Source organism: Tachysurus fulvidraco, chromosome 20 (genome assembly GCF_022655615.1).
Source record: "Tachysurus fulvidraco isolate hzauxx_2018 chromosome 20, HZAU_PFXX_2.0, whole genome shotgun sequence".
Lineage (NCBI taxonomy): Eukaryota > Metazoa > Chordata > Actinopteri > Siluriformes > Bagridae > Tachysurus > Tachysurus fulvidraco.
In genome coordinates this window covers 15,275,560-15,418,434 of record NC_062537.1, presented here as the reverse complement: position 1 = coordinate 15,418,434, position 142,875 = coordinate 15,275,560, and the positions used below count along the sequence as shown (strand labels likewise).

General features: G+C 38.7%; 5 protein-coding genes across 12 annotated transcripts in view; 3 read left to right on the top strand and 2 right to left on the bottom strand.

Moving 5' to 3' along the window:
• The window catches only part of cntfr (ciliary neurotrophic factor receptor), a 182,168-nt gene extending 116,452 nt beyond the window's left edge, over nucleotides 1-65,716 (top strand). For both annotated transcript variants that reach the window (XM_027140971.2, XM_027140972.2), the window contains 6 exons: nucleotides 25,924-26,041; nucleotides 29,011-29,177; nucleotides 32,131-32,294; nucleotides 56,846-57,035; nucleotides 59,225-59,348; nucleotides 64,409-65,716. In XM_027140971.2, the coding sequence (XP_026996772.1) occupies nucleotides 25,924-26,041; nucleotides 29,011-29,177; nucleotides 32,131-32,294; nucleotides 56,846-57,035; nucleotides 59,225-59,348; nucleotide 64,409 (764 nt within the window). In that variant the 3' untranslated portion in view covers nucleotides 64,410-65,716. The remainder of the gene's footprint in view (nucleotides 1-25,923; nucleotides 26,042-29,010; nucleotides 29,178-32,130; nucleotides 32,295-56,845; nucleotides 57,036-59,224; nucleotides 59,349-64,408) is intronic.
• Nucleotides 65,717-78,230: 12,514 nt separating this feature from the next.
• il11ra (interleukin 11 receptor, alpha) lies at nucleotides 78,231-113,978 on the top strand. Of its 3 annotated transcripts, none has more exons than XM_027140976.2 (12): nucleotides 78,231-78,509; nucleotides 98,690-98,786; nucleotides 99,814-99,880; nucleotides 100,191-100,366; nucleotides 101,059-101,173; nucleotides 102,143-102,309; nucleotides 102,498-102,667; nucleotides 104,318-104,462; nucleotides 105,625-105,717; nucleotides 106,925-107,024; nucleotides 108,400-108,479; nucleotides 109,017-113,978. In XM_027140976.2, exons 2-11 carry the CDS (start codon nucleotides 98,690-98,692, stop codon nucleotides 108,476-108,478), a joined length of 1,209 nt encoding a protein of 402 aa, XP_026996777.2. In that variant the 5' UTR covers nucleotides 78,231-78,509; the 3' UTR covers nucleotide 108,479; nucleotides 109,017-113,978. The 3 variants fall into 3 exon arrangements, with proteins under 3 accessions (XP_026996777.2, XP_026996780.2, XP_026996779.2); XM_027140979.2 differs by having other exon boundaries at nucleotides 78,250-78,509; nucleotides 100,200-100,366; XM_027140978.2 differs by lacking the exon at nucleotides 78,231-78,509 and adding an exon at nucleotides 90,156-90,179.
• Nucleotides 113,979-114,840: 862 nt separating this feature from the next.
• On the bottom strand, nucleotides 114,841-121,023 carry tmem267 (transmembrane protein 267). 5 transcript variants are annotated; one of them, XR_007138770.1, is made up of 4 exons: nucleotides 120,866-121,021; nucleotides 118,656-119,058; nucleotides 116,047-117,581; nucleotides 114,841-115,287 (listed from the first exon to the last, which is right to left on the bottom strand). XR_007138770.1 is itself a non-coding variant. In XM_047804538.1 (3 exons), the coding sequence occupies exons 2-3, from the start codon at nucleotides 119,013-119,015 to the stop codon at nucleotides 117,246-117,248; spliced, it is 696 nt and encodes a 231-aa protein (XP_047660494.1). In that variant the 5' UTR covers nucleotides 119,016-119,058; nucleotides 120,888-121,023; the 3' UTR covers nucleotides 114,841-117,245. The 5 variants fall into 5 exon arrangements, 3 of the variants coding, with proteins under 3 accessions (XP_047660494.1, XP_047660493.1, XP_026996781.2); XR_007138768.1 differs by having other exon boundaries at nucleotides 114,841-115,284; XM_047804538.1 differs by having other exon boundaries at nucleotides 114,841-117,581; nucleotides 120,888-121,023.
• A 4,596-nt stretch (nucleotides 121,024-125,619) lies between these two features.
• Nucleotides 125,620-127,641, top strand: si:busm1-57f23.1 (uncharacterized protein LOC368621 homolog). The gene is given in 5 exon segments (XM_027141159.2): nucleotides 125,620-125,685; nucleotides 125,688-125,850; nucleotides 126,381-126,532; nucleotides 126,626-126,727; nucleotides 126,870-127,641. Coding segments are annotated over 5 exon segments (546 nt in total). The 5' UTR covers nucleotides 125,620-125,634; the 3' UTR covers nucleotides 126,948-127,641.
• On the bottom strand, nucleotides 127,097-139,258 carry rassf6 (Ras association domain family member 6). The gene is made up of 11 exons (XM_027141157.2): nucleotides 139,073-139,258; nucleotides 138,073-138,149; nucleotides 137,899-137,977; nucleotides 135,118-135,281; nucleotides 134,923-135,020; nucleotides 133,293-133,483; nucleotides 132,646-132,747; nucleotides 132,446-132,497; nucleotides 129,504-129,622; nucleotides 129,322-129,419; nucleotides 127,097-128,506 (listed from the first exon to the last, which is right to left on the bottom strand). The coding sequence occupies exons 2-11, from the start codon at nucleotides 138,129-138,131 to the stop codon at nucleotides 128,431-128,433; spliced, it is 1,038 nt and encodes a 345-aa protein (XP_026996958.2). The 5' UTR covers nucleotides 138,132-138,149; nucleotides 139,073-139,258; the 3' UTR covers nucleotides 127,097-128,430.
• Nucleotides 139,259-142,875: the final 3,617 nt, after the last annotated feature.

Sequence of the window (142,875 nt, the reverse complement as noted above, 5' to 3'; positions counted from 1 at the left end):
TTCTATGAAGGTTCTTATCTTATTAAACCTCGTTGTTTGGTTGCGTGTAAACCCACGACTCCTACTGGGTTCTAGACTTAACGCTTGTTTTAATGTCCTGATGTTTTTTTGTTCTAAGAGCGTAACATCTTATATTGTTTATTATGGCTTGTAAACATGCCTAAGGCACTGCTGAGTTTAGCAAGAGTTCATATTTGCCTCTAAGATGGAAACTTCATACAGTTTGTTCTCCACTTCAGTAAAAAAAAAATCGCTTTATCCAAAACCCATAAAGGAATCTTTGGGGAACCCTGTAAAGGTTCTCTGTAGATCCAAACCCTTTCAAGAAAGGTTCCAAGTGTTTTAGTAGTTTTTATGATAGCTGATAAAATATAAAATGACCATATAGAACAACACAAAAGAAGGTTTAGATTAATGATTGTTCAATTTTCATCAGCACTGTAATGAACCTGCATCTTATCCAGGATGTATTCCCGTTCCATGCCACAGCGTTCCCAAAGTAAACCCCAGATCCACACAAACATGACTAGGATAAAACTCTTACTTAATCTGAATAAATGAATAAATGATTAAGTGATCGTCACTGCTGTTGATTTTTTTTTTTCCCTGCATGTAAACTCCGACAATCAGACAGATTTGAGCTCTGGCACGAACACCCATGTCTGCTTTTACATGTCATTCTGGCAAGCACAACCCAGCTATTTATTGCTGTTTGTTACATAATAAATATGCATACTGCCAGGCTTCTCGGAAACTCAGCCCTGACCTTTTATTTCTAAACAACGTTGATAAGCTCCCTCATGATTTGTCAGCGTTGGTACACTGGAACCGAAGCTTCAGACATCTTGAAAAAAATCATTGCCTTACTTTACAAGTTCAAGTGTGTCACTCTAAATCGAGGTATTTTAAGAGCAAATTTCGAAATAGCAGTGGTTAAAATGATTTGCTGAGAATACTATAGGTTTTAGTTGCTAGGTGTGAATGCATTCGCCTTCGCCTTGTGTTCACCATAATGTGACTCTATATGTGACATATAGAGATCGAGATGCAACAAAAGAAAATGGGAAAGAAGTAGAATGTTGCTTGGAGAAATTATTCTTCTGCATGTTTGTGTGTGTGCGTGTGCGCGTGTGTGTGTGTGTGTGTGTGTGTGTGTGTGAGTGTGTGTGTGTGTGTGTTGAGGAGGCTTTAGTAGATACAGCATTAAGAATTACCACCCAGTTTGTGTGTATGTGGCTAAACAGCAGGACTTTCCCAGGCTTAAGAGCGCAGTAAACCTTCATGGGGTCTCCATGGGGTCTCCATTGCACAAGATTAGTTTACATGCTTTATACATATTTAATGCACTCGTCATGTAAAGTGATGGCAGAACCCCGATAACACCATTATGTGTTTATACTACACACAAAAATGAACATCCATGTCTCATTTCTAACCTAATCGTCTAATTTGTTTATCCAAACAAACCCATACTATATTATGCAGTTCCTGTTAGCCTTTATGACAGGGATGTGCTTTTAGAGATGAATCTTGTGGTCAGAAGTTTTTATCTGATGCTGCCAATGACTAGGACACTGACAATTTCAGATCTCGCTAGAGTCCACGAGGATGAGCCACCCAGTCTGTAGTATACTTCTGAAATGGATTAAATGTCCTGCACAAGACGAATAGATTAAATGTTGTCAAACGTTGACATTAAGTAGTGTTTGGAGCATACAATCGGTAAAGAATGTTTTCCATTCCGACACGCAACTCATCCAGCGGTCATTCTTGATGTTTGATTTGAATGTAATGCAGAAAGCAAGCCGCCTGGAGCGTACAGTAAAAAACCCACTTTCTCTCTGGTTCCTTTTACCTAAGGTTGTTTTCACATATTTTGTCTATTTGGTCTGTTTGCGTCAAACCCCGTTGTGTCGTCCCGCTTGACGTGGTTCATTTATGAAGGTAGAAACACAGCAGTCATACTTGGGATGTGGAATAAAACAACCGGTAAAATGTGATTTAACTGCAGAAAACGATCCGATCCTGAATCGACCCAACGGCAAGATGTTAAGCATTTTCCATATATGTGAACTGTAAAACTGAGCCTCGAGGTGCAAACCGAGCCAAACTGAACTGCAGCTCTGTATGAATGTCGTGTTTTATGTCCTAGATGTTTGAACCGATGAACAAATTCTCTCTTGTCTCAGAGAACACAACTGGTTGGAGAACACAAAACATTTTGCTTATAGATTTAATTGTCAGATCATTTGTTTAGGGTCTATTCTGATTTCTTCATGCTCAAAGCGTTTGTCATTTGTGTATACACCTGGACGTGGTTAGGCACATTTAGAGCCCTATACACACCCTTCAGCCAGTTTATTTATTTATTTATTTATTTATTTATTTATTTATTTATTTATTTATTTAGCTTCTTGGTTCATTTAATTATGTGCAGTGCAAGACCTAAGCAGACCAAATGTATTCATTTCCCTCTGAGATGCTCTTTGCACACACACTAATGGGTGTTAAAGCCTGAAGCGCTACTGAGTTTGCCAAGGGTTCAGGTTTATTGTAACTATATTAGAAAATGTATACAGTTCGTTCTATACTTTAGGGGAAACAAGATTAAAGCTACAACCTTAAATTCTTCTTTGGCTTGTCTTTATGGGGAAGTACCTTAAAAGAAGCTGAAAACCATGTTTTTTTCTGTTAGATAGTATTTACTTAAATTTTCAGTTTCTATACAATTCTATCATATTTTATTGTATTTCTATGACAGATCTGCTACAGAATGTCTGTGTCAGGCCCCGGACGGAGGTGGCTTGGAGACAGACCCGTACGCAGGATAGCTTCAAATGAAAGGGGTATAATACATGAGGAAGACAAACATAAACCACACTACACAGGGAGCTAACAATATTATAATGAAGCCGCGCTGCCTAAGGCAACGCGGCTCACATATATACAGATAGGGACAATCACACACAATGGGGAACAGGTGTGGTGACCGGGAGGAGCAGACAAAGACGAGGCAATCACGTGACACAAACAAACACAAACGCACATGGCCATAAGTCTGCGCGGATCCATGACGGATCTGCGCTGATCCCTGACAGTCTGTAAATATACATCAGTTTTCTACTTCATCTCGAATGCAATATCATACTTTAGAGACATTGCATTATGGGATTGATTGTTTTTTTTTTTATTATTTGTTTTTTTTTTTGATGGCCATTTTAAGTTTTAGGAGTTTCTAGGTCTAGCAAACTTCTCTCCGTTTAATGTGATGTCAGTGGGACGTTAATGAAAAAAAATATCATTAATATTATTATTATTTGTGTTGATTTGTGTTGTTTTTTTAAGCTTTTTTTCAAGTGTGAGGATAACACTTGAGGATAAATGACCGATTTAACGAGCAGTAATGAAATCTGTAAGTACTGTATGAAAATCGGTCATTACAGTCTTCTCCTGTATAAAAAGAAATAGAGTCTATTGCTGTTGACAATACGATTTAATACTATAAAGTGATGCAATGTTCTGGTAGGATGCTGTATTTTGTAATTACAGCACTACGTGGTTGGGTTAGGGTTAGACAAATCAGCTGAAAGTATTTGACTGTAAATTTTTTTACAGTGTAGAAAGCTTAGAGCATTAAAAGATGAATAACTTTTCCAGAAAGGATCAAATGTTTCGATAGGCATACTGGTCATGACTAGACTGTTCTTAAACCATGCTTTTCTGCACATAAGCACCACACCTGTATTATAATCGCTAAGGCAGATGTGACCCAGCTCAATTGAGCCCCATTTTCTCCTCGTCGTTCATGTTCACCAGCCTATTCTGATCCAGGAGTCAGCGTGCCGCACCGACCGACATACACATACTGTAGAAGATTATTTTTAAAGCCATCTGCAGGCCTTGTACCATGAATGAAAAATTGAGTCAAAATAGGAGAGTCATGCATATTTCATGAATAAAGGAAGCCTGCTGTATGTATTTTTATCTCTTTACACACTCACATTGACAGTAATAGCTCAGAAAGGCCACAGATGCATGTTCTGAATGGCGATCTTGTCATTCATAAAGGATAGATGACCACAACAAGGAATATTTAAAAAAAATGAATCAAAAGGCTTTATTTCCCACCCTTAAGGCTTATACTGCATTTCATTGCAGATTAATCCCGAGCCTTTGAAACTAGAAAAGAATAATAAGTGCCATGCAGTGGGACTTGGGTTTACTTAACATATGCAAGGTTTAGCGGATGGTTTTTGTGCTGAGAGCTCAACTCTTGAATTTGAGACTAGTCATCCGAGGACATCGTCTCTATGAATTATGTAAGAATGGATTGTTTGTTCTGTTCTGACCGAGTTGATGTTCTCTTGAGAGGTTGATCTGGAGGGCTGTAGATAATACAGGATTCATATTATTGTAAGAGACATCGGCACAGGGACACGCTTCCCGGGACTTTCCTAGATAATGTGAAACTCTGGCTGAGCATTCGGACAACGTGATTGGATATCAGCAATCCTATCACTGTTTGTAGTAATCCTTTACAGTGGATGGAGGAGAAAGCTGGATCGAAAAGTAGTGAGGTGTAATTTTAGAGGCTAATATTAAAACCAAAATAATATTTACATTTTACTTAGATATTTTTAAATCTGACAGGTGCTTAGTTTAAATATGACTCTATTGATAAGATGAGGCTTGTGATGGAGTGATTTTATTGGTTAGCACTTTTTTGCAAAAAAATATATTTAGGTCTCCAAGCACCAATAATGTTTGGATTTTATTCTTTATTTATTCTTATTATTCTACATGATTCCACAATAAACCATAGGTCCAAGAAACTATACATTTCTCAGGATGGTGCCAATGTCCTCAACAATGTATGACAACCCATATTGGCGTAGTGACATTGTACGTCTGGGAACAGGACTGTAAACTGTAGAGAAAAAAAATTCCCAGATTTCTTGGTTAGTATGACATTTAGCAATGAAGCGTTTCGCTCTGCCTACTTCTATCTTGAGTTAATTTGTTGATATTTGAATGTAAAACCTTCTTTTAAAAGGTAGCTTGTTTTTTTTTTTTGCAAATTGGTATCCAATTATCGACAGCCGTGTGGAAATTATTTTACTGAAACAGCTGTAACTTTGATGCCTTGTGTGTGAATCCATACAAATGAGGTTTACAAATGGTCTGTTGAGGGTAAGCTAAAATTAAAGTAATTAATCCTCAGCAACAGAAAATCTGGTTATGCTGAAATTTGGTGTACTGGGTCTTTATAGTAATCTTTCAATGCATTTATAATCACGGACTAGTTAAATAAACAAAATGGCTAATATCTGTTAATCGTTTATCATTTATTAGTCATTTTATGGGCCTTCGAATTGAGTCCTTCGAAAAAATCTATAGTCTTTTTGTGCGTTCTATGTATCTTGGCAAGAACTGACTACTGATGCCCCTTTTCCACCGAGGCAGTTCGAGTGCTGGTTCGGAGCCAGAGCTTAATTTAGAACCAGTTATTTCTTTTTCGACCGCCAAAGCACCGGCTCCGAACCAGGAAAAGTGGTTCTTAAGTAGCACCAAAACGTTGCTGGTCTAGACTTAAGAACCGCTTGTGTCAGGGGCTGGGTGCGGGGCTACTGTTAGCGCATTTGATAATGTACCTTAAGTATACTAATGTTTAATACACTTTTACTTTACCGCAATATGATACATTATCAGCACACATGATAGTAGGTAGCTACATGCTAAGGCAAAAAAATTTTAACGATAAAGTGTTAACGATAAAATAACGTTATGTACTTTATCGAGTACAACCTCCGTTTATACAGATTACACGGAGCTGCACGTACACGTTTTATTCGCCGCGTTTGGATGCCAATGTAGGTTCGCAAAGCCATGAGCATTAACAGTAAAGCAACATCCACCATTGTTGATGTTGTGTTTGTGTTTGCCGCTGCTGCGCTAACGTTGCTGGGACACATGACATGTATACAGTGACATCACACTCGGCGCTGTGATGGCTCTCCAGCCGGTGGAAAGGCAAACCGGTTCTTAGAAGGTTCGCCAGTGGAACCAACTTCTATTAGCACTAGCATTAGCGCTAGCTCTGAACCAGCACCCGGTTCTTTCCAGTGGAAAAGAGGCATGAAAGTACTACTTACAATAGGTGCTTGGACCCGTCAGCTTTCCATCTATAGCTATATCATTACACTTATTTTTTAGATATTATAATCCTCTGTCTTTTTCATTATGATCCCATAGAAATAGATTTCAGACTCTAAAGGTCCCCCAAAACATACACACTCCCTGTTACACAGTGATGTTGATCCGTCAGGGCTCTGAGCATATACTTATTCTACTGACTCTCTCATCTTTAAACAGTCTCTGTGTCCCTGGGACTCATTTTAAACAGAGTCTAGTTGAAGTAGTTATCCTTTCTTCACTTGCCACTCAGTGATATCTCGGTGTGGAAAAGATTTTTGCTTTCTTGTTCATTGTGCTGATCCTTTAAACATCTCAGTGGATCAATAAAATACTCTTGCTCACAGTGCTTTCTAAGAAATATCCCTTTAGCTATATCTAAGCTAGGCTGCATTGTATAGAGAATCCATGCCACACTATGCATCATTCATACAATCATTTTACACCTGTATGACATTTTCATATTGTATTTTACATTGTTTTCTTCTCAATACTTTCAGGATATTTTCTTAAAAATATCTATAACTTTAATATGTGTAAAGAAAAAAATATTATTATCATTATTTAATCAATAGTAGCATTCTTTGATATGCCTATTTGACTCACTACTGTACATCCCTAGAGATCTCTAGCTACCGTATGCCTTGTTTTAACATGAGCAGATTAGCACTGCGCTATGCTGCTAGCTTCAAAAATGACGTTTCATGCTTCATTTTTTTACCTCTTTGGTCAAGGTTGTGGGGATTGTTTTGAAAATTAATTAAAAAAAAAAAAACATTTGACAACAAGTTAAAGATCCTAAGACCAAAATGACAGAATTTGGTCTGGGCTGCTTTCCATTAGGCCCTGCTAATGGCGGCATGTCGAGACAAGCTCATGCCATCAGATAAGTGTGGAAAAGGCGCTGGGCAGTCTGGCCTTGGGCATAGATTGGACTAGCTACTGTGTAATCTCCTAATCCCATTAATTATTACATACAGTCATTATGGAAAGAGACGTAATCCTCCTGAGAGACTCAATCCTTTTAGGAAGATGACCAGAGGGGAGATAAAGAGAGCACAGTGAACACACTAATGCTTTCACTTTATTTTATTTAGTTTATTTATTTATTTACTCATATAAGCTTCTTAAAAAAAAAAAAATCTTGATCAGACACTAGAGCATCCGTTACCGTGTAGAACATTTTTCATATATTCTTGAAATGGTTTTGCATTATTTAGTAGCTATACATGGAAAGCGAGTATTTTCAAATAATATGACACTGAGTTAAAAAATACATTTCTGCATGAGTAAGCTAACTTAATATTAAAATTACAACCTTAGTGTCCTTTTGCAGCTAGTAAACAATTATAATTGGAGTCAGCAAACGGAATCTGGTTTTGTTATTGCAGAATCTTGGTTCTGTGCACCTTTAGTCTCTCTCTCTCTCTCTCTCTCTCTCTCTCTCTCTCTCTCTCTCTCTCTCTCTCTTTTCCTTTTAAATTGTGTTTTCCAATTTGTAAATGGACCAGATGTCTGGGAGGGAATCTGTCAGATTCTCTGGAGATGGAAGCACAGTGTCTGCTAACGCCGGGTGATTTGTCCTCATTGCAGACGTCACTGGCATTAGTAGAGACAAAGGGTTGTGTGTCTAGCCCATAAGTCCTAAAAGCCTAATGCGAAATTGCATATTTTCCCCAAATCGCTGTTCATGCTGTAATCCGTGGTCACCATTGAGTGCAGTGCAAGGGTGCAGTTTACATGGTGGTGAATGGCTCAGAATGTAGGATAATGACCGGTTTCGTGGAGACATTCACTGAGGTCACTGTTTATGTCGGTTGGCTTGGTTTGGCTTGGGTAGTCCTTGAAATATGAACTTTTCTAGAACTTGTTCAACACAAGAGATTTTTTTGTCATAAAACTTAAGTAATTCTAGTAATACTCCTGGTGGCAGACTTGGCTCAAGCGGTTAAGTCTTTAGGTTGTTCTTTGAGCAAGGCCACTTATGGCTGATCCTGCGCTCTGACCCCAACTTCCAAAATTGGAATATGCAAAGAACGAATTTCACTGTATTGTAATGTATATGTGACAAATAAAGGCTTCTATTATATTCTTTATAGCTTTTTTATGAATTATAATTTCTTGCATTACTTATGGTGCATTCATTATAGTTCTGGATTGATTCTGTGGTTTGGTCCAGACTTTGATAGTCTACAAAAAGCATGACTGGCAACCCAAAGTCAGTGCCTTCTCTAGCCACAAAGGCTATGTTTCTCTGCTCGCCTCCCCACACTGCATCAATTTGTATAAAGCAGTATGACGAAAGTTCTTTTCCACACTACGGTCCTGGGAGACAGTGGGTAAACATGATAACCCTTTGGACAATCATGCCTTCCTGCGCTGGACATGACCCCACCATTGATTTCATCCTTGCAGATCTGGTGCCTTTGCAGAGAGAACATGGCCCTAAACGCAGCTGCAAAGTGCCATAATCAATTTCTCACTCCCCTCCTTACCCTTCTTCCTAAATTCAATATTCAGTTACAGCTGCTGGATGTCATAGTGCTGGAGGCAATCCGTCTCATTTTACCCTCACCTAGCATTCCAGCTGATATTCTACCCCTTTTGGAGTCACTTTTTTTATTTGGTTGCTTCCAACATTTTCTACTTGTTTGAATGAAAAGTTCACAGAATAAATGCTATGCTAGCAGTCAATAAGCAAAAATGATAGCTATATGTATAGCACGCAACAGTTATTAACAAGAACAGACTAAACAGGACGCAACACGTTAACCCTTTTGACCTGTACACTGCATAACGGATATTTTCAATCGATTTAAACAAATTAATTATTCTTTCGCTGCAAGTCGGATATAAAACGAGTCAGGAGTCTTTTGGCTTAAAGTGTGATGCTTTTACCTCTGTTGGGATAACCTTATATAAACTTTTAGTGGTATAGGATAACACCTTCAAATTTTAGGTGCTTATGAACGATCACTTGGGGCTTCTCATAGTGCAGTAATGGGTTTGATATCACAATTTACTTTAAAGATACCATCATTTGTTGGAGAAAAATAACTGTACAGGATTATATTGCACATAGTAGGCAAGTAAAAAGAGATACTCACGAAAAACCACAAATACCTAAAGCCCTGAGTGTCAATTTGCAAAGGAACCCAATGCAATGTCACTGTGGAGTGACATGACAAAGAAATTCGGTGCTGAACATGGACACAAAAAACAAGCACATATTCTATTTTTTTGGCCTCTGGTAAAATCTCACTATGTCCTTTCTGAGCTGAAGTGAGCAAGGAAGGATAAACAGCAGAGAAAACATTAAAATGTGTAGGACAAGAAGTGATCCAAGACTGAAGATGGGAACCAGTGGCTTACCCCATGCATGAAGTAAAATAAAAACAAAACACAATGCTGATTGTGTATGAGTATAACTACTTCATATGTTCGCACAGATTGGTTCCAATCTTACAGCAAAGTGCTGATCTCAACTTGAGCACTGAGAGATCATTCAGGCTGTCATTGCAGAGCAGAAATCAAGCCCCCATGCATCTCCTTCAGGGATTCTTGGCTTACCTGTCAGAAATATTATGCTGCCTCACATTTCTATGGGAACACTGTTGGTGAAATGGCACATGCTATGGAGGATCCACTTAGCTTGACCTTTCATTTTCCTCTCAGAGAAAATTATTGTAGGGTATCAGCTTTCATCTGGCATATGCATCTGAGATAGGAGGACCAGACTGAGATTATTGGACAGCCCTCAGATTTGAAGCCTTCTGTAGAAACCTGCTGAAATAATAGAAGCTCAATAGGTGTCAGATGACCTAACACACTCGGACGAACTAGAAGTCTGGAAGAAATTGAAGCATTTCATCTCCATGGAGAAAAATCCATCAGTCTACTTGAGAGATGAAGCTGTGCCATATTATATGGCAGAAATCAGCTCGCCTAGCACCCTGTTTACACTGCAGGTATATGAGCTGACCAACCGTAGCCCATCCTCTGAAACACCATGTTCCTGCATCACCTTTTCTACCTCATGAATTTCAGTATGCTTTCAGCTCGAGTGCCAAAATCCAGACATATTTTAGACTAATCCTCTTGATGGGACTTTTAATCCGCAGTTTAAACCTTACAATTTTTAAGCATCAGCTGCATTTGGCAGAGTGCCACAGAATTAGTGACGAACACTGAATTGTCTCTCAAGTTGTACTCAGATGACTTTTCAGTTATTGAATGCATATATTAGAGGACATTACAGCATGTTTACCTTGGAGATGAAATATTCTTAACCACTCTTAACTTCCTATAATATATCCACTGATACGTCGCGTCAGGAGGAAAACAGGCCCTTGTCTGCTGCCTCTTCAAAGCACGCATGGCATTAAACTGCATTTGGGCCTGCCACACTAGATTACCTTGGCATTTTAAGTCATGTCTTGGGACTCCAATGGCCTTTTGATTTTCGGCTCAATTACTCGTGCTGGGATAATAACAAAGCAGCGATGCCAATGTACACGACTCTCGGTTCCCTGCAGCTTGTGAGCGCTATACAGTACCTGCAGTCAGGACTCATGCACAATGTGTGCAAAAAGATTTAACCTCAGGACTAGAATAATCTAGTGAGTCACACGATTATAGTAGCATTTCTCATTTTGTTAGTGGCTACAACTTTTACAAGAGCAAATTCATGGCTGATTGGAAACAATAGGGACTGGTCTGCAGCAGGAGAAGCAACGCTGTCAGCAAGGAGGGAAAAACCCCTGAAATCTGTGACCTGCATGGGCTGTTGCCCTCCTCCTTCCTCTGAACCCTAATAGCTGGGAAGGCTATGCGACAAAGGGAACAAACAGGCATGTAATGCTGCCGTTCCTTGCGAATGACACGGGGGAACAGGAATGCAGAGGTGGGAGGGGGGTGGGGGTGCTGGGAGTCGGAGTCCACTGTCAGATTAGAGCCATTAGCATGACTGTGGAATGACAGGGAGCTCTGCCGGCACAATGGCTTTCATTTATCCCCTGCCACTCTGTGTAATATTAGAGCCACAGCACTCGAGACTAGGCAAGAAACCTCCTAGAGCTACAATCAAGCACGCATTCACATTTAGTGTGATCCACCAACACTGGATTCTATTCCTAAGAGCAGAAATATCACTAACTCTATTTTAGGTGTCTGAAGATTTTAATAACACAAAACTAAGTAATCCTATATTAAGTGAAATACATGAGATGTCAGAACTGGTAAGATCTAAGCGCTGAAACTTGATGCTTGCGATATTTTGTTGCTGCTTGTTAGAAAGTCTAAATTTCCACTAGCTGTAAATATTAAGGATTCAATTGACACCAGATTTCTTTGTCGGACCTTCCAATCATGTAATTATTTCTGGGAAATGGAAAGATACACTGTATGCTGACATTCAGTGATCAAAGTCTGGCATTTGACTCTCTGCTGAAGCTGTTTGAAGCTACTGACTCTTGTCCTGGTGTTTTTGACACCTCTGTTCGTCTACTTTACAAAAACAAAGACACTTCTGTTTTCTAGTTACAGCATGCATTTGACTGGATCCTTGCATTATGGCTTGGGTGATGTGAAAAATTCATGGCATGATAACCGTGTAATACAATCGCAGAGTATTTTGTATGAGCGCTCAGTCCGAAGAAAATAGCATTTTTTTTTATTATTAACAGTCGTCTAAGGTATCTAACCACACGGCTGTTTTTTTTTTTTCACAAATTCTCTCTATATATGTACAAATAGAGTATTTATGATTAACTGAAAGAGTGAAAGCATTTTGTTGTAATTATCCCAATAACTACTTAGTGATGGTTTATAGCTGATGATTGCCCCTTGTAGCTGAAGAAGCACACAATGAAAGAATTAATGAGAGGTCCTGAGGTTCTCGCCATAAGCTTTTACACAGCAAATTAAGTTTCAGTTGGTCTCCAAAAGTCAATTTGGATTTGTTTATTTTATAGAAGTTTTTAAATAAATTTTATTCTGGCCCTCTATTTCTAACTAATTAACTGAGAATGCCTGAAGGATCAAGCAGAGTGCATAAGATTACCGGCTTAGTCATGAGCCTTCTGTTCATTCAATCTTAATAGGCTTATTAGTGATGATGTTTCACTGATATAAGAGCTCAATTTCAGGAAGTCACCAGATGACTGTCCATCTGTTGAATGAAGACCGGTATCTAAATGAAGATATCAGCTGCACTCTAATGAACTGTACAGTTTTTACTTCTTTTTTTCTCTCCCTGAAATAGGTTTAATTTTATCTCTGTAATTGTTTGAACCCAAAGCTTGGTCACAGTAGCAGAAGCCCCCAGAAAATCTTTATATCCTTAATCTTCCACGAATATCTATTTGTCTTTATACAGTAAGTGGACAGTAAACAATTGGTCATTGGAAGCAAAATAACTGGAATCATTTGAAAGAGAAGGCGAACTGGCTTTGTGTATTTTCATGTAGGTTAGTTGCACTTTGCTCTAGGTTCCTCTACCTCTTCCTGAGACTTGTAAATCCCTGGAGGTAGAGGACATTTATCATATCATATATCATATATCATATCAGATTTCAAGGCTAGTACTCAGACATCTGTGACTCATAATTTCCCTTTAGTTTGTCTTACCATACAACACAAAATTCCAAAACAAAAAAAAATAAACATAAAATAAAAACAGTGAAAGTGAAAGTAGTCTTTTAAAATGGACTCCCTTTTATGTCCTTTCAGTGGATTGGTCCTCTCTGTGTTTACTCGTACACAAGTATTTTAATGCTACTGTAATCCACTGGCTTTAAAGAAGAAAAATATGTACCTTGTCGCAAATACAATTTCTTCGAAGTTCAATAAAAATCCACATTAAACCTGTGCTTCTGGGCTTTACAGGCTTTTACACAGCTCTAAAGCCTTTTTGCTATTTGTGATATCTGCGATATAACCCATACGTGCATGAGATTAGGCATAAGACAAGTCCTTACCCAACCTATCACTCTTAATGGGTCAGGTTGACCTTTTGTGATTGGCTAGTTTAATCTGCACCTTCTTGACATTTACCCAGAACTGAAGGTCAAGTTCTTGTTTCCTTTGTACAACCTTGTACGAACCATGGTTTGAAAATGGAGTCTTTTGATTATTTTTCCAGTACTGTCTTGTCCTGAAACGTTCTTGCCAGGCAGATTTTTGGACAAAATTGTCTTCACATAACCATTGAACCTATGGATTTTTCTCTTTATCTCTTTATTGACTTTTACAAAAAAAGGATGCAACATATCAGAGATACAAAAACGTGTCCGTACAACATGACCTACAGAAACCTTATTGTTATCGTTACCCTTGTTATTCTCTTCATCATGATTACCACCATTATCTTCAATGCTAACAATAGGAGAATAGATAGATAAATAAATAACAAGTAGAAATATAATTCATAAAACACATAAAAAAAGGAAAAACAGAGGAAAGAGAATGGAGCCTTACTAATGTCTATTCACTTGTCAGTTCATCAGCGTATCATTCACCATTTATCAGTTTTATCTATCACCACCATTTGTCATGTTGTTGTTGTTCTGTAGAAACTTATAGAAGATGCTCCGAATTTCACTAAAATGATCAAGCTTGTTTTTTGCACAAAAACTTATCTTGTCTAGTGTTACATGCAAAGTCATGCCTTTTTGCCCACATATGATTGTTTGTCATAAGTGAGATTACATTTGGAATGATGGACTGTGGTCTGCCTGGCAGATCAGGCTGAGGAGATGGGATATAAAGTGAATCCTTAGACAGAGGCAAATTCGCTAGGAATATCTGAACGCTTGAACAGATCTTTAATGAGGGTGCTGGATATTTTATGCAGTCTGTTCAACCTATTTACTGTAATTATCTATGATTAGATAGAGGACTCATAATATCTATCCCAAACATGCACCCTGGTTCGAATTCTGGTGTGGATTACATTAAGGCGGATCATTTCAACAAATGAGGTTTGTCTGTGCTTGGTGCTTTTTGGGCACCAGAGAACAGATGTTTATACACAAATCCAATTCTGTCTGGGTGCTGGTTTCCCCTCTGGCCTCCCTCTCAACATAGCTTTAGCCTGCATCATGATATGTACTGATGTCTGACCAATCAGTGGGTATTTTCAGGACCTCCTTTCAAGACCAGACCATGAAGTCAAATCCCTGCAATCATATAGACCATCTTGCAGGCTGATTAGCACAGGCTCTTTACATACCTTGATGTTCCACCCTACCAGATATGGATTCCGGTTTGCCTGTGCATGCTGCAAATAGGAAAACTTTCTTCGAAGTGAAATCATTTTGTACATTATCTGGATAGTATCTGACATCATAGGTTACTATTGACTCTATCTACCTACTGCAAATATGCTGTCCACAGCAAGCCCAAAAGTACGACCGACTAACTAATTTTCTAATGCTTATCCGAAGTTCTCGGGTCACGAGGAGCCTGTGCCTATCTCAGGCATCATCGGGCATCAAGGCAGGATACACCCTGGACGGAGTGTCAACCCATCGCAGGGCACACACACACTCTCATTCACTCACACTCTCACACACTACGGACAATTTTCCAGAGATGCCAATCAACATACCATGCATGACTTTGGACCGGGGAGGAAACCGGAGTACCCGGAGGAAACCCCCAAGGCACGGGGAGAACATGCAAACTCCACACCCACAAGGTGTAGGCAGGAATCGAACCCCCAAACTTGGAGGTGTGAGGCAAATGTGCTAACCACTAAGCCACCGTGACCCCCGCATATGGAACATGCCTATGAAAACGATCTAAAGACTGGTGGTCTTCAAGACAGAAGGTTGCTTAAGGAAATTTGTGTCTCAGAGATCAACGCATTGTGCTTTGGTAGGAAGATATAGATTAAATCCTAGCACAGCCAAGTTGCCACAGATGGATCCTTGAGCAAGGCCATTAACCCTCACCTGCTCAGTTTTATTTATGTCAGCCAAATGACTAACTGTAAACGAGTCATGAAATGACCTTGATTGTGAGATTATACTGTTGTAGTTAATGCTGTATTTTAGGGTATCCAGAGCAACTGATTTATGGGCAAAAATACAGTATTGAATCCAGCTTGCCATTTCTGAATAAAGTTGGTGCTATCTTATAGACTTGAATAATTCACCTTCTACTGTATCAATCAAGGTTTTACCTTTCATCAAATAGTTTTTTGCTTCTTAGCTTTGCCAAGACTGCTTCTATGAAACTGTGGAACCGTGCAACATTGTATAGTACACAATTACAATATAATTTGTATAATACAATATAAATTATATGTTCACAGCAAGTAAAGCAGTTTTGTATACTTTCCATTTTTTATACAATACTTTGGATTCCCTGAATATGGTAGTTTCATGCTATGACTCTAAATTGGTTGACCTTAAAATTCAATTTACAAAAGTCTACACTACATTCTTTCTTGGATACCAACTCTTCTTGAGATAGTTCAAGATGCTGAAGACCAGATTATGCCTTTTCAAGCATGGTATCACTTTTCTTGTTGATGGTTTGTTGCTCTTCAATTAAAGCTTTGTTAGGGTGCTGTCCCATGGTTGGCTCTTCTGTAACAGTAGTATGATAGATGACGGTGCAGGTATGCTTTTGTGTAACACAGTTTGTGTGTATTAGCTTTGTCCACCAGAGTGCTTATATGGAATGGTACATGGGGTACTGTAAATAGTGTCGATTGTTCTCTGTTTCATGGTATAAATACACCTTGTACATTTGCCTCCAGTAGCACCTTTCTTCATGCCTTTCAATCTCACTTCCACAGGGATGGAAGGTAGTTATTGCATTCCTAAGGAGGTTCTTCTTACTTTTATTTTTATTTTTTTACCCCATTTTGTTTTCATTTGCCAATTCGCCGCTGCTAGCTAGCCATCCCTTATCAACAACTACTGGGAAGCAAGCAATTGCAGGTATTTCAACTGCTTCTGTCAAGTCAAGAGTCAAGAAGCTTTTTATTGTCATTTCAACCATATATAGCTGTTGCAGTACACAGTGAAATGAGACAACGTTTCTCCAGGATCAAGGTGCTACATAAAACAAAGACAGGGCTAAGGACATGTAAGTAGTCTTAGCCACATAAAGTGCAACTGTGCAACCTGGTGCAAACAGTGCAGGACAAGACAAGCAAGACAGTGCAGGACAAAAGACAGTGCAGGACAAAAAACAGTGCAGACATTAAGTTACAAGACAATACAAAAAGTACAAAAAATGCAATACACAAAAGACAATAAACAGTAACAGAAACAGCGCCGACCGACCAGTGTAAATACTGAATGTTCAAACAGTATTTTGTGCAGTAAAAGAATGAACAGCAGCAGGTTCTTAGCAGCAGGTCCTTTGGATTGTATATGGAGTTGTGCAAAAAACAGCAGATGACTGAGATATTGTCCAATATGTGCAAAAACAGCAGAAAAGTGTGCAAAACAGTGTGTGTGTTTTGTGAGGGTCTGTGCAGTCCATACAGATGATGTGTGTGTATGTTGTGCTCAGTATAGTACAGTTCGGTTATTGAGAAGTCTGATGGCTTGTGGGAAGAAACTGTTACGCAGTCTGGTCGTGAGGGCCCGAATGCTTCGGTACCTTTTTCCAGACGGCAGGAGGGTGAAGAGTGTGTGTGAGGGGTGTGTGGGGTCATCCACAATGCTGTTGCCTTTGCGGACGCAGCGTGTGGTGTAAGTGTCCATGATAGAGGGAAGAGAGACCCCAATGATCTTCTCCGCTGTCCTCACTATCCGCTGCAGGGTTTTGCGATCCGAGATCGTACAGTTCCCAAACCAGACAGTGATGCAGCTGCTCAGGATGCTCTCAATGGTCCCTCTGTAGAACATGGTCAGGGTTGGGGGAGGGAGATGTGCCTTTCTCAGCCTTCGGAGGAAGTAGAGACGCTGCTGGGCTTTCTTGGTGATGGCGCTGGTGTTGAGTGACCAGGTGAGGTTCTCCGCTAGATGAACACCCAGAAATTTGGTGCTCTTGACGATCTCTACAGATGATCCGTCGATGTCCAGCGGAGAGTGGTCGCTCTGTGCTCTCCTGAAGTCCACAACCATCTCTTTAGTTTTGTCCACATTCAGAGAAAGGTTGTTGGCTCTACACCAGGCAGTTAGTTGTTGCACCTCCTCCCTGTATGCTGACTCGTCGTTCTTGTTGATGAGACCCACCACGGTCGTGTCATCGGCGAACTTAATAATATGATTCGATCTGTGCATTGCTGCACAGTCGTGAGTCAGCAGAGTGAACAGCAGTGGACTGAGCACGCAGCCTTGAGGAGCTCCAGTGTTCAGAGTGGTGGTGCTGGAGATGCTGTTCCCGATCCGGACTGACTGAGGTCTCCCAGTCAGGAAGTCCAGGATCCAGTTGCAGAGGGAGGTGTTTAGTCCCAGCAGACTCAGCTTCCCAATCAGGTGCTGAGGGATGATTGTATTGAATGCTGAACTAAAGTCTATGAACAGCATTCGTACATAAGTGTCCTTATTGTCCAGATGGGTGAGGGCTAAGTGGAGGGCTGTGGTAATGGCATCGTCTGTGGAGCGGTTTGGACGATACGCGAACTGTAGGGGGTCAAGTGAGGGTGGTAGCTGGGTCTTGATGTGCCTCATGACGAGCTTCTCGAAGCACTTCATAACTATGGGTGTGAGTGCAACGGGACGATAGTCATTGAGGCAAGACACTGTAGACTTCTTTGGGACAGGAACGATGGTGGTAGTTTTGAGGCACGTAGGAACAACGGCGCTGCTCAGGGAAATGTTGAAGATGTCCGTAAAGACATCCGCTAGCTGTTCCGCACATTCTCTGAGCACCCTGCCAGGAATGTTGTCTGGTCCAGCAGCCTTCCGTGGGTTAACTCTGCATAGAGATCTCCTCACGTCGGCCGTGGATAGACAGAGTACCTGGTCGTCGGGACGAGGGATGGTCTTCCTTGGCGTAACGTTGTTCTGTACCTCGAACCGAGCGTAGAACTCGTTCAACGCGTCTGGGAGGGAGGCGTCGCTATCACAAGCAGGTGAAGCTGTCTTGTAGTTTGTGATCGCCTGTATGCCCTGCCACATGCGCCGGGTGTCTCCGCTGTCCTGGAAGTGGCTGTGGATTGTCTGGGCATGTGCACGCTTTGCCTCTCTGATGGCTCGGGACAGTTTGGCCCTTGCTGTTCTTAGGGCCACCCTGTCCCCTGTTCTGAAGGCTAGGTCCCTAGACCTCAGCAGAGCACGCACATTAGCATTCATCCACGGCTTCTGGTTGGGGCGTGTAGTGATGGTCTTGGAAACGGTCACGTCATCAATGCACTTGCCGATGTAACTGGTCACTGCTGACGTGTACTCCTCCAAGTTGACGGAGTCGCCGTTGGTTGCAGCCTCCCTGAATATATTCCAGTCAGTGCACTCAAAGCAGTCCTGAAGAGCAGAAGTGGCTCCTGCTGGCCAGGTTTTCACCTGCTTCAGAACCGGTTTTGAGCGTCTGACGAGTGGTCTGTATGCAGGAATTAGCATAACAGTGATGTGGTCTGAGTAGCCGAGGTGGGGGCGGGGCTCCGCACGGTACGCGCCGGGAATGTTTGTGTAAACAAGATCCAGCGTGTTTTCACCTCTCGTAGCAAAGTCCACATGCTGATGGAATTTAGGGAGCACTGACTTAAGATTTGCATGGTTGAAATCTCCGGCGATGATAAAAAGTCCGTCGGGGTGAACATTCTGTAGGTCGCTAATAGCTCCGTATAGCTCACTTAGCGCCTCTTTAGCATTAGCGCTAGGAGGAATGTAAACTCCGACAATGTAAACAGTAGTAAATTCCCGTGGTAAATAAAATGGTCTGCATCTAACAGTCACAAACTCTACTGACGATGAGCAGTAAGTAGAAACAAGCACAGAGTTCTTGCACCATTCCGTGTTGATATAAACACACACACCACCACCGCGAGTCTTACCGCAAAGAGCTGCATTTCTGTCAGCTCTAAATGAAGTTAGCCCGTCCAGCTGAATGGCGGCGTCCGGAACTCTGTCGCTGAGCCACGTCTCCGTGAAAACAAACACACAGCAGTTTCTAACCTCTCTCCGTGTAGAGCGTTCGAGTCGGATGTAGTCCAGTTTATTGTCCAGGGAGCAAACGTTGGATAGTAGAATGGATGGGAGAGCCGGCCGGCTAGGGTTTGTTTTTAGCCTAGCACGGACGCCCGCTCGCTTACCACGCTTCCGCTTCCTCGCGAACCGCTTTCGGCGTCCCCTCCCCTGGTCTCTGGTATCAGGCGACACCGGGGACTGGAGGCCTGGTCTCCGCAGCAAGCCGAGGTCACGAAGCCTAACCAGTACATCATCGTGCAGGTTGGTTGTTACACGATTTCTGTACTTTATTAGGTCCTGGTGTTTGTATACATGTTTGTATACATGAACACCGCTGTCTCTGGCATCCATGTAGAAGCAATGGTCGGGCTCAAAACCGTAAATAAAAACTTAAAAACGTAATTAGCACCGTATTGAATCCGGAGAGGCCGCTGCGTGCTACTGCCGCGCCGCCATCTTGGATCATACACGATGTTATAACACTGTTATTCTGCTCATGCTACATAACAGGGCAGCTGAACACACTAACTGCCTCTTTCCTTATACTGTACATAAAAATACAGATGCTATGTTAGTGTCACTTTGATTGATAAAGAGGAGAGTAATTTCTTTTGCACCCCTCAGAGGTCCTCCTAAGGTTTTTCAGAATTTTTCATCAGAAAGTCTTATCTTTGTTCATCTTCCTTGTTCCTTCAAAAGCAGAACATCAACATGTAAAACACTTTATATAATAAACCACATTAAACAGCATTAGCCTGAAGATGATCGGGCAGATTTTAGTGGTATTTACTTGACTACTGCTCCAGTTAAGTAAAAAAAAAATCCATTACTTAAGAGCAGCATGACTGACAAGTGTTATATTAACAACTCCTTACCTTTCATTTCATTTCCTTTCCTGTTTGAATTCATCCTTGTAAATCTAAAGACTTCGAAACAGATTACAGCCTGTCCTGACAACAACGCTGACACAACTGCAAGCTCTAAACTTGTAAAAACAAAAGATGGCTTAATCGCTATTTCTACATTAACAGACAAAACGACGCCTCGCTTTAGTTGTTGTCCCATTATCTGTAATTAAAGAGTGGGATTTCATTAGAAAGGAAGTTATATTTGTATAACCAGACCATCCCATCTAAAGACAATCTGAGTGAAATACAATTAGAATTAATTGGATGTCAAAGTATTTTTTTTTTTAATTTTTATTTCACACAGATCTATTGTAATGAGAGACGTACATATTCAGTGTTTTCGTGAGCATTTCTTCTTAAATGGATTGTTAAACCTACGCAGAATATTACCTGGTGATTTACTGCATCCGAGTGCCAGCGGAATTCGCTTTAAAGACATTCTAGCATCATTTCCAGCAAGGCTGCTGACTCCTTCCTTTCTTCCTTCTGCTTTTGTCGTTTTTTTTTTTTTTGTTGTTGTTGTTGTTTTTTTTTTATTCTGCTTGTCCTGTTTCTAAAGACAAATAGCAGAGATGTAGAAATGTTTCGGCAGCAAAATGCAGCTACTGTAGCGTAACAACACAATGCTCTGTTTATTCCAGAGTAAGCAGGAGCGTAGAGAGTTTTGTGGCTGGATAATCAGAGACCGCGGGTCCTCTTTTTCACTACATACTCAATGGAGATTGATGATTTACTGGCACATTTCATTTAGCCAAGTGTGTAAGCTGTGGTCTCCTATATGCCAGGCACACTCAAGTTAGATAAGCACCTCAGTACAGGATTTACAGGGCTTTCTTTATATTGGACTTTCAATTAGCATCTAAGACATGAGAGGAATTCACATTCATACATCGAAGCAGCTGAGTTGTTCCCCGAATAGATGCCAGTCAGGCACTTTCTCCATGGACACCTGGGTAATTTATGATGATGGTTTTTCCCATTTGAATTCCTGACTCCTCTTTGCTTGCTGTGAATCTTTACATAGAGATGCCCAAGAGGGAGCCATTCAGGGTCTAATTGCATTGACTACAAATTGTTGAAGTAAATGCTGAAGAAATTCAAGATGCGGGTGTAAATACTTTATAGGTATTTTCTGAATTGTCACTTCAGTAAACACTTTATGTGTATTTTACTGAACTAATAATTGTTCATCATGCTTTTTATAAGATTTTGGTCTAGCCAATATTTTAGCCTGGTAAGACATTGCAGATATTAAACAAGGAAATATCTTTTGGTGTTTTGTGCATTTGTGCAACTTTTTGCAAATATTACAAAATATAATGTAGAATCCTATACCAGTCATCTAGTGATAAAATCCTTTATTTAGTCTTACTTCCTTCCTCCCTTCCTTCCTTGCTCCCCTCCCTCCTTCCTTCCTTCCTTCCTTCCTTCCTTCCTTCCTTCCTTCCTTCCTTCCTTCCTTCCTTCCTTCCTTGTTTGCTTCCTTCCTTCATTCCTTTCTTCATTCCTTGCTTGCCTTCTTGTTTTTTCCTTACTTCCTTGTTTCTCTCCTTCCTTATTTCCTTCCTTCCTTCCTTCCTTCCTTCCTTCCTTCCTTCCTTCCTTCCTTCCTTCCTTCCTTCATTCATTCCTTCCTTCTTTACTTGCTTGCCATGTATGCTTATCCTAGCAGCCCTTGACTTGAGACAGGGATCCTTTACCTGACATGATATTTGAATATGATTAGACTGATGAACATGCCGATCATGCCTTGACATTCACACCTGGTGTTTTCTGATTGTTTGTATTCTGTGTGCATTGTGATCGTGTGTTATTTCTCCCACCCACAATGCAAATAAGATAGCTACATAAAGTGTGGCCTCAGACAGCTGGTAACAAGGCCGTGGGATTGCTGTTGAATGTTACAATAACCTTTTCTATGCAAAAGAAATTCGTCTCTTGGGGACATAAACAAGAAGCTGTATTTGCAAGATTTGTTAGCAATTACAGTGAATTACTCACTATGGATGATGGATGATAAGGATTTCTAACCCAAATAATCCATTATAAGCAATAATAAAGTATCCATTTTTGTATTTTTCCTCTATGATTTTTGGAATAATGTCATGACATTGAAGTGGTGTGCTTTTTTTGCTTTTAATTAATAATATCATGACAAGTACCATAATCCTAAATGCTAGCCTGATAGAAACACGCTGATAACCGAGTCTACACCAGCCTGAGATGTGATGACAGGTTTTCTGACAAATCTAATCATATTCTGCTGGCAGAAAGTACATTTACACCTATCAACTGCTGTCCAATTTTGATCAGAATACCGTAAGCTCATATAGTGCAAGGTTTAAATAGGGCTAAAAGTGCCATATCAGTGTATCAGGTCCATGCAATTAGCAAGGGGGCTTTGTTGTTCAGTTAGATTGATTTTAATGCCTCTCCACTTCTATGTTATCCTCATATTCCCTCCATGTCCATCAGGCCCCTACCACTAATATCTGCTTTCAATTGCTGGATGCATAGCTAGCATTCCATACCTGTTAAAAGCAAGCAGTCAGGAGGGGACTCACTATTTTGTAATGATAGGGGGAGTTGCCTCGGATCCACTCTCATGCCTTTTACAGTATGTGGCCTGTGTTCTTAATATTTGTCAGCTGACCCCTGCAACCGTGTCTTTCATCGCGCAGACTCTTTAACAACCTCAGATTAGGGAAGCGACTAGCGGGAGGCCATGCACTTAAATCTGGATGAAGAAGTTTTGACAGATGAATTTGGGTGTCCAAGTGGAATCTAACTCAAATAACGTGTAGAGGAGTTTACCTGATGTTCCAGAAGGCTTGGACTAGGAATAAATCTTAAATTATGTTGTCAGCACTTGGAGATGGCTAATGTTTGAAGGTAAAGTGGGGTTATGGGAGTATCCAGCCAAGGCCAAAGACAAACGGTTTCATATGCTAAAAGTAAATTGAGTCAACAGTCACCAAAGGCTCTGGACGCTGAACAGAACTTTCTCGTCAGCGTGATTACTATTTCTGACAGCTAAATCGGTGCACTCTGTTGACTCGTGCAATTATCAGCTTTTATTACAAATAGTACTTAACTTCTTTTGTACCTTCCCTTAAGGATTCCAACTACTGGCCTGTTTCTGAGGGAATCATTTAACTCCCCTGCAGAAGACGTGACACCGTTTTGATGACTTATAAAAGCACTAGATCGAGCCGATATGGTTTTCCTATGGTCACTGGGGATGGGAAAGCTCTCGAGAAGCCCTGCCCTGCTTTCTTCATGCACATTCCTGTACTGAAAAGATTACAAAGGAGAGGCCTGAGAAATGCTGGACAAAAGTCCACGTAGACACACACAGTTAACCTTCTCATTCAAATCCACAATCCATTCACATTTATTTCCTAATAATAGCAGCAGAATGATTTTTTTTTTGTATTTCACTATGGTGACTATGGAATGTTCCTTTTTGAGCGCTGTATGTCATTTAGCATTAGAACACCAAACGCCTTTGGTGGTATAATCAGGGGTTGATTAAGACGTGCCAGTCATCTGCGATTGTCTTACGTTTAAAGCAGATAAGATTAAAGATTTGAGTGCTTCTGATATATGTATTTGAACCTCTGAATTTTTTTTTTAAGTTTGTGAGCTTAAGCGATTATTTTGTTAATCAGGCTAAAGCTGTTGCTGTGGCAAAAAGAACCTCAGATGAAATCATGACAAAACCCATAAGGGAAGAATGCAGATGTATTTCTTTGTTGTCACTTCAAAAACACTGTGCCCCTCCAAAAAGAGGGGGAAAAACGAAACATAAAGGGAACAATAGAAGCGTTGCTAGGCTGCAAACGCTCCTGAAAAAGCAATCTTGTTTTGTTTTGCGGCTTTCGCCTCTCTGCAGAATGTGTCTTTGAGATGCTCCTCTGTGTAGATGTCCGTCTGCTTTCATTTGAGGTGAAGTGTGTGTGTGTTGGTGGGGTTCCGGTGTGTGTGAGCTGTCAGAGTGCCTGCCTGGCCCCAGGATGGGGAAAGGCCCCCTGTGGCATGGAGGCTGGAGCGGAATGCGCCTCCTGAGGAGAGCTTCCAAAGCCGCAGGGCGACAAGCTCACGGCAGGAATGTTGGGGTCACCATACTCTCTGACATCCACCTCTTTCTTCCTAGACTCACCCTGTTACCTTCCTTATACACTATCTTTTCCCCATTATACAGTTTCTTTCTCATCTCAAACCCAGTGGAGGATGTTCTGATGATTAGACCTTGAGAGACTTACTGTATGCTGTGCCTCGAGGCTGACTTATACTCTTTGACCATGTGACAGCAGAATGTACTGTATCTTAAACCATTATGCAATCTCAAAGGTTGTCTAGACTGGCCTGATGTCATCTTGTAGTGATAGGCTTTCTTTACTCATCCAAAGCCCATAGACCCTTTCGTGATCGATCCTCCAAAGGGACTAATAAATTGAGTGCCACGGTCACTTGTAAGGCAAACACAAATGACAGAATTAAACAGAATTGCTTTCTTAAGAAAAGATTGGATAGATTAATTTTTTTTTTTTGACACATTGGAGATGAAATATTTATCATTACGTTAGGCAGCTAAAAACACAGCAATCGCTCCAATCCCAAAAGATTAAGAAAATGTAAAGCATGAAATTAGTAACAATAATATACTGTATATATACATTTCATGCTTCACATTGCTTCATGTTAGGTTTAATAATCTTATATTTGGATTAGAATAATTTTTGCTGTTCGATTATAATGTAAGATATTTTTGCTTCTAAGGTTCTGGCAGTGAGGAAGCATTTTTTTTTCTTTGGAAATACAATCATATGAATTCTGCACTGACTCAGGAAATAACCCAGGTGTTAAAACACGCTCAGCTTATTAGTCAGTCATCCACTTTGTAACATTACACTATAAACACAAGTAAACACAAGTCCTTTAGTATAATGGATACAGAGCTCTCATCGTTACAAGTCGTCATCATCGTTATTAATGTCTTATCTGACATTGACAAATGACACCAAATAAAGTGCTGTAAGTGCTAAGTGATAAAGGGTCATAAATAACTCTCTTACATGAGTCTTACTAATGTAAGACACTACACGGTTATCGAAATTGCAATAACATTTTTTTGACATGCCGCACAGTCAGTCTTTATTTCCTGTTCTTTGTGTTATCAGGACAGTGGTTAATGTAATCAGAGCTGGAAAAAACAGAGCCCTAAAAGTGGCTTTGTTTCTTATGGATAAAGGAAGTGCTCACTTGGCTTCGTGGCTTAAGACCATGTCTAGGGTGGAAAGGAAGAGGCGGCTAATATTATGCATCACCCAGGCAACTGGTCCGAGTCATCCGTTTCAATTTTGGTGGTGAAGTGGTGGCACGGTTCAGTGGTGGTGCAAGAAAGGGCCCTAATCTGGAAGGAGGACTGGGGCGGTTATTGCATTCCCCCTTTCACACCCACCCTCCACTCCTCCTCTCTTATCCTTTTTCTCCTCTGTCCTTTTTTATCCTTCTCTAAAGAAAAGACAAATAGGTTTACATGCAAGTAGTTACTGCAGGCTAAGTGACCTCTGGGACTGATGTTTTGGACGACTGATGGTTATCTGTGGAGTTTCAGTAGGCTTGACAAAGTGCTTATTTTCTTCTGTTTTTCTCTTGACTCTTTTTTTCCTCTATCCCCCACCTCTCTCTCTCTCTCTCTCTCTCTCTCTCTCTCTCTCTCTCTCTAGTTCCTCCGAGGGAACCGCAGGTGACGTGCCGATCAAACACGTACCCCAAGGGCTTCTACTGCAGTTGGCACCTCTTGCATCCCACATACATCCCTACTGAATTTGAAGTCGACGTCCAGTAAGATATTTTGTCACTTTTTTCCTATACGTCCTGCTCCCTCACTATATCTGTTTCTATTTCTGCTTACCGTATCAATCTTAATCTGTCGCTCGACCCTCCCTTTTTCCATTCCCTATGTTGCTGTCTGTCTGTCTCTTTCTCTCTCTGTCATGTCTGGCCTCGTGGAAGAAAGCGGCCTGCCTGAATCAGTGATCTATGCAGTCGGCTTCTCCCTGGTGAGGGCTGATTAGGCCTGTCGGAGAGACAGAACTCAGATTCTCAGCCCATAGCTCTTGTGGGATCCTACCAAACATGGACTAGAGCTTTCTCTCTGTCTCATTCTGTCACTTTCCTCTTTTCACTCTCCCTCAATATGAAGTTCATTTACATTTATTCATTTTGGCTGATATGATGTACATGTCATACAGTGGAGCACAGAAGGGTTAAAGGCTATGCTCAAAGATCCAACAGTGGCAGCTTGGTGAATCTGAGATTTGATCCCACATCCCGATGAGTAACCCAAAGCCGCAGAGACACTTCTGCTCTTTCTCTCTTTCTACATCTCTCTCTCTCTCTCTCTCTCTCTCTCTCTCTCTCTCTCTCTCTCTCTCTCTCTCTCTCTCTCTCTCTCTCTCTTTCTATTTATACCTCATACTTCATTTCTAACATGCTTGAAAAAAGTGTTAGGAAAAATAACTTGTCCTTAATTTCTAAAATCTTCATGATTCAATCTAAACCCTAGGGAGACCTCTACAGAAGCGGCCTACATGTCACAGCCTCTCGTCATGCCAAAGAGCTGCCTTTCCGGGATCGTTTTGTACTGATCACAAATGTCACTAGGCAATTTCACAGCAGGCGGCTCCTCATTAATTTTCTACAGCCAATATGTCACATTTGAATAATCGTTTCTGTGCTACTAAACTTGCTAGTGTGACTTTAAAATCATTGATTAAAAATGGTTCTTAATTATCAAACAATGGCCTTTATTAACCTATCTTATTAACCAATAAGAAAGTAATTAATAACATTACTATGTTATGATGTCTGGATTAGTCATTTTTTGTAACGTATAAACTTTCGTAACTGACGCAACGACTTTCGAATAAACAGAATAAAAAGCCAGATAGTATTCACTTTTGTGGATTGAGCTTTTTTGCCAGTCCCTTTGCCTCTAGGGAAAGGAAGCGATATCAGAAGAACAGTAATGATACTGTAACAGCACCCAGGCTTTCTGGCAGATGGCACCCTGGGGCAGACTCCTGGCAGTCTCCCACTCAGCAAATCTATTCCTGTCTTATGGTTTGTGGCAAAATATCCCATTGGTTAAAAAAAAAAAATTAAAAATCACATTTAACGGTGTACCCCAGTGAGGGAAGGAAACGCTTTGGGTGATCTGAGAATAATTGTTAATTTGATGACAAACCTACCCCAGTTATAGGAAATTCATCAGCACACAGAGCACTGTGTTAAGTGAATTATTTTTCATAGATGATTATTTCTATGATACTTCATATACTTTGTATTCGTTTATAGTTTCAAACAAGTTCCTGTTATCACTTATGTTATAGTTGTTTTTTTTTTAAATGTTTCATTCCTTTATTAGCCTCAGTTTGATCATGAAGGTAACACTGAGGCAGCTGTAACACTGGAAAAGCTGCAACACTGACACTCAGAGACAAATCAAGCCTTCCGGTGGCAGGACCCTGTGCTCTCGCTGCCACGCGATGAGTTTGATTTTCGGGCAGGAACTAACCCAGGCACTGAAAAGTTTACTCTCAGTGCTCGTCCCAAGCCCAGATAAAACGGGATGGTTGTGTCGAGATGGGCATCCAGCATGCCAAACCTGTGCCAAATCAAATACATGTATCAGATGGGGCAGTGGTGGCACAAGTGGTTAAGCCTCTGGGATAATGATTGGCGGATCAGAGTTGACCCCCTGCACTATGAAGCTGCCCCTGTTGGCCCTTGAGCAAGGCCCTTAACCCTCACTGCTCCAATGGCCCCATATCATGGCTGACCCTGCACTCTGACTGTGCTGTAATGTATACGTGGCAAATAAAAGCTTCTGTCTATCTGAGAGAACAATATATTTTAAATCGGTTTACTGAGTGGTTAACTTTCAGTACTGGTACCAAGCCAGGATCAAATCTATGGATAGTGTCAGGACGGGTATCTGACATTAAACCTGTACCCAAATCAAATATGCAGATCAGATGATCCGCTGTGTCTTCCATAAACAGAGAGCAGCCAAAGGACATCAACAACACTGTATTTTAAATCGATTCATGTGCAGCATCTGCCATACATTACAAGTGTTTGTGTATGTTGTATAGAACTGCATTAATGTCAGGAATCAGCCCAGACTTTTGGCCATGTGCAGTTGTTCCATGTCACGTGTCTGCCCCGCTTTTGTTCACTCCTCCCCGTCTACACACACCTGTTCCTTATCGTTAATTGTTGTGTATTTAACTGAGCCGCGTTGCCGATGACAGCACGGAATCATTGAATAAGTGTCTATGTAGTGTCAGTGTAATGTCTAAGTGTCGTCTGTCTTACCTTATTGTTTCCTCGTCGTTTGTATTGTTTAGTTAGCGTCTTTTCCCCTGTTTTGTATTTATTAGTTAATAAACCCTATATATTTGAAGCTATCCTGCGTACGGGACTGTTTCCCTCCTTCTTGGTTGTTGTGACAGTTAATATGCGCCTCAGATCCAGCATCACTGCAGCTGTTATATGAGATTAACCAAAACCTTCTCACCAGTGAAAATCGAGCATTTAACAGCAGTGTGGTTAAATCACTGAGATAAAACCCTGACAAGAAAGCGACATATACTGTAAACATTGTGATGACCGCAGCATTGGCTCTGAGGTTCTCAGTTGTACATTAGAAACTTTTAATGGATGTTTCTGCCAGTACTACTAAAAATGCTCAGCTCAGTTATTGCTCATTCTTTCTTTTATTTTTTTTTATTCATTTTCTCCCCCAGACACAACCAGAAGTCTCTAGAAGTGAAGAGGGACGACATCCATAAGAACAGATGCCATGTGAAGTTTCCTGAGCTCTTCTCTAGTTATCCTTACCAAGTCAACGTCACAGCAATCAACGAGCTCGGGAGAGCATCCACGGCAATCAGCTTCGAGGAGTCCAACATGGGTACTGCCTTTATTCTCACTTACACTCACTTTATACATGATACATTTGTTTTTAACTCATCTTTTCACGTGCAGTGTGATTTTCTGTGTGAAGACTGTTAACATTTCTATTCTACGTTTCCACCACATGTATATACAGTATGTATATAAATATATACATTTTATAAATATATTAAATATAAAGTTTAATTTCACTTAATTTATCTCTGTACCTTCACTGTTTTCGTGGTTCCTATAGCACTCCTTCTCCAAACCTTCTCTTAAGCCTGCTTTCAAATTACACACATGTAAAGCAAGAAGCAATGAAAGTATCTGCAATGGGTTTATGAAGTACTAAAAATACCTAAAATTAGACATTTTATGGACCGTAAAAGTGTTTTGATGGTCGAAGTGCTGTGTGGGTTTGACCAAACGAATACACTTAGCCTATAAACATCAACATAAACTGTACACGTTTAAACATAACCCTCTTTTTGCCAGGCAGCTGGTGGAAGACCGTTGCTGTCTACAGCCATTCATGTCAATTACTCAAATCATGTTTGGCATCTAAGCCTGCGTTTCATGCTCGGCCTGAGAATAGCCCTGTAATCATTTAGTGGGGGCAAAAGAATGGAAGTGTCCAAAACATCTGGCTCATATTGTCAGACACTGAGATATCTCAGGACTACCGACATGTTCTCCTCATCGAGCCGAGAGACGCCATGCTGTGAGTCTGCTCTGGGAATGAAGGGAATATCTGGTCTCTAGAAGGAGAGAAAGAAATCCAATAAGGATGGGGGAAAAAACAGCATAGGCTCCCAGGAACTAAATGAAGTGTTTACATGCATGACTGCATGCATACTTGATAGTAATAAAAATGCTAATGCCATCTGGATTACTGGATTAACTGCAGAAATATTTGCCTCCTAGTGAAAACGATGATTTATTGAGGCAAGAAAGGACCCCGTATTAAACCGAGGGCACAGCAAATTTGATTTGATTCAAAAACATCGTTATGATTAGTGTATGTTTCGTTAACTGTTAGTAACACGTTCATGAACCTGCACATGGTACAGTATTAGTGAAACAGGATGATCGGTGACTGAGAGAAAAAAAATTGCAGTATGTTTACATACAGGTCTAATGGTTCTGGGAAATAAAAGTATTCCTGATTCACTGTTTACATTAGAGACATGTTGATGCCTGTACTGGTGTCAATATAATGTGATGCTATGTGACTTAACCCTATGTCATGCTAATGGCCTATGGTGTGGGATTAGCCTAGTGGTTTACATTTAGAGCATTTAGCAGACACTCTAATCCAGAGCAACTTAAATCATTTAATTTTTATTAACTGAGCAATCAAGGGTTAAGGGCCTTGCTCAGGGGCCCAACGGTGGCAGCTTGGTGGACCTGGGATCAAACTCACAACCTTCTGATTGGTAGAATAACACCTTAACCACTAGGCTACCACATACCACATGCATAGTGGTTAAGGTGTTGGACTACCAATCAGAAGGTTGTGAGTTTGAGGGGCCCTGAGCAAGGCCCTTAACCCTCAATAACCCTCAGTTGTATAAAATGAGATATAATGTAAGTTGCTCCGGATAAAGGCATCTGCCAAATACCTTAAACATTTAAAAAAAAAAGTTAAATGACAGGATCTGTATGTTTCATAATTAATGCCAGAAATCAATGAAAACTGTGTTATCTGCTACAGAACTCTACAAAATAAGTACCCTGATATTCTGGGATATATTACATGGGATGTTCTATTTAAATTCTATCTTTTTCCCCATGGAAATTGTGAGGATGGCTGATCGGAACGTGCACAACAGTATCAGCCTCCAAAATGAGTGCACGATTGCCATGAACTGTACTCACACTAAGGTATTCATACACAGAGAAACAACACAAATGATGGAGAGCACTTCGGTTTAGCGAGCACTGAGCACCGAGACTTTTTCAATCGGTACTACAGTTTCCACATGAGTCATGTGCACCTAACAGCTCACTTTTGACAGGCACACTCACTGTTACTGCTCTGAACACTTACATTACTCGTCCTTTTACTTTTTGTGCTGTTTAAATGACAATTTCATTATTAAATAGAAAACGCTGAACGAGGAGTTAGCAAGAGTTAGCAAGCAGCTACTAACATACGTTGAGCTAAAGAAAATGTTCCAGGATTATACAAAACAGTGTATATATTTATCAGGGAAAATAAAAAAAGAAAGAACACTTTGATTTGTTGCCTTAATGTTACATTATACAACCATGTCCCTCGTGTTAAGTTACTCATGCATTTGTTCGTTTTTTTTTTTTTGTATGGGGCAGCAGCGCCTGCCCTCCTTCCATAAAAGCCTGAAAGAGGCTGAAAGAAGGCTAGCCGTGTGTTTGTCCCAGAATCGGTTTAAACAATATCCGCACAGTGTTTCTGAGTTGTAAAAGACTGTTTCAGCCATGCCAGGTCAGGACTCTGAATATAAATCTAAGCCAACTGTGTGTATGGTGAATAGTTAAGACACAGGAGAAGGAGGAGGTTTGGATGGAGCTTACCCCCATAGTTCAGGGCATCTCTTTGTCCTCGTTGTGTGTCTGTGTGTGAAGCTAAACCGCAGAGCAAACACTGTGAACCTCAGCCACGACGGGGAGGGAGGAAGAGAATGACCACGCTGTTGCATTTTGCCCATTTCTCATAAACTTAAGCTCAATGGGGCAACCCAAAAAGAACTGCATGCATTCAGAGATGTTTTTGGCCTAAAGACTTTTCTCTCTGTTGCAATGCGGATGCCATCAAATGTGTGTATTATGTCAAACAGATTTTCTGCTCAGCAGGAAGAGGGACACTTAGACGTCTTGACTTGTTCATATTTCCCCTTTTATAATGTTTTTTTTTTTGATGCTGTTTGTTTGCATAAAACCCCAGAACGTCTGTAGACACGAGCTCTTATAATGTTCTTGTTGATTTACAGTGAAACCAGATCCTCCAGAGAAGGTGGTGGCCAGACCCATTACTTACAACGCACGCAGGCTTGAGGTGACCTGGAACGGCCCGTCCACATGGCCAGATATCGAATCATTCCCTCTGAAGTACTTCCTGCGTTATCGTCCGCTGATCAGAGACCAGTGGCAGCATGTAAGCGCATTTTATTCTGATTTTTGATGTGGTCACCTAAACAACACAGGGATGTTTTATTTACTTTTGAGTCTTGTCTAGGCTTTCAGAAAAATTACTTGAATAAAATAAATAACACATCCAGAGGTAAATGCATTTAGTTGGCCTTAAGATGCCTGGAAGGCTACTAGCTGAGACGGATCTCCACACACAATGAAGGTAGATCACATTTTAATCAATTTGATGATGACATGAAGGTGAATCATCAAAACATAGAGGAACACTTACACACTCTGGTTAGATGACAACAGCTTACGTTTTAAAAGACAGGGAATAATGATGCTGATAATCACAGTAAGAATTCATTTCTTTTTGTCTTCACAATTTATCTATCTAGTTGTATTTCATCTATATTAACAGACTCCATTTTTATCTGACTTAATATATTGTATATATCTTTAAAAAGAAACCAGACTCATCACCATAAAAAATAGTAGCTGGAGAGATAAAGAGAAATGATCTAAAGTAAAGATATATATAAGAGAGAGAGAGAGAGAGAGAGAGAGAGAGAGAGAGAGAGAGAGAGAGAGAGAGAGAGAGAGAGAGAGATTTACCAAATTTACCATTACCAATATTTATTATCTGACTGTTAATCTACAGTTTATTATTTATTGCTCACATGGTCATATTTTACATTTATATCATAAGATGCCTTACTTCATATCTTGAACAGTGTCTTAGAGACTGTAATCTTGGCCTATTCAAACTTTAGTCAAAGGTAGCAGAACATTCAGAGCCTGGCAGTCTTACAAGACTGCAGTGAAAGCCCAATCAGAGTTTCCCACTACTGCCATCTCACTGGGATTGCTGGGATTTAACATTATTCATATTCAAATTGTATTTCATGTAGATAGTCTTTCATAGTATGACATGTTAATAAATGCCTGTGTATAAAAATTTAGATCATATTTAAAAGTAAAATAATATGAAATAAAAATAATAGAATAAAAATAGAATTAAAGTGGAATAACAAGGAAATAACATGTAATTTGCTGTACAGTAAAGTGGGAAGGTGGGCAAAATATGGAAAAATATGCATGTAGTGTCTTTGTGGTAAATGATGCCAGCTATGGTGAAGAAAGAAAGTGGTAAAAGTAGTGAAAAAGTGTAAAAAAAAATAATCAGAAAAGTTACAAAGCATGATGGGAGCATTCTACATTTTACTCAGTGGATCCCACAGGTGGCTTTTTCAGAATTGACAGTAAACAAGTCTGAAATTGGAAGGATTACAGTAGAGTATGAAGGGTTATCAAATCTTGCACCTGCATTGTTGATAATCTCGCAGGTTTTCTCTGTGGAAGGCACTGATGAATACGTTCTCCATAACCGCTGATTTTCCAATTTGAAACACAGCCTGAAACATCTGAAAAATGTTTTTTTTTTGTTTTTTTTTTGCTTTGAGGCTGTAGGCTTTCCTGTACAAGTTTTCTACTCCTCGTGGATTTTCTTTTCAGTGTTATCATGCTAGTCACTCAGCCTTCGATATTTATCTGTTATTCATGAAAATCCGACCCGTAGTTCTGTCAAAAATGTAGAAAAGCATTTAATCAATACCGTAATTGCTTTTAAAAGAGCGAAGGAGATATCTTACAAGAGACTGATTATTGTGATAACATATTGGTACAATTATTAAAGAAAAACGTCTATTTAAATTTTTTTTGTTTCTTTGTTTGGCATACTGTACGGGCGAAAGTAGCGGAACGCCTAAAGTATTGACTATCCCATTGACTATTCCATTCCAACACTGTGGGCTTTAATATTCAGTTTCATCCTCCAGGCATCAGAAGATTTTGGATCATGACTATGGGGATTTTTGTCCATTCACACACAAGCTTGTGCACTGTGATGTTTTGGAAAAAGGCCTGGTGTGAAGTTGGTGTTTCAATTCAACCCAAAGTGTGGTTGAGTTTAGGGCACTCAAGTTGCTCCACTACAACCTTGGCTTCTGTTCATAGAGCTTGCTTTGTGCAAATGGGACTCAATTTATTATTCTGGAACATGTTTGGACTTCTTAGTTCCTGTGAATACAAATCTGGTAGTGGTGAGTCAAACTGTTAAGGCACTGGATTGTTGATTGGAAGGTCGACCACTGTTGGGCTCTTTATCTCCCTCTGCTCAAATGGTGCTGTACAGTACCCTGGCTGACCCTGTGTTCTGACACCATCTTTTTAACAAGCTGAGAAGAAAAGAATGACAAGAATATATATATATATATATATATATATATATATATATATATATATATATATATATATATATATATATATACTTCCTGTAAAGCTATACCATACAAAGACTTCCTAATTGTGTACTTCCAATGCTGTAGCACCAGTTTGAGAAAGACCCACACATGTGTGTGATGGTCAAGCCTTTGGCGATATAGTGTACATCGAATCTAATGATGTGTCCTAAAGAACATAATACTGTGCTAACTAGTGTTCACTGATCCCAGTACAGTACGGCTTTATAATGTAATTCATATTTATGTAATTTCGAATTGCTTCATAATATAATTGCTCCATAAACACTTCAGTTTTTGATGCACAGTTATATAAATATTCAAGGAAACACCAGATTTAATTAATCAGATTTACTGCTGTCTTTTTGCTGGAAAGAATGATTTTATGCACAACAATTTATCCACATTATAGTCAACATATTGCAAACACTTATAATGCGAAGGTGCAGTTTTTATAACTGTTTTTTTTTTCTTCTTCTCATTTTTAATAATAATTAGAATTAACAATAACACTAGGGGGGTCACGGTGGCTTAGTGGTTAGCACGTTTGCCTCACACCTCCAGGGTTGGAGGTTCGATTCCCGCCTCCGCCTCGTGTGTGTGGAGTTTGCATGTTCTCCCCGTGCCTCGGGGGTTTCCTCCGGGTACTCCGGTTTCCTCCCCCGGTCCAAACACATGCATGGTATGTTGAGTGGCATCTTTGGAAAATTGTCTGTAGTGTGTGAGAGTGTGTGTGTGTGCCCTGCGATGGGTTGGCACTCCGTCCAGGGTGTATCCTGCCTCGATGCCCGATGACGCCTGAGGCACAGGCTCCCCGTGACCCGAGAAGTTCGGATAAGCGGTAGAAAATGAATGAATGGATGAATGAATGAACAATAACACTACAAATCCTCAACCAGCCATAAAGAATTTTAACCAAGAGGTTTTTCTTAAACTTCATAGATAGCTCAAGCTCCTTATTGTGTCTATATTAGAAAGATACTTTTTTTTTAAAAAGTACAATTTTAAAAATTGTTTTTTTTTTATTTGTAAGATGTAAAATACTTATTTACAGTATATATATATATATACACATACGTATGTGTATGTATATATATATATATATATATATATATATATATATATATATATATATATATATATACATACAGTAAATAAGTATTTTATATATAATTAGAAATACAATTATTGTATATAAAAATATAAAAAAAAAATCACAAAAAAGAAATTGTTTTTACATGATTTTTAATGACAAAAATTTCGATTTACAGACCAAACCTGCTTTATTTTGTTTTCTGCCTGGTATTGTGTTCAAATAAATATTTTATTATGAGTCTACTTTACATTTTGGTTCAGAAGACATTTCTAGATAAGAACATTTCAAACAAAAGTCTTTCACTAGCTGTGCAAGTCAGGTTCAGAACATCTGAACATTTCTGTGAAACTTTGTGTACTGAACCTTTACAACATGCATGTATTTCCTGATATTGGAGTGTTGCTAGGGTCAGAGATTATACAAGTTAATATAAACGTTGGGTTAAAGTCTGTGCGTATTAACATATTAAAAAGAAGAAGAAGAAGAAGAAGAAGAAGAAGAAGAAGAAGAAGAAGAAGAAGAAGAAGAAGAAGAAGCACATGCTGTACAGTTGTAAATGCAATTCTGGCCATTGGTGCCATTTTCCTTAATGTTTTTAAAGTACTTTCTATTTTCTTCTCCACCTGTATTGTTTTTACATACTTTTAACAGACTTTGTAATCCTAAGTCCACTTAATCACACACAAGTCACCTACAATCTACAAAGTTTTATAGTGACTATATGTTTTTTTTGTTTGTTTGTTTGTTTGTTTGTTTTTTACATCAAATCAACTACACATGACCTCAAATGATTCTTAAAACTTCCCATAATTCACCCAGAGACTTCTTTAAGTATTGACTTTTGCGAGTCTGAGCCAAAAAAGGACTGTTTTTAGCTACAAGAAAGTGAATACTCTTTTCCCCTTACTTTACTTCGTCTGTAATGTTGGGGCTGTAGGGGCCCACGTCTCAGCTGCGTCTCGCATATGATAGCATTTACTGTATCACTGTAAGAGGGCTTTGGAGAGGTGAAAGAGGCAGGTCAGACTGTGGGAAACCATGCATTTCTCTGAGTCAGACGTCACTGACTGATGGACGACTCGGGCCTTGCGGAGGTACTCGTGTTCATGTTAGAAAGTGAAAATATCTGGACAAAAGCAGTGCAGTGGATTTACATTACATTTAGCAGACACACTTATCCAGAAGAATTTACTTGAGGGTTAAGGGCCTTGCTCAGGGGCCAAGCTAGGGTAGCTTCACACAACCTATCAACTGGTAGATGAACACCTTAACACCTTAACCACTAGGCTATCAATACTGTAGGCTATTAGATCAGAATTTCTTGTTTTGATTTAACCCTTATTTAATGTCTAGTCATTGGTCAAGCTGAATTTTGTTTGTTTTTAAATTGATTTGCAGGCACATATGTATATCAAGGTATGCATTTAAGCATCATTAGAAGTCATAGAAAAGTTGATTATTTGCTTATGACCCATTCGAAGTCATCCTGTCAGAGTAGCAGCAAAGAGGAGAAAAGGATGTAGAGGATTAACATCATAGCAGCTGAAATATTTATGTTCCAGAGAGATTTAATAGGAAGGAACAATACGAGATCATGAGCTCACACAAATCCCGCATTCTTATTAATTCAAAAGACGTTAATAAAAGACGAGCTTAAAAGTATATAAGAACAAAAACTGCTAAGGGTCAATAAATTACTGGTAAGGTTATAGATATAAACTGTGCAGCTTTCCACTCAAACATAGTCAATATTGTGCAGGATATGAAAAGGCCTTGACCCTCATTCAACTTTAGTTATTCAATATTATTCAGAGCATACTATGAATTATTCAGCACCTGCAGTTAAATTAATTGGAAACGTGTGGTTACGACAGGGCCATAAATGTACAACTGTGAGTTGAACGTGTTTTAGGCTCCCAGAAGATTGAGAGAAGACAATCATTGTAAGATTATAGAGCTGATAAAACATTGTACCTTTGTGCATTCAATTCTATAAAGAAAACCTCAACCGCCGTATCGACTACATCTAGTAGGAACGTGTTTTATCTGTGATTTATCTACAAGCCGATTTCTTTGTACCCGCTATAGTACTCAGACCATCAGTGAGGTGTAACAGAGTACAGTATAACTACCTCATGCATTCTCAGCATTGGCATTTATATAATGGTTGAGTGGAAGTGTGATTTTTGCCATATTGTTGAGAAGAATGGCTGCAGTGGGAAATTCAATAGATCCCTGTTCAGGCTCGATTGCCATTGATTGTCTGGAGACAGGAATGAGGAGAAATCTGCAGCCAGAGAGCCTTGACATGCTCCAACATGTCGCACGGGGCTTTAAAAGATAACCATGGCATCTCGGAAAGTTCACTGGCTGACCGCAGCTTGATCTTTACGCTTCAATGGAAGACTTATTTCCATATCGACAGATCCGATGGTTTTATTGTTGCTTTTTTGGATCGCCCGCTATTAATGTCTAAATAGAAGAAATTAATAGCAAAACGCTGTTTATGCTGTTTGAGTTATTTTAATAAAAAGCGTGCTAAGCATTACCTTCTCTCCTCAAGAGAAAAGGAGAGGTTGGTGAGGTAAGTGATAGATTGAGAGTGCTGAGAGAAGGAAAAGGCCTGAGACGGCAGTGAAATGGCCACATGTGTTTCACGCTTTGCTTTCCTGTCCAATAAAAACAGCAGGACAGAAGACGGACAGAGCGAGGAGACAGGAGGAGGGTGCGAAAGGCGAACACAGCCAGGCCATTTCTCTTTCCTCTCCTTTTCATTTCCAGAAATGATGCCGTTAAAGTCGGGACTTAACAAGCAGCAGTGCTGCCACTCGCCTAAATGAGAAATGACCCAGCCGGTGCAGAAAAGCAAATTTTGGCTTAAAGGACACAGAGCTTCTTAGTTCAGCTCCCTAAGGTGTATCCGATTACAGGTGATCATGGCTGTGTGACTGATCAGTGTTTAAGTCTACTGGGGTTATTTTTAACAAATTACACTGATGGTTGAGGTTTTTAAAGGCTGCATCTGACGCCAGTATGTAGTAAGATATGGCGCTGGGAGAGTTGCAGGAAGCATGTGGACTTTGAATAATTTATGGACGTCCATAATAATCATCATCACAAGTCCACCACCGGTTTTAGAAAATTGTGGGAGGATATATTTGCAGCAGCTATTCAGGATATATCAACGTTTTGTTGTTGTTGTTGTTGTTGTTGTTTATTTTTTTTGTTAATACTTTGTATACGAAAAACTAACTAAGCTAGCTAGCTAACTAGATAAGGCTGGGGTCACACTGTAGTGATTCCTTCCAAATATATGATGTGGGATTGGTATACTTTGGCTTCTGTAGCATAACTATAGTTTATTCTTTTATTTTTTTGGCTGTCGAGCATCTGAACCACTGAGGCTTCTCTAGCAGATCTACTGTTGAGAGATCTGGACTGTTTTGTGAAATGTCAACATGGCTTGACAAAAAAGGTAAAAATAATGATTAAAGATGACTAGACAAATGTCCGTGGCTCTAGTCAGAAGTGCATACGCGAAGCCAGTGCGAGAAGAAACATAACCACTTCAAATTGATTCAAGACTTATTTATATCCATGAAATATTTACTAATGGTTAAGCAGGAAAAAAAGAACTGTTGTTTTTCTTTTTTCTCTTCTTTTTTTTTTACTCTTCTGATATAAGTGGGGAATTGATTCTACTAACTGAAGGATGATCCAGAACAAAAAGCTTCCAGTTGTATGTATTGTATTGTGGCCCAGGCATGACGTGTTCACAAACGATAGTTTATGAGTAGCTATATCTGTTCAAATAACTGGTAAAATGTTCAATAATGTTATATTTATGTTGCTTTTTTTGCACCTAGAGAGTGTGTAGATGCAGAGACTCAGATATCAATACACTCGCAAAAATTTATTGACTATCTGACCATGTTTCATAGTTAGCATTAGCCATTAGAAAGCTCATAGCCATGATATCACTTTTCAGTCCCCATCCATTTTGGCACTGATGGCAGTGAGTCATAATGCAGTGGGCATTGGGAATTGCTCCGTGTGTGTGTGTGTGTGTGTGTGTGTGTGTGTGTGTGTGTGTGTGTGTGTGTATGCATGGCTTGCCTGTACATGGATTTGTGTATTCAGGGCATGAATGATCAGCTGTACCATGTGTACCTGTAAATATGGACGAGTCTAAAGTGTGAAAGTTAACCAACTCTCTTCTCTTTTTTGTTACTCAGTGGCTCGGTCCATCCAAAAGCCTGCCATTTTATTCAGTCAGAGAAAAGAATGGTGGACTGAAATGCTATTGCTAAAGCTAGTCCCCCTAGCCTTGTGTAGTATTCCCCAACTAATTTATCAATCTTGTCAGAATGCAAAGACTGTGGGTCCAGGGTGTGTTCCCTTTGCCCTTCTGTTCTGACAAACACACTCACACACACACACACACACACACACACACACTTACATAAGACTTGCATACACACAGAGACTTTTCAGTGAACTAATTAGTTCGTTGAGGAGATCTGCTCTGAAGCAGTGGCTCATCCTTAATGGGAACCGCATCAAAAGCGCTCCTCTAGTCGTCGTTTTTCTCCCACACTCGACTCATCATCTCTGCACGCCTTCACACCATGAAAGAATTCAAGGGTCATCAGGAGTCGCTTTTATCTGTGTGGCCTTTTCTTGCATTCCAATTTGGTTCCTGAGCTTTTTCTCTGTTGTTGTTCTCTCCTCTTCGCCACAGTAGTACTGCATGGCCCGTCTCCTCCTCTGTCTCCATTGCCCTGGTTTTAATGGGCTCTTGTGCTTCTGCCAAAAGTCACTCTCCTCCTCCAGCCGGCACTTAGATTAATCAATAGTCCCCAGCATTGCAGTACCATTAGCATGGCAAAGGAAATTAGAGGCAAAAAAGGGGCCAGTCTGCTCTGACATCAAGCTCATGAAAGCCGACTCCTTCACCACGCCCTACCCTCCTCCATCCTTTATTACATGGACAAAAACACTAGTACGTTTTTTGTGTTATTTCGGTGTCCAGTAACAATTTTCTGGTTATAGCACATACTTTGTCAAACAATTTCTCAGCCTAACATGTAATTCTATCATGCTGTAATCAACCATTGGGGTTTTTCAACACTGGCCATGGCAAGTGCTTATTATTCATCATTATCTCTCATCACGCTGATCAGTCCTTCTGTCTCATTTATATGCTGACACTCAAACCTTTTTTTAACATCTTGTTATACAGCCGATTTACCCGAAAAAGCTTTTATTCTGCTGTGAACAAACCTCTGTTTGTGGCTGGCGCTGTAAACATGCAGGCAATTCCATGCTGTCTCTTTGCGTCTCCCTCTTTATTCTTCATCGGTCTACTCTTCCTACCATCCCAATGAATTCCAAACTACTGCATAAACACCATGCCATTGCATTCTGCTTTATAAAGAATCGGGAAAGTATTATTCTTCTATATTGTTGACAAGGGTGGAGCATAAATAACACAACTAAGGGCACCTTGCTGCACCTCGTGATGTGATTTTTAAGAGAATGCAGTGGAAATATTAGATATATATATAGTCTCTTTCTTCATACGGTTCTTTCTCACCCTTATGATCATCCAATCAACAAATCTTCTTAAAGCCCACAGTTACCGATCTATAGGTTTTAAATTCTGTTTACATAATAATTACATCTTTTAAGTAACCAACCAACCAAAATTTTAGCTCCATTGAGTTCTAATTCTGCCTAGTGATCCAAATTGAAAAGTACAACATGCTCTAATAGATGTTTGTTGGGGATGGAATCACGTTGCCCGATGCTCATTTTGTGGAATTTTCAGTGTAGCATCAAATGACCACGAATGGTTTTTACACCAAATTTGGCTGGTTACAAAATACCCCGCAGCCGACAAGATCTTGTGATATTGCAAAGGAAATTTTCCCAAACAAAGACAAAATAAGTACATAAAAGCATTGTGTCTATGATGTAGTCTATGATGTACGGAAGCATTTCTAGTGTAGGATTTATTTTGCAGAGATCTGAAGAGGGAGATAGAGATTACGGTGCGAACAATGACATGTAGTTTGGCTGAGACTTGGCAACTCTTGACTTGATATTAATTCCACGATAGCAAACAGACAAACACACCTGCTGACTAACTGCAGTACTTTTATGTTGTAAATGCTTATGATCTTGTCTCAGACTGTAGGATTATTATCAAGTGCAAAGGTTCAAAGGTACAAAGGCTTACTTTGAATTGATGAAATTATGGGTTTAGTTTAAGAAATTTTCCTTCATTGCAAGTAAGAAAATGGTTAAAAGTGTGTTGTGAGGTATTAAATATAAAATCAGAATGAAGTTCTGAACAATACAGAATCTTCTCATCACGTAACTTTGATTAAAAAGTCAAATCAACACTAAAAATGGGATTTCTAAATTTGATAGGAATATTGACTTCAACTTTTCTTCACTGAGGTTTTCAACAGTTTGGGTTTTTTCCTAAATATTTTTCTTAGTTTTGCTTATGTCAAAGTTTATTTATTACCAGCTAGCTAGCACGTAACTAGCTAGCTAGCTAGCTAGCTAGCTAGCTAGATAGATAGATAGATAGATAGATAGATAGATAGATCGATAGATCGATAGATAGATAGATATGGCAGCATTACATTGGTGAAAATATATATTTACAGAAAAAAAAATTAAATGTAGATCAAATTTTAAAAAGATATTATTGTTTGTACTCTAAAAACTTTGATTTCCTTTTTTTATCCATATCTACATCTGGGAACGGTGTGGCAGGGGCAGGGGCAGTTGTGGTGGGTAGTTTATAGTACTGTAGCTCTTTCCTTCTTTTCCCACCGGCTCTTAATTGACCGCTCACTGCAATCTGACTGGGAATTTGAGGCTGCTTACCTTAACTAAGACTTAATAAAGTAAAAGCGGTGAATGCTGTAGGTCATTAAACATGTTAATGAGGCACATTCGAATAAATGAAGTACACAGGGATTCCGACACCCGACTGCACTAATTAATTAATATAACAGTTCACTTATAGTATGTTGCTGTAATATTTAAAAATACCATTATTTATGTTATACTCTATGAACTCTAATAAAATAGTGGTACATTTAAATGTTGTTGTTTTTTGTGTTCAGTTGTATAATTGATTGTCTTAAACCTATAGAATGTTTAAGACAATAAATGTATTGACCTTTTTCAAGTAAAGTGTGATGCAGACAGCTGTGGAAAGGCCAGGACAGGTTTGTTGTCATTCATATTTAAATCAATAAGTAGAGTAGCATCTGAGCTCAAGGCCTTTCAATGGAAACAGCCGCCTGTCGATAAGCTATAAGTCCAGTAGACTCCGCTGGGGATTCGTTGCACTTGAAAATCTATCACCCGTTTGGTTAAAGGATCTATACCACCTAAAGCTTTTTCACAATATGCTTTTATTATTGGTCAGAAAGTGTTGATTCGTTTCTATTAGTTTTCTGGAACAGCAGCTGATGCTACAAGCAATAATAAATGAATTTAAAAATTCTCATTTAACAAAGAATTAATGCAGACACTGATACAGTATATATATATATTGGAATGAGTCTCCAGATCTTAGGAATGTCTTCCAAATAAGTGCTAATGAGTTTAGCAGTTTCTTGGGTAACAAGCTTGAATGAGGTTTTGTGCTTAACTAAAGATAACATGACAGAATTTAGAGCTGCTATAACTAACAGTAAGTGATCTCGTGTTCCACAACAAATAAAAATTACAACGTCGTGTGCAGAAATCGGTATAAGACGATATGTAAAAAGAAATGAACAAGTTTAACGTGGTAACAGCTTGTCATAGGTGATTTTTCAGTAACAGCATGATCCTGGAGAAAAAACAAGTATAATTTGTTATTTGAATATGTAGGAAGGAAAATTAAGGACAGAAAAATTATTATTTTTTTTTTTAATATCTTACTGAATTACAAATTTATTGTAATCTCTGCCAGCTTTTTTAAACTAGCTAGTTTGCTAAGTTGCTAAAAACATAGACGGTCATGATTTGCATTAATGTTTAGACTTTGATTAGAGAAAGAGGATCAGATGGGTTTTGATTTATTTTGTCTGAGACTGGCAACCAAATCTGCTTTGTAAAAAGAAAATAATAACCATGTTGAAATTGTGTGTGTGTGTGTGTGTGTGTGTGTGTGTGTGTGTGTGTAGGCTGTTTCATATGATTATTAATATTTAATACAGTCAGTACTTGCAATATGATAAAGCAGGTTGAAGGGACATTGGGGTTATTTTTCAGTTTGCCCTGTTTAGGTTGTTCCGATGGCCTGAAAGCAGTAGAAACTGGTGAACAATGCACCTCAGCTTTGGTTCTACTCTACTACTTCCTGTTATATTGTTGGGGAATTCTGGAAGTCATAATATTAAAGGTTTGTGTATTGGTAAGCATTGTTCTGTGTTACAGCTCACAGCAAAGTTAGGGAAGAGCATCTACCATAAAGTGTTCACTTTAATATGTTTGTGAAGCAGAAAGTGCTGTGACCATAAGAGATCTAGTCAGGTTCACTTCCTTTGTTTACTCACAGCCTAATAACAAGACATGTAGTGATTTATAATTAGAGGAAATTCTTCCTTTAAATATCATGGAATCGCTATTAACCAGTCGAAAATAGTTAATTAAAACTTATCTGATAACGAAGTTCCAGGAGATGCCATTGCCATTTTTTCTGTGATAATTGGAAAGGTGTTTCTACTTGCTTTGATATTAATTGCGCTGTCGTCAGCTTAGTATCAAAGGCAGGGTAGCCGGATGGACCATTATCCATTAAACCTGTTGGCGTGCTGCAGAAAGCCAATGGATCGGGGCTCGGGGAATTGCTCTCATTAGCTTGAGTGACAGCCCCGGCTTCGCCCGACCAATTTCATCCCATCACTGGAAAGTCAGATGTGAATGTTGGAAGTGGCACATAATTGCTTTTTATTTCCATGACAACAGACATCCTCCCGGCTCAGCTGCCGATCGTATTTACATTTTACGATGCAAAGCCGAGGAGGCGCTATGGAGAGCTTTGCAGCTCTGACGTCATTTTACCCATACCTCCTTGGGTTCATTTTCAGGCAACTGAACCAATTAAACACTGTCATGCATGGCCAGTGTTTCAAAAAATATTTCCCAAGAACAAAAACAAAGAGCCCGACGGCGGTTTACCATAAAAGTTTTCTGAAACCTGTTGAACTTCTTTGTTTTCAATTTTGCCTATCCAAAGTGTTTCTTATTTAAGAAAATGAAAAATTAACCATGTTCCACTAAATCTGCTCACACTGGGGGTTTATATTGAATTGGCCTTGGATACACAAGCAGCATGCAAGAAGCGCAAGAATTTCAGTCCTGGATAAAAGAATTTGGGTCCCTCAAAGCCTCAATTTCCATACCAAAAGCCTGAAGTCAGTATAGGGTGTTAGAGTTAAATTGGACAGGATAGGGATGGGAGACGGGGGTCACTGGCCTTTCCCTTATGTAATCTCCAAAGCATGTACAAATCTCTTTTCTCACCGGTTCCCCTTCACTGTATGGGTTAAGCCTTTTTTCAGCAGCCATCTCAGAAATACAGATTAAAATAGAGCCTGTGGATAATACTCAATGAGGTTCCGATCGCGAGGCTGCACACCCTGAACCTTCTGAGAAATGGGAGGAATTTCAACAGCCCCCCTCATATCGTTGAATCGATGAGGGAGCCGTCCATGTGTAGTTTTTAACGTTTTTGTAATAAGAATTAATAGAAGCCATTTCAGCCAGTTCATTGCGCTCTTATTAAAAAAGTTAAATCAAGAACTCTTAATAGTTTCTTGATTGTTTCAAGGGCTGTAACCAGGATCTGAATTTTAGTGAAGTCCACATTAGACACCTACTTCATTTTTCAATTCCCATAATGCTGCATATGTATTATGCCAATTTCTAATTGCTCATTTTGTTTATGGTTTATCTCTATTAAACTGCTCTGTCTCAAGTGAGACTGTTTAGTCTGTTAGACTGTTTAATTGTATTCAATATTTGTGTTTACTTTTTTTCTCGTTCTTAGTTTTTATTACCGTCTTCCTTTTCTCACTTGATATTCCACCAGTGACAATTGAAAAGACATTTGTTGAAAAAGACATGTCATGTACTCCAGCTAACAAGGGGGGTATTGCTACCTTTACTACAGTCAGCTAATGTTACAGCTATTAGCCAGCAGTACTGTGATCAGCTAATGTTGCATTGATCAGCCAATGGTTCTGTGATCAGCTACTGTTGCTGTGATCAGCTAAGAGTACTGTGATCATCTAATGTTACAGTGATCAGCTAAGAATACTGTGATCAGCTAATGTTACAGTGATCAGCTAAGAGTACTGTGATCAGCAAATGCTACAGTGATCAGCTAAAAGCACTGTGATCAGCAAATGTTACAGTGATCAGCTAAAAGCACTGTGATCAGCAAATGTTACAGTGATCAGCTAAAAGCACTGTGATCAGCAAATGTTACAGTGATCAGCTAAAAGCACTGTGATCAGGTAAAAGTACTGTGATGACTTAAAAGTACTGAGATCAGCCAATGGTTTTGTGATCAGCTAATGTTACAGTGATCATCTAAAAGCACTGTGATCAGCTAATGCTACAGTGATCAGCTAAACGTACCGTGATCAGCTAATGTTACCGTGTTCAGCTAATGTTACAGTGATCAGCTAAACATACTGTGATCAGTTAAGGTTACCGTGATCAGCTGATGTTACAGTGATCAGCTAAACATACTGTGATCAGCTAATGTTTCCGTGATCAGCTAAAAGTATTGTGATCAGATAATATTACAGTGATAGGCCAAAAGTACTGTGATCAGCTAATGTTACAGTGATCAGCTAATGTTACAGTGATCAGCTAAACGTACTGTGATCGGCTAATGTTACAGTGATCAGCTAAAGGTACTGCGATCAGCTAATGTTACAGTAATCAGCTAATGTTACTTTGATCACCTGATGTTACAGAGATCAGATAAATGTATAGTGGTCAGCTAATTCTACGAGCTAATTCTGTTTCCTGCTGAAATTTGACAACTGGGGGGGGGGGGGGGGGGACAAAAATTCTAATGCGGACATGTTTGTGCCCATGTAAAAAAATAAAAAAATAAAAAAATTTGTTCCTATAAAAGTCTATTTGAGTCGAATTGCTTGAGGAAGCTGAGATCCAATAAAAACTAATCAGATTTCCCTTGAAAACCCCTTTGAAATCTTTGAAGCACTACGGATTTGAACATAAATTAATAGAGTCGGTGTGCAAACATGAACAGTTCAATTCGACAGTGATAAACCTGGTGATACAGTGATAATGCGCATTAACCGAGTAATAAATAATGTTTTGCATAAACAACGACCAAGCTCTGCTTCCTAATTCGGATAAAATAATATTAACTGATATTAACTGCACTGAATCTCATCAAAGCCGAAGCCAAACCCAAATAAACTGTCCCAAGGCTATTGAATGAAATCAAGCTTTATTTTTAGACGGTCACTTTCTCCGTCTCCTTGTTTGCTGCTCACCAGAGAATATGAATTATTTATTTATCGAGACTCTATTTCGATATTGTGCATATTTTATAAGCACTCTCAGGCAGAGTTGAATGAAAGGAGAAGCACGGTGAGCTTCTGATCTGAGTCCAGAGCATTCACACTGCGCTCTCAGGCCTTCAGGGGAAAAGAGCGTGTGTTTGCTTAGGGATTAGACAGAATAGATTTTAAGATCCTTGTGTGTATTAGCTGGTCCATTGTGAAACTCGCCTTAGCAGTCGGTGCTGCCTTTTTGTTTCACTCTGTTCAGTTCTTTACATTTGGCTGGTGGTTAGAGTGAGTGAGGAGTTGGTTTCCTTGGCTTTTATCCGTTCCCAGACGATTCTAGACTTTTACGGCTGAGTGAAGGTTCTTTGTGGGTGTTTTATGGTATTTGTGTGTGAATTATTTGGATCATCTCTCTCCCATCTGTCCTCATTAAGTGTAGGATGCACCTGATTCCATTTTTTTTTTTTTTTTTGGCAGCAGCGGTATTTATTCCAACGCAAATTCCAGGTTAATACACACACTTGGCAAGCTGTAGAATCTGTTTCTTTGTGGTTTGGTGTTGTTTGTTTGCAGGCCCGCAGCAGGAGATTTACAATGCTCGAAATCCACCCGAATTAGCTGCCAATGGTCTGTGATGATGAATGTAAACAGAGAGAGTAAGCAGCTCGACCGGGCCAAGGAAAGTCAGAACGCAGCAGTTATTACTGCGTACCTTTAATGAAATTAGCCTTACAGAATGTGATGCTTGAGTGTCCTGATAAAGGCACACATTTCCTTTCTGAGTTCAAAGCCTGCTTTGAAGGTTAAGTGCTTGAATTAAAGAAGGCCACAAAGAATTTCTGCCCCTACTGAGCCTGCTCAAGGCATGATGTAGAGACCAGGGTGAGGGTGCAGTTATCAACAGGCTGGTACTTCACCTTACATAATGGCTAGTTAACTAAGGAATTAAACATGAAGAGTTTGTTAGTGCTGTTATAGAAGAATAATCAAAGATAAGGTGGTGTAATGTGGCCTGATTTGGAAATAAGATACTGTTACTACCTCAGTGTTAATTATTTTCCAAGCACAGCATGTTATGAAGCGCTTTTTTTCTTTCTTTTCTACTACAGCAATTCTCCAGTGATTAAAGTATTAATAATCCAAATAATTACCCAATTAATATAATATTACTGCAGCGCAAAAGTCATTTATATTGTGCATCCTCCATACAAGACCCTGTGTAAGTCGTTACTATAGAAATGATAACGTGTTAGACGGAGCTCTGTAATACAGTATCTAGCAGCCGAAACTCTTGTCTGAGCTTCTGTTATGGAAAATTAATCAACACCATCTGACCAATCAGAATAGAATACAGCAGTGGTCCCCAACCTTTTTTTCGCCACAGACCGGTCAATGTTTGATCATTTTACCGCGGCCCGCAGGGGGTGGGGGGTGGCGGCTATACAATTAAATTAAAATAAATCATTTTTATTTAACTGTATTTAAACATGCCTTTTTAACTCACTACAACGCTAAATCAATGAGAACTCTGAGCTTGTTTCTTTACAACGAGACGGTTCCATCTGGGGTAATAGGAGACAATGACACCCGAAGTGTGTTGCTTATGTCCAGTTTATTCCGTTGTTTTGTTTTGTTTGCCGTCACTGCAGAAAACCCCGCTTCACACAGACAGCATGTCGGAAATGGCAATAGGGATTTAAGTGCTGTGGTGATCTCAGGGTATTCCGCCATGACTTTAATCCAGAACACCGGCAGAGTTTCTAACTTTCTAACGATGTCTGTTTCCTGCTCATTTTTGCTAATCTGTGGGTTAAATTTGAGCAAACACAATATACACATACACCAAGCACTGTTAAACATGAGAAAGTACCGGTGAACAGAGAGAAGAGCGATACACACCTTCTCTCTCCACCAAAGCTACAACGCAACTGCCGCTTGCAGCCGCTCAGCTCCAGATTTCACCTAAACCCGGCCCGATATCATGATATTTTGTGCATGCGCGGTATTGGTGCGGCTTTAGGTGACGTCTCTCAGCTCCCGGTTAACCTCTCGTCCATGGAAAGTCGCACAAACCCGAGAGAAATACACCACAGTAAATACAATGGGAATAATTTAATGTTCCTTGGGTGGCCCGGTACCATTTGGTCCGGGGGTTGGGGACCACTGGAATACAGCCTTCAGTGATAATGTTGTCTAATTTATTTTCATTTTGCTTCACAGCATCTATTTAATTTAAGGTCAATTGTAGGTGATTTGCCAAAAAATAATTGAATTGAGTTAATTAGTTTTCGCTCCTGGAATTTCAGATCTTAAAGAGACTTCTGGAAGAGATTCTGTACAATGCGGAATACGAAGACACGAGTGTTTGTGCTTGGCTCATACGTTACAGTAGCTATAAAGAAAAGCTTTTTCTAGACTCTTTCTGAATGCGCTGGAATCAGAGATGCAAATGTGCAGCCAAATTTCAGTAACGACTTCAGCGCAGTAATAATGTCTTCGTTTTTGTGAAACTTTCTCATTATTCTTAAATAGTGAAACTTATTTTGAAGAAATGAAAAAATAACATTTTCAATTTTGCCTTTCGATGCCAGAGCTTCTGCAAACGTAATGTAATGTACTGTACTTCGGGCTGCAGTAAATCACACTGTGGTTGCTAGATTAATGTAATTGCATCATCGCTGCCCTGTGTTTTGCACTTTTAAGTAGAAAAATCCCTTATGGAAGCACGGTGGCTTAGTGGTTAGCACATTTGCCTCACACCTCCAGGGTTGGGGGTTCGATTCCCGCCTCCGCCTTGTGTGTGTGGAGTTTGCATGTTCTCCCCGTGCCTCGGGGGTTTCTCCGGGTACTCCGGTTTCCTCCCCCGGTCCAAAGACATGCATGGTAGGTTGATCGGCATTTCTGGAAAATTGTCCGTACTGTGTGAGTGAATGAGAGTGTGTGTGTGTGTGCCCTGCGATGGGTTGGCACTCCGTCCAGGGTGACCAAGGTGTGCCTTGATGCCTAATGACGCCTGAGATAGGCACAGGCTCCCAGTGACCCGAGAAGTTCGGATAAGCGGTAGAAAATAAATGAATGAATCCCTTATTGCTTATTGCATTTCTTCTCATATAAAAGACATATCCTATATAAAGTTAATATAGTTCATATATCAGCTTTCATGTGTTGTGAGGTTTCCATGCGTTTGGTAAACTTTTAGTGAATCCTTTGAAGGGCATTTTTTAGATCAGAAATATGGCATGTGGACTGTACAATAAACATCTCAAAAAATGTATATAGAAGACACACTGGTGAGCATCAGGAAGCTAATGTAGCATGTTATATAAATTATTCACAGGACTATCATGAACTTGAATGGGTCTGTAAGTCGTCTGGCTGGGGAATACACAGAGGTCAAGTCAGCTCAGTCACACTGCCCTCCAGTCTCCATTTTCCTGCTCATACACCTCATCACACCAATTTCTCTTTAATTCATATCCGATATAAGGGAGGAAAGTACTATATGACACATTATGAGGCTGTGACAGTTTTTTTTTTTTTATAGTCTGCTGCCTAATTATGTGTAGACATAAATGGCTGAAGATATCAGGCTCATTTCCTAGGCTCATTATATATATATTTGTTTAAGTATTAACTGATTAGTATTGTGTTTAATCCAAATGCAAAGGGATGGGTTCTCTTTTGAGGTTCCGTTCAAGGTTTTAGGGATGTGTTTTTTTTCCTTGCAGATATCTCCTCTGGCTTGTTAGTTAGAGATCCAAAATCTGCTTCTGGATTTCTGTTACGCTGCTTTGTGACAAGGTCTGTTGTTAAACGTACTATGAAAATAAAACGAATTGAATTAATGAAAGGGAAACCGTGGTTAGTAGGTTGCATCACACATCTAGGGTTGGGGGTTTGATTCCCACCTCCACTCCATGTGCCTGGAGTTTGCATGTTCTCCCTTAGTTTTGCATCATATCTGTTTCCTCTGGTTACTCCAATTTCCAATCCAAAGATATGATTGTTTTATGACTGGCATCTTTAAATTGTGTGTAGTGTGTGAAAGTGTGTGATTGCTACAGGTATGCCACCTTGTACGCTGAGTAACCTGGAATATACTCCAGGTTGTGTGCATCCCTGTGTAGGGTAAGTATTACAGAAAACAGGAAGGATGAGTGGATGAGTTGTAAAAGAAGCTGCTTCGGTGCGTTGGATGATGTCAGAGTTGAAAAGTCTAGAGAACGCATTCCTTAATAATGCGATATTAATAACATTATCCATGACTATATAAATAGCCTGACATGATTGTCCAATCATTACTGTACATTTACTTAAGTAACAAGTAAGTTGTTATGGATGATACTTTGTAAGAATTAATTTTATCTATAGCCTGTGTATCACAAGTTACAGCATACGAGTCTGTCATTCCACAATTAAGCACCATATAAATTATTTTGGCCAAGTCACTGAGGTGAAGGCATCAGTATCGGTCACTGTCTCACACACCGAGTAATTCATTTTATTCATTTGCTGATGATGGGCTTTATGATGATGAAACAAATGAATTATGTAGATGTATAGCTGTGTGATTTTGCTGTGAGTGTGTTTTTTTTAAGCCTTCATTAACCGTGTAAGCTGTTCTTACAACACTGCACTTGCTCAACTTGGGTCAGTGAGTCATTTCATTCAGGAGTGAGATTACCACTCGTTTAGTGTCTTTCAGCAGATCGGTGCCTGAATCAGTGAATCTTTCCTCCTTTGGTGTTCAGCGGGTCAGCGATTAAATCGGCGAACCTTTCAGTCATGATCAAAATTCACTTCGCTGCCATTCCGATGCTCTGTGTTTATGTCGGTGAGTCTCAGCAGAGTTATTTACAGTAGTTGGGTGAGGTTCCTTTGGTCTGAGTTGGAGATTTTCATGTATGCACTAGTAGTCTGTGTAGGTCAGAGTGCGGAAAATATATTTTCTTTACCCAGTCATACAAGCATATGATATAAGAACCCTTTTAATGTTTTATTTTAATTAAGTTGTGTTTTTTTTTTTTATTCATTTTGAATTTTTTGGCTTGATTTATTGAAAAGTCAGAACATTTATTCCAACGCTACACCCTTACACCTACAGTAGGGTTGCCACCTTCAATACAGAAAAATAAGGGACGCCTGCCGCAGCCGGGGGCCACACCCACTATCACAACTTAAGTGGTCATATTGAATACACAGCTATGACAATAATAAATATACGCCAACAAAGTGTGACTGAGAACACAAAAAATAAGCTTTTGGAGGAACTTATGAGATGTGAACCATATTTTATTAACTCATTATTAAATTAACAGATCCATAACTTGTAATTATACAGTAACTTGCAAACTTGCAAAAGGTCTTCCATGAACATCATGAACATAATAACATCAGTGGGTGTATGAAACTTTCAGAGCTGGACGCGGTGGGAGGGGTGGGGGATTGGTATCTGGAGATGCCATCGTTTCATATGGATTTTCTGTCACTCTGACTCTGTCAAAAGAACCGGCGAGGCGGCGTCCCGCCCTCCTCTGACTCTGATTGGCTGTGATTCACGGCCCGTAACCCTAAAACAAACCAATCAAACCAACGATGGCAACAAGTATTACCCAATCAGGGGCAGTATAGGACGTGTCTCCATACAATGCAGGTGGGGTGATTTGCATGGGGTGCTGTATAATGTGGACCTATGTAAAATACGGGACAAATCGCGTCCCGTATCAAATCGATACGGGACGCGATTTGTCCCGTATTTTACATAGTCATTTTGCCTGTAAATACGGGACGATTCCGTATTTCACGGGACGGGTGGTAACCCTACTTACACCATTCTATGACTATGACTACATGACTATAACACAACCCAGACTTAAACCCTAAGCTCATCATTTAGGCAACAGGTTTCCTAACCCTGGTCCTAGAGTTCCTGGAGTACCCTCTTTTCATCATATTTCTAGTGTTTTTTTTTTTCTCCCTGCTCCCAACACATCTGATTCAAATAATCAGCTAATTAAAAGCCCATTTTGAGCTGAAGTGTGTGTGTGTTGAAGCAGACAAAACACTAACATGTGCAGGATAGGGGTACAGGACCAGGACCTCTGAGTTAGGTTAATATTCAGATGGAGAGTGAGTGCCACTTTTGTACTCACTAGTACGTATTAGATTTAAAGTGTTCGTTTATAGTCAAACTGTAGACTTTATTGTGGGAATTCAACAGTGTTTATAAGGGAATAAAATGGAATAAACAGAATAGTAATTCCATTTCAATTCCAGTAAATCCATTAAAATCAGAGTCAATAATATATATACAGTGTATACGTATTTTAGGGTAGTATATTCTTACTGTTACTCGAGAACATATCAGAAAGACACTTTAACTTTTCCCAAGTGTTGTTTTGTTTAACAGTTTTTATTTTAGTGACATTTACCCACTTAGTAATGTATATTCACTGATTTATTCTTTCTTTCTAACTGTTTTTCTGATCTGACTATTTCTGTTTATCTACATGTCTAGATCTTATTCTGTATACATTCAGGAGTCATTTACAGAATGCATACCTACTGTACATGACTCATTATAAACATTATGAACTATCACAATATCCGTGTTGCCAAATAAGACCATGGCAGAGATGTTAGCCAGAAGAAACATCCTGCTCCTTCCTGTTTATTTACTCAGCAGTCTCACCACTACATCCATGTCCTCATAGACTGACCACACACCATCATGTAGACTTTCATCTCTGACCTTGTGCTGAGGTTTTTTGTGCTGACCTGAGAAGGTCTGGTGTGATTATGGGGTGTAATGTTTGTGTGTGTTTGTGTGTTAAGGGCGGCTGGTTGAGGTTCAGGTTAAATCCTGCCTAAACTCCTATTTGCATTCTTGGCTCTAAAGCTCCTCATAAGTGCCCGGTAATTGGGAGAGGGTTTGTGGCTAAGACAGGGAAACAGAGCATAGAAGAGAAACATCCGCTTCAACTCCGGATACAGGAGAGAAACTTCACTCTGGGGTGAATTGAGCCTCGTGCCAGTCGACTGCACCCTACACCGAGTGCCAACTTCCAGCTGGTAGTTTACTTCATTCTCATCTTTGTAATTAAAGGGGTTAAATAAAAGAGGTGACAAAAGCGTAGGAGCTTGATATCCTTACAGATTCAGTGTCTAGCTGTGAAATGTCATTAAAGGCAGGCTAAGACCTCCGCTCGAATGACAACCGGCCGGCTCTTGCTAACCCATGTGCTTAAAGAGTTCTCACACTTTTGGAGGTTGAGGGGAGGGAGGTGGGGTAGAGCGAGCGGAGAACATGCCTTAATCTAAATGAAAGGGATTCAACCATTGTTCAGCGGGTTTTGAGGAAGCACTGGGGAAATGAGCAGCACTCTCTTCCAATTATGAAAGAAAATGTTCAATTAAAATGTAAATGCGACGACTAAATGATATCAGTCCTGGGTTTGTGACTGTTTTCCTACATGTCCACGATGGAAAGCTGGGCAAACAATCGTATCAGAAATTCGCATCAGAAGAAAAAAAAAAAGGCTGGTTTTACACTTTGGTTTTTCACAGTAAACCGATTAGGTGCCACACAGAGGTGTATTCTTTCAAATTCAAATGAAAGTAAATCCACACCCACGTTGCTGTCTGAGGCTGTGGACGAATCTCTGATGGTTTTCATCGCGTCGTGCCATTTGGAAGCTACGCCAGCGTCTGGCATTGTGGTATTGGGTATTACTGCTGATTGCTTCACTGTGGTGGCACTGTTTGTTTCAGCTGTGTTGTGTTTGCGTGAGAGATGGAAGAAAATAAGAAAAGCGGGAAGAGGGGATAGACCCGGGGTGCTGTGAGGAACAGAGGGGTGAAGGATGCCCAGATGACTCATGGGCTTTGGTTGATCTTTGCCATCACGCTTTCTCCAGGCCTCAGCTGTAGTGCATTAGGCATATTTCCTCCTTCTTGGGGGGGAAACAATGTGCACCGCTTTCCATTGCGAATCTCTGGCTTCATCACGGAGCACATTTACAAATGGTCTTCAGGTGTGAGGGGTCATACACACGCACATTCATACAGACACATTGTAGTGGGTAAAAAAATCAGACATATTGGAAAGAATAGAATAGAATCTATGCAAAGAATAGATCAGGTGTCGCTGAATTTTGTCTAAAAAAACATTCTAATAATATTTTAAAGCAAAACTTTCCTAGCCTAAATGTTACAATCTAATAGTCTTAACTACTAGTTTGATAAGATGTCTTTCTCAAATTCTTTGCAATAATATGTGTTGTTTTCATGCATCCATGCTTTCATACTGTATTTCCTAAACAATTGCTCAGTCATGCATGATACAGAACGAGCAAGAGATCTTAATCACACACCAAAGAACTTTTTAGATAGAGATAGAAATAGCTCAGTTTCAGGATCACAGGCTGCCGGTGCAAGGCTTTACAAAGAACAGTTCCTACTTTAAAAATTATAATCCACAAAACAGGCAAAGGTCAGTCTAGGCAAAGAGATTATTATAGGTAAGGGAAGAGAAAATTGAAAGACAAAGAAAAGGTCATATACAGAGACACACAAACAAAGTGAAGGCTTGGAAATGCTCAGAGTAACACTGGTAAGACTTTATGTGAAGCTAGCAAGCACGAAATGGTAGATATACAGTGCACAATTGATTCGCTGATTTGGGGGAACTGGTGAGGTGAGGATGTACTGAGATGTGACAGATATCTGTTCTTTTAATCCGCTCTTTCTTGCAATAAAGACTTTGCACCATTTATTCTTCCTCTTCAAGCTTTTATCAACACAATTTGATAAGAACTCCAGTCCCGGACACACAATTACGACCCCCACCAAATGCAAACCTGTTCCTGTATCTCTGTACCTGCATACGTTTAGTTTAAGTGGCGTGTTCAAACCAGGAAAGTCGCCAATCGCACGAATAATACCTGGGCAATGTATTACAATAGCTGATAAATCAACTGTCGCAGCTTGTAGTAAACAGCAGAAAAGAGATGCCTGAGGGTCCTGTGGTTCGATTAAAAAAAATTGCAAAGAGTGAGAACATTGTGGATGCAAATAAGGAGCAAAGAACATTTGGGTTTTAAAGCTGCTTCATTCTGAGCAGTTCGATTAGACTAGTAGAGTGCAGGAGATCTCAAGCTCTCTGCAGCCAGACCCTGTTTATCTGTGAGAAAAAACTATTTTAACTATTTGAATATTAGGCTTATTGTTTAATTTCTTTTATTTCTTTTTTGGTGCCCTAAAGCTTCGTTTAATCCTGCACTTTCTATGGATAGAAGACATTAGGTCTAAGTAGACATTATTTTTAATGAGGTTTGGATTAAACCCATTTATTACAAGTAACCAGTCAAACACACTAAAAGGAGCACAATAATGCATGAAAATAGATTTAAGATTTCTTTTTCTCTTTAAGTCTTCTTTAAGAATGATCGGTAGTCTGTGGTGTACAGTACACTATTAGACATACAGTAGCTGAAATTAGATGATACTGTGAAATATGTCCGGTCATCTCATGGCAGTGCACGATTTCATACATAACAGGTCAGATCTTCAGATTGTAAGCACCACTGACTGTGTTCTTGGTTAACAGGTGGAGCTCTCAGACAGCACCTCCCACACCATCACAGACGCTTACGTGGGGAAGGAGTACATCATCCAGGTGGCTGCTAAGGACATGGAGATCGGCACCTGGAGCGACTGGAGCGTGGCTGTGCATGCAACACCCTGGACAGAGGAACCCAAACCTATCACTTCCACCACGGAGGTAGACTTGCCCATAGGTGAGTCTCATCAGTGTTCTCATTGCACAGAGTACAGTTTCCTTCACCTTTGGCTAGTGTTCTTATCAAATCGCAGGAATGATCAAAGACAAGTGGTAACAAAGGTGTTGCTAAATTCAATTTGTGGAAATTGTTACAAATTCATATTGCTCCCATCACGAGACCACGCTGTTCAGTCCGAACCCTTTATAAACAACACGGCAATGCAATGTCAGACTGCCTCCTGCTGGAACGCAGAGTCGTTACACCTAAAAAAAAAAAAAAAGCTAATAGTGACAGACATATTCTCATCAAGCGTTGTACTAGTGAATAATACCTAAACATAATACCTTTTGTAGTTCATTTTCTGGCAGAACGAAAAGATGTTAGACAGAACGTTAGCAAGGTGGAAGCAGATTAAAGAATAGTCTTTGAACTAGCATCATATCAGTTCTTTAATCCATAATGCATTTTAATCCAGCCCACCAAATGCATTAGCATCCATATTTTAGATTTAATTTAACGCCTTTTGCATCAGAGGTGAATTGAAATATCCTCAAAGATATATCTGTAAATCCATTAGAGTGAAAAACAGAGCAGAGCCATAAACTCAGCTACTGACAAAAAATGCTAATATGCTAATATGAAATGTACATTTCAGCTAAATGCATGCATTTCACAAGAATTTAATGTTATCTGTCTGCTAAAAAATGAATTAGCAGACTTTTTTTTGTGGCTAAGCGCAATGTGGTCTGTTATCTTAAATGAGTTTGACACCCATACCTTAAAGTAGGACATAATTGGATTTAAGGTCCTAGTTATCTGTCATAAATCATTTTTTAAAGGCTCTGTATTCACATTCACATGAGAATGATACATATTAAGGGTACAAAAGATACCTCAAGCACAGGTGAATACACCAGTGATAAGACAGGTACAGTTCAATGCACAGTTCAATCGTGTATTTTTCTGAGCGTGTAATAGTCCGAGCCAGACCATGTGTGTTATGAAATATGTATCATAAACCATGTTCTAGTCTGCCAGTGTCAAAGCCATAACTCACATAGAAATGCTGTTTGTGCTATTTTTATGTCTCATCTGGAAGGTGTGGAATTGACACTCGCATGCTAAAAGCTAGTCTAGTATTCTGTTGTAAAGATAAAGGTTGTGTTAAGCAGCTCGGCCGACCCATGGTCAGGTTTTAGCTGGATATGTTGGAGCGTGTTAGTAAACCGAGAGTATACCTAACTACAGAGACATCATGTTTCTGCACATTATATAGAACTGATGCAGTGATCCAGTAGATTAAAGGAACGCCGGTGTTGTTTCCGTGAGATGTTGATGGTCTCAACCTCATCTAGCAGATTTTATAAGACACAATAAGCACTGTGACTAAAAATAGCACTGACAACTCGATCACTGTTATCAGAGGTAATATGTAAAAGTAAAAAAAAAAAACTTGTTATAGAAAACTTTATCAACATTTATTAACATTTTGGTTGCTATATAAATAATAATGTAATAAAACGTATACATTAATATAAAATTCACAGCTGGAATTATTGTCATAGCTGTTGTTCTTCCAACCAATCAGAATCGAGTATTCAGTACCATTGTGCTTACAGGTAAAATATTCTTGCTAACATATTGCATATTAAAAAAAATCAGTTTTACAACCATGCAACATGATGAAAATCTCCCTATGAGTAGAGAAGCATAATTGCACTTTTTTTTTTTAAATTATATAAGTAGGTTATGTTTTCAAAATGAATGCTGTTTATTATATTTTTTCATTAAGACCATGCTTCAAACTATAATTAAAAAAAAAAAGATATTCTTCGCCCATATACTTGGCTACATTCTAAGATGATTACAGCAGTCATGCAAGGCCACTTCTAGTAAATTTCCCTGATGCTCCTGCCACATAGAGGACCAGTCTATTGAAATAACCTCTATTATTACTGTCATTTTTATTGTTATTCCCTTGCAGTGCCAATGCATTGACTCAAAGCTAGAAGATACGATATGAGTTGACTTTCCTAAACAAACTGCTATTTATTTGTGTGGTCAGGTTATATTTCTCCGTCTGTAATCACTTTCCTGCAGAAACATTAATTGCTGTAGAGTTGACTCTAATTGCACACACTGCCCCAAAGGCTGCTTGTAATTGTTCCAGTAATAAAAATGGTGAATTTGTGATCTCTCCATAGAGACCACTCCATCTGCTGCCCCACCATCACCTAGACCCAGAGTGGGTGTCGCTACAGGAGGTTGCAGTGCCCTCCTCTGCTCATCCCATATCCTCCTGGCGTGTGTCCTGCTGTCCATGATGTGGTACGTCCAGAGTCTCTATCAGATCTACCTTGTCCCAAATGCTAGAGGCACCCTGTACTACTCAGAATGTACAGTATGCTTTATTTAAACAGACCGATAAAAACTGCCAGCAATAGGTCAGATGACCATGATTCAACTTAATTTCATGCAACATGTTAAATAAAAAAAACTGTCAACTTATATTAAGGTGTAGCATGTTTTAAAGAACTAGTCTATTTGTACTTTTGCTGAAAGATTTGGATGTGGGGTGGCACACAGTGATAGGACAGAAGGTAGTGTTACCGCCTCATAGCCCGAGGGTCCGCAGGTTAATGTCTGTGAGTTTTGCATATACTCTTCAAGTCCAAATGGCTTTTCTTCAGGATGTGCCTCCCATAAACATGCAGTAAATTTAGCAGTATTGGCTCCATTAGGGTGTATTTTTAGAAAAGACTCTAAGTCACTTTTATTGTCATTTCAACCGTATACAGCTGACGCAGTACATAGAGAAATTAGACAAAGTTTTTCCAGGACAAGGGTGCTACATTTCCACCTAGTGATAGTGGGATAAACTACACGGGTTATTGACATCCAGATAGAATGGGATAGACTCCAGAGAGTATTCCTTATCAGTGTTTGCGAGATATGTTCCCTTGCATATTCCCAGGAACCCTGGCCACCAGTCCATCTCAGAACAGCATGTGTTAGTGATAATGAAATACTTTCCAGGGTGTATTCCCTCCCAGTTTTAGTGAGATAGGTTCCAGGGCGTACAGTATTTACAAGCCGTGATAGTGGTAGGCTCCAGAGTGTATTCCCAGACAGGGTTCCCAGGATAGCCTTTGGGGTTTTTCCCAACAAGTTTTCTTGAGATAGACTGCAAGCTGAAATCCCACACGGTGTCCTAGAATAGGCTCCAGTGTATATTCCCACCCAGTTTTAGTGGTATAGATGGCAGGTTGTAATCCCAACCAGTGATTGCAAGAAAGACTCCAGAGTGTATTCCTAAATAGGGGGTTCCCAGGACAGGTTCTGAGGTGTTTCTCCAACACCAAGAGAACCTCCAAGAGTTGAGAGGAGATGCAAGGCTGCAAGATGGATTCCCATCCACTGTTCCTAGAATAAGTGTTTCCCCACCCAGTGTTAGCAGGATAGACTCCTGGTATATTCCCAATCAAGGTTCCTAAATAAGGCTCTTGATATTCCTAGGCCCTGACCCTAAAGCATATGTTGATAGGGTGATTGATGATCGTTTACAAAGCATACTGCATTATTAAAGTATTTCTGGTTGATGGATGATGCAGTAAGCAGCTGTGTAACATTTTTCTGATTTGTTAAAGCTGTGGGTATCACACACTTACCCTGCATTACTGCATTACTCCAATACTGTTTTCTAATAAATGGAATCTTATCGACTTGCCCTTGCCATTTACCCTAGAGGCAATGCCTTGTTGTTAAATTATGGGTTTCAATACGTTAACAGGCCCCTTTTGATGGGTGGCTGTTCAAGTCAACATAGTTGTAGACTTCACAATACTTTCATTTCTTTTCAAGTAAAGTTAGCAAGTACATGAAATCACTGCATTGTTCTTGCTGCCACTGCAAGTGGTCACTCATGTCATGTAGAGGAAATACACTATAAAGCTGACAGGACAAGTTGATTAGAACATTATATTGAAATAGCAGCTAAAGTCGTCCGCAGAGACTGCCGCAAGTCCTTGTTAGGGGGTTTACAATTCAGCCGGTCCCGCGACTCACAGAAGGAAAGCCTGATCTACAGACACAGAATCAGTAAACGTGATCGATCCTCAATAGCCGCTAGTTGACAGGCCAGCCGAGTAACGAGCATAAGATTCATTATGTAGGCATACAGTACACATGTTTACAGTGTGCTTATTCACCTAGAACTCAGTATAGTGGCATAATGAGCTTTGCTTTAATTAAAGCTTACTCATGGGTAGGATCAAGAGCCTGTGGCTCTGCAGAAAGACCGAGGCATGAAGCCATGACACCTTCTAGCTTGATTGAGTAGGATCTGCTTCAAGGAGTCTTACAGGAGAATATTTAACTAATATGGTATTAGGGAGTCCATAGCTTGCTTAGACTGTAGAATGAAAATTTAACTGGTGAGTCATTAAAGATGTGAGTAAGGCATGGAGTCAGCATCACAGGTGTCTGTCTACTAAATCCAGAAAGCTAGATTCAGCCAAAGAACTTTTTGATGTTGGTTCAATTTTTCCTCATCTCATAGCAGACTCTTCTGATGTCATTGCACCGCTGTGTGGAAGTATTGGCATGCGAAAGCCGGGTTAGTGTTTGGATCATTAAGTCTTGTAAGTTCAAACCCTGTCTTTGTCTAAGCTTTGAGATTCTCCTGCTGTTAGCCAACAGGGCTCCTGATCCTTGCTGTAGGCTCGCCTGAAGGCGAGATTCAGGAGGGTTTTTTTTTTAGCATTTAATGTAGTTAATGTTGCATTTGCCCAAGTTCTGTGTTCAAGTGTCTTACATACAATTAGATCAAAATGTTGGACAGGTTTTAGCTATCACAGATTCTCTCTTTGTGTTGCATTTCCCATGGCAACAAGTGCCATGTGTTCATGTTTCCGGTTTAGTCGTGTCTCTGCTTCGGTCTTGTCATTGACATAATGCCTAATTGTGTGCTGACAGTTTTTATTTTTGATTTGTTTGCCCTTTTATACTGTGTACTATCCAATTTTTGTGTTTAAGTCAAAGCCTGGTTTCTTGTTTTGTATTTATTGCCTAAAACTGTTTGCCTTTTGTTGAGTAAAATTGTTGTTCATCAACTAGAAAAAGAACAATAATGAAACAACTAGAGTCCATGGAGCGTGTCCTGCTTTCTTGAACTCCACATTACATTTGACGGATACACAATAGCTGTGATTTGTGATTTTAATTTGGTCCACGTTTAATTGCTGGAAACAATACCAATTTAGTCAGATAAAGCCGAATAGTTTTTAGTCAATACATACTTATTACATACAGACAGGTTTTGGATGCAAGTGCAGAGCCTTATTGAATGAAAAGACCAAGCCAAAATCAAAGGCAATAGACAGTCAAAGTATCAAGCGATTACCAGACAGATTTAACTAGGCTAGGCAAGGCAGGACTCGATAAACAAAAGAGACAGGGTCAATACTGGGAAAGTGTGTACACAAACAAAAGGTTCAGAAAACATCACTGGTAAAATCCTACCAAAGGCACTTCACAAAGATTCAGTGAAACTCCAGATTAATAATGGTAAATATAAATTGTGCTGATTGGGAGCCTGTGGTTGTGATTCTGGGAAAAAGGTGAGTTTAGACTTTGGAGTGTGGTTAAGATGACATTTTTTTTTTGATACATGGAACAAGCACGAGAATACCATAGTGTTCATGGTTCTGGGTGTTATTTTAAGTGTTCAAACCTCTTATTGAATGTTCTGGTTGCTCATTAGGGGAAACTCTATATCTGTAGATCTGTAAATAAAATTAATCTAGATTTACAAGTTCTCTTCCTAAAGCTTTCACTTTTTTTTATATCATTCGCTAAGAAAAATAAAAAAAAAAGCAACAAAACTAATGAAAAATTAGGATGATAAATGTTTATTATGATGAATAATGATAAAGTAATATAATTTTTTATAAAACATAAGATTCCAACCTACCCACCCTATACCGAACAGAAAAAAGGGAAACATAATGTCAAACGGGTGTATTAAAGAAATAAAAACAACAAAATATTTAGACAAGTTTTTATCAAGGCCAGGGTTAGAAATAAGTGTAAAAAAATTATTTATTTATTTATTTATTTATTTATTTATTTATTTATTTATTTATTTATTTATTTACATACTTACTTACATAATTACTTACTTACTTTCAGTCTTGCTCTTAAATTTAAATGTATTCCAGGATTTTATTTTTTTTTCCCTGATGAGATTACATTATCACACATTAAATTATTCACTGATTCACAAATGGAAATGCTTAAAACTGGCTGCAATTATGTTAAGTGTCATGTTTTCTGCTGCATACAGAGGAAGTAATCAGCTTGCACAAACTCCTCAGATGAAATGTGTAAGTCAGAGAGAAGATCAGGATTCTGATATAAGACATGGCATTTGCCTGGTTTAACAAATTTGTGAACTGTGATAAATCTAATCAATATACAATTGTAAGTCAATTTACAAGCTGATTTAAAATAGCTAAACTATAGCCAAAGTACTATTTGGATACTTCTGCTACAGACTACCAAGAAAAAGACGCTAAATGAGTTGTAGCTGTTTTGTTAAACAGGAAAAAAGCAAACGTCACATGGATTTTCCTGTGCATACAATTCATACACGAAATATATTTATCCATGCTAATATGGATTTGTGATCCACTCTAAGCAAGAGGAGAAGTTAGTGTTACTTTACTGTAAAACAATTATCCAGAGAGGTCTCACTCCACAAAACTTGGTTCTGTTCTTTTCTGGAAATTTATTGCTAGATAATGAATGGTCTTGTGTTCTTAAGAATCCCGTAAAATCCATCCTCTGTAGTTTTGTAGCTGTAGCACAAGCCTTTTATTCTCTGAACAGGTCTATGCTTGCCTGTAGTGCACACACTACAGGCGATGTTTACTACAGTACATTAGATGTAGTAAACTTGGGCACTGACAGATATAACAGTTTGCACATTGTGATTGGTTCGATTGTGAAAATAACGAACGGCAACGTAGCAATTTTTTTCATGCTAAATGCATAGATGCTAATTAAAAACATGGCCAGAGTAGAACATACAAATATACAAGATAGATAGATAGATAGATAGATAGATAGATAGATAGATAGATAGATAGATAGATAGATAGATAGATAGATAGATAGATAGATAGATAGATAGATAGATCAATATTTAATCATGGGTGACAAAACTATTGCTTTATATTTATTTATTTATTTATTTATTTTCCTTAAAAGTGAAGTGTCTACTAGCTAATTTGTATATGCTTGTTGTTTAATCTCTCTCTCTCTCTCTCTCTCTCTCTCTCTCTCTCTCTCTCTCTCTCTCTCTCTCTCTCTCTCTCTCTCTCTTGCAGATGCTTATAATTCATTCCTGTGGAAAGTCTTCTAGTTCTATTTTGCACATCTAAATGGATTTCGTGCATTGATAATTTAATTCAAGTTTTTTTTCTCTCACAAAAAGAAAAAAATAGTAAGATTAATAAATGATGACATTAAGAATGGAAGGGGAAAAAGAACTGAAATGCATCACGGGCAGCGCGGCTGAAGGTGGAGTGAGCGCAGACACGGTACTCTGAACCCCAGGGAAGCTAAACATATGGGGTCACATGAGTCAACAGGCTTCTGTCTCACAGCAGCACAACAATGAAAATGAAAAACAAACAGAGCATCCTTCCTTCTTTCCCCTTTGACTTTTTTTTTTTTAACAAATCAGAGCCTTTTTTTGATGTTTTGCACACACTGGAGACAGTGGTACAAGCTCAACCTTTGTGTGTCATGAAATTCAGCAGCATACAGCTAACTGGTCATGCCAAAGACGTGGAGATTTCTCTTTCCCACGATCCTTAGCTTCCCCAAGCCTGTGTCTCTGCGAGGGACTGGAAGCTGCGGCGCTCAATCTCCATCCAGCAAACTGGAGCTTCATAGACTGAGGACTAACAAACTTAGAATGAAGGTCATCATTTTGATTGATTTTCTCTTTACAGCATTTAGCTTTCTTTCTTACTTACTTTCTTTCTTTCTTTCTTTTTTCTTTCTTTTTTTTATTTTTCTTTATTGTAATTGGCCCTTGATAATGAGAGGCTGAAAGACAGACGCTTACACACACACACACACACACACACACACACACACACACACACACACACACACACACACACACACACACACACAATAAAAACAGTGTCTTACTTCATGGTGGTGTACTGGACTGAAATTTTTAAATGGAATAATCATGAATTGTATCTGATCAATCAGTTTATTAGTTCTATGTAGAACCACTTTTATCACTTAAGTCCATATGCCTTTTTTTTGTCAGACTTTAATAGCCAATGTCCAAATTTTCTGTTTCTTTATTCAAGGAATATTGTTGTGATTTTATCTTTTTTTTTTTTTTGGTGTTTGTTTGTTTGTTTATTACGCAACATACATATAGCATCTTAGTTTATTTTCTCATTGACAATTGCTTAATTCTCCACGATCATATTTTGTAAACTACGATATGTATCTTTAACATGAAAAAAAAAATACTTTATTATTTAATAATGTATGTATTAGCCTTAGATTCTTGTAACCTGTATCTGGGTTCTTTTTATAGATGTATATAAAACAAGAGGTTCTTCATTAAATGTGACCATTTCACAATGAGTTGGACCGATCGATCATTTGTGTGTGCGCGCCATTTCATTATCAGATATTAATTCATAGATGAATGAAGCGGTTATATATTTAATTATATATTATTATTATATACATTTTAATAGTCACTTATTTAATGTTTTTATATTATTACCTAATATTGTAAATGTTAGCTTTTATACCTAATTAATTCAAGTTGCTGAAAGTTGATTTAAGCCTTAATTTGTGACACACTTATGTGTAAGTTAGTTAGTTAGTTAGTTAGTTGGTTAGTTGGTTGGTTAAGCTTGAATGTTTGAACCTGACATAGCTCTATGGTACTTAGGAGTTTATACAAAGCTTTGTATAAAATGCCTACAATTTACTGGTGTTTATATACTACAGCACTAGTGAATGCTCAATTCCGATTGGTTTGTTTTATTTTGTATTAAATGCTCTAACATAACAATTCATAGATAATAATTTGCAATGACTTGTATGGTGGACATACATAATAATATTTTATTATATATTATTATAATATTATTGAACTAATAATGGCTGGTGAACATATAATGATGTAATCATTAATCAGGGAGGTTTTCTGTAAGGAATTTATTGAACTGTTTTGGAAAGAGTCTTCAGTATCAGTCAGTATGTTTTCAGTCTTTAAGATGGAGGACGCTTTTCAGTTTCTTGGAAGCATGGAACTAATTGTTTAAGTTGCCTCACAGTCCTTTCGTGCACTGTAGGTCTAAATTGTTAAAAAGTGTCATTCGTTATTAAGCATGTTTGCCTCATAACTTTTAGGGTTGCTGGTTCGATTCCTGTCTCCACCCTGTGTGCAGTCGGAGTCTGCATGCTCTTCAGGGGTTTCTTCTCGGTACTCCACTTTCCTGCCCAAGTCCAAGCAAATACCTTGTAGGCTGATTGGCATCTTTATATTGTCTGTAGTGTGAGAATGGGTGAGTGAATATGTGTGATTAGCGGCTCAGAAAATGGGTGGATGGATGGATGGATGGATGGATGGATGGATGGATGGATGGATGGATGGATGGATGGATGGATGGATGGATCACTGTGGAAATCGAGAAACAAAACACTTTGGAATGTGCTGTTACTGGATGAAAAGGTTTACTACTTTAAGGTTGTAACTTTAAATTCTTTTTCTAAATGTTTCTGAAAAATTATTTAACTTTTAATGTAAACTTTAGCATATCTATAGCATATCGGACGTTATAACATTATATAATTATAATGTTTATTATGAATGAATATGAAAGTCTTCTATTATTTCGAACTTCTTAACCACTTTCTTGCAGTTTCTCCTCTGACACTGACAACTCCCTCCATAAATACTAAATAAACATCACCTTATACAAAAAAATGACAAAAATTATACATCTTTCCGATATCCAAGGTAAGTCGTTACTGCAGAAACGATAAAACATTAGAATGACTGCATTTAAACCTGATATGCCTTGCTTTGTTCAAGAAAACTATTGAAAACGATTAAAGCCAATCAGATTCAAGAATTCGCCGTTGCTATGGTAATGTCAAATATCAGATTCTCCTTCCTACAGAATTGTGACAGCGAATTTTTGTCTTGGATTGTTTGTGAGCGTGGAAAAGATTTTTGAAAGATGCTTTTGTTCTTTGAAAAACTGTCTGAATCTTCTCGAATAGGAGCTGCGCCCGGCAACAGACGACTGGCGTAACATTTAATTAAGCTGTCCTGGGTCTCATACTTGTGACATGAAAAAGTCAATTCATTAAAAGTTTATACAGCAGTGTGTCGCCTGAATGCAATTTATTACTGAATGCATTCCTTGATTGAGTTCCTCTGCATCGCAAGATATGGCACCCTGTCATCTCGTCCGTATATCGCTATGCTTAAGAGAAACTTACGCCTTGTCTCTGCATCATTTTGTGTATCTATCCACCTACACTCACTGTTGATTCAGCCTTCGTTTTCAGGCTTCAAGTCCGAAAGACATGAGCGCTTATTAGCTGGCAGAGCAGTAGAGGAAAATCTTGCTGGAAAATCAATGGCCCATAACGTTCGGCTAGAGGCCTGCAGGCTCTGGTCAGGCATTAAGATGACAGATCTGGTCTAGCCGAGAAGCAGAGGAGACTTTGTTAGTTCCGTGGATCGAGGGCTGAGGTTTGTGATGGATTGCTTTTGGACTGTGATTTAGGCGAGCTTTTAAAACGTGTCAGCACATTTGCGCAGGAGTTCTGCTTTAGAAAATGCTCAGTACTGATGGAGCTCTAACACGCACTCCTGGCACCAGCTCTGGCAGGGGAAATAGCAGAGATTTGTGGAAGGAGAGATGAAACGAATTGCTTGGGAGTATAATAGCAATGACAGCATTTTATGAGTTTCAATTTTGCTGCTTTTTTTAATTCAGCTTTTCACTTCCCCCCAAAAAATTGCAAAGCATAAGTCAACATTACTCAGCATTTCGCCGGATTTATGGTATGTCGAGTCGCCTTTCAGGTAATCCATTAAGATGGACATATACAAGAAGTTTCATAGTCCTTGACATATCTGAATATGGAATCTGTATAAATAGATACTGCACTTTTAAAAACAAGAAGATAATATTTCTGTTTTTCTTTTTGCACAATGAGCATGGGTTATTAAAATAATGCAATTCAATTTAGATCATGGTAAAGCAGTTTCTCAAGAAGAAACTATTTTAAAGGATATTTTTCCCAATTTTATGTAAGAGCACATGTTTTAAGGAACAAATCGTACTTAATAAAACACATACACTGGTCACTTTAATACCGTGTTTAACACTAAGCTTTACTACTGAGGTTTTTATCATGCAGTTACAATTCAAGAGCTTCAGTTATGCTTCACGTTAAATATCAGAACGGAGGAAAATGTGATCTTAGTGATGGTTGTTAGTGATGGAGAATTTCTACTGATACTACAGTCTCTAGTGTTTGAACAGAATGGTGCAAAAAAAAAAAAAACATCTAGTACTGGCTCTGCAATATGATTGGCTGATTAAATAATTAGTCAAGTGGATGTCATTTTAATTCAGAAATAAATCTACCATGTGCATGAATATCACTGTTACGTTATAGTATATTTGATTTTAACGTTAAATGTCAACCGTTGTCATAGTGTCTTTACGAAAAAAGAAAAATGTTCAGTATATTACAACTTTTATTATCCAAACTTCTGTTCATTATTATATTCAAATGTATGTAACTATGTAAATAACTATACCATAAACATGCAGCTGTAATTGTATTGATTAGCATCATGATTGAATATATGACTTTTTTGCTAAAGTTATCTTACATTTGCTTCACATTATAAGACAGAGTTATGTTATAAGTACTGCAATAGGTACAATATAAGTGTTGTTACGATGCCTGAAATAACCGTAGGACAGTGTTCAAGTAAAGCAAAAGCTGTCGTTAAGGCAATGATAGCATAAAATGGCAAGTACTGGTAATGGTAACTTGACTCTCTAATATCACTAGATTACGGCATCCATGTCATGTTTATGACATGATGATATCAGGTTGACGAAGCAAGTTTCAGGTAAAGCATTGCACAGTACATACAGTACATACACACATGTTCTTAGGCTGTTACATGCAGTGAGGTCAAAAAGTCCAGGCCAAAGTCCTAACACTTTGGCCATTTTCCCTTTAAAATTGGAAATTTTGAAACATTTCAAAAAGAATCATTCAATATTTTGTAAATTCAATATTTAAGATTATTCACTGGATGATACAGACATATTGACATGTTTAGTCCTTTGTACAAACCATAGCTAGCTCCATTGCACACAGTCTTTAACTGTTGGTCGTGTCCATGTACAGAAATGAATTTATTTGTCATATCACTCCACGCTGGTGTTTACTGTGTATTCTCATTTGTAAACGGCAATAATGGCAAGAATTTGTGGTTTGTCGTAAGTATTTCTGTTTTATACCTCACCTACTATGGGTAATGTTTTTTATAATGTTCAATGGAGTATTTTTTTCCCCACAAAAATGATTATATTGAAGGTAAATGGTAATATAAACCCATTGGGCAGCGGTGACTCAAACCATTAAGGCTCTGGGTTGTTGATCAGAGGATCAGAGTTCAAGCCCCAGCACTTTTAAGCAGGGCCCTTAACCATCTCTGCCCCAAGGGGAACTGTATCATGTCTGTCCCTGTGCTCTGACTCCAAGCTCCAAAGTTGGGATATGCAAAGAGAAAAGTTCACTGTGCTGTAATGTATACAGTATGTGACAAAATAAAAAGCTTCTACTAGGCTCCAACTTCTACTTCTGCTCTCTGAGATGCCCAAAGTGCTTGCTCATACTGTAAGTATCTAAAATCTGAAGGTGTTACTTTAAACCAATAAAACTCTGTGTAAGTTCATCCTTAAAAATTATATCGGATTTGAGGCAATAAAATCATTCGTTTATACTGATTAAAAAAGTAGAATGTAATGCTAGAAAAAAAACCATCAGTAAATTCTGAAATGTTGCTAGAAGTCTAAGCAAAATCTACACACTGTCACACAGAGGTCCATTATCAGCATCCATCAGTCCTCTGTTTCAATCCCATGTCTGCTAATCGAACTGAATTATTTTATAAGGCTAATTGATTATTAGAATACCCTTTGCGTTTGTGCTAGCACAGCTGAAAACTGTTGAACTGATTAAGGGAGCAATAAAAGTGTCCTTTAGATCAGTTTAGTATTTTGAACCAGGTAAGAACTTATCTTGCCATGCTGTGAACTACTCCCTTACTCCCTATGTGACTGCAAACTATAAGCAGTCTCAGACTTCTGAATCCCATTTTATCTGAACAAACTGTCCTCAATTGTTGGATATAACGATGTTAAATAGTTTCTCCATTTCTCCATTTCGGATTGGAAATCCGGTCTCTTCAATCCTAAAATCTCTATTCCCGCTGCTTTCGATTCACACACCAACTGCTAAAGCAGCTCAGCCTGTGATCTGATCTGATCAGCGTTTTGACATTCTTCATCCTTCATTAAGTTTAAACCCCAACTGTGGATTTCAGCTAAATCAATAGCTCATTGCACGCCTGTCGACTCCAGGACCTGCTTAATGACAGGTTTGACCTTTCAGAGCATCTAACTACAAGACTGACATCTAATCACTCCAGGGCGAAATCGCCATAGTCTTTCACGATTTCACTAAAGGTGATGTATACCTCAAGGTGATTCTGTAACTGTGGATAATTTCCAAGCTCAACTTTAACATTGTCGTTCGCAGCTGGTGACGATGTACATAAAACTTCATCCCAGTAAACGATATAAATGACCCCTGGAGCTAATTGAAGTTAGCGCTGATCAGGCTTAAATGCACTTCCAGTTATTTGATAAAATGATAGTAATTAGCGTTATGGACCTGCAGTTATTAGTCAGACAAAACCTCATTAATATATAATATATTGTGCTGTCATCTAAAATCGCTGGTCTGCTTTTTTATAATTAAAAGGCAGCGCGCTGGTGTAAACGACTTGCGCTAAAGTTTCACGGTCCACGGTGATCTTTTCACAGTTACTGTCTCTTCGTCATAAAACATGAATTTGCACCCAGGTTGGAATATTTGTGTGCTTATGGTGCTCCACTATGGACTGCCATCTGGACCATGGTGGATTTCTAATCTTCAGTCTCTAACTCAAACCAGAGGGAAAAAAATCAGATCATTAAAGACATATATTTGTTCCTTCCCACCTCCATTTTGAACAAAGTGAGAAAACTATAGTACACACTAGCTCCAAAACAAGCCAGCCAACCTAAGTGCAGGTAAATAGAAGACCTACCATCTGCCACCACTACCACTGAAGTCTTCTCCCTCCCAAAGCATTCACAATTCATAAAGGCATGAAAAAGAAAGCTGGATCTCAGGAATCTGGCCTCTGACAACCTTTCATTTTGAGAGATGAGAGGCCAACAGGTACACGCTCTGAAGTGCTGCAGACAATTCAGCAAAGCACCACTCAAACAAAGGCCAGCATCCACTCTTATTTTCTTTTCTATTCTTTTCTTATCTTTTTCCAGCAGAACCATGAGGGACAATTTTATTATTTTATTTTATTTATTTTGTGGCCCAGACTTTGCCCCTAAGCTTATAAAGTCATGAATAGAGAATGCAACAGGATATTGGGTTTGTAATTGGAGTGCAACCTTAGCTAAGTTTTTATCGAGACAAAATAAAAGTGTTTGTGAGTTTGTACAGTATAAAAACAATTGTTTGTTAGATCTTTTGGCTGTGTGATACATGATAATGCTTCATGTAATGACAGCAAAGCTTCGCTTCATCAGTTTAACCCTTTAAAGCCTGGACGTGTCGCTCATTTTGATGTAGAGTCGTTAGAAAGTGTAACGGTTTGCTGAAAAGCAGTTGCTATAGTAATAATAAAAGCTGTGAAAGAGCGTTAAATGGTTCACATGCTGTAGGAGTAAGAAAATGGCTCAAATAGTATTGAGGGAAAAATAAGAATTGTTTAAATTGAAAAAGAAAAGTTGATGTAAAAATATCAAAAAGGACCTTATACTTCATGGTGGGACCGATTCAATGCTTAATCTTTAGGGGTTTATTTTTATGCATCAGGATTTCTATGAGAAATTTTTTTCCTGTAAAGAAAATTTTCCTGTACAATTTTTTTTGTTTGTTTTTATCCAGCAGCAGGATCCTGTGTACTTATTGCCATGGCCTGGGTTCGATTCCATAGGCAGGGAGCTAACCCAGTCATTGAATAGTTAACTCTCATTGTCGGGAAGGGCATCCGGTGTAAAACCTGTGCCAAAATCTAATATGTGGACCACGTGAACCGATGTGACAACCCTGAACAGGGAGCATCCAAAAGAACAACTATCGAGTATTAGTACAGGTGTACAATACAAACTGTGCAGAAAGAATATACAGGTGACTAATTTATACTGACCAGTTTCTTATTAATCTACTGACTTCTCAATGCACCAAAAGACAAAATACAAAAACTGATGGCATAAAAAGCAGGAAAGGTAAAGGCTTACAGACCTGAAGCTAACCAACCAAAATCATTTTTTTCATACTGCTGCTCATGCTGCATCACAAGATAGAGTAGCAAACTCATACAAACATATACATGAGGTTATAAATCATCACGACTGGCTAGTGTAGAGGGTTTGACAGGAGGATAAGAGAATATGACATCACTTCCACCCACAGAACACAATTTTAACTATTTTTGACTCCCTTGGATCCCAACTATATGCTATAAGTACATCACATCACAAGCTTTGACATAAGCATACATACACGTCGCAGCAACATTGCATAAGAGCTTAATGTGTGCTTATGAATATGCTGGTTAGTATAAGCCTTTATAGAGATTCATGTTGAATTACAGTATATCAGATGTCATGATGTACAACATATATTTTGTTGTATTTTATTTTACTTTGCCATGCACAGACCTGCAGCATTTTCTAAAGAGGGAATATGAGCACTGTTTGGATGGTTGTGATTAAATCTTGCTAGTCTCTGCTTCTCATTAGTTCCTCACATCCGACCTGGTGCAGATGAGCCATAAGATCTGTCTGAGGAACATTGCCATGCCTGCTGGAGGAATAGCCTGTGCCTGTTCAGCAGGAGAGTGCTTAAGGTGCCATGTGATGTGCATTATGCATGAATTATGCTCTGTAACAAGGACCAACAAGGGTTGTGGAGAGGAGATGACAGAAGAGGAGAGAAAAAAAAGAGAAGAAGAGTGGAGAGGAGCAGAGTATGGGCATCAGCTTCAGAAAGCTGAAAATTCCCAATTCATCCTGTTCCGGTTTCACCAGCTGCTTGGAGAAACAGCAGCAGAAGTTGATGAATTGGAACATTTCCCATCTGGACTGAAGCCAACCTCCTTTCATACTCCCAAGTCTGGGGAGGAGAGGAAGGTCGAGTCGAGGAGGTGCTAATTAAATTCAGCCCTAGCCTGGTGCCTTGTCCCTTTCCTCTTTGGTTGTAGGTCAGACACAGAGCAGAGGGTGTGTGAAGGGCTAGAGGAGCTGTGGGTGAGAGATAGTGAAGGGTGACAGGGCCAGACCTCCTCTCTTTTATGCAGCAAGGCATTACTAAAACTGATTTATAGCGTCTTCCCTCCATTCCCCCTCCCTATCTGTGTGCGCCTTCTCTGACTTTCCTGGCTTGCTTTTGGCTGTGATGTCTGTATCCAGCGTCCAGGGTCCAGATATGGAGCATGTGGGGATTCGGTGAAGCCCGACACCCTGCCGTTAGGGCAGTTTTCTGGTGTATCTCATGACACGAGTTGCTTGCTTCAAAGCCCCACCGTGGTCGCCTGACTGACACGTTTATGACTTGGCAAAAATAAATAAATAAAAGCTGCCGTCAGCAACAGGATGTAGCACTCGCCTGGAAAGAGCTCCTAATCCGCAGAGACTGTCACGGCCAAGACGCAAATCCCAGGAGCCACACTTTAACCATAAAGCCTCATGTGTTGGCATACACACACCAGACGAATGCATTTTTAAAGAGCACAGGAAATTATATGGTCTTTCAGTCAGCAGAGGACCTGAAGTCCAGCACAAATCAATTCTAGAGGAGTCAATTGCTCAATCACTTGGTTACCTTTATAAGACAGCACTTTAATAGGGGGAAAACATGCCATGTGTGGCAGCAGGACTGATTGAGTCTGATTACTTACTCATTATCCAGTCTTAAATAACATCTGATTGGAGCTGTATAATTTAGTGACAGACAGATCTCAGTTTTTTATTCCTTATTTTGCAGTCTTTCACATTACAGACGTATAATTATCCCTTCTCATCATGTATGTGTCTATTTACACGCACATGCACGTCTCTAACATGAAACCTTTTATAGACTATTTAGTGCAATTGAGTTAAAAGACTGAGGCACGTGGCACAACATAATTACAGTGTGATGAATTTATGGAGATGTTTTCCTCCTTTTCCTCTACTTTGAATGTGTTTAAAAAAAAAATGATTTATGTGTTACATCATGAAAAACAAAGCTGCCACTAGGAGCTTTTGAGGACAGCAGGTAAGTACAATACCAACAAATTCTCTCAGTATTGATGTTCCAGCTCATTATGTTTCAGGCTGTGGATCTCAATAGACTCTGGGATGGCATTAAACTAAACTGTCACTGTAATACTGTCTTCTCTGTCCAAACATATCTGAGTTAGTACCTAATAAAAAAAAATTATGTTTGTGAATATATGCTGCCCTCTGCTGGCCGAGGATATGATTTTTTTTTTTAAATTTCAGCTGGATATTTTCAATTAGTTTCAGCAAATTAAAGATAGAAACACTAGTCCTTGAATAAGGTAAAAGCAGAAATACTTACTGACAGCTTAAAGCCATGACTGTCTGCGTTCACCAAACACCACAAAACAGGCGCAAATTCCATTTTGTGGCGTCTGGAAAAAAGAGTTAAGTCTTGACATGCTCAACAATGTGTGTGTTTGTGTGTGTGTGTGTGTGTGTGTGTGTGTGTGTGTGTGTGTGTGTGTGTGTGTGTGTGTGTGTGTGTGTGAGAGAGAGAGAGAGAGAGAGAGAGAGAGAGAGAGAGAGAGAGAGAGAGAGAAATGTTGATCCACAGAAATGTCTGAAAAACATGTCATAGTAAACAAAGATGTTTTGTTAATGACTTTTTATTCATTTCTAGTTACCTTTAATATTGTGAACTGTCCATGACACAAGTTAATTAGTTAGTTAGTTAGTTAGTTAGTTAGTTAGTTAGTTAGTTAGTTAGTTAGTTAGTTAGTTAGTTAGTTAGTTAGTTAACACTGAATGACAGGCGTGGACCTTTGATTTACCTTCTTACTGACCGATCAGATGTGAGAATTCAGCAGCGCTGTGGTATAATCTTGTATTAAACAAGTCTTCTCCTTCTTTAATTGTTTATCTCTGAGGAGTTCTGCTATTATACAGTGATAGATGCATTTACATTATGTTTCTTTACGCAATAGGAAAATTTGACCATTCAGTCACAACTGAAGAGGGTTTTTTAAATTTTTTAGTTTTTTAGTGGCAAGGATTTGATGGTACAAAATAGAACATGGCCTACAAGAAAATATGTGGAGGTATATTGGGAGATTACATTATTTCCATATATATTGCACATTTATATGATTCACTTCAACCCCATAAAGTTCTTTTAGAGTTTCAAAGCTTCGTTTCATCACTTATTGCTTCCAGATGTTTTAGTGGACATCAATTTTATGGCCATATGTATGACAAGCTTAGACGTGAGCATTGCAATACCACATATATCCAGAAGATGTCAGTATAAACAAATATTTTTAAATCTCCAACTCAGGACTCAGGAAGTGAGGAGAGACACAAAATAATAATAATAAAAAAATTAAAATATATTTATAGTTTTTTTTTCTTTTAAACACAATTCAGGATTTGTTTCACTATTGTTTACAAACAATGTATTTCTTAACTTCAGAACAATCAACCTTCACTTATATGATGCTGATGATGAGGAAGAGAATGGCATTCATGATGATGATGATGATGGTGATGATGATGATAATCAACAATAATCAAGTGAATCAACAATAAGAGTCGACACTCTGAGCTCGCAAACGTTTGCCATTGCCAGTTTGTTTTTCTTTACCTGACTATGGCAAAGAAATCTTTTTTTTTTTCAATCTTCCAGTTGACAAAATAACATAATTGGATTTGCATTTAAAAACAAAAACATAAACAAAACAAAAAAACAAAAAAAGGCTTTAAATAGGTTAATCAAAACAAGGCCTTTATGCCTTTATATTAAAATATATGCATTAAACTTATTAATATTTATTGTACACATATGTGCTTCATAAATATTTCATGTCATTTTTTATATCCACAACAACTGAAACAAACAAACAAACAAATAAATAAATAAATAAAGTAATTATGTGATTTTTCAGTCTACATTTAAATAAATTCTACCAGTAAAGATATTCATCTGCTTGGTGTCCTGTAGGTTTATTTGGAACCTTGAGGGTTTTTTTTTTTTGTTTGTTTTTTTTTTTTGGAAAGGCCACATCGGCATCCTCATAGCCATATTTGTGGTTATCTTGATGTGGCATTTTGGTGAGTCTGGTTTGCCTGTTTGGATTAAAGACTAAAGAAGATCCTATGCTGAAGACAACATTCAGGGTTGTGTGTACTTCCCAGTGTTTACACATTTTTTTTATATTTAGCTATTTTTATAGTTTTTATATCATTATATTTAATATAAATAGCCTGCTTGATTACTGTTTGTTTATTAATTATTAATATTTTATGAGCAAGTTTCAAATGTCTTCAGCATGCATTCATGACAGAACTTAGAAACAAAATTATGCCAAATTACTCTAAGTAGAGTAGAAAATAACCTTTAAAAAGGGGTTAAACAATGATTTGCACTCTCAAAAAGAATTTAGCTCATTTGGTTCATTAGAACATTTAGATGTTTCCTTGAAAGGACAATCAGAATAATCAAAATATATTATAATAAGCTAGTGTGCACAACTCATTCCTATTATTATTATTATTATTATTATTATTATTATTATTATTATTATTATTATTATTAAAATTGATACATGGTATGTAAATTTGTAAATCATCATCATCATCATCATCATCATGAATGTCATTCTCTTCCTCATTATCGGCATCATCATCATCCTTCTTGCTATATTCATCATCACTATCTTCAGTGACATTATCACTGTCATCATCAGAGGAAAACATCTTCATCTTCGTCATCATCATCATCATCATCATCATCATCAGGATAATCATAATACATTATCTTTAGAGGAAATGCACTGATCTGGATCTGTAAGTCACTTCTCATGCAAGTCCTTTCTTTAATCATCTTACACAACACAAAATATATTGTACATCCCATGGGGTTTTAACTTTGCTTATCCTCCTTCATATAAGAAGACAGCTAAAATAAAATGCCTTTAAAATTCATACTTCATGAGTAGCATAAAGCTATTAGGAGAGTAATTAAGGCAGATTTTTTTGCTGTACACACTACCTCAGCTATTTTCCCGTTTACTTGATTTGAGTATGTGACAATGAGGGTTTCTCTCATAACATGACAATTATCATAACTGCTAATTGTTTGGCCACGCCCCTCGTATTATCATATGCGTTTATGGTAATGAAGGGGGCGTGTCTAAGCGATCATGCTGGTGAGTTGTTTACAAACAAAACAGGAAACAGGTTGATTACTTAAACATGTAGGTAGGAAGGAATAGGATACTATAACGGTTGTTTTGGGGACGATTGAGGCCGAGAAAGTGTATTATTTTAATGATTCTTTAAGAAATGCTTTAAAATATAATAACTACACTATTTTTTTTAGTAAATAAAACTAAGGCACTGTTATTTTATAACTAGTCTATGTTTAGAAACTTAATCTGACTAGTTAGTAGTGTTTATGAGGACACACACACAAAAAATGTAACAAACAAAACACTTGGCCCTTTAATTGCCATCTTTATCAGCCACCGGAAAAACGTTTTCTACCCATTTTCTGCCAAATCCCGCATCCTTCGTTACGATTGGTTAGCGTACCACTACGTTAGCTCTGATTGGTTAATATAGTAACTCTATTAACCATTCCCGGTGTAGGAGGCGCGGTTGTCATAAAACGGGTGGGGAAAAGCATCAGTGACAACGCCGTCCTCCAATAGGACCTTACGAGGGAAAGTCTCAGTCTGTAGCGTTTACTCGTCTTACTAAGAAGGTTTAAAAACTTAAAGCAGCTACAGCAATGGAAAGGAACCGAGTCAAAATGCCTGTCTGACATTCAGAAACATATAAGGTAAGATTTTATTTCTGTTTCCATGCGCAGGATTAAGTTAAAACGTGTAAGTGTGAAGTGAATAGTAGCGAAAGTGAGAAGGAAAAGTTTTGGCTCCCAGGGGAACAAACACTCAGTCTGTTACCTCTGTTAAAAACCTCGTAGAATCAAAATTAAATAGTTTTTTTTTCTTCTTCTCATTGTCTTTCATTTGTAATATTTCTTCCATTAAATAAAAAAAATCTAAAATGTATTTTTTTGGTGTTTTGTTTATACATTCCAGCAGAGATGGATCTCATATTTTCATCACGAATAAACCTTATAAATAACTGTAACATTAATCAGCTGTTAGAAATATGAGATATTATACAGTTACATTATAGTAAAATGATTGTATCCTGTGTGAGGAGGTGGATTTGGATACAGAGATGCAATGTTTTTCCCGTCAGTCTAAAATATGGCCACTTTTACATACATAGAAATGAAATCTGACTGAAAGAAGAGAAGAAAAATATCATCTAAAACATATTTTTTGTTTGTTTACCAAACTACAGGAAGACCTTCTTGCTTTTAGTAAACAGAAATAAATCTTGAAATAAAGAAACAGACCCCTAGCACATACTACACTAAACATAATAATAATAATATTCATAATAGTAATAATAATAATAATAATAATAATAATATTTAATAATAATAATGATAACAGCAATAAAAAAATAATAACAAAAATAATAATAGAAATAAAATAATAACAACAATAACAACAACAATAATAATAATAATAATAATAACTAAAAACAATTATATAAAAACATAATAGTAATAATAACAATAATAGTAATAGTTATAATAACTATTAATAATAATAATAATAATAATAATAATAATAATTTTCTTTACTTTATTTAAGTTTCACATTAGAAATCAACACCTGGAAACAATACTATTTTAGAAAAATAATGGGTTACTGGATGTTAACTGGTTCTGTAGTTGTAGTTTAGATGATGTATAAAGAGTTTTATGTGTATGTATGCATATATATATATATATATATATATATATATATATATATATATATATATATATATATATATATATATATATATATGTATATATATATATGTATGTATATATATATATATATATATATATATATATATATATATATATATATATATATATATATATATACATATATATATATGCATACATACACATTTTTATATATAATTAATTTATTATTTTATGCAATTTACTTTTTTTGCAATTAACATCAAGCAATTATCAGGGTAAGAGAATGCTTTACCATCCTGTACCTTCTCCTCCCCCTTACTCTGGCCCTGACCCAGAGATTCATTCACGTCACAGCCAGGCTAGTAATGGTCCTTGAAATGGGTTGCTTTTCCAAAATAAATGAACAATTAAATGCAAGGAGTAGTGTTTTGTGGCAAAATTTACCTGGGTGGCTGTGACAGGTTTCCAAAGCAAGAGTCTCTAGAAAGCTAGAATCATTTTCCATCCAAAGAACCTGTGAAACTATTTTCTAGTGTGGATTATACGATTCCACTCCATTCCTTTCCACCATTCCTTTCTATGACATGACATTCGGTTCCTTTTGATTTCATTACTCCACTTAGTTCAATTGCCTGCTACTCAGTTCCATTTCAATCCATGACATTATTTTCATAGCATTTTTCTATGCCATTTAATTCCAATCCATTTCACTATTCAAATTCCTGCCATGAAGGTTCCTTCCATTTCATTTCATTTCTTTTCCACTAGTTAGCTCCATAGTGTTTCATTCTATTTCATCCAGTGACATTCTTTTCCATACCTTTTAGTTAAATTCCATTTTCTTTCTTGTATCTTTTTTTAATTATATTCCAGTTGCATGGCGTTCTTTTCTATTCCAAATCTGTTGCCCCAGTTAGTTTCATCACAATCCATTCCATTCCGTTCAGTCACATTCTTGTCCATGTTATTCAATTAAATTCCAGGCTTATTTTCCGTTTCATTCCATTTCACACTTCAGTTTTAGCACTCTTATCTTTTCCACTCAATTTCATTCCATTCTATTCCATTTTATTCCATTCATTTTCCCCCCCATTCCATTTTACTCCATTCCACTTCATTCCATTCCATTTTTTCCCATTCCATTTCATTCATTTCATTTCATTCCATTCCATTCCATTCTTTTTCATTTCAGTTCATTTCCTTAGTTTAAGGTCATTCTTTTTCAATCCATTTCACCAGTTAGTTTCATTTCTTTTCCATTCAATTAAAATATTTAATTCCATTGCATCAGTCCATTCCATTCTTTTCCCCTCCATCCCAGTAAATAAAGCTGGAAGCTGTGTGGTCTGCGTGGGGACTGAAATCAGAGCCATGCCCTCATCGGCAGCTTTGTTTATATCTCCCCTGCAGTATTTGTCTCTGCTTTACCTGCAGAACGGCCCCTATGCCAACAGGCACACTATAATTACTGCACCTATTGGTGTGGGATTTACACAGAGGGGGATTGTTTTAAACCTTTTGGCCTTCGTCAGGAACAGAACGTTTAAATCCTGTAATCTCCTGAAGAGCTTTGGTATTGGACAGTGTCAGGAGCGCTTTTGCTCAAGAGCCTTTGGTGCTTTGAGAACCCCAAGGTCTTATATTTCAGTTTGTTTGAGTACTTGGCTCATTCACCATATCAGGCTATTGTTTTATTTCTGAGCACATTGGAACTGCGATCTCAAGGAGTAGCTAGAAAATATATACACAGGAAAGATGTAACCAGATGTGCATTCCTCTGCTCTAAAGTGGACAGCTCACGGTCCATAGCGCAGGAAGGAATGCAAACACGAGGTTTCCTGGGTTTTAAGAAGCCTTGAATATGAGTGAATCATACCTGTTTGATAATATGCACGAAAATCGAGCTTTGCTTATGGTTTGATATGTTATAGACAGAATCGTCTCTTTCTCCTTCACTCTTGGAGAACAGACTCATCAGTTTACAGACTTGCCAGGTCCAATCTTCTTATACGTTGAACACGTCCAGTTCCAGCTAGTATTTCTGCATGCTTTTTGGAATTGCTGTAATCAGTTTTAAATGAAACTCTCTTGTGCTTTCCTTTGTCAGGCTTTGTTTAAGGGAAAAAGTGAATTGTACTGCCAAGTTAGAGCCCTGCTGCGCTCTGAGCAACTCCAAGATTAAAATTGCATGAGGCCCAAGATGGGATTTAAACCACTGCTGTAGTGCTGGTGAGGAAATCGGCTTCAAATCCATATTAAGGCTTGTTTTATTTTCCCCCAAGACTAACTCCCCCAAAACTGCTTATAAAATCGTTGTCTTTAACTGTAATTACATTATAATTATTGATATTGTATTAGAACTTTGTTCCAAAACAGTTTTTGCTGGGTGACCTGAAAAACTATGACCAGAATGCAGGCTTTAAGACACTCTCTAAAGCAGTGCAGCTGGGTCATGAAGTTTGTTTATGAAGTGTCTCAGACTGAAAGGCGCAAGCGAGCTATCAGGACACGATGAAGTGCATAGAAAGAGTGATTTGTTGTAATGTTATCAACTTCAGCTTCCAGAGCTTCTGCACAGCAACATGAGCTCTGCTGAATCTGTATACAGCAAATTCGTATTACTCCCTCATTCTCTCAGAAATCTCATACGATTTTCTTTTCTCTGCATTTAAAGGCTGGTTTTTAATCCAAATATTGAGGTCCATGCTTGGCCAAAAAAATGGAATTTGTGCTTAAGGAAGTGCTCATGTTTATTTAATGGGGAAGTCGTGGCATAATTGTTAGAGAGTTTGACTCCTAATCCTAAGGTTGTGGGTTCGAGTCTCGGGCCGGCAATACCACTACTGAGGTGCCCTTGAGCAAGGCATCGAACCCCACCCAACTGCTCCCCGGGCGCCGCAGCATAAATGGCTGCCCACTGCTCCGTGTGTGTGTTCACGGTGTGTGTGTGTTCACTGCTGTGTGTGTGCACTTTAGATGTGTTAAACGCAGAGAACGAATTCTGAGTATGGGCCACCGTACTTAGCTGTATGTCACATCATATCACTTTATTTTGAAGGTTTTTTTTTTTTAGCTTGGCCTACAAGGGGCTATTCATACAGAAGCTAAAATAAAAAAATAAAAAATAAATCTTCAAATTAAATGGTGACATCAATCCTCCTTCTTCTTTCTGTGATGCCCCAAGTGCCTGTTCTTGAACATCTAAAAGTTCAAGCTATTGTCAATCAGTTAAGGCTCTGGGTCATTGATCAAGCCCCATCTGCTCTCATCTGATCCTCTCTGCTTCAGGGATGCTGTATCATGGATGATGACCCTGTGCTCTGACCCCAACCTCCAAAGTATCATATACAAATAAAGAATTCACATTGTGCTGTAATGTATATGTGACAGAATGACGGCTTCCACATATCTAATCACTAAAGTTCTGTATAGGTTTATACACACTGAGGTAAAATCAGATATCTCACATCGAAAGCCAACAATGTCCTGACTCGTTTTATATCAGTCTTGCAGCGTTAAAATAATTCATCTGTTTATACTGATTGAAAAGGTCTGATAAGTCGGATTTTACCAGAAATGGATTCAGACATGGATAAGGAAATATAGGATAATTTCGGCATTTGAAATTTTGGAAGGCGCATGCTGTTCTCTGGGATGAACGACCTTTAAGTTTGGTAATATGATAATACCATATTTCAGATATAAAAAAAAACAGCAATGAAGAGCAATAAGTGGTCAGTTGTATAGCATTTAAAATGTTGTGTATCACAGAATGAAATTATACACGCATCCTGAAGTAATACATAAAGCTTTGCCAGGAAGATAATACATTACCCATGTAAAGGAAATCAAATTCTTTGCCAATATTCCCGCTCTGTAATTAGCAACCAACAAGTGCCTTAAATATATCTGGATTTTCTGCATCTTCTAATTCTACACTTGTACACTGGTTGACATGAGTACTTTTCTTTTCTTTTCTTTTCTTTTTTTTTTTTCATAAAAAATGTCATCTAACTTTTTTCTCGAAAGTTTGCACACAGCCTTGCACAAGTAGCGCTCAAGATTTCAAGACACGAAAAACAAAGAGCACAAGAGATTGAATTTAAATGTCTTTTAATTGGCCTGACCAGCTTTTTGTTGACATTGGTTCTCCTCTGGCCACAATATAAAAGAGAATAAACGAAGCACGCTTATGTGGCTTTGAGAGGGTTGATAGAGTACACTGTGGTTAGCTGAGAAGTACAGTATGAATAACTTGGCCTCACCGTTCTCTGGCAAGATGCCTTTCCTTGTTTAAAGTATCTAAAGTCTTCCCTTTCTTCCAATTGCAGGGTTGAAATTGTGTTATGTTGCTGTTGTTGTAGGATTGTAGGGAGTGCGAAACACAGCACAGGTTGCTCAAATGACCGCAACTAGAAGGTGCTCTGTAAACAGCATGCAGTCATGATCTTCATGTTCCTGCCCTCACGACCCCTTTTAATAGACCAAATAGTTCATTTCTCTCTCTAGAGATTGTGCATAGTGTTTTCCATTGTGTCGCATATCTGACTTGGCTGTGTCCAGGTATTCCTTCAGCCAAATCCGAGCAAAGCGGACCAACATCAATTAAAAGCACACACCCTTTGTTTTTCCCTCGAGAGCTATTTGTAAGAGTAGGCAGTTCTTATATTTTCAGCCTTTGCAGAGGCCATTTTGGCATCTCCTTTGATCAAGGCAAAGCCTTTTTATCTCCAACAGATCGCTCTTTCTAGCTACAACCACAAACAGAGCCACAGGCAACCATAATCCCTTTGGGGATAAAACACACCAAAGTGTGGACTGCACAGCCTAAGAATAAGAGCGGGCTGGGATCAGCGGTAACGCTAAAACATGGCTGTGTTTGCACAGGGTACAGAGCCGTGCAGTGCCTGTGGCTGGATGCCAGCATCGCTCTAGACGTGTCTGGGGCTGAAGCAGCACATGAGCTGTGCATGTTGGAACAGTGGTAATAAAATACTCCTTCGCTTCCCAGCAGCCATGACTCATGGGGGCCAGCGTTCTTTATCTAGTGGAGAAAGCGCTCCACTATGCTGAGGGACGGCACACACCTGCAAGCTTTGACGCCAGTTCGCTGCCTGTTGAATGGATCAAGGCTTTGGAACACGATCGAACATGGAAAACCCGGAGTTTTACAACCAGCGGGTTTTTTTTTTCTTTTTTTTTTCTTTTGTCCTTTTGTCACTACGACAAGCCGAGGATGTTGCAGCAGTTTCTGACCTTTTTAATCCATTCTAGAGCATTTTCTCCCCATGACTCATATGGCTCTGAGCTGAAATCGAACCCATATTTCTTGTGCCATTTGCTTTACAAAAGCAAAGAACGTCTCCAAAACTGCACAGACGTGCTCACCGCTAGCGGGCTTTGAGCCATCTGACTTTGATTTACATTGCTAGTTTGTGCAAAAGGCATGTTTGTGTTGTGGACTTCAGTGCTGTCCATGATGTGGTAGCATGTTGGAGTGAGCATTGCCTCTGTAATTACACTCAGCAGTACTATGGCGCCATGTTAAATGCCAAGCTGTTGAGCCTTGTCTCTAGCAGACTGCATGAGCACTGAAGTCGCACATGAGGCATTTCTGCAGACAAAGCCAGCGCTTCCACTAGTCTTTGCTGAGGTGAGAGGTGATCATCGCAGGCCACCTGGGTCAGTGAGCATTTCCAAGTTTAGCATAACCTCGACTCACAGCGCCGTATACACTTGCATGATGTATGTCGTGACTGCCCTTTTCAGCTGAGGAACCTTTGCGTTGTCTTGAAATATTTTGCTGACTTCCAGATGCAACTTTGTAATCAGTTTGCAAGTTTATAATCAAGACTGCTGTCCAAGTCTGCAAGCACAGAGGAAGGAAATCAATCAGTCTAGAATGAGGCTTGTGTGACTGATTTTCTGGCCTCTCAATTTACCATTAAAAAATCATGACAGACAGATAAACCAGCATTTCCAACATGGTCAGGATTAAGCAGCACATAATATTATTGCCACCTGCGTAGTCTGGAACTGCTTGTTGGCAGCAGCATTCGTGAACAAGCCGGATGAAGATTTCTGGGTGATTCCACAGTAACGTGGACTATAAACGGTAACAAATATGCCATGCCATACATTTAATATAGAATATAATCCTTTTATAAACCGCTTCTTTAACATCCACATGAGTGACCAATTTAACTGTTGCTCAAAGCATCTGAGCACTGACTGGCACAGAAGAATAAAAATCACATTTTTATTGTCTGAAAATACTAAATACATTTTTTATATACATTTTGGTGTGATATCAGTTAATGGTACATTATGGGGTGCTGTTTATTTGTGTGGTTAATGTCAGATCATTCAAGATATCTCAAGTGGCTGAATTCTAAAAAAATTGTCCCAACTGCACCAAGACACTCCAGTTCTTATAAGAAGAGTTTAGAAGAGTCAAATTTTCTACAGGTTGCCAAGTATGGTAATACTAAGTTTATTATAATCAGGCTAAATGCCATTGACATTGTGGCAGTGTAATATTGTGTACATCACAGAAGTCTATCTGAGACACATTTGTTACATTTCTGCTATTTTCTTTAGCGGCATGATGGGTAGAAAAGATGCACAATCTAGCTTTATATACAACTGGCTGAAGCTTCACATGTCCTGGGAAAATATCCAAAATATCCAAGTGAAGAGCTGACATATGGTAACCATCTTGTCCTGGCCATGCCTAAAGGAAATGCCAGATCCCAAGATAAATTCAGGGTCTCTGGATTCGAGGGGGCTGATGGCCAGTTCATAGAGTAACACTTCACATCCCCAGGATGACAAACCAGATTCATATCAGAACCCGTTTCTGCAAACCAAACGAACTCTGAAACGCTGGCAAGTCCACGGAGCGACCATCCAAAGCCGCCGTCCAAGTAAAGGCTCAGGACCATTTGACGCACATGGCAATCGCTCTAGTGCAGCTTTTTACCTCAAGCTGCCACATTGTGTATAAATATAAATCTACTTTGATAAGATGTGAAGACAGACCCTGATTTTCAGCCAGACTTATCCAGCATGAAGACTCACTCATCCTGCAAGGGAAACACATACAGGCTTTGATTGTGCCACTTTAGCTGGCCTCCCATTTGCGCACTTGTTTACTTGCTGGCCATATTGCAGCTCGAGCTAAATTTAATTCAGAATTTCCTCAGGGAGCAGCCTGGTGGTTGAGATGCAGTAAGAAGGAACTGTGAGGTACGTTGTCCGTGATGGTTACACTCAGCAAACCTCCAGGTCTTTTGAGGTCTTATCACTCCTGTGTTTGCAGCCTGCTTTCCTTAAGCTATACACAGCTGTGATGCATTTCACAAGTTAGCCGTTAGTACGATTTTAAATTCCCCCTTTTTCCAAGTTGCTTTGTTGAAATCCAGCCTCAGCAATCCACACATGGCGTTAATTATGTATTTTATATGCAAAATGTAATCGAAGACGACTTGCTGGTTTGACAGAAACCTTCAGCTGTCTTTACTGTTCCACTCTGTCTAAATAGTTGGCTTTCAAAATGTTTCTTAAAGCAAGTTAGTTACCGTGCACCGCATAATTCCAGTAGAAACCTTTTCCCCCTGTGACAACAAAACTCCAACATTTTTGGTAATGAGAAACTCCTGCCAAACCTTGCACACTTTAATTCTAGGTTTTCTTCTATCTGCTGTGCATTTGTGGCTAATGTGCACACCTAAAAAACAACATTAACAGCAATAACTCTCATTTCTCCTTGTCTGACAACAGGGGTTCTTTTCCTACACATAGTAATATTAGCTATATTTATGGATTGCGTATAGAAGCATTTGCACTTTTGTAAAAACCCAAAGGACATGAAGTTTCTCCCAGGACTACTAGTCAATCAGCTGTAAAAAAAAAAAAAAAAAACATTGATATCCACACTTTTGGGTGGTCTTGAGTTACAAGGAGAGAATGCTGGCTGTGGCTCCCCGTCATCTCCTCGTCCTGAACCGCTTAGCAAACTTTGCCTATCCAAACAGCTGCAACGATTACATACTCCTCTGTTTTCTTTGAATTGCTCAAAAAGGACTTTGTGTGAAGATGCGTAGCTTGGTTTTCTTTCTTTATCTCTCTCTCTCTTTCTTTTTTTTTTTTTTGGAAGGGGGTCTTCTATTTCAACCTTCTCTGGAGATTCTCTGCATCCCTTCACTGCAGGACACTCTGGGAAACCAGCATCTAGTTTTCATCCAGTTCCTACAAGGGCATAAAGTTTCCCAGAGTAAAACCAGCATATATATTATACTGTACACACACACACACATGCACGCACAAACACACACACACATATATATATATATATATATATTTATATATGTATGTGTACATGTATATATGTGTGTATGTGTATATATATATATATAGATATAGATATATAGATATATAGATCAAAGGATTTCGAAAAAAGATTCTCTTCCGTGGTGCAAAGGGTTAAAAAAGCACATTTATTCCGCACCATTGCTTCTTTTCTTTGATCTACTATCTGAGGCTTAAAGGACCAGTTCATTTAAACAAAGCAAATGTCACTTATGATTACAGACATTGAAAGCACTTTTTTTTTTTTAAAGGATGTAGACCAAAGTATTAGTCCTAAATTTTCGCTCAAATGAGCACAGATAGTCAGCAGTGATACGTTACACTCTGGATGTGCGTGTCGTCATCATCACGCGACAAATCCAACACTCAAAAACAACAACAACATGGTGCGTAGGTGTGTCTTTTACCAGGTCTATTTACTGAATTACTGAATTAAAATAAATGGCAATTGAGGAAAACTTGCTTTGGGTAATCTCTTAAAAGTAGATCCCAGGTAAGATTAATGCGGACTGAAGAAGGCTTAACTGTCCCGATTCCCATGAGATCTCTAGTTTCCATGTTTCAGGTACATTACCTAGGTTTGGCCAAAAATGCTGTTTAATATTGAATGAGTCTCGCCCTGTAAACCGTGAGAAACGTACTGTATGTAGCGGAGTAGCCACAGAGATAAGAAGTTGTTCAGAAATGTGTATTTATAGGATGTATATTCTAAAGTCTTCTGTTTACAGAGTGCACAGGAAACAAATTTAGGATGTAAGCGGTATAAAATCTCAATAGTGGTGATTCAACATAACCTCATGTTTGTTTTTTTGTTGTTGTTTTTTTTTTTAGCATGAGGTTCTGTAGACTGGGTCTAGGCACTTAGGTACACAATGTCCTGCTGTGTGAAGTGTCACATTTCAGGCACGCAGTTTTCCCATTTGTGTGGCTCATTAAGCAGGAGGAGCTTAGGATAAAACAGCTTTCATTATTACAGCACCGGTCATTTTATTGCCTTTCGCTGATGACCTTTCGCAGCTTAATTATCCAGGGAAATGGCACCGATATTGATTTAGGTGTTTGTTTGCATGCTACACAAACAACGTGCAAGAACATTGTCTTTGGTGTACGACCCTTAAATGTGCCCAGCACCTTTTTCCACCGCTTTTGTAACTTGTACAGGCTCTGGAATGTGACAAATGAGGGATGCCCTCTATGTTCAGCCCCCATCCTGCTTTACACATTTTCCTTGTAAAAAAAAAAAAAAAAAAGTGTTGAGCGTTCCTCTATGAGTCATTAAAGGGAACTGCGCTTAGACTTGCCTGGCGCGCAAAGGGTGCTAATAAGGGACTGCAGTGTGGCATGGTTGGACATGTCTAGCTCAAGAGAGCTAAGCATCAATTAAAAGAAAGTGCTGCTATTTACACATCTTTGCTAAAAAAGGTTGTTGAGAAAATATGCGGTATTTATAGGTTCATTCCCAGAGGGCTTTTCATGCACAGCTGCAAGTCACCTTGACCCTCCTGGCTATTCCGAGCCGAGCCTTACCTTTCTGAGTCTCCCTGAACAAACACCAGATAGCAAACGTCAAATGCTAACAATGCTTTTTATAGCAGTAGGCGTCGGCCGCGCAGATCTTATGTCAGTAAACCGTAGATGACAAAGCCTCACTTCTGTCATGGTGCAGAGAGAAAAGTCGGTTCTGCGGTTGTCAGGCACAGGCTATTAAACATTCGCGAGCTCCCCATGCTCATGCAGAGTCTGGATTTTAATGAAGTCTCCGAAATCTGGCAGGGTTCGTGCATTCCTCAGCCTTTTTGGAGCTGTTTGTCCGACTCTTTGGCGGCCTCTTTTCCCCCCTCAGGTCTCTCCCTACAACTCTCTCTTTCTCTCTCTCTCTCTCTCTCTCTCTCTCTCTCGTTCTCTCTCTTTCTTTTCTTCCTTGCATTGTAATGTGTGGTATTTATAGGCTGTTGTTTATGATCTCTAGCCTCTCACATAACAATAAAGGCTAAGGCCCGCTCAAGGCCGAGCTGTCCCAAAACCTGCATTGCAATAATGTCTTTAGACGTCGTGGAAGAAAGCACAGCATATAAAAAGACAGCAGTCCAGAAACTGGTGCTGTGTAGAAAGCCTTCTCCTCAAGGCTGCTGCCTCTCTCAACAATACGCTTGGGTTCAATGGTGGCACATTAGTTTGCTTTTCTTTTTTTCTGGATGACACCGTGGTCTATTTCTGGAGTCTGGCTCGTGAACATGTGGGCTGTGCGATGACTCAGAACGCGTGGTAAACTCATCCACGTGCATGCGCTCCACAGCCTGAGAGGTACCACATCGCTTCACACTCATCCGGCCATCGCGCTCATAAATTTTACATTTCATTTTAGCATGAACGTGCAGATCCTGCATCTGGCTTGCATATGTGATATAGAAAACCAAAACTCGAGTTGTGTAGCTTTTAAGAGGCTTTTGGTGAAATACTCTGACTGTATAACTGCATTTCGTATATGATTAAACATTAGTAATATTCCACCACAACACTGGTGAATTCTTGAATCTGGTTGGTCTAAAGGTGTGTGTTATTTACATACAGTATAACAGCTGTTAATGTTCTGGGTGTTCTGTTAATGTTCACACTCCTTCGAATGTGTTATCGTGTCTATATCAACAGCTCACGCAAGAGCAGAAACTCCACATAATCGAAGACTAGTAATATAATGGGATTAAAATGGGTTGTTGTTGTGATTCTTATAATTGTTGGTGTCTCGTTTTTTTTTTAGATGTTTAGTTTAACTTCATGGTAAGAGTCGTAATCGTTGTTTTCTCTGTAAAATGACAGGCTACACTTTGTGTGTGTGTGTGTGTGTGTGTGTGTGTGTGTGTGTGTGTGTGTGTGTGTTGGGGGGGGTTGAAGATTGGCACAGTTAAAATGTAACGTGGGTAAGAACAGGAACTAACTTGTCTGTCAGATTTTCCACAAAATTACCTCAACTGTATAAACTGTTAAAACTGCGTGACGTCTTGCTTAGAATACAAAAGTGCTGAATAAATTGTGACTTTTATATATCTATCTATATATAGCCTGCATCGGGGGTGCAATCTCTCTCTCACACACACACACACACACACACACACACACACACACACACACACACACACACACACACATAGGGTTAGGGTTAAGGTTAGCAATAATGGTCAAAATATAAAGTGATGAGAGTACAGTATGTGTCAAATGTGTTACACTTGCAGTCCTATTCCAAACCCGTAAATGGATGTAGTTATTTTTATACTCTTTTTTTTTATATATATAAGACCAAGAGTAATTTGGATAATTTTGGATAATTGGCCGTCTATTTGTTTCTTGGACTGTTGTGTTATTGCTTTAATCCATTGCCCTAAGGACATGGCCACAGTTTATTTTCATTTCGCAGCTCCTGGCCCTGTTAGTAATGCAGTGATAATGTCCATGTGTAAAATTCTAAACAAAACAAGCGCATAAACTTTAGAAAAGTACAAATACGCAGCCACATGCCCAGACTAGGCCGAGTCTAGTTAATAGCTGTTCTCCGGTGACCTTGTGCTGCAGCAGTGCTTGATGGGTGACGTTCATTTGTCAGCCTGGCTCGCTATGCCAGCAGCGCTTTTCAGCACCGTGACATGTTTGTGCGTATATGCTGCTGCGCCAAAGACAAATACCGCTGTGAGTCCACCGTGTCCTCCCATCCGCTCTCTCTTTCCTCCACACACAACGAGCTAAATGTTGTGATGAGAATCGAGGAGAGGAGAAAACGTATATAAAACGTCTCCTGCCTTGTTTTTTTATCGAAGGATTAACAGAGTCATGTTTGCCTTGTCCAGCTGCGTTTTATTGCTTTAAAGAGCTTAGCAGTCACTGGAAAGGTCTCTGACATTTTGATTACAGGGCCCAAATGTTTCATCAACTAGCTGGTACTTCTGTACTACGGTTTACTCAATTAGTTTTTTCTTTTTTTTTCCCTTCAAATTGCAGTCTACACAATAATGAGTTCTGGCAAAAGATTACTGTATAATTCGGAAAACTTTCCTGAAATGAAGGTTTTTGGTGTATCTCAGCCACAAGGAAAAAAACATTCTAGGATTTGAATGTCTGGTTTATTCCTAAAAGTGAAAAGGGAGGAATATTTGTATTTAAACATTTTCCCTACCCCCCTGTTGTGCAGGAGCGTGGTGAACGTTTGGATATCCGGTGTTGATCACAGACTTTTGTTAGGATGCACAGTTTAATCGAATCGTTATGGTCACTGTGTGAGTGAATCACACACAGCTAGCATGGTTTAGACTGACTTACTTACTTTTATATTATTTTATGATGTTTACTCTCCCATCATATTCTGACTTAAAGCCTCAACAAGATTAAAACATTAATAAAAACATTTCCATACATTTATGGTTTGCTAACTTGTTTTGGCCGGTATCTAATTTTCTGGTCCCCCACCCCAACTCACCAATACAACTTTAGATTGTAAAGGCGGCTCTAAGTGACTGAAAGCAGTAAATCTGACAGCACACCTATGATGTAGGTTTATGAGATCATGTGCACTATGCAGTATAAAGTGCTCTGTTTATAGCTGATCAATGACAACATCACTCCTGACTACTGACACTCCTAAGGAGGAAAAAAGGGGGCGTGGCCAGTACCCTGTGACACGTACACATTATTTTCAATTCAGTTTTGTCTGTATGACACTTTTAACAAAGGACATTGTCTCAAAGCAGCTTTACAGAACATAAGAAATATTGCAAAAAAATACAAAAAAGGTTAACATTAGAACATTACCATTGCACTGAAAAAATAAAAGACAGTTTCTTAAAGCTGCAGAAGCCATCGTGATCGCTGTAATCTCAACCCAAGTCTGTTATAACGTAACCTCGATGGAGTGTGTCGCTCGTTAGGTGTTAGCGTACAGCCTTCTGATGGTGTATCCAGAGGGTTTTTCTTTCCAGCCTACTAAAAAAACCAATTTATTGTAACAAATCTCCATGTACATGTACCAGATGTGTGGTAACAGAATGAAGCAGATTTTTAGCTTGGTGGCTGTTAGATTTCTGATCAGCTCTCACTGCTGCGTTGTGGCTGATAGCAGGCACAGCCGAGGGTTTGTCAGGTTTCAAAGGGTGGGAACACCTTCCTGCTAAATTTGTCAGATTCTCGAGAATGAAAGAACTGGACCTCTTTCAAATATCAGAACGAACCAAAGAGCCACTGTCTGTACACTGACCTGATCTTGGCTTCCTTCCCCCAATCTGGAATTGTTTATGAAAAAATCTCAGGCACTGTGTAATCTCAGAGTTTGATAAGATTCAGCGTTAGGGAGGATTGCATGCTGGGATCATGGCTTCACAAAATGTGAAAGAAAGAGCTTGTTTGATGGTTTTTGCTGCGCTTCGCAGTCATTTTGCTGAAATCAGTGATGGATTATAGCTTCAGCTTGCGGTTTGGAAAGCTCCAATTGTGCTGCTTTAGCATTGCTTTCCTCCTGCAGACTTTTTGAAAAAAGCACCGATGGATTATGATGATGGAAGTCCTGACAACTCGCTGCCTCAGGCTCCAAAGCCGGTCTTATTTTTAGGTACTGGTTTTAAATTTGGTTGAGTTTGGATTAGTGTGTAACTGGATATTTTATTAGTCATGACACATCTTCAGGTTTTTGTACATGTCAGGACAAGTCATACAACCATAAACCCACCCACCGCCCAACACTCTAGACCCCTTCCCATGGTTTGGTTGCCTGGGAAACTATTTGGTTGGTTTAAAATTGATAGAAAACTACAAGGATGAAATGATCGTGATAGAATATAGAAAGCAAAACAGACCAGTTTGGAAGTTCATTGCAGATGTTTGCATCCCCTCAGAACTTTGTCTTTGTGTCACAGATGTTTCTTTATCACAGTTAGCAAAGATTGTTAGCTAGTGTATCTAAACATTTGAATCCCTCTTTCCCCCAATCATTTTTTTCTAAATGTGATTTAAAAATTTTCTTTAATTAATTGTACCCATGTTTTAACTTTCAAATTTCCCCCAAGCTGTTGTGCAACCTCTTTTTTTTTTTCATTCTCTCAGTTATAATACTTACCGATCTTCTTGGTCAGAACAAAATACTAGGCAAATCTTCTTGACGTACAGCCAGGTGACAGATTAAAGGGGAGGAAAAAAAGAGGAATAAACGAGAGGAGAAACATAACAAGTGCAAATGCTTCCAGACAGGTGCACTGCATGATACGATTATGTAATTAACATCCTGCATGCTCTGTGGCGTGTATTTAAAAAAAAAAGTTCTGGTAATTGGCCCCGGCCTTCCTGCAGTTAATGCAGTGGTAGATGGCAGGACAGCAAGAGGAAAAGATCCAAGTGAATTTGATGGAAGAGCAGGAACTTCAGGCTGCTCAACTCATGACTAAAGTGACATCTGCATTTTGTATTTACGGGAAAGGCCATAAATACTCTGGAAACTGTGGTCGGAAAATGGACATTCAATGATCGTGACAGTTGTGCATAAGTACGATATGTAAGGAGAACAGAAAAGCAGCTGTTTTTCATGTGACCGAGAATGTACGTGCGGGATATAATACAGAACAGACACATTGTTGTTTTGGTTGACGTGTTGTTGTTTTTTTCCATTTAATGGCACATCTTTTCGCAAGATACATCCATATCAGCTTCTCTTTTGTTATACAGGATGGGGTGGACATTTGATTTTCGACTGTACATGAAGGGTATAGTGTAACCGATATAACGGACGAGAGCCTCTTTTAAAACAAGATCACACTATATAGTGAATTTGGAGTAACTTCAGAACGCTGCACTGATCACAGTACATTAGAGTTTTAAATGATGAGTCACGACTGTGGTTGAACTTCAACTCTATCAGTTTCACAGAAAAAAATAAGATTGTGCGAGTTTCCGTCCGATCCCGAGCTCGGATTGCTGTCCATGTCAGGTTTCACACCTTCTCTCTGTGTTCACATGGGTTTCTTCAGGTTCTCGGGTTTCTTTTCACCCCACAAAAATAGGTAGGTGGGTGGATTGGTTACTCTAAATTGCCCCTGGGTGTTTTCTCTCACCTTGCACCCAGTGTTCCTGGGTTAGGCTCCACATCCATCATATACCTGACTGGAGAAAACAGGTACTACTATAATCACTGTTACTACTTCAACTATCACAATCAGCACTGCTAATACTCATACTAAAACTAATATTACTACCACTATCATTACTAATACTACTACTTGTATGAGTACTAAATCTGATTTTCTTACTACTGACACCACTACTGCTAGTACTACTAAAACTAATACTTCTACTACCACTACTACTAGTACTACTAAAACTAATACTTCTACTACCACTACTACTAGTACTACTAAAACTAATACTTCTACTACCACTACTACTAGTACTACTAAAACTAATACTTCTACTACCACTACTACTAGTACTACTAAAACTAATACTTCTACTACCACTACTACTAGTAGTACTAAAACTAATACTTCTACTACCACTACTACTAGTACTACTAAAACTGATACTTCTACTACCACTACTACTAGTACTACTAAAACTAATACTACTACCACTATCATTGCTAATACGACTACTTGTATGAGTACTAAATCTGATTTTCTTACTACTGACAACACTACTACTAGTACTACTAAAAGTAATACTTCTACTACCACTACTACTACTACTAAAACTATTAGTACAATTACTACCACTATCACCAATAAAACTGCTACTACGATTACTAAAACTAATTCTCCTACTATCACTACTACCAGCACTACTACTACTACTACTACTACTACTACTACTACTACTATAACTATTAGTACAACCCCTACTACTACCACTAATACTGGTTCTAATAAAATGAATACTTTCACTATTGGATGTCTACTACTACCACCACTACTAGTAGCACTACCAAAACTATTAGTACAACTACCACCACAAGTACTATTGCTACTACCACTATCACCACTAATACAGTACTACCTCTATGATTACTACAACTGATACTCCTACTACCACCACCACCACTTCTACTAGTACTACTAAAACTAATACATACTTCTACTACCACTACTACTAGTACTACTAAAACTATTAGTACAATTACTACCACTATCACTAATTAACTGCTACTATGAATACTAAAACCAATACTCCTACCAACACTACTACTACTACTACTACTACTATAGTACTAAAATTATTAGTACAATGACCACCACCAATACTATTTAGTACTACTACTATTAATACTGCTAGTTCTAGTTACTGCTAGGTATTTCTACTACCGCTGTTTTACTGCTGCTACTATTACTACACTTCTACCTTTCCTTGTCTGCTGCTGCTGATCTTGATTCTTCTGTCGCGTCTTCAACATACGCGTTTGCACAGTGACCATTACAGTATAACAAAGAGCCTTTCTTATAAGTAGGTTTAATTTGAGAGATGAAATCCAGCCATACATATGATATTAATCTAAAACTGGATGCCATGCTGTGATGATTGGACCAAGGATTGAAGATACAATTCCATCCCAGTAATTTACGAGCGAGATTCAATTCGATGGCCATAAATTCACTAAATCATGCGTCTCTGCCACTTGGCCTGGCTGATGCTGTCAGCTAATCTTGGAAGCACTGCATTGTGGATGGAAAGAAAAACACCATGCGTAAGGCTGGCATAGCTGATCTTGTAAACAAATGCGTCGAGAAAGTAAATAATCGAATAAAGGCAGTCATGATATGCAGCAAATGGTTTGCACAGGCGAACGCTGATTTACTTTACATTTTATAATGGGCTCTAATCGGGAACACAGTGCACTGTTTGTCCTTCTAACACTATTGAGAACAGATCTGTTTCTGGTCGATTCCATGGCGCTGCTATCGAAATCATAGGGATATAGACGTCACAGTTTCCACTGTTTAACTTGGCACCTTTTACATGTTTCACAGAACGTCCTGTAACACACGGCACAATTTTTTTTTCTCATTTGGAATACTGTAAATCATTTGAGGTTACTTAGCTGCATATGGTTGGAGCAAATGCTGCTGCTAATGTTATTTTCCTCTATGATCAGATAAATTAACACTAAAGTCATGGACATCATCTCCGGTCTTTACATTGCCTGAAGGTTTTTAATTCTTCACTTTAACTCCCTGCATGTTCAGTTGTGTGTCCAAAGCTCATAGAAATCTTAGCCATGTTATTCAGCATGTACTAAAAGGGACACAGCGGATATGTTCAGTTACTTTTTAATGTGTGCTGTGGTCAGCTATAAAAGCTGGAGAAAAGGACAGCTGTAAGTCTTATCAGTTGTTTAGTGATAAGACTATTTTTACACAACGGATATGCCACCAGACCGTGTTAAGCTGAACCAGTGACATATCTCCTGTAATATAGCTAAATAAATGGCATGCAGTAAATAAATGTACTGACATTTTTATAGATTATTATTGGATTATAAAAGAGGTAAAGTGTTAACAGATATGTTTTACAAAACAAAAGCTGTGGATATGGTGATTTTTTTAGACACTCGTAATGTTTTTTTTCTAATGGCAGTTATTCTTTTGTAAGCTAAATAACATCAGAGGGCTTTTTATTATTATAATATTATTCCAACTAATCTGTTTCTTTCTCTACTACTATGTTATTGAGGGGACATTATTTACAGTCACTTTAACATTAATCAGCCAACATTATTTAGGGTTCACTTCAGAGTCTGGGTTTTGCTCAGAATTCTTTCTGATAGATTCACAGAGCTTTTTCTTGCTACCGTCACCTCTGACTTGCTCAGTAAGGATACGTTTAAAATGCATAATTTATTTATTGTATGTAGTTTTGTAAAGCTGGTTTGTCTATTGCTTTTTTGACCTGACAAAGTCCATCGTTACTATTATTACTATTACTTTTAGTGCTCTTGAAAGTAATTTTAGAGTTACTACAACTGCTATTGCTGCTAATAGGAGTGTTGTGTGTACTAGGAGTGTACTAGGAGCCTAGTGGTTAAGGTGTTAGACTTCTGATTGGAAGGTGGTAAGTTCAAAACCCAGGTCCACAATTCCTGGGCCCCTGATCAAGGCCCCTTAAACATCAATTGCTCAGTTGTAAATGAGATAAAAATGTATGTCACTCTGGATAAGAGTGTCTGCCAACTGCTGTAAACGTAATTGTTGTAGTACAACATCTACTATTAGCAGTACTATTTAAATACTGTTGTTACTGTAACTAATACTACTTCTATTTCTGTAGCTACTACTTTTGCCATTGCCACTACTGCTATTAATGTTACTATTAATACAGCTATACTACCAAGTAATATCTTATGCCTAAACCTTCTGGATGACCTCAACCACCTCTATGTTTTTTCGTTGATGTTCTTCAGTCAAAGTGTTATAAACTTTCTTGAGAAAGCTCACTGAGTGGAGTGTGGAGTTGTGGCTTTGCCTCTCTTGACCCTGTAACTGTGAGCTGCTTTGCTTGTCAAATACGCAACGGAGCGATGTTTATTCTCTGCGATGCTTTTATAGAGAAGGGACAGGATAAGTACACACATCTGGTACGGATGTCATGTTTGCGTTGTCCCAGAGGCCTCCTGTCCATAATTATCCTGCCTGTTGACTTGATGGCTGTCAGGCAGGTAGAGTGTCCTCCATCCTGCATGAATCTCAGACATAATAAGGAACCTGGTGCCGGACTACCAGTTGCTAAATAGAGCTGCGTGTACTTTTGAGAAGTCTTATCAACTACGCTTGCGCTTATTTGACTTTTTATTTTTGCAGATGCCCGGCTTCGTGTCCTGCCCCAGAGGTCTAATATTGATTGGGATCCTCATTTTCTCCTGCGTCCACATCAACTCTGAGATCTTGAGCAATGAAGGTAAGAAAGGCTGGACACTGTGCATGAGTGCTTTGCTATTGATGGAAAAATGTTGTTTACAGCTTTCTGGCTTTGCTTACCTTAAGCACCTGGACGTCCTCTAAATAAATCTTCATAGCAAATTCTGCCCGAGCATAACCATGGCTCTAGCTTTTGATCAAACTCAAAGGTCTGAAATCAGCATAGACAAGCAAAAAAAAAAAAAATCCTTTAAAAATGTAACCAAATCCCAAACCTCCAAAACCCGAGGCCCAGTTATGTCGTATTTTGCACAAACAGTACACATCTGTTGTAAGAATCCAAGCTGAGAGCAATTCCCCATGTATCGTTTATGGCTCATACAGAGTTCAGGCTGTGTGTGTGTATGTAAATGGCAATATTCCTGCTGGCCCAATGAGGAGAAATGTGAGAAATGTGGTGGGCTTTTAAATGATATGCTTCTGCCAATATTCCCTGAAAGCAGACATTGAGCACAACCGTTTCTGGAGTACAGTTAGACCCAGCGTGTTGGAGACCAGCCACTCCTCAGAGTGCATACAGTATGTGCGTATTTGCCTCTTTGTCCAGTACTTGGCACTAAATGCCTGTTACTCCATCCCTGATATAAATCCTTTGGGCTGAAGGGGCAGTAAAGGAGGGTAACATAAACAGTCTCAGTCTCTTTCAGAGTGGAGTCACAGCCTTCATGACCGTCGATTCGCTCATTTAAGACAAAGAGGAGCCATTACATACCGCATGCCTTTTTAAATGATCTGATCCACATTGGTTATATAATACGATCTATTCCATGGAAGATGAATACATTTTATTCTCTGTGTTCGTCATCTGCTTTTTTGATTTTTTTTAATCACACATTTTTGTAGTTAATTAACAGTAAAGTAAAATTAACAAAGCACATGTTATTTTTATTGTTACATTATTTCCCATTCTACATTATCTCCCATTCATTTCCAATCCTGTGCTAATGTAGCTTACATAATATCTAATTGTAATAATTATTAAATTGTATTTTGTGTCATTTGTGTAGTTTCAGACGTACAGTTTGGCTTTCTGGGTTCCACCGTGACGCTGACCTGCAGAGACTCTCACCCAGGGTACGTTACACTCTGTAGTAGCTACGTGACACAGCTCAGTCAAGCCTTCCAGTAAACACTGATAACTTCATGCTTCACACCCAGCTAACTAAACACACAGGCCAAGCTGCCGCAGCCCAATCACACTGAATCCCTTCACATCGAGTCCCCAGACTCTCACTCTGGCCACAGAAAGCCACAGCTTGGACTAAATCGATACTCTCATTCAATACCTAGAATGTCCACGGGAATACTCTGGGGTTACTGGGGTTGTGCTAATTTGCCCAGGGTAGGACAGGATAAGTGAAGTGATTGAGGGATTGATTGTGAGTTTTGGCAGGTTTGTGGTGTGGAGACATAACGGGAGCTTAGTGAAGACGAGGCAGACTCACTCCTCAGACGGCACTCTGACTCTCACCAACACCACACGCAGCATGGAGGGTAACTACAGCTGCCACGAGCCCAGGGAACGAGTCTTACTGCAGAGCATCACACTGCGGCTGGGCTGTGAGTGAACGCCGCACTTCACACACAACACAACACTACAGAATTTCCGATAATGATCTCACACCCGGTATAATTTCAGTTTGAAAAGTTTGAATGTTGTTTAAAAAAAAGGATTGTGTATGCAGACAAATTTTCCATTAAAAAAATTTTTTATAAATGAAATTTATTATATATATATATATATATATATATATATATATATATATATATATATATATATATATTAAATTATAAATTTCTAAAACAACCGAATTTATGTAGATTTTATGCACCGTGTATTTGATTTCTTTTCATTTTTTATTCCGTTATTATTACATGTCGAGTATTGTAAATACGTGCAGGTCTTGTTCCAGTATTGTTGAAATATCAGCCTTTATTGGTGGCTCAAGTTTAATAGTCAGGAAATGTCTTGGTGAAAAAGGAAGCACTTCAGCAATGTCCTGCTTAAACTGTGGGCCGAGGCCCCAGGAGACAATAAGAGTGCGGTGGTAAAACTTAGAACACTTCCTGTCACAGGAAATCACTACAGAGCACAGCACTCCAGCTTCCTGTTAGGAAGGGTGAGATCGTCCACATTCAAGCTCACACAATCCGAGGCTCGCAAGAATTTACCAAGAAATCCGCCTGCTGTGCTTGAGGATGGTGTGGATGTTATGCTCGTGATTGACTGACTGTTTGCTTGTGTCTCGTAGACGCCCCAGAATATCTGATCGTTTCCTGTAAACTGCCAAGTCACTTCAAAATTCTGTGCACGTGGACACAAAGAGTGAGGACACACTTACCCACAAAGTACATCTCCTCCTACAGGTGGGGTCACATGACAAAAATCGCATAAAAAAAATGCTATACGCTCAGAAGGTCGTGCCGTCAAACCAGAACCGTATCACAGTATACAGTATATAGATATAATCCATGCTGAAGTGATACGAACATTATTTAAAGCGACAAGCTCTCAAAGGTGCCCTGTATAACGTTAATCTGATCTCTTATATTTTTTTTTATTATTCTATCACCCTCATACCTCCTTCCATACGATCATCATGAGACGCATAAATACTTATTGTTTTGGAATAAGCATGATTCTGTTATTCTATATTTTCTGCCATGTTTACTCCAAAACATGCTTATTTAGAGCTACAATATGCTGATCTCTAGGTCTGGCAGACTACAGTAAATAAAAGTAAACAGTCTGATAACTTTTTCACGTCGGGGAATCGAGTACTTTTCTGCCTCTCGAATGGTCTGCATGTGCTTTCACTTCAGCTGTTGGGTTTTAATGGAAATGATAAATGAGACTTGTTGCTTCTCTCACATTACTAGACATTTGGAAACGCTCTCGACATTTCTATGCACAAATTCATGATGTTTTTTAATGAAGTCTCTTCAAAATGGTCTTCATATACATCAGTATGCATTTAAAAACCTTCCCTTTGGACCATGGGTTGTTTCAATCCCTGGCAGTCTTTGTGCTTGAAATAATACATGGCCTACAGTTATAAAATCACAAAGTACAGCATTGTATGTTTTTTTTTTATTTATTTCCTTTAGAAGAAAAGTCCCTGAATGCCTCATGCAATATGTATAACTCTGCTGAGTATTGAGCCAGTTCAGGCATTTGTATTTTCTGAACTGTTTAAACACTTATCAATCTTCAGCATCAATGTATATCTTAATTCCTGCACTTGTCATGCATTTAAAAAAAAAGTCCTTGATGTATGGTATGTTGTGTTCGCTCTCTCCGTCTCTCTCTCTCTCTCTCTCTCTTCTCTCACACAGTGTGGATAACAACAGGCCGGAACCCTGTGAACAAGAGTCAATGGATGTGAACGAGTGCGTCATCAGAGACCCCATGTTATGGGCCAGCAAACACCTGGTGAACATCACGGAAGTGAATCCGCTCGGCTCCAAATCCACCATTGCTTACGTGGACATCAACAAGAACTGTAAGCAAAATGAACTAACATTATAAGACACATTAGTTTACTTGAGGAAGCCATTGTTTTTATATAAGAAATGAAATTAACACTTGTGTTCAGTCCACCAACATGTACTGTCATTTTGTGGTTGTTACATGTAAAAACCTAGAACTAAGGCTTTCTGTGTGTGTGTGTGTGTGTGTGTGTGTGTATAGTAAAGCCTGATGCTCCAGAGGAGTTGATCTGGGAGCAAGTGAATGACGAGCCCACGCAGCTTTTCGTACGGTGGAAGCCGCCCACCTCGTGGCCCTCAGACATATCCGTCGCCTTTCCACTGAAGTTCGAGCTGCAGTACAAACCTGTCGGCTCCAAATTCTGGTCCAAGGTGAGATTTTTAAATGGCGACTCCAATGGTCCAATTTTCCATCACCTTAAATAAACAATAAAACATTTTGAACAATAAAACATTTTATTTATTTAAAAAAAAATTAATCTAGATAAAAAAAATCCATCTAAAACGATTTAGTCACATATACTACTGTAGCTATACAGGAGGTTTTTCTCGTTCGTACTTCAGTGGATGGACGAAGGCAAAAACCTGCTTTGTTAATGACCGTTAGTCATCTAACACTAATTCCACACGGAACTAGAAATCCAGATGTCTCTAAAATACAGATGTTCTGATGTGTTAATGATGCTGTCGGATCGTTTGTTTACTATATTACGAAGGACGTGAGCTCACCGAAGGAGGCAGTATAACGTGGCAGCAAGCTCTTCTTTCACACTCTCTTATCATACTGTGACATGTAGCGTCCTCCGACATGTCTGTCTCTCTCTCCACCTCTCCTCTCACACTCTCTTATCACACCTCCAACACATCCTTCCACTTCTCCTCTCACTGAGTTCTGCTGACATTTCACTGATCCATTTTTCCATCTCTCTCTTTCATTTAGACAGCTTGACCTTTCAGAAACATTTACAGCATTTAGCAGACGCCCTCATCCAGAGCGACTTACATTTTAATACAACTGAGCAATTGAGGGTTAAGGGCCTTGCTCAGGGGGCCAGCAGTGGGAGCTTGGTGGACATAGGAATCAAACTCACAACCTTCCGATTGGTAGCCCAACACCTTAACCACTAGGCTACCACACAGAAACATACCAGATCTTCTTGTACTTCTCTGCTGATTATAAGATTCTGTCGATTTTTTTTTTCCCCCTCAGGTCTAGACTTTGTCTAGTTGCACATGTAGCATAGTCATGACACTAACACTACGAGTGGGGAGGAGGGCTACTTAATGTCAGGGTGAACTACAGTAAACGTTCAGTTTCTGCCACCGACAATAAAATATTGGCATGAAATATGAAACGTTTGCATTCCAAAGGCAGCAGTCCTTCTAGCCGCGGGTTTTGTAGGTCTGAAAACAAAAGCAGGTTTAAATAAATACTTATTACACATTAAATACTCATTGAGAGCAAATACAGCTTTGAATGATTTCAACACTTGTTACGAAATGCCTCTTTTTTTTTTGGTTATTGTTGTTTTAATGACATTAATGCTCCAGTTCAGGGTGTGCATGTATTACCAGTTTAAATCTGGAGAATAAGAAGCCAGCACAGTCTGGGGCTCCTGATTTGAAGCATTTTGAGCAGCTGGACAGCAGAACTTGGTGTATGTTAAAAAGAGAGATCAGAGAAGAATTATTTTTGCCTGGGATCTGAAATGTGAACAGAGCTCTAACATGAAGTGACTCGCAGGAATTAGGAAATTGGGGTCTGGGTCACTACTGTAATTATATCCTGTGAGTAGTTCCTTGATCTATAACAGTTTAAGCACAGTAGCATTTCACTGGTCAAACTCACACACATGTGAGCAAGGAATCTGTAGGCTTCTGACATCTGATCATGTTGTAAACATCATGAAGACTAAGAAATGAAGTTGAATGCATTTATTAGCATGCACTCTGAATGTCGGAATATTATAAACAGGGAATGTGTGTGTGTGTGTGTGTGTGTGTGTGTGTGTGTGTGTACAGATGGAGACTGAGGACACGAGTATGGTGATCATGGACGCCCTGATGGGTCACTTACACCACATCAGAGTACGAGCTCAGGATGCTTTCATTAACCACAGCCAGTGGAGTGAATGGAGTCAGGTGGTGCAGGCCCAGCCCTGGAGCGGTGAGCTACACACACAGAGAAACTCACACACCCTGAGTGAGAGAGAGGGAGAGAAAGAGATAGCGAGAGTGAGAGAGAGAGAGAGAGAGAGAGAGAGAGAGAGAGAGAGAGAGAGAGAGAAAACATTTACAAACCGAGACACACATCAACACAGGAGTGTTAATCTAGCGGTTAGGATGTTGGACACTGATTGGAAAGTTGTGTGTTTAAATCTCCCACTCACCAAGCTGCTACATGGGCCCTAAAGCAAGGCCCATAGCCCTCAACTGCTCAGTTGTTTAAATGAGATATACTGTATGTAAGTTGCTCTGGATGCCAACATCATAAAGGTAAAACAAACACAAACACAGACAAATACACAGAAGCTAAGAAACCAGACACAAGGACAGACGTGCAGATACATACACTCAGGCAGACAGACACACACACACAGACACACACACACATGCACACACACACGCGCGCACACACACACAAACACGCACACACACACACACACACATATACACATATACACAAAAGCCAAAACAGAGACACAAGGGACACAAGGATAGACACATAAAGAGACATAGATATTTCTTGACAGAGACAATTGGACATAGACTGGTTGGAGACACACGTAGGACACCGACATATTATTTGTTTTCTTCTGACCTAATATAATCTTTATTAATCTGTAAACCAACATTGTATGTATTCTGACATAGCGCCCTCTTCTGGTAGATTGCGTTCTGAAGTTTCATTGTGACACGAATTTCTCACATCTCAAGCATCTGAATGCCGTTTATAGCTTCCTACTGAAGCATGATTCACTTTACTTGGACACGCAACTTGGGTTGTGTGGTTAAAACAATAATGGAAAATGAATATGTTTTTAGGGAAAAAAATCTTAAAGCTTTTTCTAATTTGTAACAGATTCCTCCTCAAAGTAGGATATATACTGCGTTTAAAAAAACCAAGGCTTTTGGGAAGCAAATCCGGTTTATGTGCATCGTCTGTGAATCAAATGACCGATGCCCAGGATTTACAAGTAAAAAATCTGTATAGGGATATAAGTACAGCTCATAGACACAAGGGTACTTATCACATATGCTTTACTATACCTCTGTTATCCCCCCCCCTCTCATCTTTCTCATTATTAGTGTCATCTTTTCTATTTCAGACCCTTCCATGATTCCCGAAGCCACCACAGATAATGTTTTCGAGCCAATCTTCCCGTCCACGTTTCCAGTGAAGGCAACAGAGAAGTCTGCAGGTACGTTATTTGCCGTTTTCATCACAAGCGTTACAGAGACCGATTCAGAGAAAAGTCGAAGTACGTACTCACTCCTTTTTCTTCCCTGGACCGAGCTCTTTTTTTTCCCCATCCATGAAAGCCTTGAGGATTTGGCAGTAGAAGAGAGCACAAGTCAAGCTCAGATCGAACACGCGTTGTTAGATGTCTTTGAGATCTCATCCAGATGCTTTTTTAGGTTTTATCCAGATGTGTCTGGCCTTTGGTGTTTTGGAGGCTGGGTTTCCTTTACTCTTACTCATATCATGCACCAATCACAACACAGATCAGCCTTCATACAGCAGGCCATGTGGCAGGCGCCGCCGTGACTCACTCATCCTAATGAGCTAATCGTTTCCAGATTTATAATGTTCTCATTCGGCTAGCACACACAGCAGAGCTCATAGAGTTACAAGAGACCTCCTCAATCAGAATGAAACTTTTGTCCGAGAAACCTGGAAAGTATTGTGTTTGGTTTTATTCCAGAACCTTCACGTTCCACATAAAATACAAAAGTGCTGTTATTTTTAATTGGGTTACGTCTGCTTAAATGAGATGATTAACTCTTATGGATGGCGACTCTGTCATGGGAAAGGTAGAAGGACAGAAGACTTTGCACTTTCCAGGTTCTCAAGAACATCACAATATGTTTTAGGTCTGTTATAGAGAAGAAAACAAACCTAGGTAGGGACAATTCTTCTTCCTTACCACCGCCACCTCTGGTTATTTATTCACTACTTCTGGGTGAGACCATGTAGCACTGCTAGGGTTTATTCAATTCAATTTCAATTGAGAATTAAGAACCTATGAATATTATATTTATATTTAAACGTGTTTGTATTTATCCCCAATGAACAAGCCTGAGGTGACTCCGGTGACTGTGGTGAGAAAAAAACTCCCTTAGATGGAAGAGGAAGAAACCTTGAGAGGAAGCAGACACAAAAGTGTACCTCATCCTCATTTGGGTGACACTTTAGGGTGTGATTATAAACTGTTATAAACACCAGAGAGTGTTATTATGAATAATGTATTTTCTACAGTCAGATACAGTCTGATAATTGGGTATTGATTAAAAGGTTGATGTTAATTTTTAAAATGTTCATGTTAATAGAATGATGACAACAGTTTATCGCCACTTGACGACTAAAGACGAAAGACATTAACCTCCTTCGGTCATTCTGTTTCTCAGATCCATCATTTGAAGAAAATGGAAGTCAGGTCTTGATCATCCTTGGTTTATTGGCGGCAGTGATGGTGGTGGTTGTGTTCACTATCACAGTCCTACTATGGTAAGAGCTGACTTTAATCACTTAATTAAGCTGCTTCATACAGAATAGGAGGCAGCCTGGGAACTCGAACAAAACATGAGTGTAGTGTTAACATTACCGAAACTTTATTTTCTAGGGCAGTTTGTGTGTTGGCTTGACAAGGTTTCCTGTAACAGAGTGCTGTGCTTCAAATGAAATCTAGATGTTTCGCAATATGTTTCGTGTGAGTTTCTCAGCTGCTGAATGTAAATGGCTACAAGCCAGTGACTGTCCTGAGGGAGAAGGAGTGTGTCTGTGAAAACTCTGCAGCTTTCACTAAGCTGGCTGAGTTTTTCCAGCCATCACGGATCCAGACGTGGAGGTTGGAGAGGATGTGAGCGGCTTTTGGTTCCTGACGAAAGCGCCGGTGCTGTGAGGATGTATTAGTAGTTTAGGGGCTGAGCAAACAGTGCTGTTCTTTGCTGATTGGTCCTCATCACATCGTGTTTGTGCCATCGAATGCAGCACTATATTATTTTTTTCTTAATCTGTACCAGTAATAATAGTCCTTCTCAGGGCACACTCATGTATACACTCATACACACTTAAGGGCAGTTTAGCTATAGCCAATCCCACCAGCCATCCTGTTGTAGGGAGGAGGGAGGAAACCGGAGAAACTTCAAAACAACCTTGAGTAAAGCCCCTTTGCCAACCACAAAAAGGGGTAATATGTAGTGCAAAATTTACACTAGATTTTTAGTGGTCAATATTTTCATCAACCATGTGTTGTGGAAAAGAGGTGAAGAATCGAGTGCAGGGGGGTGGAGTAGGTGGAGAAAAGTGTCAGGAGTGTTGTGTGACAGAAAAGGGTCAGCAAGAATCAAAGAAAGGTCTACGACAAGACAGTAGTGAGAGCAGCTCTGCTGTATGGGTTAGAGACTGTAGCAGTGAGGAAAAGACATGAGGCAGAGATGGAGGTAGCAGAGATGAGGATGTTGAGGTTCTCTTTAGGATTGATGAGGATGGACAGGATTAGGAAGGAGCACATCAGTGGGACTTGAAAGGGACAGATAAACTTTTTGCTGCTAGGGCCAGTTCTTTGTTTTAAAAACATGCTCAGTTAAAGTCTTGAAATTACCCAGTTAGGTTAATAACAAAATAGTGTTCTGTATTTTTTGTCTTTTAAATTTTAATTTATTATCTAAAGGCTCAAGCAGCTCTGCAATATGTTAGAATTATGAACTAGACAACAAGATTCTCAGCTACATTTTCAGTACATTTTCAGTATTCTTGCATCTAACCCTAACCCTAATGATTAATCACAAATGTTTCCTGACCAGCTATCCAAATGATTATTATTTAATAAATTATGCATGAAGAAACTTTAACACGTCACTGCAATTGTTTTTCTTTGCAGTGTGAGGAACAGGAGGCGGGGCAATGTGACAAAACAGGAATTAACCTCAATGGTGAAGATGAAGTCCTTGCTAATCTAAAGTGAGTTACGTGTGTGTGTGTGTGTGTGTGTGTGTGTGTGTGTGTGTGTGTGTGTGTGTGTGTGTATATGTGTGCATGTATTAAACCTTTTCTGGGGACCAAAATCCTCAGAATAATAGGATGAAGTCAGATATATTCATAGTCATCTAAATCTCACAAAAAAACTGTCTGCAGGTACGTTAAAAAAAACAAAAAATTATTTACTTATTTATATTTTTTCAAAGATTTTAAATATTTAAAGAATTGAAATGTTTCCTTCTGGTTACTGAGGTTATAGTTGGAGGTAAAAGTGTATGTGTGTTTGAGCTTTCTCATGTGCCATCAAGGCAGGAAAGCTAGTTTTACACTTTTTTGCCATAAAGGACAAGCTTTTGACTTCATGCATTTTTCGAGCAGAGCAGCAGCTCCATAATATGTCCATACAGTATGTTCACTCCAGAAGAGAAATCAGTAATGCATTAATACTTACAACTGTAATTGCGATCATTCACCAAAAAAATAATGAATACCTTCTAATTTGTGCTTCTCTTTCTGCAGATGTTCAGGTTGGCCTCGTCTTTTTCAGCCCTCATAGGGCTTCATCATAGGGAGTCATGGCCACTGCCACTGCAGCGCTACATGTCCACATTACAATACCCAGTTTCACTTTTGTCCTATCGCTGCTTGGGGAATTGGCTCCTTTCAGCGGAGTTCTGAATCCCAGAAACTGTGAACCCTTCCAGCTTTACCCTTCTAATGTAGCACAACTTAAAACAACACCACACAGTTACTGGCTTTCATTGTTTGACGTGCAGTGCAAACTTTGCCAGCTTTGGACCAGGACATTTTAACTCGACGTGTCTGCACTTATCTGTCGCTTCAGTTTTTCCGCACAGACTCGTGCCATTTGGCTGCGGTGACACTTGGAACGCTGTGAAGAAAGAAAATATAAGCAGTTATGGGTCGTGTTTTGGGCATTAAGAATAAAGTTGGCATTCTCTACATTTCAATGCAAGGGACAGAGCTCCCAAACCTGAACATAGCTGCTATATGCGGAGGCATTCTGCAGCCCGTCGACTGAGGAAAGACAAGCATTTCAAGAGTTTCTATTCTGTTCACATTAAGATGAAGATTTCTGCGTCACGTCATTTCTTCAGTCTTCAAAGCCTTATCGTTCTTATAAAAAAAAATAATCACAGGCTTGATTTGATTTGGACCCAAAGTTGCCTTTGATATCTAATAACTTCAGCAAGAAACCTGAATCTGTTATTTTATTGTCGTAGGCAGAGCCAATAATAACCATCCTCTTGACCTCTTGGGCAGTACGTTGGCATCCTACAGACCACACAACATACTGGCACTCTGATTCAGTGTGGTTAATAGTTTTTACTTACCTCTTGTTTTGGGAAAATGAGTTTTCACCCAGCGTGGAAACAGAAAGTGAACGTAACTACTTGGCCTTATATTAATACACCCACTCAGGACATAACCACAGCCAGAACAGGACCAGCTTCAAGTTTCTAGTGAGTCAGTGGACTGCGCTGTACTGTACTTTTCAGTACGTTCACTTTTCACGTGGAAATCCGATCAGCTTGGTGGTCTGCTGATGGTTCGCTTAGATGCTGATTAGCATTTAATGTGCATGAACTAAGGCAGCAGAATCAGTTGCAGCTCATGTTTTTTTTTTTTTGTTTGTTTGTTTAACCCGTGTTCATACTGGCAAATGACGACGTGACCAGAACCTTTGAAGATCTACGACATGAAAACATGCCATCTTTAGATTCAAACCGTCAACATTAAATTTAGATTTAAATCCATTTCATGCTGAATAGTTCTGATGTGATCAACTGGTACCAGTCAGTTGAGTGTGGAGCAGTCGTCTGGCTCTGGTTGGGTGTGTGCTCTCTTCACAAATCCAGTGTCTATCTTCATGCCTTTCTTTTTGAGTTAACAGGATTGGGGGGGGTCCTCTTAACCATCACAGAAGTGGACATACAGTATCAGTACCCTGGGTGCCTGGGATGAGCATTATTTTTCCACCATTATTGTTTTTTTTTTTTAATTACATTTTTATTCCTAGGATGGATGAGTAGGTTCAATAACCAGAAAAAGAGATTTCACTTCCTGTTGACTTTTAACAACAGTTTTCACATAGTAGAAACGTGCATGCTGCTCTACACACACCGGCCCAAGGTGCCGCAACCTGGCACTTTTTACTAGGTGGATTAATTAAACAGCTGAGAGGTTATCAAACACTGCTGAGCCCACGCAATTAAATAAAATGCCAGCGCAACACGTGTAACATCTTACAGTTAACCACATCGAGCTGTTAGTCTGAAGCCAGACTTGGTGTATTATCTAATATATCCATCACCACACTTGTCCATTAATCCATTGTAATATTCTGCGAGGGTGCTTTCCAGTTTCCATTTAAAACACACACACACGTCTACTACTTTGGCCTGAATCCTTGTTTGCCTTAACACGGACACACTGGCTTTATTTGCACAGGATGACAAAAAATTCACAGCATTTCCCCAACTGGTCCACCCATAAAAAAAGCAAAAGACTTTCTAAATTCAAGCTAAAGCATATTCCTGTATATGCAAATTTTATATGCATATTGTTTCTGTATTAAAGCTTACATTTACTGTTTTATTAATATAGATTTATCGTAGGGTATATTATTCTATAAAAATCTCTATTAAATATATGGATTGTTTTTTTTTGTTTGTTTTTTTGTTTTTTTGTTTATAACCATTTCCAGTGTCATAAAGCTTAAACAGTGCATGTGTGCTTTCTGTGTCGCTTCCTTTACATGTGTCCATAATAAGCACTAATATACTTACAGTTTTCACTGTGCAGATTCACTATTGTGATGTATCAAATGAACTTTTTTCTATGTAATGTGTGGGGTTTATTTCCTGTCAGGGTTTTAGGCGTTATATTTAACATCGTCCTTTGTTGTAAGGCTTTAAAAGCGACACGCACACAGTCTTCTGAATAGTTTTGGATGCGCTCTAGTGAATTGTGTTATTTCTGCTGGACATTTCTGTTTCACAATGAAACACCACGGCGCAGAGACAAGGATGGCTCAGTGGTTAGTTATCGATAGGGAAATGGAACGAGTTGCAGTTCCCGAGGCGTTTAGGAATACTCCAAATCTCCTTACTCTGATCGATTCCCAGGTCATGGGATAAAGAATGTCTTTCATTAGGGACACGTCAGCTTCACTTCTCAGTGAAGATACTCTCTCTCGCTTCTGTCTCTGTTGTAAAGTCGCTTTGGATAAAAGCCTCAAACAAATGATGGAATGTAAATACAGGTGCTTGCTATGTTTAAGCTTGAGCTCTGAATCCTTCAGCTCCAAAAAAAAAAGAAAAAAGACTGACATGCAAAATGGACATGCTCTAAGAAACATTTTTGAATACAAGACTCCAGCTAGAAAGCTTAAAACCGTCCGTAATAAATTAGTACAATTATTTAAGCGGGAGATTAACAAAATAACAAAACAAAAATGTCTTTTTTTTTTTCTTCCAACGATTCAAACCGTTGAACAATGAAGACTGGAAAATAAAATATTTCTCCAAACGTAGAATTTAGTCTCATTCACCACATCACCAGTTATACTAATGTTGCGAAATAATACATTTTTCGATAATTGTTAATTAGGTTTTGATTGTGACACAGCCACCAGATATTTCCTTAGAGAAACAATAACCTGAGCTGTGAATTACATCCAGCTTAACAGTCAGAGCTGAAATGACAGAAACTTAACCAAATACAGTACACTGAAAATGCAGTCTCAGCTAGTTTAGAAGCCAGATTCTGTGCGTATGCTAGCAGTTCTGGGATTTGACCTCGCATTGCTCTCATCCTTAACCACAGAGCCATCATGTCTTGTGAGGCAGCTGAGCTGAAGAAGTAGTCAGATGATGAGTGGGATATTAGATATGTTCAGACATTAACAGACTGATCGGACCGGGGTTAATTCGGTGTGTAATCCCACCTTGTCGTCTGCAGTCTTTCACTCGACCACTTTAAAGTCGCACTTTAAATCATTGAGCTTGACTGGGAAGCGAGAGAGTGAAGCGTGGAAAGGAAACAAGGACGTGTTTTTACTTTGGATAAAACTCATCTGCCAAATTCATGCCTCTGCAATCCAGCGTATATGTATGATTTATAGTGTGTCTCAAAAATGATGAGGGCCACTTTATGCTGACTGTAACCACGTTATCCAGTTCAATCACTAATCAGTGCTTTTGGAGTATTCCTAACCAAACTTTACCTGGTTAGTCCTCAGTACTGTACCTTACATCTTTGTAGCTCTCTACAGGAGTTCATTTACATTTACGGCATTTCACAGACACCCTTATCCAGAGTGACTTAAATTCATCTTAATTAAACAGCTGAGCAATTGAGGCATAAGGGCCTTGCTCGGGGGCCACCAGCAGCAGCTTGGAGGCCTTGGGGTTCGAGCTCATGACCTTCTGATCAGTAGTCCAACATCTTAAGCACTGATCTGAGCTAACACATCCCCAGAAGGGAAAACCTTTGTGTCTTCAAGTAATGAATTAATTTCAAGCTGGCGATGATGAGATGTTAGGAATAAAACCACTGTGTTATCTGTACAATTATAAACTGATGGATGTCACACAGCAGTTGACGAATGCTTCAGAGAAAATTAGTTAAAAAAGGTTTAATCTTCTTTTCCGTATAAGACCTTCTGTGTTAAACCATTAATATTTATTTAATACCTGCTGTCATTTGGACAGCCCTGATAGACTGTGATATGGTAACCATGACTACGCTCACTAATACAGCAGTAACAGCTCAGTGGTTAAGATGCTGAATTACTGATGAGAAGGTTGTGAGTTCAAATCCCAATGTTACCAAGCTGCCATAATTGGGTCAGTGAGCAAGCTGCTTAAATTTATAAATGCTGCCAAATGTTGTAAATAAAAGCCCACGCTGATGTGCAGTGTGTCTGGATACACAGGAAAACTCACACGCCATAGCTGCTGCTCTGGAACAACAGCACCACGACTCACCTCTCGTTCCCCAAACATGGATCAGGATCCTCAAGCCTTGTGCATGTCTTGACTTGCTTGGTTTGATTTGAAGCGTGACTTTGAAGCTTTTTTGTTGTTGTTGTTTTGGCACCTGATTCTGTTTTTGATGGGTTTGTGCTTCTCCGTCAACCTAAACATTCAAATTAAGATTGATGTGAATCGTTTCACTATAGTAACATTTCACAGTAAACTGTGTCAGATCCTTTCCCTTGGCATTCTTACAGAACCTGAGCTTAAGTGTCGTCACCTTTAACGTTTAGTCTTTAGTGCTTTTGTAGTGTTATGGCTTGCTTTGTGTGTGATGACACGATAAACTCTTGAAGCGCAGGTGGTGAAAACAAAGACGATGAGAAATGTATGTATAGTATATTCTGCTTTTGTGTACAATATAAGCTGGTGTATTACTCGTTGGTTTATATTCTTGTGAAATAAAGTTATTTTATCACAATTTGGTCCTTTTTTTGTATTCATACCTTTATCACTACAGAGGCACTTTACTTTAGAAAACTATTTACATAAGTTCTAAACTAAGTAATAACAGAAATTCACATTAATTGTACCTAGAAATGGATCAAATATACTACAAGTTGTGTTTTAATAAATACAAAATTGTTTGAGTTGCAAACAAAACCAAACGCTGTCAGTATTAGAAAATAAACCAACTTCCCAGTCGAAGTTTATTCCTTACTTGGTGTCCTTGAATATTACTCTAACCCTAAAACAAAAGATGCATTAAGACATTTCTACAAATGATTTCCTCCTTCATAGGTTGATCTGTCTCATAGCTGAATTAAGCATCTCTCATTACATTTAAAGATGAACGTGCAGCCAATAATAATAATAATAATAAATAAATCCCTACCTTTGTTTTAGTCTTTACTCTGCCAGAGTTTGCTTGGAGCGAAGCCGATCGGACATGCTTCAGCTGATGAGGAAATGCTTTAAACGTGATGCTCACGTTGTACTGCGTCCAGGAAAACTTTACCCGCTATCTAACAATCAAGTTCATTTACAAACAACACACAGGTTTAAAACAGTGCTGCTTTTTGGCCAAACTAGGTAAATAAATGCGGCTTGAACACACAAGACAGTAAATGTTTGACCTCAGGAAATACTGGCAGTGTCACTCTGGCATAAACACGTAGTTTTTATTGTCCTGGGATGCTGACCACTGTAAACACGAAATCCTATTTAAAGCTAGTGACTCAAGGTGAAAGGAAGGTAAGGCTGAATGTTACTTATTAGACGTGTCTCGAGATCCTTGTGATAATGCGCCTAATGACTTGGACGAGTCAGTTTAAAACACCTGCTGGAATTTCATCAACTTTATTATCCTGAAATAAACCTGGCACAGTGTTCACCAAACCAAAAGTGCACATGAATCTCTGTCCTCCTGACTGTGCAGTGATCGGCTGGAGAGAACGTGCCCTTCGTCCGTAATAAATTAGTACAATTATTTAAGCGGGAGATTAACAAAATAACAAAACAAAAACCACGTTAACACAATTCATAAATAAAAAGTGCAAAATGAAACCATCTGTAGTCACACAGTGGCAAAAGAACAGTACGCAAACAGATTTTGTAGTGCACTGATGCTCCCTGCTGGACAAACTCGACGCTTGAATCTGCTAAGTTCTTGTTTCTGTCCGTATCTGAGGGAAATAATCGCTTTAAGTCTTGATTCCTGGGTTCTGCGATGAGTAGCGCAGTGAGGCAGAAATATCCAGCCCTGTTTTCATTCAGCAGAATGTGCACTGCTGAGAACAGAGAGTATTTTCACATGGTTTATAATGAATACAATGATAACTAGAACAAGAAACATATAGAACACAAACTTATATGAATCAGACACAATAAAGTGGTCGTTTGGTCGAGTTTCTTAAAGTCTCTTTAAAGAATGGGATTAATATTTTTTTTCCACTTATTTTCCTATTAAGTAACAGTGTACCTAATTATTTACACAAATAGTGAACATCCTATAGCCTTCGCCTGGGTTTATCTTTTCTTTAATGCTGTCCTCATCTCACTGATTGCTGGTTTGTCATCTCGGATAATGCCTTAAATATGAACTTGACTAGTGTTGATGGGGATTTGTGGTATGTGAAAGGGATAAAGTGAACACAAGCATTTTGCAACTCCTAATCCACAGACCCAGTTTGCCAGTTCTGTAGACTCGTGTAGATGAGCTATGTGGTCTGGAAATACACTTGGTTCGGCTTTAGGTCACAGCAAACTGGATTTGAAACAAAGCATTGATTATCAAGCACTGTCTAATAAAAATGTACCCTAGTATTGTAACCTTCACATCATGCCTATCACGGTTTATGAGCCTTTTTTTTTATATATATATTTATGCAAATATGGCTGTATTTGTGCTCCACTCACAACCTACACCACAGGACTTTTCTGGCCATGAGGCTCAGATTCACAAGAGAATAAGCTTTGACACAATAAGAGTACAAGAACATTAAACAAAATTAAATTAATAAATATATAATGGAGTAAAATAAACTCACAGCAGATAGTGGTGACTACTTGAAAATACAGTCAGTCACATGTCCCCCGGTGTGTGAATGGGCGAGGATTTTGGCTGTCTGTCAAAAGCTAGAAATCTGACATGAAAGTCAGCAGATCCTCATGAGCTCCAGAAGTAGTATTCATATTGGTTGTTTTATATCTCATAAAGTGTATAATCGGTATTGGGAACTTCTTGTTACCTTCGGCCTGCTGTTGTTACCTTCAGCCTGCTCTGCACCTAATACTCTCCGATCAGACTGGTGAACAACTTCAATGTGCAGACACCTTTCTCCGTAGCGACTTGCGTTTTATCTCATTTTCCATACAACTGAGCAATCGAGAGTTAAGGGTCTTGCTCAGGGGCCCCATCTCCGTGGACTAACACCTTACTCACTAGACTATCACATCCTTATATCTTGGAACCGTAAGCAATCAATGATTCAGTTTCAACTAAAGCAACTCTTCTTTATAAAGCTTTAAGCCATACTAGTGCACAAAACAGAGTTCAGATGTAAGCATAGCAAATTTGTTCAATTATCTGATGTGTTCAAGTAAGAAGGTTGTTCAGGCGGTGTGTAGGTTTTGATCACAGATGACAATATCCTGACGGCTACTACAGCTTATTTGTACTTCCCTGAACATGGGACAGTGTTGAAATGTTAGCCCTACCTCAAATCTGTTCAACCAACTGAGACATGTAGGTTGTTTGAGCTCTGCTTGGGGTTAGAGGTTAATGCTGCAAGCTTAGCGTGTTAGCATAGTGCAAGCTGGAGGAGTCTGGTTGTGAATTTCACCTTGGGGCTGAAATGTACCATTAAAGAGAACCTTCTTTCTAGCATATTTTCTAAATCTAATCAGTCATATCAAACAATATGATGATCGTGATGACAATATCACAGACAAGTGGGCTTGGTATGGCAAAGATTCCTTTAAAAAGAGAGCTTTTGTCTCTTTTGTTATTATAAATAGCTTAAATATTCCAGTTCGCATTCAAGCAGTTAGTAAACCCTGATAGCAAAGTGACACCTGATGAGCTGGTTAAATTACATAAAGGGACAAGAAGGACTTGCAGATGTAACTGAGGCGCTGCTGAAATCCAGACGTTCAGGTCACACGACTGCAGTGCAAACGTTTCCTTCGCGAGGAATCGAAGTACAGTAATTCTTTATCGCACATCATAGATTGTTAAGCTGTCAGATCAGACATCGATGGCCACGCCATGCTTGGTAGAGATCATGTCTCTGGTGCCGGTCAGGTACATGAGCACAGAACAGAGGTGTGGGAGGGTTGCCGTGATGGTGACGTACAGCCAGTAGGAGATTGGCGGCGTGTTGGCAAAAGGCCACAGCCACAAGCCGTGACGCACTCCGTCCCTTATGTGGTGTGAAGCCAGAGAGACGAAGAGCAGCCAGGGCAGTGAACACCAGGAGTCCTTCAGCCTGCACGCCCACATGAGCAGGCGCAGTGAGAAGCAGAACACTGGGACCAGCGTGGAGCAGTGCAGCGGAGGACGCCGGGGCAGGTTCAATGCTGCCTAACAAACAGAGGACAAAATACGCAATAATACACTGTTTATTAAAAACACAGGCAGAGTCCTCAAGAGCTGAGTGACTCTATAAATCACAGCCCCCCTGGAGCAGATTCGCTGGGTTAAGGTTAGGACACCATACAGGCAGTTTTATTACAAACAGCACTGCCTCCTTTCTTCTGTAAATATCTCTCACACAGCCTTGAGGTGGGATCGGTTCTCTGAAAAGCAAATAATACTCAGAAAACAGGGAGGATGGAGATACACTTAAATGAATATGAACACATGTAAACCTGATTATTCATGCAAACATCAACTCAGATAGTCCACTCTTTACAACCGTGTTGAGCAGAAGAGCATTTCAGAATATGAAACCTGTCCAATCCTGTCAGCATGTGCAAACCTTTCAATCCCGTCAGTCAAGAACATGAATCAGAGGCTACACTGGGCAGTGCTCACCCAAACTGGACAGCCACACATTGAGAATATCTGTCATCTCTCCATCATCAGTGAGCCTGAGCCCACTGTAGCATCACAATCATGTTCTTTTCCCTGACAGGAATGAAACCCAATGTGGATACAGACTGCAAAACATCATATGTTAACTTTTTAGTTAAGTAGACTTGCATTTCCATTAAAGTGATTATGTGGCATCAAGCTACATGACAGTACATGACAGTTACTCTGGACTACTAACATAGTTTCTGTTATTCAGGAAAATTTAAGTGGCTGTTACCGTGTCACGGCTCGTGGGTTTGACAGAGAAGCGGCTAGCCGATGTGACAGCATGCTAATTAAAAAAAATGAACAAGCACTCTGTCCACAAAGCAGACTTGTGCTGCGTTTCCCACAAAACCTTCAGCTAAATTCATTTACATGAACAGCCTACATAACCTGATCATAATAACTGTCACTCACTTTCTGATGTAAAAGCAGACTAAAGCTTGTTTATCACATTATGTCTGGTAATGCAGTTCTATCGTATTATCGCATGGTTTACCAATTAATGCAAAAACTTGCATACAAGCACACACCCTGTTAAACTGTATGTGATGCTTTCACAAGAGTGAAAATACTTACTTGAAGTGACAGTGATCTGGCCATGTAGAAGTGGTCCAAGTCGACGGCAGAGGCGAGAAAACCAGCCAGTAACACTTCATAAAAGTCGCTCTTTTTCCTCAGGCCAATGACGATGGCCCAAGACCACAGTGCGATCACGGCATGGACTGAGTTGTCCAGCACGGCCCTGAGCCACGTGTGCTGCTGGATAAATGGTGAGCTCAGAACGATGTCAGCTAGGAGGCAGAAGACTCCGAGTCCAGCGCTGGCCAGCAGAGATGCTGTGCTGAACGTCTGGAGCAGCGCCTGAGCCTTCTCCGTCTCCACGGCCGAGTTCAGTGGTTCAGCCATGGAGTCAGACCTGGAGCGCAAACCCCGCATCGTCCACCTCGTCCACAGCGGGGCTCAGACACCACTTCTGCTGCTGATATGGAAACAGAAACACAAAAACTTTAAGGTATCTTATGCAGGATGTTTTCCTGCCTAAGGATTCCAGAGAAAGACAGTTTCTATTTTCACTACTTTAATCTTCTGTCTTTCCATTTCTCTTATGTATTAGGCAGTTGTGTCTATCAAAATGGCACCGATCCATTTGTATGCTTCTGACTGACAGAGAAGCTAAAGGGGATGCCGACCTAATGGAGCCGAATCACAGTAGTGCACTGCGAGCGACACTGTGCTCTAAAAATACATTCAAGTTCTGACAGACTGAAAGAACTCAACAGCCCACGACTGATGGAGTCACGCTCGACAGCTGTAAGCTTAAGAGCCTGTGAATCATGCCAGAGAGAGAGAGAGATTATTTCCTACAGCCATTTCCTCCAGAGCTCTTCTCGCTAAGGAAACACTCAGTCCTGGTAGAAGCCGAGGTTTAAAATCACACCCTCGAGGATGATCAGGCTTACTGAATCCACAGGAACTGATGTGACTATGATAAGATGGACGTACGCCCTGAGATGTGCTGCATCGTTACAGCGAATGTGCAGTGAATCAGAAAAAGATGAGGGTGCAGAGATATAGTCTTCTGCATACCACATCACAGGCTTATGTAAAGTTCAGTGACCCTGCCGTCCTAGAAACACTCTGGCTCTCATACAAAATACACTCAGCTTCAAATTTATCAAGTGCAGTCAACTCCAGAACTATTGGCACCCTAAAAAACACCAATCCACTACTCTAAATAAATACCCTCTCTCACACTGTATATTAAAAACCGTTTTCCTCAAAAAAAAAACAAAAAAACCTTACTTTCTTCCATATTCAAAACTCCGTTTCGAGTCGATCGACAATCACAAAACGTTAACCTACGTAACGCTAACACGATTAGAAGAATATTATACATTTACCTACTAAATCAAAGTGCTGTTTTCTTGAAAAACAATAAACAAACGATTTTCAAACGACAATCCTGTAAATATCTATCTTTCTCAAGGGAACATTCAAAGTGATTTTTTTCCTTACTTCTAAATATTCTGCAGAAATTTATGACACTTTTGGTTCGGGTTAAATGTAAAAATGTATGCATCAAAAATGACAATTTGATGAAAAAGCTCATCATTTGGGGAAAAATACTAAGCATATCAGCAAGCAGGTGGCGGATATTTGTGATATCTGCTGTTTTTATCACCCAGAGAACATCCAAAACTATTTATAAACACTGACATAGGCGTCAGTACTTCATAATTATTGGCACCCTTACAATTAATAGTATGTCAACTTATCGGATTTTTCTTTTGACCTGCTTTAAGGATGCATATTACTTATTGATTTGGATTTAAAAACAGTTAGAACAAAGCTACACTCACGCTATTTGACCTGGGAGGTGGTCACTACACTGTACACTAGAGTACTACACAGTATACACGCATAGCTACATACATACTAGTTTACTACACTATCTAGTACGTTAGTATGCATTCACTCATTGACGCTACACAGCTAGATAAGACACCTGCTGTACCGTTTTAAATAAGCGTCGTGTTCTTAAAACAACAGAATAACAAAACCCAAACAGTTTATTTGAACCATTTCGAGTTACTGAAACTGTCAGGTGTTTTAGCATTTTAGCAAAAATCGATGCTAATCGCCGTTTTATATCAGCTAGCGAGGCGGCTAACTAGCTAACGCCGCCAACAGAAGGGTCCAGGCAGCATCCCTGTCTATTAATATTAACCTTATTAAATACACAGGGTAATTCGATATGAATCGGAAAAACAAATATGAAGGAATACCGTTGAGTCACAACATTCTCACCGCTCCAGCGACTTTCCTCCTGCCGTCTCGCTTCGGTCGTGTTTACAGCGAGTACAAAACCGCCTCACATCTCTCCGGTAAAGCGCGTGGGCGGGGCGCTGGAATTACAGGCTCTGATTGGTCAGAAGAATCCCGGAAATATGTTGTGAATTAACAATATTTTATATTATATAAATATAAAAAAAAATACAAATAACAACCAAATAACATTTAATGTAATTTACTAACTTAATAACAATGTTTAATGTTTAATGTTTTTAATGTTTACCGACTACTTGGTAAATATATAAAAATATATATTTTTTATATTTTATATATACAGTACAGACCAAAAGTTTGGACACACCTTCTCGTTCAAAGAGTTTTCTTTATTTTCATGACTATGAAAATTGTAGATTCACACTGAAGGCATCAAAACTATGAATTAACACATGTGGAATTATATACGTACATAACAAAAAGTGTGAAACAACTGAAAATATGTCATAGGTTCTTCAAAGTAGCCACCTTTTGCTTCAAGAGGTCGTCACCTGAAATGGTCTTCCAACAGTCTTGAAGGAGTTCCCAGAGATGCTTAGCACTTGTTGGCCCTTTTGCCTTCACTCTGTGGTCCAGCTCACCCCAAACCATCTCGATTGGGTTCAGGTCCGGTGACTGTGGAGGCCAGGTCATCTGGCGCAGCACCCCATCACTCTCCTTCATGGTCAAATAGCCCCTACACAGCCTGGAGGTGTGTTTGGGGTCATTGTCCTGTTGAAAAGGTGGTGTGTCCAAACTTTTGGAAGGTGTGTCCAAACTTTTGGTCTGTACTGTATATATAAAATATATTTATTATATATATTACCCTGGCTCTGAATCAGGATGTCAGACTTTAAGTACAGTTTAATCCTAAATGTTGCAATTGTGGCATTTATTACATTTATTGCAGAAGTAGGAAACTGTACAATAATATATTTATAATATATTATCTTAATTTTATATATAGTATATATATATTGAGTTTCATGTTTTTGTTTTTGCATTGTCTGGAAAGTGCATAGAATAAAAAGAATAAAAATAAAACAATGTTCATTAATAAATAATTGTCATTGTTGCCTAAGAAAATGAATCATCAATTACAGCCTGATATTTGACATCACTGTATGTGAATGAGTATACACTCACTGGTAGTGGTGTAAACAGACTTCGCTGAACACTTCTGGGAGACTTTGCAGCAGGGTGCTACACAACACTCTACACAACCATAATTAAAACACCAACAGGGAATATCTCCTGCATACTTGCATTTACTACTCTGGAGACTTGTAAAGTCTGTGCCAAGATGCATTGACACTGTTCTTGCTCATGGTGGCCTAACATCTTACATTTATGTTTTTTCTTTTCATTTGTTTTTTCCCATGTTTTCTTAATTTTGTACATGAATGACATCATAAGTGGTAGAATTATAGTTAATGTGTTAAATAAGGTTGGCTTCCGAGCTCTAGCTTTGTCCTTACAGACACTTACGACCCCTTTGAGATCCAAAGCTGATGCAAGCAACTTAAAGTACTCTGAACCAAATGAACTGGACTGGATCTCTTAATGCAAACTGCCATCTGCTGGTTGAAACAATGGACACAGCAATGGAACAAATCTTCAATAACAGATGTAGTGGCAGAAGACAGTTGTATCTTTATTTTGCTTTTTGGCCCACACATATAACGAAACAGCTACTCCAATTTCATCTCTGAATAAATCAAATGATTTATAATTAATTAGATCTCACGAATCACTGTGATGATCAAGATGAATGAACGGATTTTATCCAGGGGAACCAAGTGTGACACTGGGTAAAAGAGGAATTGAAAGTTCATTTCAATCTAAATCAAGCCTGACAGACAGACAGACAGACAGACAGACAGACAGACAGACAGACAGACAGACAGACAGACAGACAGACAGACAGACAGTGTAAGAGCCTTGAAACAAACTTTACAGTCCACGCAGACACACATGAAGAGAAGAGGAACATGGATTCAACAGGATCAGCTGTTCTCTCGGCATTGTCTAGTAAGGATTTATTTCTAGTTTCACAGGAAAAAAACATGTAGTGTAAATGTAAGAACAGATCTCTGAGGGTTAAACATGTCTTTGTTTGTGGCACAACGAGTGTCAGTGTGCATGACGCATTAAGTTACACCACAGCTGTGTGAAACTGTGTGATCTCATTGACCAGCACTACATGACTTCATAAAGCACTCTAATAAAACCATTTTTTGAAGGGTTCTTTAAGGATTTATTGGATAATAAAGACTCACTGGCTTTAGCTTACTACAACGGTTCTCTCATAGTTAAACACATTTACCAGTGTACATAAAACCTCAGCTCCCAATACTGAAACAATTAAATAACACAATGTAAACTTGTGGTAAATAAAAAAATAACAATATGTTTAAGAATTCATGATTTCTTTATTTATTTAACCAGGTGAGTCAGTTGAGAACCAGTTCTCATTTACAATGACGACCTGAGATAAATAAAAAGCTATTGTACTTCATTGGACTTCACAACACAGTACTATGTAAGCTAGATTCTGACTAGTCAGATGGTGTTGATTCCATTTGTGCAGCTCTGACAGTATTTCATGACGATTCACGGGTTTATATAAATGCAAACATTTGAACACGACTTGTGTTGTGGAAGCATCACGTAATCAACATCTAAAAAAAAGAAAGAAAGAAAAACTATTTGAAATGATCTTTTAAGGAAGATAAACTTATAATTCATTTGTCTGCCACTTTTAACAATTCACATTGTCTCAAAGTGGATTTACAGAAGTATAGAAACAGAAAAAAATAAAAATAAATAAATAAAGAATTAAAAATAAATAAATACATACATTTAAAGGTACATAAAATGTTAAATTAAAAGTTAAAATACTAGATATTTTAATGAGTGTCTATTCCTATAACTGTTGATATGGAGACAGTTTCTGTGACACTTGATTTATTTAGCATTTATTTAAGGATTTAATGCTTTGTAACAGTGTGTATTTTTTTCTGTTATGGGAAAAAAAACTCTTTTTGAAACTTAATCATTTCTGGAGAAAGGAAATAAAGAAGCTGGAGAGGGAATGACTGTTTCCAGCTGCTATAAGTGATAACAGAAAAAAAGCCTTGTTTCATGGTTAAAGCATGACATGCAGTTCAGTAATAAATGAAAAAAAATTTGGAAACTGCTGTGGTATAAGAGATACCAGTAACTGGTAACATCACATCACACCACATGGTCATTGGCTATTTTCTTTAACATACCCCTAAGTGTTTTATTCCTTATTTATTAACACTTATACTGTATATTTAAAGTAAGATCAAATATACGTACAAAAGCACTAGCGGGAAATTTAGGCTCATAAATGTGACTTTCCGGTAAATAAAACACTGAATGCTGGAATTAGGGAAGGCCTGAGTGGTGTGTCAGCACTGTTCCTGCTTTGCGTGACTGCCTTTATGTGCTGCTAGGGCTATGTCACTATGGAGCACTTTCCACATTGTTCCTCAGACTGACCTATAACTACAAGCTGACAACTTACAGCATCAAACTGTAGCAGATCACATTGAACTGTAAAAGTCTGTTTAATGGTAAAAGGGCATCTCTAAATTGTCCATGGTGTGTGAGCATCTGTGTGTGTGTGTGTGTGTGTGTGTGTGTGTGTGTGTGTGTGTGTGTGTGTGTGTGTGTGTGTGTGTGTGTGTGTGTGTGTGTGTGTGTGTGTGTGTGTGTGTGTGTGTGTGTGTGTGTGTGTGTGTGTGTGTGTGTGTCCAGAGTGTCCCTTGGGCCCAGTGGTCCTTGGGATAGACTCAAGGTTCCAGTGACCTTGTGTAGTTTAAGCAGTACAGAAAATGAATGCAGGGATGAATTTAATGTGCTTGTCTTGGCTGTATTTGCCTTTACACTTCACAAAATCCTTCACCTGAATTCATCATGTATATTTTAGCTAAAATCCCACAAAGCAGAAAATCTAAATGCTTTGAACAAGACAACAGGCAACAAACAGGTTTAGAATAAGATTTAAAGTTTTTAAATGTAAAGTTGTAAAGTTTTTTTTATCAACATAATCTCAAAATAACTATTTTCAGATAATATTTAGATAATTACTACTATGTATGAATATTTTCTGTTGTTTGATGCATGATGATTAAGCAAAAACAAACAAATAATAATAATAATAATAATGTTTGAAAAGTATATTTAGTAATATGTTAGTAAAATGAGCAAAAAAAATACATAAAAAGAAATCCATGAAAATAAAAAAAATACAATATCAATTAAAAAATATTAGTAAAAAATTGTTATATCTGCATGACATTCTGGACTGTTTGCATGGTGAAGTTACTGTTGAATATATAGTTTTATTTAATTAAAATTTGCACTTCATTCGAAAGAAAATTTCTAGAATTTCTAATTTTCTTTGATTAAATAATGAGCTGATTCATAATTGATTATACAATTATAGTCAAACCCCAGAACAGTGACATCATCCAAGAGACATACAGTATATACATACATCTGACTCACTATATGAACACACAGAGCTATAGAAACACAAAAATACACAAAGAGAGTGATGTTCTCTGACTCACAGCACACACACACACACACACACACACACACACACACACACACACACACACACACACACACACACACACACACACACACACACACACACACACACACACACACACACTCCACCCACTCTGCTAGCATGGGTGTGGAGCTGTCAGCCCAGTCCTACATTCCCTAGCTGAAGGAACTACTTTAGTTGTACTTTCCATTCCGTCACACACTGCATCTCCTTGTTTCAGACAGCACCAGCTCACAGCTCCAGTCATGAAGCTTTACCTTGTCCTGCTTCTTTCTGTCCTCTCGGCAGTTCACTGGAGCCATGGTCAAGATCTGGTGGAGGAACAGATTGTCGTACGTGAGTAGACTCTTTGGTATTTTTTATGGTAATTGTTATTTTAATACATATAAATTACAGAACACAGAAAGTCATTTTATGCTTTACTGGGATTACTGTATAATATTTCGCACATGTAAATATAGTATCTAGTAGTATTTATAGTAATAAATCTAATCTGACAGTAATAAACCGAATAAAAACCTTTAACAATCATGTTATTTATATATGTCTATATTAAAAAGGCAGTTTTACACCCACACACCCACAAAAAAAAATTGTATGTATGTATGTATGTATGTATGTATGTATGTATGTATGTATGTATGTATGTATGTATGTATGTATGTATGTATGTATGTATGTCGGTGGGTGGGTGGCTGGGTGTAAAACTGCCATTTTAATATAGCAAAATTTTAGTCAGCTTTACACACACACATATTTATACAGTATATCTGTGTATGTGTGTAAAGCCGACATTTTGACGTGTGTGTGTGTCTGTGTGTATTTATATAAAACTGACTGATATAAAATTTTGACCCCATTCTTAGGTCATGTGCGTCCTCTAGGTGATTGGTCTGTACTCAGCCCCGATCAGGAAGATGTCCAAAAAGCTGCCATAAAAGCTGTGGAGAAATTTAACATGAAATCCAAAGCAAAGAAGTACTTTAAGCTTGTAGAGGTAACATCTGCACAAATGAAGGTATAGCATCTTTCTATTTCTTTGATTTGTAATAATAGTTTATATGCTCTGTTGATTCTGACTCGTTGCATTGTGTGTGTTTTCACTTTCCAGGTCACTAATATTATAAATTACAAGATCAATGCAATCATTGGAAAGACAAAGTGCCTAAAAACTGATTCTGAAGATCTGCACTCTTGTGAAATGGCTAAAAAGGTATTTATTTTGTAGTATCCTTTCTGTATAATGGCATTCTTCTTTTATTTTTTATTTTTACTTCATAACCTAGAAATCATTCACATTCTTTTAAATGGTTTTGCTAATTTGTTGTTAAATTCTTTTAATTCCATTTTTTTAGCGGCTCAGGTGCAAGTTTGAGGTTGCTTTTAACCCAAGGAACGAGGAATATACGGTGGACATGTCTTGCAACAAATAATCCACAGTTTACTCTCACAATCACATGAAGGAAACTGCACAGTGTTTAGAGATACAATAACAGGTGACAAATGAAAGGAAAACATATCAGTTAGGAGCCATGATGTGCCGTCAGAAAATATATTCCCTAAATTGGTGTTTTGATGATGATGATGATGATGATGATGATGATGATGATGATGATGATGATGATGATGATAATGGAGAAGAACGCTGTCCAACATCTCAATCCAAAATCTTCGATAGGTGTTCAGTTACAGTAGTTAATATCTGTTGAATGAGAAAGCCATAGCATATGATTTACATCATTTTCATTCTCATCATACAATTCAGTAAACCCTGTGTTTGGGGTCATGCTAGAAGAGTCCAGTCTCATCAGAGTGGAGATGTTTCATCAAGCGATTCATTGCATTGTACTCATTGGCACTTTTAGCTCTAATGGGACATGTGGCGCCAAAGCATCCAGCAAAATAAACAAATTCATCCATTAATTGCTCACACAGCATTATATTTCCTTTCATTTGTCACCTGTCTGTAATAGCTTGTGCCTTATTGATGTGTTCATACAGAAACGCTCCCTCTGGAAGGGCTTTATTATTTTCATACTAGAAATTGGGAAAATTATATTGTCATATATTGAATGACCAAAAGACTGAAATAAATGTATGTTACAGAAATAAACAGGCAAGACATTAGACTCTCCATTCATTAATGCATCCACAAAACAGTTAAGTGCGAAAGTAAGTGTGTGTGTGTGTGTGTGTGTGTGTGTGTGTGTGTGTGTGTGTGTGTGTGTGTGTGTGTGTGTGTGTGTGTGTGTGTGTGTGTGTGTGTCTGTCATTGCTGGAGGACACACAACCAAAGCTAGCTCACAAAAATACCACTAATGCTTATTCTTATTATTTAGTTGTTGATTTCATTTTTAAACTCTTGGGAGTTTCTGTTTAATAATATTCTTAACAACGCCAACAACCATAGCAACAACAGCCATCATCTTCATCATCATCATTATCATGATGTTGTAGAAATACATTTCTTCTTCATTCTTCCCCAAACCCTGGGAAATACAAGCCTTTGCACGCAAGCATAAATGTACATGCTAATAAACACATAACATTCATCTGGAAAGTTGGATTTGGATGGTGACTGTAATGATGATGGAGCTTCTGTGGGAGAGTTACTGTGTTCAGCATTTACTCAGAGCAGCAGACTGAGGGCATGACTGCCAAAGCCCTGTGGTAACACACCAGTTGGAGTCTCATTACTCATTCTCAGACAGGACCCAGCTTTTCCAGTACGCTCAGATGCCATTTTCCTCATATTTTCCCTGGTTACTGCTCATTTACACTAATATCTATTAATAACATTTGTAATTAAACCGGCAGAATTAAAAATGAAAATAAGACAAATGCATTATTAAAATATACAGTACAATTCCATAAAGTTAGACGCATCCAATCTTTTAGTCTTCCAGGAGTTTTCTTTCACACCGTCGTCTCTGTCTTCTGTGTCAACTTTGAATTCAGGCATTGTGTTAGGAGACTGTGCTCATGCCTGTACCTGTGTGAAGAGCAAATATCTGATTAACAACTTGTTCATCGTGAGCACAATGACTCGTTTATACCGTTTGAAATATTTTGGGTTTGCAGAATACACTGTATCAGTCACATGGATAAGGGAAGGCAGACTAGTTTTTCATACCACAGTACTCTTGAAATATCAATTCTGATTGTAGAATATTATAGGCAAATATTATATAATTGTAGAAGATTGTAGGCTCTGACTGTAGTGTTATTCAAATCACACAGATATATTAAGGATCTCTTTATAAAACGTTATGGTTTCTTTAGTAATAACTCATGGACTCATGGCAGACACTCCACACTTCACCGGTTCTCCCTGGTGGTCTAGTGGCTAGGATTCGGCGCTCTCACCGCCACGGCCTGGGTTTGATTCCCGTTCAGGGAAGCCTGCTGTTTTGGGGGGGAGTCGTGGCCTAATGGTTAGAGAGTCTGACTCATAACCCTAAGGTTGTTGGTTTGAGTCTCGGGCCGGCCATGACTGAGATGCCCTTGAGCAATGCACCAAACCCCCAAACTGCTCCCTGGGTGCCACAGCATAAATGGCTGCCCACTGCTCCGGGTGTGTGTTCACGGTGTGTGTGTGTTCACTGCCGTGTGTGTGCACTTTGGATGAGTTAAACGCAGAGAACAAATTCTGAGTATGGGCCACCGTACTTAGCCGTATGTCTTGTCACAATCTAAGCCGAAAAGACATACTGTTGGTACAAACTTTTATCATTATTGAGTTGCTTTAAATTTCATATCCTTGAATCCACATTCAAAACATCTGTCAGAGCATCTGGTGTGACTCACTTGTTGACGACACGCTGTACCTCTTTGGTCTCCTCCTCGTTTAGCTTCCGCAGAACTCGTTGGAGAATGGGCAGCTCTAAATTCACATACTGTGCTACCTAAAAAAGCATTGCTGGGGTTAGTTGTTGAGTTTAATTCGACTTTGAGGCTTACAGTAACGGACGATGGAGAAGTCCACTTACGTCCATGCTAACTTCCTGTTCATCAGTGTCCATGAGGAAGATTTTCATGATGTCTTCTGATGGCCCTTGAAGAAAACGTTCCCAAAGTGGAAGGTCTGAGCTGCCCAGCTTTTTCCTTTCTTTCAAACAGAGATATCTTCATTCAGCTTGTTGAGCTTGCCTCCTTTATGCCCCAGAGCATGTTGAGCTACTTTAGTTTAAACTGAATAGCTTTTCCAATTTCTTTTTAAAATACTGATCTTTGCAAACAATTTTTTTAATACTTGTGTGTTAATGTTACATAGAGACAATGGCCTCAAACAGTTGATTACTACTATATTAACTTGAGGTTGGTGCTAACTGACTGATCTGCAAAAAAAAAAAAACGTGGGCCTCAAGAGTGTAGTGTTGACTTTAGTAAGTTTCTATTTATCCCATGTGATGAATATTTTGACTAAGAAGTTGTTTGTAAGGGTCTGACATACTGTGTGCAAGAGGTTGTCTGTGACTAGAAATTGTTTTTACCAGAGATTGTTGAAATATTTTCAAATATTAAAGGGTCAGAAGGAGCTGGAGACGAGCTGGCGAGAGCTTGGTAAGAATATCCTGATCACCAGATGATCATGCATTGTAATGTAGCCAATGATTGATGATGTTTTCATTTCTTTAGGTTTCTGTGTTTGAATCATGCTTCGATACATCTCGACGTAACGAATGATCAGGACCTTTAATCTCTCATGGGTCCTGTTTCGCAGCAACACAACTAAATTGTACATTAATACCTCATGCATTCGCGTTTCGGGACTCGTGAATTCAAGGATTCGCAAAATCTTCATCGAACCTAACTAATTTGCATTCGGGATTTTTTTTTACAGTTTTCCTTCAATCACAAAGAAATGTCAGTCATTAAGTTTACAGTCCCAATTGTAGCTTGGTTTTACCTTACTGTGAGTGGAAAAGAAAACGGCAGCCAATGAATTAGTAAACTGTAGGGGTAATATTAGTATACTGTACTGTACTGTAAATGCGCTAGTTTTACATAATTTTTACGTATGTATTAAGCTAACTTTTAAATGAAATTTAAATGCTTTGGGAGCATGATTTGGGTCATATTTAGGCGGTTAAACTTTAGAAATAAGCATTTTTAGTGACCCGTACTAAACATTCGGCGATTCCTCCTGATCCTGACAGGTTCTGGAACCTAACCTTGCAAATATTCGAGGTTTTACTGTAAACCTTTTTACTCTTGCCTGTGCCTACTAGTGTGCTATTTTCTCAAAACTTCCACACCACACACTTATCCTACATACTGGACCAATACTGCTCCAGTAATAAAGATTTTTTTTTAATATAAGTCATGGGGCATCATTAACTTGACAAGACATTTAGTTATTAATGAAAGAATCACACAAAAGTTGATGTGAAGCTTACTGGACTTTCCCTTAATTCATTATGTAATGCAAAGCTGTTGTTCATATCAGTCACATAGCTCAGGAAGCATCAGGAAGTATGTGACTGTAAGATAAGAACAGACATCAGCTAACCATTACTAAGTTCCTCCACAGTAATGGGGACAGAACTGTGAGGAAACTCTGGTTACTGATAAGTGGAAGTGGTTTGTGTGATAATAGAAGCTGCAATGACATTCTGGCCTTCGGCGGTAACAGTGGTTATTTTTAATCAAGGAGTGGTTACAAATAAATATATTGAGGCTGCAAGTTAACATGAAATATCCCATAGCCAAATTGTATTTACATGAGATATTTAATATCTAAGTTTCAATAATGAAAAATGAGTGAGTGAGTGAGTGAGTGAGTGAGTGAGTGAGTGAGTGAGTGAGTGAGTGAGTGAGTGAGTGAGTGAGTGAGTGAGTGAGTGAGTAAGTAAGTGAGTGAGATATTGAGTCACTGAGTGAGATAGTGAGTGAGTGAGTGAGATAGTGAGTGAATGAGATAGTGAGTGAGTAAGTGAGATAGTGAGTGAGTGAGATAGTGAGTGAGTGAGATAGTGAGTGAGATAGTGAGTGAGTGAGATAGTGATGATTGAGATAGTGAGTGAGTGAGATAGTGAGTGAGATAGTGAGTGAGTGAGATACTAAGTGAGTGAGATAGTGAGTGAGTGAGATAGAGTGAGTGAGTGAGTGAGTGAGTGAGTGAGTGAGTGAGTGAGTGAGTGAGTGAGTGAGTGAGTGAGAGAGATAGTGAGCGAGTAAGATAGTGAGTGAGTGAGATAATGAGTGAGGGAGTTAATTGCACCTATCTTGAGTTTTTTTTTTTTTTACACCATTAAAAATATAATAGTTTTCATAAGTAAAGTATTTTGTGGCCATGATATAGATCATAAGCGACTTAACTAATAACCTTAACAGAAAATTGAAACACAGGAAATTTAACCCGTGACCATGAGTAAGATAACTTGTTTCCTCGTTATATAAATTCATGCCCACTACTTGTTGAGAAATAACCACTATGTAAGCTCTGCAAACAGCAGCTGTTTACAAAGGGAAATGTAAAGCTGTAGAATAACAACTGAACATCGCTGATAATCCTCAATGAGAGCTATATATATATATATATATATATATATATATATATATATATATATATATATATATATATATATATATATATATAAAAACTTGCTCCCTTATCTACTAAACCTTAGTTCTGCCCCTATGAAAGTATACATGATATAAACTGCATGTCTACAAATGAAGATGCCCCAGAAATACAGAGAATTCATAAAACAGAGGCTGATGATTTTAATCCTACTGTAGGACTACACAATAAAACTGAAAGGTCTATAATCCACAACTGCTTGTGTTATGCCACATTAATATGCCTTTTCATTGTAGGCATTTTCAGGAAAGATATCTTAGACCATGTGTCTTAGGAAAACAAGTGTATAATGCATCAGAAAGAAATACTAAAATTTACTACAAAGACATTTTAAAGCACACATACCTCCACTTTGATGAATGCAATACAAGGCAAATTCATTTGGATCATTTTCTATCTGCAGTAAAATAAAATAAAATAAAACAAGTTAGAAATGAGAGAATTAAATTAGAAATGAGAGAATTAATAAAATAGGACATACACGAAGGCATCTTTAATAAAGTACACACTACTGGAAAGTATATCACAAGTGATTAAATGCATACCTTAAATTTATTTAGGAGCTGCCAAATGACCTCCTGTGTCCCCATCGTGCTGTTTATGTGGACGTTTGTGGTCGTCCCATGCAATGGAGTAAATATCGATGTCTGAAAAGGTATTTAAAGTTTAATCTGGAAGTTTAATCCAATGTAATCTCTAGAATTTGTTCATTTGTTCAAAATCAAATTTTACTGTATTTGTATATAGGTTTAATCCATGGACATCATCACAAATAAGCTTGACAGAATTAATTATATTAATTAAATGGCCTCAAAGCAGCTTTACATAAGTATGGAAACAGTAAAAAAGTTAAAATTTTAAAAGGAAGTTACTCAATATCTCTAACAATTTTTTTCGAATGAGCAAGCCGTAGGCGACGGTGCTAAGGAAAAACACCCTGAGATGATATGAGGAAGAAACCTTGAGAGAAACCAGACTCAGAATGGAGCCTCATCATCATTTGGGAGATAATGGACAATATCCTTAAAACATTCTGCATTTTTAATGGATGTAAAATTATGTGTACAAAAAGTGTTCAACTGGAGAAATTCTGAAAATAGCCTCTGGCGAGTGAATGCATGCCATCAGCAATGAACAAAGCTCATTAAAGTCATTAAATTCAGAAACACCAACCTCTCATTTATTCTCTGACCTTATAGTTATAGAAATGGCCGTTAATTGAGAAGCGATGTTTTCTGTTACTCTGTCTCTCCTCAGCTCCTTTGGTCTTCACTCTCTTCTTCACCAGAGAGGCGTCACTCCTGGTGCGGAACAGGACAGAGCTCTCTGTCACAGATTCGTGTCGTGCCACCCTCAGCGTCTGGCTCTCATATTGCCTATAGTCTAGATTTAAAGAGGAAAGCTGAATGTGTCAATCATACAACAACCCACTTGTTTTTTTTCTAAATGACTTTGAGGCATCTTAAATAATTTATTGTTCGATGCTTTGTGTTTATAGGCCTTTTCACTCATTTTGTACATCCCTGGTTATGGTTTTTAGACTAAAGGTTCTTTTAAAGAAACAGTTTTAGAGTCATTCTGCTGCCCATGAGGCTAATAGCAAGTGCATAAAAACATTGACATGCCGTACACTCCAGGTGATGAGGAGAAGTTAAATAGTGCAGTATAAGGGCTCTGGCTTTACTTGATAATAAAGCTCACACTAAATACGTTATTTGATTTTAGTGACATACTCCTATTGTACAGTATATTCTAAAGGAGCAACATAGGCTTAACCACTGTGTCAGTACTGATATTAGATTTATTCTTCGAAAAAAGCTACTTGTTTTATATTATTAGTAACATTTATTTATATGTCTTATTGACTTAAACCAAACCCGCTGAATGCGCCATGTTTTGTTACTAATATCAATATCGAACTCATATATTGCAATAAATCATGTTAAATACACAAAAGCAGCAGATCCCAAGCAGCTTCCAAGTTGAATGGATCTGCCATGTGTTTTCTTTACCCTTTCTGTATCATTCTGTGAATTTGATTGGGATAAAATTTAAATAGGTTTATTGAGTTCATTTGATTTCATCAGTTTTTATCGGTAGCTGGCCAAAGACGTGTTGGGGACCAGTGGGCTAATAAATATACATTTAGAACGTAAATAAACCTTTGAATTTTTTAGCATTTTTACTTTTTACTGCTTCATCTAAGATGTTAGCTAATAAATGTTTATACTTTACGGTGACTTATGCCATGTTGCTAGGTCTCAGCAAAAATTTACCAGATTTATCTGACAGATCGTCAAAAATAACCTTTAACTAGCCAAAAATGTCTGGAAAAGTGATTTGCAGTTTCATTTTTACTGGAGAAATTAGTTTATATTACAGAATCTGCAACTCCCATCATCTGGTACAAGCATTATCCACCATATTTTCCACATTTTCCCCTCACAATACTTGCAATATAGCTTATAAAAGAAAGAGATGTACATATCAGTCCCCTTATGTTTCCCCATGTTCCCCATCACAAGGCACAACTGCACACACTTACACACCCATTCACACACTATGGACAATATAGAGAGGACAATAAGCCAACAACGAATGTCTTTGGACTGGGGAGGAAACCAGAGTACAGGGTAGATGCAACTACCCAACCCTGAGAGGTAAGCCACTAAGCCACTAACCCACTGTGCTCTGTGATTATTTGTACTTCTAGATTATTTTCATTTATATCTAAAACACTTTTAAATAATAAGACTAACATGTCTGGCATAAAAGTATGCACATGAATAAGGTAATATTTGAAATAAAAAATGGTACTTAACCTCCAGCATTGTTGAGCATCTCTGAATCATCTGGAGCACTTTCTTCTAGTTCATCAATGTGATTGAGATTGTCAAATTCTCTCCAACGGGTCATTCCCCTGAAATCAATTATAAAATCAAATCAATGATAAAATCAAAATGGTTGCATAAGTTTTATCTGATTGTATTTAAAGAATTTCTGTTTATGACACAAACCTCTTATTTTCGACCGGGCTAATGGCGTCTGGAGAATAGTCCTGAGACTTGGAGTGTTCCAGCACACCCATCTGTTTCTCATCCTGGATTTTAAGCCGGATTGGTCTCTTCATGCCCCAAGAGATGACAAGTAATCCCTCAAGGGCCACCTGACCAGCAGGGTTCTGCACGAACATAACATGTCACATTAACAGACTGTTAGGGTTAATAGATGGAGGAACACACAGAGTTATATAATGCTACGGTTTACTTTTCTTTTTAGTTATCTTTCTTCATAGGAAGTCTTCAGAATATTTTCCACATCTTGTTGAACACGTCCTGCTTTTTTCTCTCTATGAGAGAGTGCAGTGTATCAGAGGTTTTAGAAGCCCCCTTGTGAACCATGAAATGAAATGTAACTACATAAAGTTAGAGATGGTGGCATGGGATGAAAAGAAACTGACAAATAAGAGAAGACAAAGAGAGGAGAAATAAGTACAAAACACTGATCAGAGAAAAATACTGAGTGCATGTATAGTAATGTCTTTTATATACTACCATTATTAGGCTTGTTTTGTTTCTAAACTGGTTTTAACTACCTATTCTCTAGGATAGAACTGAGGTGTGAGATTAAACTGGTAAACAGCAGTACATTTTTTTAATCTAAACCATGTGAAGAAAACATGGTATGTGCTGGGATGTTGTAGGTTAATGGTTTAAATGTTGGACATCTGATCAGATGGTCATGAGTTCAAAGCCCAGTTCCACCAAGCTTCCACTGCTGGGTCCTTAAATAAGGCCCTTAACTATGAATTGCTCAGTTGTATTAAAATAAACAAGATAAATGGTCATTTACTCTGGAAAAGGGCGTCTACCAAATGGCGGAAATGAAAAAAACAAAATGCTTTATTTTTATGCTCGTTAGCATGTCTAATGAAGACATTTCTGGGTGTCTATATAAACGGAACATTATATAGGTGTATGGTACATTGGAGCAAAAAGTTTATTTAGGATATGCTCCCCTTTTTAAAAATATAATCAGACATCCATGGAGGAGAAAACAAGTCAAATTGACAATCCCAGTTACTTAATAACTAAATATAACAGTTTACAGGAGTTCTATTTTCAAGACACATTATTCATAAGCAGGTGTTATTTATAAGTGGGAAATTGTCGACATTTATCCAGGCTTTCCAAAAAAATGCGGTAATCACCCAGCAGTATCGTTTCATCAAGCTATTAATGTGTTGCAAATCAGATAAATTGTTGTGGAAATGATTGTAAAAGTGAAACTGTAGAGAATAAATAATCACTTCTTCGACATCTTTCCGTGTATAGTAAATCGATTTACAAATATATGATGCCAAGTGACTTAAGAACATCACGTTCTTTCCTTTCAACTCCTTGAGAGCTACATTGCTATAAAACTAATTCACTGACATTTAGCCAGGATGAATTTGAAGTCGCTCGCTAAGTTTTCCTCAATGCAGAAAACATGAATGGGATTAGAAGGAAATTTAATTTAGCACCAACACATCAGTAAACATGTGGGTTACTTAGTGAACACTGCCTATTAACGAATGATCCCAATAAATAAATATAATTTTTTTTATTGGAGGAACTAATAATGTTAATTTACAATGTTTTGCATTTGGTCAAATAGAAATAAGTTTTGTATTAACCTAAATATATATACATATGTATTTATTGTTTGATGTCATACAACAACTACTTCTAGTCCTCTAATTTAATTGTCGAGCATCGTAGCATGTAAAAATTTCACTTCGTAAATCTTATTCAGTTACTACGATATTGTTAGCAACATCCTCTGCTGACATGTCAAACTTTAATTATTTTCAGGAATAGAATATTTTAATAAAGATGGAAGTAATGTGGATTTTACCGGAAGTACCTCTAATGGGATCGTGGGATTGTTATCTATCATAACAATAATATTTGACCATGTTGTGTCTGAAATGTTACTTAAAAGATTTTTTTTTAAATTACTATTATTCAATGGTTGTACTAAAGCCGTAGTATTGAAATAGCAATCGTATTTATACTGAATATCGGGATAGATGGGATTACCTCCAGCCAAATCACGACCGTGTTGATGGTCAGTAGAACCGCACTCTAGGTGTGTAATATTGCTTTAAAATAATAATAATAATAATAATAATAATAAATAAATAAATAAATAAATAAATAAATAAATAAATAAATAAATAAATAAATAAATAAATAAATAAATAAATAAATTGATAAATTGAGCTCGTTCTTTTATAGTCAAGTGATCGGAAACTGCCTTAAATATAAGCTCAATGATCTTGAGATACATACAGGGAAGAGGCTAAACGAATTTAAGCAAAATAACATCACATCATACTTTTTATATGTTAATAGTATTTTCTGTTTTTTGATCTGACTCTGACAAAAAAGTACTGTTTATCATGTACCATAGACTTTACTTCTGTCTGTTACAAAGCACTGACAGTAAGGGTCTCCTTCCACAAATACATAAATAAATAAACACCTAAATGAGCATCTCCTTACAGAAAACTTAACTATATTGACAATTACGTTGAAGTTTGTGGCTTTTCTGCAATAGAAGTGTGCATGACATTACTACAGAAACGATAACATTATAAGGAGCTTATCGGTATATAGCCTGTATTTGTAAGCTGCTGCTGCAACAAAATAAAACATCAAAATGTTCTGACCAATCAAACAATATAAACTTTTTATAATCTGGTATAAAATCAGTGTCCTCTTCATGCAGCAGATCATATTCGTAATAGTTACCTCAATGACCGAGAGCTGCAGTTGCGTCTTGTCCTTCAGAAAGCAGTTGTAGGTGTTAATTAAAGACAGAAACCTTGCCCTGTGTGTATGAGAGAGCATGTACATGTACGTTCTATTAAACTGATAGAATAAAATAAAAAGAAAAGCAAATAAATCAAAGATTTAGTCACTAACCTTGAAAAAGTTCTTCCATCCCCGATGTGGACGAGCATGCGTGGCTGAGTAGTAGACATTTCTGAAACCAGACAGTTCTGCCAAAAAAGAGGTTTTTTCTTTCTTTCTTTTTTAAACCCAAGCCTCTCATTTGTTTTATATATATATACACACACACACCAGTCTTTTTTTAAAACCCTGACACACTGCAGAATCTGCTACTCATAAAGTCAATCACCTCACTGCTGACACATTTAGACAGTTGCTACTGGCACAGTTCATTGATTTACTTAATCTCTGTGTGCAAACGTGTCCTGTCAGGATTGGAATCTTTGCTATTTGACTTATGGCTAGTCAAATATTCCTAAATAGTGCTACTATGTGAGGAACCTTAAGTATAAGCTCTTGTAGACTCAGCCTGGGAGCTTTTCACTGTTTTGGTCTGGAATATGTGAGGCTCTGAGGTTTGGAAACTGTGTGTGTGTGTGTGTGTGTGTGTGTGTGTGTGTGTGTGTGTGTGTGTGTGTGTGTGTGTGTGTGTGTGTGTGTGTGTGTGTGTGTGTGTGTGTGTGTGTTGTGGTTTACTGGTTGTACTTTCAGTTTGTTGGTTATAAGAGCTGCTCATAGTGTGAGTTGTGTTTTGTTGAGTCTTTGTGTCAGTATGTCTGTGATTGAAGGACAGGTCATCAACTCAAAGAAAGACTAAAATCTATTCAAAATAATTACACGAGCAAAGGGAGAAATACACGCGTACGCCTATAACGTTGAGGTTTCATTTCACCTTTCACAAAGAAATAAAAATGCTGTAGAAAAACGTATTCTTCCCAACTTCTATAACCCAAACAGGAAAATCTCTTCTCAAGCTCCCAGAAGGCTAAACCATGTCAGTATATCGCTTCATCAGATTCAGGACTTAAGCAGTGTCAGATTATACATTCACTCTTTAAACACCACACCACCGAAACCTGTCTTACGGCTGCACAAGGTGAACACAAACACACACACCCAACGTCACTCTCACCTGTCGCCGGCTCAGATCTAGTGTCAGCAGACTCACACTGGAAACGGTGCCATGTCTCTATGCAGTCTACTTCTAGCATGTAAGATCAGAGACTGTATATTAAAGACAGTGAGGGAGGACCTGCATGCAGTCAGGTGTTAATCACCAGTGCATTCAGACCGTGATGTGCTGTAACATGACCCGACTCACCTCTACTCTGAGCATTCTGGGAGAGCTTAGAAAGTTGTGGATTTATGGACACACCCATAGGTACGTGCCTCTCACCTCGTGCTACAGTAGTGTGATTAACCCTTACTACACTGACAAGCAGAAAAGAAACCATGGAGACATAATACAATTTGCATAACACTTGCATTCATTTATGTATGTATGTACAGTATGTATGTATGTATGTATGTATGTATGTATGTATGTATGTATGTATGTACTGTATGTATGTATGTATGTATGTATGTATGTATGTATGTATGTATGTATGTACAGTATGTATGTACACACACACACACACACACACACACACACACACACACACACACACACACACACACACACACACACACACACACACTTATTACACCCAATTAAGTGTAGTACTGAAATAATTCTTTACTTTTGCTTTTTCATTAATGTCTGCTAAGGCTGAATGCTGGATTTCCCCCACACCTGTCATTCACACTCACACAATAAACCTGTGATATCAGAACAGTAACTTCCGCATACACGGATTTATTGCACTCTTGCCCTTTAAGTGTCCTATTTGCTATCTGCCACAGTATTTTTGTTATGTTAAACAGGTGGTTATATAAAGGACGGCCATCTGCCTTAAATCTTAAAGTGATGTGCACTGAACAAAAGCCACTCCCATTAATACAAAACAAATATGAACTTTGAATTCTAACCTTTGTCCTGTCTCTCAGTAATCTCCACTCACAAATAGTGACTGATACAGAGTAGTTTATTTTATTGACTAACCCTCACACCTGAATTTTTTTAAAGCCTGGAAAATGGTTGCAAGTTAAAGCTCAAGTCAGCTATTTTGTCAAAACTCAAAATAACCATAGTCACCAAAACACAAACAGTCAAGCTGAGATTTATTCTAATTTCAGACCTGAAATTAGAATAAACTTGACTGACAGGTGTTCTGATTGATCGGACAGTGTCTTTTTTATTATTATAATTTAAATGGTTTTTTTTTGTTTTTGTTTTGTTTTTTTTTGAGAAAAATTTACATCTCCTTGAATGTAAAAGGTGCCCTGACCTAAAATAGCAGACTGCATGTTTAAGCACTTTCTCTGAAAAATGACCCAAACAAACCAAGTGTCTCATCTCTCAGCAGGTCACGTTAAAGCTAAACATTTGCATACAAAATTTACATACTCCTAAATAATCATAGCTGTGCTGCAGAGCTAAACCAGTGGTTTATCAAATGATAACTTATTTGTTCTAAACTAACTGTATTCTGCCTATTCCACATCAATCACCCCATCAGTGTCTCTGTTGACTTTTGGAATTTATCTATAATACATACAAGCTGGGAACAGTTTTGACATGTAATTCACAAACCACACACCAGATGGCGGTAGAGTATCACGTTAGTCAGTATAATGTGTCACATCCTTTATAAAAGATAATTAAGCTAAAGATGTGGTCATAGTCAAATTGTCACACAAATGATCTGGGTTAAAATAATAAAATGTTTGAGAGAACAGAAAACATAAAACATTTTAGCTGAACAGTAAGCCTAGCCTAGCTTATTTTTGTCATACATACCAAAAACTACTCTGGAATTGCGTTAAAAAACTTTATTTTTTATTTTTTATTAAGATCAATAATTTCTTAAAACATATAGTAAGAGATAAAACATTTAGTAAGAAACCTCATGAACTGTTTATCTAGCTTGACTAGCATGATTTTCCTACCAAATGCTCTGGGAGTATAATAAAAGCAATTCCACTTGAAACTTCCTGAAAGTTAAATTACGATTAGCCAGGCTAATAAACAAAAAATAAACAAATCTTTCTATTAAAAAACATGAACAGAACATATTAGCCATCTAGCTGACTAGCCAAGCTACCACTGTGATAGCCTACTACTGGAAGAAATGGCTCCATCTAGCCTCCTAAAGGATTTATAAAGTTGTCCCACTCGAGGTTGAACAGACGGTTTAGAATTTAGATTTTCTAACTAAAAGCTAGAATCATTAACAAAAATAATGTTTAGCTTGTACATTATGGGATCTCAAGAAGTTTGAACTTCCCCAACACACAGGTACATACAGGTAATATAAAGCAACTTTGATCAAATAAGGCCAGATTCTTACCCTGTCTCTATGTACATTGATGAGCCAGCATATTCTCCAACAGCTATCATTACAGTCTTGTATGGAATCTTGTATTGTGTCCATCGCTGATCTCGTGTTGCTGTACTTTATGTGACGAGAGCTTGCCAAAGTCACTGAGTAACATTGCTCTGAACAACAGCCCCGTATTAATCGCACCTTGACAATATGTCTGTATGTTTGTGATGGAACAGCACATGTGAGAGGTCTCAGCTGTTTGGAGCATTTGTAACATTAAGCTTTTTATTATGTGTTTATTAGCATATACTGAGGATCACGTGCAACCAAGTTCACTATTATTAGATTAGATTAGAGCTCCCAGTGACTAAACTGAATTAAAAATTTCGTCCTTTTCTTTTCTTTTAGACTTGTGATTTTGCAGAATTTCTAGGTGATTGATGCTAAAATGCATACTAATGGAACTATATGTCATATATTCCAAAATAAACCTTCAGCAAACACTGACAGAAAGTTTGTAAGCAGATATTGAATGTAAAGCCACGTGCAACCTTGACTGTTGTGCTAATCTAATTGGAAGCTTTCAAGTACATTAGCAGATTGAAACAACTAACCAGTCTGTACATGTACAATGTTCTGATAGCTCCATCATCAAGGTTTAGAGGTTTAGGACTGAACTAGACTTAAAGCGTGAAGGGTTTCTTTTTCTGTGTCCTTTTCATAGCCATTTTACATTTAGTCCATCCTCCCATCTCCCTTTCGTCCTTCACCCAGGATCATCTCATCTTTAACCATAAAGTCATTTTGGTTACAAGTTTTTGTCATTGTTATGGCTTCCTGAATGCAGCATGTCCCTGGTGAAGCTACGTTTGTTTTCATTTTCACATCTGCGCGTGGGAGGAAGCTTTTATCTTTGGCCCTCGTTGATCCATCATCACGCTGTGTGTGACAACAGCAATTCAGAGTTGATGTATTTACAAGCCCACGGTCTGCTGACACATGCATACTTACGCTTGATGTCCTTGAAGAAGCAGTATTCTCAAAACCTGACTGAAAGCAAACACTTTTTTTTTTGCAAAATCTTTGGCTCTGTTCCATTCACTGAGACACTTAAAATAACTTATGGCTCTTATTTATGCTTTTCCCCAACTATAGCCCTAAAAGGTAGAAGCCAAGAAGATGAGAGCATAAACAAATGCTTTGGGAAATGTCATTCACTTGCTTAAAATAAATCAGAGTGCACAGGCCAACAGGCAACAGGTGGGTCCACCACACAAAAGCCTCCTGAATGCAGGCACTGTGCCAGTCACTGCTGCTATGACTGCTATGAGTGAGAGCTGCTCTGCACTGTTCACATAGCACAGAGGAAACTACAGCTATGTGTCCACACTGGAGACGATCACATGTCCTGCCACAATAACGTTTAACAAAAAAGCTTTATTTGCTGCCTTTTTTTTTAATAACAAATGTGAGATGACAAACTTGACTTCCTTGAACTTTTCTCCTG

Coding starts and splice junctions, on each gene's coding strand:
- il11ra (XM_027140976.2), top strand. CDS start 98,690: ATGCCCGGCTTCGTGTCCTGCCCCAGAGGTCTAATATTGATTGGGATC. Junction 101,174..102,142: donor AAGTACATCTCCTCCTACAG/GTGGGGTCACAT, acceptor TCTCTCACACAG/TGTGGATAACAACAGGCCGG. Junction 107,025..108,399: donor ACTATCACAGTCCTACTATG/GTAAGAGCTGAC, acceptor TTTTCTTTGCAG/TGTGAGGAACAGGAGGCGGG.
- tmem267 (XM_047804538.1), bottom strand. CDS start 119,015: ATGCGGGGTTTGCGCTCCAGGTCTGACTCCATGGCTGAACCACTGAAC. Junction 117,582..118,655: donor CCAGATCACTGTCACTTCAA/GTAAGTATTTTC, acceptor TCTGTTTGTTAG/GCAGCATTGAACCTGCCCCG.
- rassf6 (XM_027141157.2), bottom strand. CDS start 138,131: ATGTCTACTACTCAGCCACGCATGCTCGTCCACATCGGGGATGGAAGA. Junction 135,282..137,898: donor TGCAGCTCTCGGTCATTGAG/GTAACTATTACG, acceptor ATGTTCGTGCAG/AACCCTGCTGGTCAGGTGGC. Junction 129,623..132,445: donor TTGCATTCATCAAAGTGGAG/GTATGTGTGCTT, acceptor TCTGTTTGAAAG/AAAGGAAAAAGCTGGGCAGC.